The sequence below is a fragment of the Nycticebus coucang genome, chromosome 5 (genome assembly GCF_027406575.1).
Source record: "Nycticebus coucang isolate mNycCou1 chromosome 5, mNycCou1.pri, whole genome shotgun sequence".
Classification (NCBI taxonomy): domain Eukaryota; kingdom Metazoa; phylum Chordata; class Mammalia; order Primates; family Lorisidae; genus Nycticebus; species Nycticebus coucang.
In genome coordinates, this window is record NC_069784.1 from 20,876,353 (window position 1) to 21,020,531 (window position 144,179).

The 144,179-nt window shown below is 42.4% G+C and overlaps 1 protein-coding gene and 1 pseudogene across 3 annotated transcripts; both read left to right on the forward strand.

The window, feature by feature from the left end:
* Nucleotides 1–15,640: 15,640 nt before the first annotated feature.
* On the forward strand, nucleotides 15,641–119,827 carry LRRC8D (leucine rich repeat containing 8 VRAC subunit D). 2 transcript variants are annotated; one of them, XM_053590838.1, is made up of 2 exons: nucleotides 15,641–15,721; nucleotides 116,897–119,827. In XM_053590838.1, exon 2 carries the CDS (start codon nucleotides 116,899–116,901, stop codon nucleotides 119,473–119,475), a length of 2,577 nt encoding a protein of 858 aa, XP_053446813.1. In that variant the 5' UTR covers nucleotides 15,641–15,721; nucleotides 116,897–116,898; the 3' UTR covers nucleotides 119,476–119,827. The 2 variants fall into 2 exon arrangements, with proteins under 2 accessions (XP_053446813.1, XP_053446814.1); XM_053590839.1 differs by lacking the exon at nucleotides 15,641–15,721 and adding an exon at nucleotides 47,481–47,495.
* A 9,433-nt stretch (nucleotides 119,828–129,260) lies between these two features.
* On the forward strand, nucleotides 129,261–130,348 carry LOC128585689 (glyceraldehyde-3-phosphate dehydrogenase-like; annotated as a pseudogene). The gene has a single exon (XR_008380087.1). The product of XR_008380087.1 is annotated as a glyceraldehyde-3-phosphate dehydrogenase-like (transcript).
* The last annotated feature ends 13,831 nt before the right edge of the window (nucleotides 130,349–144,179 follow it).

Sequence of the window (144,179 nt, forward strand, 5' to 3'; positions counted from 1 at the left end):
TGGCCAAGAGGGAGTCTAAGCAGTCAGCTGGCAGGGTTTGCAGTTTGATTTTAGTTCACAGTCTGAAGTGGATGCATTTGAAGGTGTTGCCCTGCTTGAGGATAATTGGTGCAGGGAGAAATAGGTAGAGTACAGGGGCAAGGGGCAAGGGGACAGGTGGGACCGGGGGACAGGGAGGGGCAAAAGCCACTTGGAATTGTGTAAAGAGATAATCTATACCAGACGATGAGGGAGGAAGATTTCTTTGTATCTTAAAATTGATTAGGGGATAGCTGGGAAAGAGAGAGAAAAGAGGAGTCCTTACACAGGAAAGAGAATTATGTGACCTGATGACTGTTTAGAAATAAAATAATACAGAATCTGTGTGAAAGGGGCAGAGAATGCCTCTGTTTTGCTATTCCTAGTGCATTCACATTAACTTATGTTGTGGCATATGCAATAGGGAAATCGTAATGAAAGGGAAGGGAAAGGGTTTATGTCAGAAAGGAGAAAATATGGAGTAAGGAAAAGGAGTGGGCTACAGGACAGCTGATAGCAAAAAATAAACTAAGAAAACTGGGGCAGCGCCTGTGGCTCAGTGAGTAGGGCACAAGCCCCATATACCAAGGGTGGCGAGTTCAAACCCAGCCCCGGCCAAACTGCAACAAAAAATAGTCGGGGGTTGTAGCAGGTGCCTGTAGTCCCAGCTACTCGGGAGGCTGAGGCAAGAGAATCACCTAAGCCCAACAGCTGGAGGTTCCTGGGAGCTGTGACACCATGGCACTCTACTGAGGGCAACAAAGAGAGACTCGTCTCTAAACAAAACAAACAAACAAACAAACAAAAAAAACCTAAGAAAACTGGAGAATGTTTGCATTGTGGAAAGTTGGCTATGTTAGAGTACAAAGTAGCTTTTTTTTTTTTTTTGAAACAAACTACAACATTGATTATATTTGATGGGCTATATACAGTAGACTCCAAAAATGGTTTGTGACCCCAGTTTGTTTTGTTTATTGGACAGCTTGTGTGCTTGGTGTCACTTGGACCAGCCTCCCCAGTCCCTTTGTGCAGTAATGTCCTCAGGGCTACATCTGCCCTGCTCTGGGACACACTGGTGGGAGGACAGTGTCCACTGGGTTTTAGCCCCTCTCCCCTGGCTGAGTGTCCCCGTGCAGGACGTTGACCTCAGCTCTGTACTGGGACCCCACCAGTGCTCCTGTCTTTAGTTTAATTGTTCCTCTGGGGAGAATCCAATGTTGTTTAAGGGTAATTTGTTATATATACATTTTCTTTGAAACAGAAAAGAGAATGGTCCTATTTTAACCAAGTGGATCTCAAATGCTAGTTTGAGGGTTTTTTTTTTTTTTTCCTCTTAATAATTCCAAACATACCGTATATTGTTTCTGGAATTTCAGTACTTTCTGGGGAAAAAAACCTTTTGATTCATCCACAGGTTTTATTTCAGTCCTTACAACTATTTACCCTGTGTGATCTGAACCAGTTTCTCAGCTGGTGTAACTTGAAATTTCTAATACTTTGGTTGCTTATAATGCTTTTAAAAGTATAGCTCCAGGCCTGGCATGCTGGCTCAAGCCTATAATCCCAGCATTCTGGGAGGCCAAGGCAGGAGGATCTCTTGAGCGCAGGAGTTTGAGACCAGCCTGAGCAAAGGGAGACCCTGTCTCTACTAAAAATAGAAAAACTAGCTGGGCGTTTTATCATGTGCATGTAGTCCCAGCTACTCAGGAGGCTAAGGCAGGAGGATTGCTATAGCCCAGGAATTTGACACTGCTGTGAGCTAGGCTGATACCACAGCACTCTACCCAGGGTGACAGAGTGAGACTCTTGTCTCAAAAAAAAAAAAAGTATTTTCTTATTACTTTAATGCAATGAGGATCTTTGTCTTTTTCTCATTCTGGAAACTTATTTGTGATATTGAAAGGATAGATGCTGGTTTCCTTGCACTGTTGCGAGGAAAGAAAATTCTTGAGATTCCACGACTTAGCCTTCTAGGGCCTCTAGTCCACAGATGGAAATCCTGGAAGATCCTATCAGGAAGTAAAACTTGTAAATAGTCTTTGTACTGGTTTTGGGCATTAAGAAGTTGTCTTTAACCTTCTTATAAAAGTATTCCCACCCCAAATTAGTACATCCTAGTGACTAGTCTGGAAGTAAATAAGAAACACTTTGGGAGTCCTCGCCACGTGCTGGGCACTGTTTGGAGCACTGGACATATACTGGTTCATTCACTCCTCACAGAGGCCCCATTTTGCAGCAGAGGAGACCCTGGCTGGGTCCTTCAGTCTGGCTGCTCCTCCCTATCACCACGAACAGTCAAGGAATTCAAGGTCACGTAGCTAGTGAGCAGCAGAGCTGTGACTCAAGGTGCCGTGGCTTTCGGGTCTGTGCTTTTGAGGGCTGCGTTAGTGCCTCTGTAACTTGCTCACAATCTCGATCACAGCTTTGCTGTAGAAACTTTGGCGTTCCATGTCACCTCAGTCTTAAAGTCAGCATCAGAGTTTGATTGAAAAAGAAAGAGAATTATACTCCTTCCCTGATACTGCCTCCTCAAACCAAATGAAAAATGAAATTGTCAAGACAGTTTCTATCTAGGAACAGAAAGCTGACTAAAGGATCTTTCTGGAAAATACTGGACTGATCACTCTGAAGGGTGTAGTTGGAGGCTTGTTGCTGTGACAACCCTCATCCTTGGCACCAGAATTTTTGTTTTTGTTTTTTTTTTGGCCAGGGCTGGGCTTGAACCCGCCACCTCCAGCATATGGGGCCAGCACCCTACTCCTTTGAGCCATAGGCGCCGCCCCAGAATTGTTTTTAAGAGCACAAAATTTATCTTCTTTTACCTTTACAGCTGGTGAATTTGGTGAGCTGCTAAGAGCGTTTTTAAAATTGCTTTTTGGAATTGATATAGGGCAATGGGAAGGACCTAGGATTTGGAGCTTCAATTAAAACTTGAGTTCTGGTCCCAACACTCTATTCAGTAGCCTTGTATGACCTTGGCTTTCAGCTCCTGTAAATGGGAGAGAGAACAGTAATAGCAATATTATTGGTTTGGTGAGAATAAGAAGCAATTGTACATGACAATATTTTACGAACAACAATAACCATGTGTTAGGCAGTGAGTTGACCAGTGAGCGTGTCCTTTGTGAGTCTTAAGCCATTTTCCGTGAGTGGGTGGTGAGGTGGTGCTTGGGAGTGGTTGGGGAAGGTTTATGTTGATCTGAACCCCTTTCCTTTCCTGTTCTCCCCTTACCTGTATGTAATACAGTGTGAACGGTAGTGTGGGTGTCTGACTCAGTTTCTGGTCCTAATTCCTTTTCCTTGGTTTTTCCCCCTCCTACTTTGGGCTTGCCTCCAATTTGCCTACAAAGTGCTGTTTGTTGTAAGGATGAAGCGGGCGATTCTCTGGGCTGGGACGCTGTGGCTGCAGGCAGTTTCTGTAGTTCAAAGCAAAAAGCCAAGCTGGAGTAGGAGGGACACTGGCAGGGCTTGTTCATTAGAATTTTGTACATTGAGATTTTTATAGGAGAGGACAGTAGAAACAGCATAGAAATAAAACAGGAATAGAAATATTATGCAACAAAATTGGGCAAGGAGGAAGGACTTTAAGAAATCACTGTGTATTACTTTGAAAGGAAATTTTTTTGTTTAGAAAAGCAAATGCTTTTTCAGCACGTCTTATGTCTTCAGTGTACTTAATAGGACGGGAAGCAAAAGTTAATAATAACAACAATAAAAGCTAACGTGTAGTGCATTTCAGGTGGTCCACGGTGGGACGCTTTTTGTCTTTTTATCCTTGTATCAGCCATGAGTCCCATTTCACATTACAAAACTGAGACTCAATGTGTTTAAATCATCTGCTCCGGTCACAGTGCTACTAAGTAACTGGAAGAACTGAACTTTGAACTTAGGCCTGTTTGTGTCTCATCCATGATCTGAAAGATGAGTAAGATATGGCCCGCTTTGGAGACTTGTATATAAACAGGCTATTTATTTATTTTTTTTTGTAGAGACAGAGTCTCACTTTATGGCCCTCGGTAGAGTGCCGTGGCCTCATACAGCTCACAGCAACCTCCAACTCCTGGGCTTAGGCGATTCTCCTGCCTCAGCCTCCCGAGTAGCTGGGACTACAGGCGCCCGCCACAACGCCCGGCTATTTTTTGGTTGCAGTTTGGCCGGGGCCGGGTTTGAACCCGTCACCCTCGGTATATGGGGCTGGCGCCTTGTATAATTCAGTACAGTATGCAGTATATGCTGTAATTCTTGCATTAGCTAAATATTTTGGACATTTACTCAGTAGGAGAGACTGGTTTTGATTGGAAAGAACAGGGAAGGTTTCACCAGGAAAGACCACTTGAGCAGGGCGTTGGAGGAGGACAATAATGGTGATTGGTGGGAGAGCTGAAGGGACACTGGAGCAGCACAGTCTGTAGGTATAAAAAGCATGCAACAGGTTTGGGGGAGTGCTGCTGAGAGAGAGTGAGGGACATAGGAAGAATGGAGGTCAGAGAAGCAGTTTGGGATAGATTATAAAGGAATTTGTTTAGGAATTTAGGACTTTGAACTTCATTCATTGTCTTTTCCTAGAAGGTTCTTGAGAAGGGACATGATTTGCTCTAATCTCTGACTTAAGTGATTCTAGTGGTAGAGTGGAGAAAGGAGCAGACTGTCTGCAGCAGGGATTCCCCAATAGGGCAATGTGTTAGGGTCACCTGGGAGCTTCCTTAATGCACAGATTCCAGGAGCACACCCCCCAGTGATTTGATGCAGCATGCAGGTCTGGGGAAATTGTGTTTAGAAGGTGCTGTAGGTGGTTCCTAGTGTGGCCTGGTGAGGGAAGGAATGTCAAAAACATTGAAGCTTCTGGAAGAAAATTCTAAGCTGAGGCTAAGTTTGGGTTTGTTACTGTGTGAGTGATTTTTTTTTTTCTTTAGTTGTTGGGGATTCATTGAGGGTACAAGAAACCAGGTTACACTGATTGCATTTGTTAGGTAAATGTGTGAGTGATTTTTTTTAAAGCATGGGAAGGGGCTAGTCATCAAACTTTGGGGAAGATCTGACTGTTTAGGGTTTATGCCTTGTTTTTTATTCTCTCTCTTTTACTTTTTTTTTTTTTTCTTTTTGAGACAGGGCCTTGTTCTGTTACCCAGGTTAGGGTGTGATGGCATCATTGTAGCTCACTGCAGCCTCACACTCATGGGATCAAGTGATCCTCCTGCCTCAGCCTCCTGAGCAGCTGGGACTGTAGGCACAACCACCACGCCCAGCTGATTTTTCTGTTGTTTCTTTTTTGTAGAAACAAAGTCTTTCTATATTGCTCAGCCTTGTCTCAAACTGTCCTGAAGCCTTGTCTTCCCAAAGTGGTAGGATACAGGTGTGAGGCACCACACCTAACCTGCTTTTTATTAAATATAAAGGAATCATCTTACAGCCTTGTCATTTGACTGACATTTTTCACATACATTTCCATTTGTATCTGGAATATAGCCTTGCTCTGGTTTTTATGCTCTTGTGCAAATTTTCTCTTTTTTACTATTGTTTCTGTAAGAGGAAGAAATATGCAGGACTTCATTGTTAGCTGTCTTCATTGACAGCCTCGTAGAGCATGAGCTCTGGAGTCCACTGCCTGCGTTTCCATTCTGCTCTGCCACTCACTAGTCATGGGACCGCAGGAAAAGTTACTTAACTAGGCCAGGCGTGGTGGCTCATGACTGTGTAATCCTAGCACTCTGGAAGGCCGAGGTGGGTGGATCACTTAAGCTCAGGAGTTCAAGACCAGGCTGAGCAAGGGTGACACCCTGCCTCTACAAAAATTGAAAAACTTGAGACAGGGGCGGCGCCTGTGGTTCAGTGAGTAGGGCGCCGGCCCCATATGCCGAGGGTGGCGGGTTCAAACCCGGCCCCGGCCAAACTGCAACCAAAAAATAGCTGGGCGTTGTGGCGGGCGCCTGTAGTCCCAGCTGCTCGGGAGGCTGAGGCAAGAGAATCGCGTAAGCCCAAGAGTTAGAGGTTGCTGTGAGCCGTGCGACGCCACGGCACTCTACTGAGGGCGGTACAGTGAGACTCTGTCTCTACAAAAAAAAAAAAAAAGAAAAACTTGAGACAAGAGAATCTCTTCAGCCCAGGAATTTGGAGGTTGCTGTGAGCTATGACAGCACGACACTTAACCAAGGGCAACAAAGTGAGACTCTGTCTCAAAAAAAGAAAAAAAAAAGTTATCTAACTTTCTGTAAAATGAAGATTTAACAGTATATACCTGTTAGGGTTAGTTGTAGGACTAGTGTATGGAAAATGCTTAGAACAGTTCCTGGCACATAGTTAACGCTCAAATGTGAGCTTTAGCTGCTGTTGCTGTTAATTTGCAGGTAACAGCCCAGATTCCTTTCCTGAATTGCTCATGTATTAAGAGCTTTACATTTACTTATTTATTTAGAGACAGAGTCTCAAGCTGTCGCCCTGGGTAGAGTGCCGTGGCATCATACCTCACAGCAACCTCCCACTCTTGGGCTCAAGCGATCCTCCTGCCTCAGTTTTTCTATTTTTAGTAGAGACAGGGTCTCGCTTTTGCTCAGGCTGGTCTTGAACTCTTGAGCTCAAGCTATCCACCCGTCTTGGCCTCCCCAGAGTGCTAGGATTACAGGTGTGATCCACCACCCCTGACCAAGAGCTTTACTTAAATAACTATACAAATTATAAGTGAGAATAGTGAGTAATAAAGTGACATATTAGGACGTTTTAATTTTGTACTGACCCCTCTTTCTTTTCAGGGCTTTTTATTTTCTAGGAACATATGTTTTGCTCCCATAAACAAGCCTGCTAGGATATACTTAGAGCCCGGATCTGGGAAAGAACCTTGCCCTGCATGTTGGCTACAGAGCTAATAGTTTGGTTCTTCAGTCTCTTAGGAGTTACATGAAATGATGCTCACTCGTTCATTTCCTGCGACCCAGCCTGAATTTAAGCAATTTTTCCCCTAAATGTTACAGACCTCCCTTACTGTCATTTCTTGAGTCTAAAATAACTGTCAACTTCCAAAGTAAAATTTTTTGCGGGAAGAGAAATAGTTCTACCATGGGAGAAGCTATTTCTCAACATTAAAGAAATTAGAAATGATAATTTATGCTTAAAAAAATAATGTTAGTCCAAGTTCTCATTCTCTTCATTCCCCTTCTCTGCTATTCTTTATCCTGCCATGTGTGTGCAAACCATTCTCATGACCTGCCTGGGCAGCGTATTTGTAGTGGGGCCAGATTATACATATACCACTGACTTTTTCATCTGACCTCCAAATTCAGCTTTTGAGTCCCTTCTTTTCTTTGAGTTTTGTTTTGTTTTTTAAACAAAAATCGTCTTGGTGACAGGATATTATTTCTGATGGTGTTATAGGATAATCACACTTTGTGAGGTTCAGACCTGAGATCCTACAAATTTAAACAGGTATCTATTTGCTAATGCTCACTTGACTTAGTTCAGTCTTGGCATTTCAGGTCTAGAGGTAGTTGGTTACTAACCATTGGACATCCTTTGCCATTCCCTGGAGATTAGAGAGAGGACAAAAGTAAAACGAAACTTCTTGTTTTTCTTCATGTCTCTGCTAATTTAACCAAGTCAATGTCTTGCCCTCATTTGCCCTTTCACACCTCCCAGACTGATGTTATGTGTAAATTTGATATAATAGTGTGAATAATGTCTAAGTTACTTTTGAATACAAATTGAGTTCAGTTCCTTGTGGCTTATTTCTTCATCATCTTAGTAGATGTAGCCAGTGTTTTTCTTTGTAGCCTGTTTAAATCCCATGTGGTTCTTGTAGCAACCTAAGTTACAGTTGATTTAGGATCCTGATTGGACAGGACACTGTATCCAGTGCTTTACCAAGATCAAAGTACATGGGGCTCATTGCATTCCCTTCCGTCCGTTGCTAATTCAGTTGTGTTGTAGCTAGGCAATCCTGGAGCCTGGAAAACCAGGATTCTGGCCAAGGTGAGGAAGCAACCATTCTTCCTGGCTTTTTCATTCTGTAAATATCTTTCTTTTCTTCTCAGTATTCACTAATTCAGCAGCATGTCCCAGACTCTGCATCCCTGACCTCCAGCAGCAGTTTTCAGTCTAGAACCCTTTGACCAATGGTTAGATTCTTACTACAAACAGGAAAATCTTTGAGCTGTTCACCCAGTGTACTCCATGAATTTCCACGCTGGAGAAAGCAAACCCAATTCAGTTGTGTCCTAGTGGTAATAAAATTAGACTTTGTGGGCAACCAGGCTTCCTGAGTTCTGGTATTTACTAGCAGTGTAACAGGTTACAGGTATCTCTGTGTCTGTTTTCTAATCTGTAATATTCCTACCTCATAAGTTTGTCATCAGGAACACTTCTTAAGTAAGACATGTAGTAGTTAGCATTTACTGAACAAGCATTAAGAAATTGATGAATAAGTTTTTAAAAGTTCATGAAAAAGATTCTAGATCATCTGGATTTTATGTATTTATTTTTTTTGTTGTTGTTGCAGTTGTCATTACTGTTTTAGCTGGCTGGGGCTGGGTTCGAACCCACCACCCTCAGTGTATGGGGCTGACACCCTACTCACTGAGCCACAGGCGCTGCTGCCTTCTGGATGCTTTTTAAGAGAGACTCTTGAGCTCTCTGTTGCTCAGGCTATAAGTGCAGTGGCGTAATCATGGCTCACTGTCAACATCAAACTCCTGGGCTCAAGCAGTCCTCCCACCTCAACCTCCTGGGTAGCTGGCCTTTCAGATGCACCTCCATACCTGTTGCTCAGACTCGTTTTGAACTGCTGGCTTCAAGCAGTCCTCCTGTCTGGGCCTCCCAAAGTGCTGCAATTATAGGTATGAACTACCTCCCCAGCCTGTTTCTGAATTTTCCAGTCACTTTGTTTCTCTTTCATGCTATTTGCCTTGGCCATTCTGCTACATACAAAGGAAAGGAGATGAAAATTGAATTGTCCAATTTTGCAACCTTCAATTATTCTTGTAGTTTCTTCTTTTAGTCTCCATTATAATCTATAATTGAGAATTAATGTATTTAAGATAATATGTGACTTATTTTGTATCCACTCATATTTTGCTACTTTATACATCTGGAAGTAGCAAAACATAACATACTTGTATATTTTTAAAGTCACCTTTGTGAGGTTTTCTTTTTCCTTTCTTTAGTAATGAACATTTATTTGATTTATTAGGACCAATCCTTTTGAGTTGTTGGACTTTTTAATATATTATTTTAAAAATAAGAGTGTTGAAGACAATTACAACATTTTTTAAAATGAGAAAGCAGATATACCCACTATAGAAGATGAACAGACAAAACATGTCTTCCAAAGGAAAATGCATCCCAGGACAGTGTTTAGTCTATACAACACGTGTCATGATCAGCCATCAGTAAATAACCCAAGGCTATTCATTGCTGGTAGGTGGTGCCAGGAACATTTTTAACACTCTTCATTTGAGTACAGGTATGTGTATGTGCATTTAGTCAGACTTTTGCGGTTTTTTATCCTTCTTTCATCTTATGCTCACTAAATCACAGTACACCAGCCCACATGGCCTACTTTACATACATATTTGCATGCCTACCGAAAAATTAAAGGAGAAACTTGGGAAAAGCAAAGATTTGATCTATCACAATATGACTGGTGGGTCTGTTTATTAATTGATAAAATTATATTCAGCTGCAGCCCAAGAGCATATTTTATGTAATATTGCTATGGCTTAAAATCAGTTGTCTGGTGGCAAAACACGTGTTTAGACTTTATACTTTCCCAGAATTTGGCAAGGTGATGAGGTAGCATAGTGCGGTTGAGAGAGAATGTTATCACTTGTGTTTGGAAAGTGAGCTTTTTCTGAGTGAACAACATGTAGGGCAGAATGATCAATCCACAGCCAAAATGCACCCACTCATTTCTGTTCAATTAAAAGGAAGAAGAGTAGACCTAGGCTGAGTTTCAGCTTCGTTGCCTACTGCTTTGAGAAAATCACTTAACATCTGTGAACCCCCACTGCTCCTTCTGTAGATAATGACTCCTCCCTGAAAGGCAATTCTGAGAATTCAGTGAGGCAGAGCGTGTGAGAGTTTGTCCTGTGTAAGTTAGTAATTTTGTGCATGATGTGTGGGTTACTGAAGTCTGTGTGGGCCTCCAGTCACCGTGGCCCCGTCACTCTTTCTGTCTTTTGACTGGGTCTTCCTTGTCATGCCAAAGGGTGCTTTTTTTAAGTAGTGCTTTTCTTACCTTGTTCAAAACCAGGAAACTGTGCCTTAAAGGGAGCCTAACCCATCTTGTGGGCAGGTGTTTTTAAAAAGATGATTGTGCCCCATTGCTACATTTTGCCATGAAAGGACACTTACTCTGGCTCTTTGAAGATGGCTAATAACCCTCTATGGGCAAGTGCCAATCAGGCCAGCCAACTGGCTCTGAGAAAGGCTTCCTTGAAAGCTGTGGCCCAGCTTTTGCAGAGGCCAGGAGGTGAGTGTGAGTGCCAGAGACCTCCTTCTGAGAACGTCCTATTGCATGTGCTACTCTGGAAGTGAAGACAGAGACGGGGCTGCCAGTGCAGAGATGTCATCTCTTGGGTAACCAGACGGCTTATTTTTCATTTTCACGTTTGTGAAATCCATGTGTAATAATCACTAAGAATCCTCAGACTCACTTAGAGAAGTACTTGGGGCAAACATTTTTAACTGAGAATGTAAGGCCTTTCTTTTTTTAAGATAAAGAAAGATAAACTGCTTTGTTTTTGGAGGTGAGAGTTTATCATCTTCTCCACACCCATTAGTCCTCAGGAATGCTATTTCTTGTAACTTAATTTGGAGCCTCTAAAATGACTTTCACTGTGTTGTTGTTTTCGTGGCTGGACTGTGGTACTTAGGGAATGGAGGCTTTGGCAGTGAGCTCCTCCCCAAATCAGTTTTATGTTTTGTGGCATCATTTGTGCCTACGTGAGAGCATATTTATTTTTCTTCTTATGAAGTTGTGATTATATTTTTTCCCTGCACAGCAGTCGTAAGGAAGAAATACTTCTCCATGAAACACAGGTGCCTAGCTGACCCCTGGGGGACATACAAGGCCATGATTAGGCCTTGTGGTGTTTAGGCTTAGGAGACACCTGTCAGGAACTTGTTGTATTCTCCAAACTATCTACTTCAGAATCCATGTGAAAAGTGAAGGTTAATCAATGGTTTTTGATGAGGAGGAGCCTAAAAGAGGAATGCAGTCACCCTACCCCCACAGCTGGCCACTGCTCTGGAGGGGAACATTCTGAATGCAGGCGTGATCTGGCGGCATAGGTAAATAAGGTTCCTAGACTCCAGCCAGATGCTTTTCTATATTTTATTATCATCTTCAAGGTACTCCCCTTGGGAAGCTGTGCACTGATGCCACTGCCTAGTGCACACTTCAAAGCGATTTTGGAACTCTTTCTGGAATGGCTATCAAAGGCGTGGTGGTAGGCGGTCTGACAGTTAAGTCTGTGAACTCATTCTAGAAAAAGTGCTACATACCTCACTGCTGAATATCACTGTGGTCACCAGATGGCCAGGGAAAAAGGGGGTGTGTTTTGAAGGTGATGGTAGTGATATTCAGCAATGAGACATGGACCACTTTCTCTTTTTTCTTTTATTTAATTAATTAATTTATTTATTTATTTTGAAACGGAGTCTCACTTTGTTGCCCTCAGTAGAGTTCTGTGGTGTCATAGCTTACAGCAACCTCAGACTCGAGGGCTCAAGCGATTCTCTTGTCTCAGCCTCCTGACTGGCTGGGACTATAGGCATCTGCCACAATGCCTGGCTGTTTTTTAGAGATGGGATCTTGCTCTTGCTCAGGCTAGTCTCAAACCCATGAGCTCAAGCAATCCGCCTGCATCAGCTTCCCAGAATGCCAGGATACAGGAGTGAGCCACTGCACCCGGCCTGTGTACCACATTTTCTAGGATGAGTTTGCACACTTAATGGTCACACTTCGTATGTCATAAAATTACCTCTTAGCACAGTACTCAGGCAAAATAGTTGTTGACTTATGCATTAATGACTTTGAATTTTTCAGAACTAAGGGAGATTTTTAGCAGTTAGTCTCATCTCATAAGTTCCCCAAAATAGGAATGAAGGCTATGCAGGTTAATTTAAGTTTTCCTTTGCCTTAAGAATTTTATTTTGGGGCGGTGCCTGTGGCTCAAAGGAGTAGGGCGCTGGCCCCATAAACGAGAGGTGGTGGGTTCAAACCCAGCCCCGGCCAAAAACTACAAAGCAAAAAAAAAAAAAATTTTTTTTTTTTTTTTTTTTAATTTTTCTGTAGAGATTTTCCTTCTGGCTTCTTAGGGTTATAGTGAGTAACAGAAATGAAGGAAGGATGCCAAAAGATATTTTAAAGTAGAATTGTGTCCCTAAAAACCCGGTCATTATTTTCAGGGTTTTTTTGTTTGTTTTTTTTTTGCAGTTTTTGGCCAGGGCTGGGTTTGAACCTGCCACCTCTGGTATCTGGGGCTGGCACCCTACTCCTTTGAGCCACAGGTGTGGCCCTGTTTTCAGGGTCTTTTTAAAGCAGATGAGTTTTGAGCTCAGTGCCATCCTTCGTGCTCTTCTTCCGACGCACTGGGTGCTTAGTGGGAAAGGAATGGTAGTTCTCTGGGAAGAAGCATTACGTTTGTGAGAAGAGATGTGAAGTTGCCAGGTTCAGGGCAAGTAAAGGACTGAGAGATGGGCTGAGCTGGACTGTAAGAGAATGCTAAGATTCCTCAGCTGGTTTTTTTTGTAACAAGCCTTCACTGGACTGTGAGTAGCCCCCTTGCCCAGCCTTTGTGCTAGAAACCCCCACCCTTGCGGTTCATCTCTGTGCTCCGCACCCGGACTCCGTGCTGCTCTAGCCCCGGCCAGCTGGTGGGGAAGGGTGAGCCAGTGCAGTTCAACTCACCTCTGCCAGCGTCCAGAGATCTCAGCATTGCCAAGACTTTTCATATGTGTTCTGTTTCTTAGCCTACTCAGGAGGTTAATAGCAGCATGCTACTGACAGGTGAGTGTGAACTGACTGCTAAAGCAGAAGGAATCAGAAAATGACAGCACGTCAACAGTTTCACTAAAAGTTGAGGCCCATGTGTGTGTTTTTGTGAACAGCATCTACCTTCTTTTTTTTTTTAGAGACAGAGTCTCACTTTGTTGCCCTCTGTAGAGTGCTGTGGGGTCACAGCTCGCAGCAACCTCCAGCTCTTGGGCTTAGGTGACTCTCTTGCCTCAGCTTCCCGAGTAGCTGGGACTACTGGCCCCACCACAATGCCCGGCTAATTTTTTGTTGCAGTTTAGCGGGGGCCGGGTTTGAACCTGCTACCCTTGGTATATGGGGCCGGCACCCTACCCGCAAAGCCACAGGCACCACACAGCATCTACCTTCTTCTTTTTTTCTTTTTTGAGACAGAGTCTCGAGGTTGCCCTGGGTAGAGTGCCATGTGTCATCGCTCATAGCAACATCCAACTGTTGGGTTGAAGCGATTCTCTTGCCTCAGTTTAGTCTAGACGGGGTCTCACCTTTGCTCAGGCTGGTCTCAAACTCCTGAGCTCAAGCCATCCACCATCCTCAGCCTCCCAGAGTGCTAGAATTACAGGCTTGAGCCACCAAGCTCGGCCAAGCATCTATTTTCTTAAAGAGACCCAGTTAAGAAAGAAAAGAATTTCAGGGAAAAAATATTAGTCAGCTGGCTAGGTTCTGAACTCCACAGTCTTTGTACCTGGGCATTATGAATGACCATCTAGAACCTTTTGAACTTTTGCCACCAAGTAATTCTGAAAGGGCAGATCACACCAGTAGTAGATAATGGAAAGAGCACAGTGTCCTCTGCCCAAAGAGTCAAGGTATCTGAAGAATCAAGGTACTTATTATTCAGGTGGTAAGGAAACGGCTAGTTCAACAGTGATAGCTTATGAAGTGCAGAATCATTCAGAGATGCAGGAGAGGATCACAGGTAGTCACTGGGCTTTACTTTTCTCCTAGAATTTTTTACTGTTTTAGGAATCAACAGATAGAGGAAATGGTGCAGATTTCATATTTCAACGCTCCATTTGGCCACTATGTAGCTGAGACATGGGGACAGTTCTTTACTTCTCTGACCCTGTTTGCTCATTTGGGAGTATGGAAATGGACTTTGGCAAATCTGTTGGGAATTGTTCAGGCCAGGAACAGAGTAAAATGAGATGCTGTCTAGCACTGAGTAGCAGCTTAATATGCATCAATTCCATTCTACATCAGTCAAAATTTAGTTTTTTTTTTTTTGTAGAGACAGAGTTTCATTTTTTTGCCCTCGGTAGAGTGCCGTGGCGTCACACAGCTCACAGCAACCTCCAACTCTTGGGCTTAGGCGATTCTCCTGCCTCAGCCTCCCGAGTAGTTGGGACTACAGGCGCCTGCCACAATGCCCGGCTATTTTTTTTGTTGCAGTTTGGCGGGGGGCGGGTTTGAACCCGCCACTCTCGGTATATGGGGCCGGCGCCCTGCTCACTGAGCCACAGGTGCCGCCCAAAATTTAGTTTTTTTATACGGAATAATCATTCCTTATATTCTGTTCTTCTCCATTTTGAGTTGGGAAACATGAATGATTTTATTTAAGCCAACAGTTTGATGATAAAAGGAGCTGTTTGTCAGAGTCCTCTGAGTGCCTTCTAACCAATAGATTCTGAGTATGAGAGTGGGCAGGTTAAAAATGCTAACTCCGCAGCCGGTACACTTTGCCTCTGGCAGATTCTTAAACCATTTGTTTACTATTTTTTAACTCGGCCTGAGGTCCACTTAATCAGAGCAACAAAAGAAACATAGTTCCAGAACTTTGGAGTTTCTCTGTGATCACAGAGAAATGAGAAATTGTTTTCTGGACGAATGCGCTATTCACTTCTGCTCTGTGTGGAATCGGTACATGAAAATGTTGGTGGGCTGTGAGGATAAAGATAATTGGAGTGAAAAGCCTAGGAGGAACCCACGGTACTGTGTGGTTGTAGGAGTTTTGGTGGTTTTGTTGTGTGTTGGTTTTTACAGTTCGTGGCAGCTGCTTGCCCGCTTGCTTTTTTTTGAGTCATCGAGGCTCTAGACAAGTAATTTCCCATCCTGAAGCTCTTTAGTCTTCTGAGCTGTAGTGGATATACTGGGATGTGGCTACTAACTTTAAAAATTTGCATAAATCCAGCTGCCTAGGCTCTGGAAAGGCTCGATCTTTGCACCTTCCCCCAGGTGATGTGATTTGGGGACGGGGCGCTGGGTGGGGAGGTGATAGGAAAGGAGGGAAGAGAAGGACCCAGCCGGGGCGCTGCTGGGGAGGGACAGCCCGGCGGGGGCTGGAAACGGAAGGGCTGCGAGCCGGCGGCTGGCCGCGAGGCCACCGGCAGGGGGAGGCCCGGGCCCAGGCCGAGCCAGCACGCGGGAGCCCGTGTGGCGGGGTGGCCCGCCGTGCAGGGGCTGGTGCCGGCCGACCATGGCCGCCGTGCGTGCCGCGGCCCCCCTCGCCCGCCCCGCGCGCCGGCCGCGTCCCTCCCTCCCCGCTACCAACACTCGGATCTCTCTCGCTCTTTCTCTCCCCTGTGTTTTCAAACAGGAAGTGCACGGCTGTCTGTAACGTGCTGCCGAGTCCCAGGATGGAGGAGTGAAGTCGCCCGTCGCTGCGGTTCCAGCCTCCGGAGCCCGCCCGAAGCCGAGTTCCCAGAGAGCGCCCTGAGGGAACAGGGTGGCCGCCTGGTCCAGGTGCGCGGGTCGGGGTCGGGAGTCCGGGCCGGGCCGGGGGTCCAGCTCTGCACGGCAGCCTCACCGCCCGCACCCCCACTGCTCGTTCACCGGGGGCTCTGCCTGGGAGTGTCGACCCGACCCGGATGGGCCGGCTTTGTGCAGCGCGCGCTGTGCCCGGACCTGCTGCCCGGGCTGTGCCACGCGGGGCTGCCCGAGCCGGGAGTCCTCCTGCAGCCTCCCCGGCTGCCCGGAGCAGCAGCTCTTTGTTCCTCATTGCTGGCCGGGGGGTTTCTACGTGCATGTTTGGGGGGGCGCTGAGTGGGTCCAGGGTAAGGAGAAGGGGGCACAGGAGGAGAGGATGAGTGGTGGGTGAACTGCCTGGTGGGCAGCAGAGAAGAGTCTTGGTGTCCACGCTCAATTCTCACCTCCAGCTGGTGAAAGGGGAGCCTGGTTCCTTGCTTCCTATTTTGGGAAAAGCAGGTCATCATCACAGACTGAGGGAATTAGTGATGCAGACACCCACCGGAAAGGTAGGCACCAGAAATGAGGGGCAGCAGGGAGTGCTGAGGTGTTTAGTCTGGTGTCTGGCTTGTTAACTCCACTGTGGTTTCTTAGCCAGGTTTCCTTACTGAGACAGAAGGTACTTTAATAGTATGAGCCAGGCATCTTTATTAAATTCCATTAGTCATCAAAGCAAGATGGGCAGTGACTTTTCCGAGCTTCACCAGGTAGGTTGTAATTTCATGTCTGTACCTCGCTGCATCTCACATGTTCATAGGAGAACAGCATGCCAGGAGAAGGTTTGTTTTCGTGTGACAGACTTTTTGCCTCTTGTCTGTTGGCTGCTCCCCTCTCCATGATGAAGGCAAGTTGACTTCTTCTCCAGTGAAAGCCTGGCCTTGTTTTACCTCCTGTATTTATCTACCTAATGAAACTCCAGTCTTGGGGAGAAGCCCCATTGCTTTCTCAGTGGAGGGACACTAAGGGAAGTGCATGGTTCAGAAGAATCGGTTTGATGGGATGATTATACGGGCTTGAATTAAATATTTGGACAGTACTCATGCCAGCAGCATCTCCCTACTCTTTATTTTGGAGGAAGGGAAGTGAACAAATGAGGAGAGGGAAGTGAGACTGTGCCAAAGGAGGGAAGTGAATAATCACAGTCCCACGTGCCCTGGGCTTTCACCTTACGGGGTACACAAGGTTACTCAGGATTAGGTATAGAATTTAAATCGAAGGATGCTGATTATTCTGTTCTCATGCTGAAAAATTAATAATCACGAATTTACTGCATCATTTTGCTTTAAAGGGAAAATCTTTTGTATTCAGGCTGATGAATTTGTACTGACCCCTTCCCTTCCTTTTTTCCCATTTCAGCAGTATGGAAGTAATTCAAATTATAAAATCCTATTGTTCCAAAAGTCCTATAGAAATTTAATCTCTTGGGTGGCGCCTGTGGCTCAGTGAGTAGGGCGCCAGCCCCATATGCCGAGGGTGGTGGATTCAAACCCAGCCCCGGCCAAACTGCAACAAAAAAAATAGCCGGGCATTGTGGCGGGCGCCTGTAGTCCCAGCTACTCAGGAGGCTGAGGCAGGAGAATCATGTAAAGCCCAAGAGCTGGAGGTTGCTGTGAGCTGTGTGATGCCACAGCACTCTACCGAGGGCGGTAAAGTGAGACTCTGTCTCTACAAAAAAAAAAAAAGAAGAAATTTAATCTCTTAAAATGCAGCTGCTTTGAACATTGTGATGATATCAATAATTAGTATAATTGTGTGAGCAGTATGTAACTGAGAACGGAGCAATTTCATCGTTACTAGATATATAGATGTGGACTTTTTAAGTTTAATTGTGAGATGTCTGTGTTTATGCCTCTTCTCTTGCCAAATACATCATGAGATTTAAAGTGAAAACAAATCATCAAAAGATTCTTGGAAGACTTGGACAGCCATAGTGTTTGCCTCTATTTTTACACCCAGTATACTCCTTTCCCTCCAATTTGTTAGTTTATTTGGTGACTTTCTATAGCATCTGTCACTCTGCTCTAAGATACAGTAGAACAGCTTTTGTGACCCTCCAAACCTGTCTTTCATTTAGGAATAGGATCTACTTCCACAGTAGGTGGAATACAAACTCAAGAATAATAATAACTAGCCTTTAGATTGTCATTTTCTATTAACAGAGCATAGTTTTCTATATCTTCTTTAATCTTTTCAACAATGCTAAATTGTTCCTTTCAACAGTATGGTGAAATGGGATTCATTTTCTACAAGTTATGGAGAGAGGACACTGGGGCCTAATCCCTATCAGATGGGAGTTGTCAGTGGTCATATTATTAAATGCAGATGCTGGGACTTGAAGAAGGGTCTTTTGATTTATAATCGGAAAGTTGCTGCCTAAGGAGGAGATAGTAATTCTGATTCAGGTGGTCTTTTATCATTCCGGAAAAGAACTGATAAGTGAAATTAGCTTTACCAAATATGTAGGGTTTTTTCCCCCACCCTACTCAAGCTAGAGTTCAGGGATTTCTTCTTTTCTACTCCATGTTTGAAATTTGTACATGTCAGTGACTAGATTTAGCTATGTTTGCATCAGCATGATTTGTATTTTGCTGCCAAAAATAAGTAAATAAATTCTCATTTAATTTATCAATATTTTTGGTCAGGTCTTAGTGAACAAGTATCTTTTTGAGGGGGTCAAATTAGCATATTTTGATATTTTAGAATTAAATAAAAAACACCTCTGGTTTACCCATAGGAAAGTTTTCGTCCCTGAAACTAAATTAACTATTAAATGGTGTATGTAACTCTCCCCACCCCCTACTTTTACTGCCACTATGCATAGCCTCTGTTCTCTCACCCCGGTTTAGAATAACCCATTGAGACTTTCACATTACAGAAAAGCATGAACAAACCCATGTTATTTTAAATTATTGATGAAATTGTTTTATAATATTCCTTAGGTGGAAGTAAGTTTGTTTCCTTATCTTTGAAGTGTTTCAAGTTGAACCTCTCTTTTAGCTTTGGTTTTAATGTCGTACCATAAATTATGGTTTCATTGTTTTATGTTTAACTTGTTGTATTGCCAATTAAAATGTAGTAACATTTCCACATTGAGAATCACTGGGTGGAATATTTATTTTTTCTTCAATAATTAGAATACTTGTAGTGGTCTATAGCTTCCCCTCTGTAAAATTGTGCCAAAATGTCAGGAGTGGGGGAGGGAAATAAATAAAATGGGGGCTCATTTTTTTGTAAGGGAGGAGCACAATGCCACATGTATGATTTCCTTTACACATGATGCCTCGCTGTTTGTCTGCTGGTGAGCTGCAATGGCTTATGAACTAGCTGCACATCTCTTCCAAAGGAAAGGCTAAAAATAAAAGGGTCACTAGCTTTGATATTAAATGTCAAGGAAAAGTTAATGGCCAAGAGGGGAGTAGGAATGGAGACAAATGTGAGTTAAGATTTTCATTTTTTAGGAAAATTAGCCAGGCCTTGTGGTGGGTACCTGTAGTCCCAGCTACTCGAAAGATTGAGGCAAAAGGATCACTTGAACTCAGGAGTTACAGGTTGCTGTGAGGTAGGGCTGACTTACTCTAGCCTGGGGCAACAGAGTAAAACTTTGTTTTTTAAAAATATTTTTATTTTTTGGGCGGCACCTGTGGCTCAGTGAGTAGGGCGCCGGCCCCATATGCCGAGGGTGGTGGGTTCAAACCCAGCCCCGGCCAAACTGCAACCAAAAAATAGCCGGGCGTTGTGGTGGGCGCCTGTAGTCCCAGCTGCTCGGGAGGCTGAGGCAAGAGAATCGCGTAAGCCCAAGAGTTAGAGGTTGCTGTGAGCCGTGTGACACCACGGCACTCTACCCGAGGGCGGTACAGTGAGACTCTGTCTCTACAAAAAAAAAAAAAAAAAAATTCTTATTTTTTTCAAAACATTTTACCTTCATGTCTATTATTTTAAAAGCACTGTCTTCTTCGTCAAATTGTAAACTATAAACCAGTGGTTGTCAAACTTTACAAAAATCGAGAGACATTTATTCAGTACTAAAAGATTTCAAAGATCTTGACTTTTTGAAGTTTTTCTTGCCTTTGATGATTATAAATACTGAGTGAGACAGTTATTTAATATCACTTAGCTGAATAGATAAGTAATGACCTCAGTGTGTGCCTGTAATTTGTAAAGTAATAGTACATGTGTGAGATAGGAATTCAGTACCCCACGGACCCCAAAGTCCACGCGTTAGGAAGCAGAGCCAAAGTGTAACAACGGGTACAGGCCAAAAATGTTGAAATAATGATGAAAAATGCATAGAATGACAGCCATCAGGTTATAAAGATTCCCAGATAGAATTTTCCCTTTGTTGTCATGATTTTGGATCTGGTCTTCTTTCTGGATTAAAAATTTTTTTTTTTTTTTAGAGACACAGTCTTACTCTAGCCCCAGGCTAGAGTGCTATGACTTTCTATTAGCTCACAGCAACCTCAGACTCCTTGGTTTATGGGATCCTCCTGCCCCAGCCTCCATAGTAGCTGGGATGATAGGCACCTGCCACAATGTCCGGCTAATTTTTCTATTTTTAGTAGAGGCAGGATCTCACTCTTGTTCTGGCCATTCTCTGAACTCCTGAGCTCCTGTGATCCTCCCTCCTCACAGAGTAACATGACAGGCGTGAGCCATTATGCCCAGCCACACCTTTGAGATCCTTGAAGTTAGTTATGGATAACTGGATTTCTTCTAAGACCATTTTGCCTATAGTACATCATTGAACATACCTTCTTCCTGTTTGTAGGGTCAAGACTCTGGCACCAATTGCGGAATCACCATGGTCATAGTCATTACCACCACCCTTACATTCATTTTCCAGAGGCTAAAAGATGCTTTCCAATGTTAGTTAACCTTTAAAAAGTTTGTGGAAAGTGTGCAGAAGGGTCGATATTATTTATCCCTGTTCTGTAGTGGAAAAAACTGACAGACAAGTCATATTGAATTGGTTTCTTTGGTTTCTGTACCTGTTGTTATGACTATAGTATTCTGCCTACGGGGGATTAAGCAGGGCACAGAAATCTTTCAGGGTTAGTGTGTGAAGTTCTTTTCTTTGGTTAAAAAAAAAATCATTCTTTGTAGTGAACCTCTTGTATTTGCCAGTCACTGTGTGTGGATTATCTCTAATCCTCTTGGTAGTACGCAGAGTGAGTAATATCCCTGTTTTATGTGAAGAAACTGAGGTAGGAAGGGATTGTAACTTATCAAATCACATGGACAAGTGAAGGCTTGGACTTGGAGCCAGATTCCCTAACCCCCAAAGCTAAAACACTTCTCGCTCCTCATCTCCGGCTTTCTTGTCCTTAACCTAGCCTGTGACAGAATAAATCACAGTTTGTTTAGTCTCACCTGCCTTTTAAGCAAGGGTTAAGTAAAAACTACAGAGTATTTGCAGAAATTAGGAATATGCGCATGTAAGATGTCTTCATTTTTTTCCCCTAAGGAGCTCAGATGTATAAAATTTATTGGCTTTATGAGAGTTTCAAAGAGGCAGTATTGTCCATAACAACATTGCGGGATTCATGCATACTAACTGTACAGCACTGTTAAGTTTATGTATCTCCCCCAATAGCAGATAACAACTTCTCTTTGTATTAACAAATTTCCTTTCATTTTGCCTTTTTCTGATTATTGGCAGGGTTGAATATTTCTTTGTTTACTTAAAAATTTCTTTTCTTCATGAATTGTCTCATTATACCTTTAGCTTCCCCCACCTTTTTTTTTTCTATTGAAGTCTCTTGCTGTTTTCTTGCAAGAAGTTCCTTGAAAAAAAAATTTGTGGAGTTTGTAGTATAGTCAAGAAATTAATTCCTTGTTGTTTTGAGATATTGTGAATACTTTTTTCTGTTATATCACTTCTCTGATAACTTTGCGGTGCCTTTCAATAACAGCAGTGGGACAAGATCTTTAATTTTAATGTCGTTAAACCCATCAGTTTTTACTGTTATTATGGTCTGTATCATTTCTTAGCTTTTTGTCTAAGGTGAGGTGTAGTATTGTGGGCTCACAATATAGTCTCTCCTCACTTTCTTATATTAACTTTATAGGTTTCCTCTTACCATTTGACTTTCTAAATTATTTGGAATATGGTCATATTGTAAACCAGTTTCTCCAACACTGTTTATCGAATAATCTACTCTTCCTCCACGGATTTTTGATGCTACCTCTAACATACAAGTACACATATGAAGGCTGTTTCTGAGATCTCTGTTTTGTTCAGTTGACTTGTTTTGTGTTCCTGGGCCTTTGATACACTGTTCTAATTCTTACATGTATGTTTATGCGCATGATTGATACACTAATATAAAAGGTTCAAAAACGTTTAAGGTTATTTGTAGGTACATTCATTGCTGTTATTTGTACATGTTGACTCTTTATACCTATAAATTTTCTGGAAATACTTCTGCTTATCTAGGAACATTGTTTAATTTACTTACATGGTAACATAATTTAATTTTAAAGTTCCTTACATCCTTTCCTTCTCTTCTCTCTGCTGCCTGCTTTCTCTTCTCTTCTCTTCTCTTCTCTTCTCTTCTCTTCTCTTCTCTTCTCTTCTCTTCTCTTCTCTTCTCTTCTCTTCTCTTCTCTTCTCTTCTCTTCTCTTCTCTTCTCTTCTCTTCTCTTCTTTCATTTTTAAGCAATTATGGCTCCTTTTCATGCAGGGTCATCCATGGAAGACAGTGGCATCTTACTTTAAGGTCACATCTTCTTTAGTGCTCCTGGTATTGCTTTTGAATGAATGTTTTAAGAGTTGCATATTTAACCCTTGTATATTAAGCAAGGGTTAAGTAAAAACTACAGAGCCTGTGGCTCAGTCGGTAGGGCGCCGGCCCCATATACCGAGGGTGGCAGGTTCAAACCCGGCCCCAGCCAAACTGCAACCAAAAAATAGCTGGGCGTTGTGGTGGGCGCCTGTAGTCCCAGCTACTTGGGAGGCTGAGGCAAGAGAATCGCTTAAGCCCAGGAGTTGGAGGTTGCTGTGAGCTGTGTGAGGCCACGGCACTCTACCAAGGGCCATAAACTGAGACTGTCTCTACAAAAAAAAAAAAAAAAAGAGTTGCAATGCCATAATACATGAGTGAATACTGTTGGAAGCCCATTGATTATAGATGTCTCTTTACTATTGGGAACACTTAATCAATTTCAGTTTGTTTTTCTCCAAGTTTACTTTGCTGCAGTCTGTTCTTAGTTCACTGGCTCTCATCTCTTCTCCCATCTGCAATTTATGGCACATTAAGCGTTGGGTTACTTTGTCTGATAAGCAGGTATTTGTTTGCCTATGCAGATGGACACAGGCACACAAATTTCTATGGCAATTTTCCCTTAGTTTTCAAAATGTGATGAAACAGTGTTGTACATAACATGGGTCATTGTTATAAAGAAATTTGAAATTATTGTGGGGACAAATTTTGGTCTCAATGGATATTTCATGACACGGTTAGTTTAAGACAAAGATACTACCTTTGGTCATCAGTTACAGGATTATTATTATTTATTTATTTTTTAACAATCAGGTAGAACCAAGATGGGTGATAGGCTATATATTTTTTTCTTTTGTCTGTAGTTCTTAAGGTGTTTTATGGTCAGTCATAAGAGAGTTGTAGTCTTTACCGTTATGCAGATTTGCTAAGCTTGCACACAGTCTGATAAACTTATAATATAGAATGTTCTGGAGTTAAAACCTGCATAGACAGATGCGATCGATGTCTGTGGGCGTTGGAATTGTTGTCCTATTGTGCTGTAAAGGGGGGTTATTTGGTATTCACCTGAATTTGATTACAGCAGCCCAGCTAGTGACCTGACCGAACTTACTGTCCATTAGAGGATGGATGCTCTCCTTTTCTCATTCACATTCCTCTGTGCTCCCCTCAACAGCTGTCAGCTCCACCTGTCCTGCCAACCTCCTCTCTTATTCAATTATTCTAATATAATTGGCGGCCAAGCTATTTTATCCATTCAATAGACATTTGCTGAGCTCCAAGCTATTAAGTCTTAGTTCCCCCAGTTCCTGTGTCCCCAGTCATTGTATTGAGTTCTGAGGATACATGTGAATGTGACATGGTGTGTAATCTCGGAAGAGAGACGCAGACCCTGTTAGCTGAACTTACCATATAAGGCACTTGACAACAACACGTTGTGGTAAATGATAAGAGAGTGGGGCATATAGGGGGGAGGGATTTGTTCATTTTTGTTTGTAAAGAAAGAATTCCTGAAGGAGGTGATTTTGGTTTGAATATTGAAAAGATAAGATTAATTACCAGGCAAGGCAAGAGCAAAGCCAGACAGGAGAAACTGCCCAAGGTCAGAGCCGCAGAGAGCTCAGTGCATGAGGACCGTGGGATGTGAGTGGCTGGGGCGGACAGTGCCTGCTGCTCAGGGGAGAGGAGGCTGGAGGTGCCTCTTGGTTTGGATTTTTTGTCTAGCCTCTATCTAGGGTCATTTCATTTCTGAAAGTGTGGACTTTATCCTGGCAGCTTTGTGGGATCATCAAAGGCAAAATGAGTGTATTAAGTGCTGCCTTAAGATATGTGTAAAGAAAGCAAGGACAAGTCCAGTGGCTGTTACATCCCAGCAGAGAGAATGAGAACCCGAACTAAGGTGATGATGGAGAGAAAGAAGACACAGTAGGAGAAAGGTTGGTTACTGACCAGGTGGAAAGGAGGAGGAGGGCGTAGGAGGAAGGTAGAAGAAATGAGCCGTGGTTTTTCTGACTGGGAGATTCACTGTCCACAGGTATCATCAGTAAGGATGGAAAATATAAGAGGAACAAGTTTGGAGACAACAGTGAGTTCAAGCTGAAATGAAGTTGGAGTGTCTCCTTGTGAGGCCTGGGCCCGAGGAGAAAAGTCAGGGGTGGAGATGTGTGCAGGGGAGGGACTGGAATTGATCGTTGTAGCCGTGAATGCAGCCGAGATCATGCAGGGATGACCAGAGGGTCAAAGACTGAGCAGACAGAAGAGAAGACAGAAAAATTCAGGAAAGTCTAAAAACAAAAATTAAAATAGTGAGCACCAAGGGCTATTGTTTTGTTATTTCCATATATTATAGCATGCAATCCTTACAACAATCTCGTCTGAAATACTATAATTATTGTTACTGTCTTTTACAGATAAGGTGTCTGAACTTCAGGTAAGCAACTTTCCAAGGTCCTGAAATAGTAAATGGGAAAAGCTGTCAGGTTTGTCAGAGGCCACAGGGTGGTCAGGAAAGGTGCAATCCTCGTATAGGATATTGGATTTGACAGTTAGGTGTCTTGGTAGTTAGAAGAGTTCTAAAGTCTAAAACAGGATTGTCGGCCTGGTACGGTGGCTCACAACTGTAATCTTAGCACTCTGGGAGGCTGAGACCTGGAGTTCAAGACCAGCCTGAGCAAGAGTGAGACCTGGAAAACTGAGGCAAGAAGATCACTTGAGACCCAGAGTTTAAGGTTGCTGTGAGCTGGCAGGTGCATGATGACACAACGGCACTCTATCCAGGGCTACAAAGTGAGACTCTGGCTCAAAAATAAATAAAACTGGATTGTTTTGTTGTGAGGGAGAGAGGAGGAGTTGAGAAAGCAAAAGGGTGTGTCTGTGCATGTTTTCCTGTGAAGGAATTTTATGTGTGTGTTTGATGGTGATGAGAGCTTGTCGTTGAGAATAGTGGAGAGAAAGTGCCTAAAGGCAAAAGAGGGAATAACTAACGAGGAGTAAGTTCCTGAAAAGATGTGTGGGGCAAGTTGTAGAGTACAAGTGGGCTCAAAGGCATTGGCACTGAAGGAAGTCAGGGTGCTCATTCCATTGGGACAGGAGAGGAGGAGAGGGCTGTGTGACTGTAGATGAACATTCGTGTGGCTGGGAAGGAGATTGAAAAAGTTCATTCCTGATGGCTTCTGTATTCTCCGTAGAGGAGGTGAAATCTGCTAAGAGTGAGGGGTCTTGAGGAGACAGCTAAAAATCGTAATAGTTAACTTTCAAAAGAGGGCACTCATTTAGGATGAGAAATAGTTGTGTATTGGTGAGGGCCTAGTGGCGTTTTGTCGATAGGGGCTTGGTGCTTATGATTTTTTTTCTTTTATTTTTTTTTTCCATTTATTTTATTTTCTTTTTCTTTTTTTTTTATTGTTAAATCATAGCTGTGTACATTAGTTCAATCGCCTGATTTTTTTTCTTCTGGCTGATTGAGTACTGTGATATGAATAACATGAGTGACCTTTTAAATTAGAACACACAGGCCTTGCCCGCAGTGTTAAGTTTAGATGGGGATGGAAGGAAGGAGAGGGAGAAAAGGAGGACTGAAGCAGCAGGACACTGAACGTGAGGGAACTTGAGTTCCAGTCCTCCCATTCATGGGAGGTGGCCTTAGGGAGGTCTGCTCATCTCTCTGGGCCTCAGTTTCCCCATCTCATGGAGGAAGTTACACTTACCAATCTGTTAAGTCTTCTGTAGCTCTCGGAATATCTGTAAGACTTGCACCTCATTAGACAAAAGTGAGTGGACCAGATAATAAGAGAAGCTAAGTTCCTGTCATTGGTCATCTACGGGTCCTTCTGATAGCAGCGATAATGCCACTGCCTTTGGGGGAGGTGACAGCATGAGGCCGGGCAGCTGTCACACAACCACACCCCAAATGTGTGCAGGTGTGGTTGCACGTGGCAGTGGGTGAAAGGCAACCAGTGAGATGAAGGGAAGGACCAGAGCGTGGACTGCAGTGGGTGCATGCAGTGGGCAGGGCAGTTGGCCGCGAGCCAGTCCTGCTGTGAGCCACAGGTCCCTGAGGAACCGTGGGCAGCAGGCGATTTGGCCATTTCCTGGGAGGGGGCTGCTCATCGTCTTCCTCTGTTGCCCCTCTCTCTCCCTAATTGCATTTTCTTTCCCCGGGCTCATATCCCCCCTTTTAGTTAAAGGTGTGGTCTTCCAGAAGAGAGCTGAGTAGTTGGAGAAGATGATGTTCTTACAGCACCTGTCCCGTCGTAGGAGGCCTTTCTCCTTCCTAATGCCTTCCCTGCACCTTGCTATTTCTTTTTTTGAGACAGTCTGATTTTGTCACCCTCGGTAGAGTACTGTGCCGTCATAGCTCACAGCAACCTCAAACTCTCAGGCTCAAGTGATTCTTTTGCCTCAGCCTCCCGAGTAGCTGGGACTTACAGGCGCCTGCCACAATGCCCAGCTATTTTTTTAGAGACGGCGTCTCGCTCTTGCTCAGGCTGGTCTCGAACTCATGAGCTTAGGCAATCCACGCGTCTGGGCCTGGGATTACCGTCATGAGCTACCTTACTATTTCTTTGCCCTAAGAGTGAAGCATTTCATCATTCTTTGGGTTAGGTATGTTCTATCTTCCTCTGGAAAGTTTACTTACTCTTCAAAGCCATTTAACTGTCTGTGATTCCTTTTAAGAAAAAGAATAATATCTTAAAGCCCTGAAGGTGTGGCTAGCATCGGATAAGTGGTTCCAGAGATGATTGTAGTAATTTAACAAGCCTAAGCAGGTGATAGGACACTCCTTTCAAAGTTAAGCCTGTCATCTTTCTGTGCTCTTAAAGATTTAAGAGAAACCTCCAAAAGGCATTTCCTTTTTTCCTCCATTAAGCTATTACACAACTTAATGCTTGGAAAATTCTTCACGAGAAGAAACAGGGTGTAACAGTTTTTGTGAGACATTTTTTAAAAATTCACTCTTGTAGCTTAAGTCTGAGAATACTACTCTCCCTCCACCCCACGGGTCTAGTTCCTTTCTGAAAGTCTCCATGTTTCCATATAATTAAGTACTCTTCAAAGTGAAACATAGTTAAACAATTAAAACCATTTAACTCAAAAGTTAAAACATGATCTATAAATGTATTCTTCCATTTCCTGAGAAACAACAGGAAGGATTTGCTTTCTCAAAATAAACTAAGTAGCCTGACTCTGAACTCAGAGCAGTAGAGATCAAAGATTCCAGCGTCATCACATAATGGGAAAATTTCAGTCATTTTCTAACCTCAGAAAATCAAGTCTAATACTAGTCTTTTTGCATGTGGTGTTAGGATATGTGTATACAATTCAGAAACGCACCTTTGTTATATTTGAAATCGTCTTAGCCTGAATATATTAGTGTGTCTAGGAGAGTGCATTTTCAAGATGTATTTGATCAGTGTGAACATTCTACACATGCAGCAATGGAAAACATCCCTCCTGGACATTAAATTTAGGAAGAGTAGAGAAGAACCAGCCGACTTTCTGCAACCATACAGATTCTAATCTTGACATTAAGCTCACTAGATCGGTAGATTATTTTGTAGTTATGCTAGGAGGAAAAGTTGAGCAGCTCATGAACATTGACCAGCATTGAAAAGGGAATCTGCTACAGTAATTACACACACACACACACACACAGAGGTAAGAATTACACATGCAAGTAAGAATAAGGACATTTATTAATGTTTCTCTACTTCTAAAAACAGGGTATCAGAACTTGTTGTAAAGAAAGGAAGGGAACCCTTTTTTAGACGGCACATTATCATTTGTGGAATATAAGCAAGATGAGGAAGAAGTAAGGTAGAACCTTCACAGTTGACCACGTTCTTAAATTGCCCTAATTTTCGTAGATTGGACATGTACTACGTGTATGTATAAGTACAGTAGGCCTAGGTCCTTGTGTTGACAACCTCTGTATGTCGACCAGTTTGTTAGACTTTAGTGGGTGGTCAGTTTACAGAGGGTCTTACTGTACATGCATTCAGCATTCATCTTTCATTAATTTGTATCAAATATGTGATTCTATATTCCCCACATAATGTAAAATAGGTCAACATTTGGAAACATTGGACAATGCCCATATTGAGAAAATTCTAGAGACATTGAAAACTTTATAGAATTTCTCAATAGACTAGATTTTTCTGTGTATTTGTCTCTGAAGAAAAGGTAGAAAAGCAAATTTGAAAGCAATGTACTGCTTACGATCTCAGTTTCTTTCTTTTTTTTTTTGTAGCGACAGAGTCCCACTTTATGGCCCTCGGTAGAGTGCCGTGGCGTCACACAGCTCACAGCAACCTCCAACTCCTGGGCTTAAGCGATTCTCTTGCCTCAGCCTCCCGAGTAGCTGGGACTACAGGCATCTGCCACAACGCCCGGCTATTTTTTTTTGGTTGCAGTTTGGCCGGGGCGGGTTTGAACCCGCCACCCTCGGTATATGGGGCCGGCGCCTTACCGACTGAGCCACAGGTGCCGCCCCTCAGTTTCTTTCTTAATACCTTTATTTTTAACCTAAGTCTTTTTAACAAGTCTCTTGTAGATAACATGTCATTGGTTCTTGGTGAGGTGACTTGTGCCTCTAATCCTAGCAGACTGGGAGGTCAAGGCAGAAGGATTCCTTGATTTTAGGAGTCTGAGACCAGCCTGAGCAAGAGTGAGGTCCTACTAAAAATAGAAAAATTAGCTAGTGGTCATGGCAGGCACCTATAGTCCCAGCTACTCAGGAGGCTAATGCAGGAGGATTGATTGTTTGAGCCCAAGAGTTTGAGGTTGCTGTGATCTATGATGCCAGCGGCATTCTACTCGGGGCAAAAGAGTGACACTTGAGGCTCTGTCTCAAAAAAAAAAAAACCAACATATATTTGGTTCTTGTTTTTCTGTGCACTCTAACAATCTGTGTCTTTTAATGGGTATGTTTAGATCATTCATATTCAAAGCAATCATTGACATGTATATAGTTGGATTAATATGTTTATAGCTGTTTTCTAGTTTTGCATTTAAGTAGAGATGATTTTTTTCTTTTTCATAGTTTTCTAAATTATCTTTTTTTTTTTTTTTAAATAACAAGCAAGTGTTACTTTTATAATCAGAAACAAAGCTCTTTGATTTTAAAATTTGTATCTTGTCTTTGCTCTTACCTAGGATAAGCACACTGTCATATAACTACTTGCCCTCCACTGGTAGAGAAAAAGAAAAGGTTGGTTGCTTTTTACGGTGTATTGGGGTTGTTGTCCCTATAAATCTTCTCTGCCTACCCAGTGAGAAAGAAGCCTCAGAATGACCTGGAGTCAGTCAGTCCACCAAATGGTTTGACATTAAGTTTTCTACTTCAAATTACCAGACTCTTCTGTTTCTGCATAAATGATGTTTTCCGGCAGTGCCTGTGGCTCAAGGAGTAGGGCCCAGGCCCCATATACCTGAGGTGGTGGGTTCGAACCTCGCCCCGGCCAAAACTGCAAAAAAAAAAAGGGGGGTAGGAATGTCTTTATGCCTCTTTACTGTCTTTTTCAAAAACGAATGAGGAGAATAAGAGTATTTGACAATTATTTTGAAGTATAGCTTTCTACACAAAACTTGTAATAGTTTTTTGGTTTGCTGATATGAAAGGGGATTTCAGGAGTAGTATCTGTGGTAATAGGTGAAGAGATTAAAACTAATGTGAGACTGTTGGTTTCAGAAACTCAGACGCCCCCCCCTCTTGTGAAATATTAGAGAAAATTATCATTACTATTCTTGTGACATTAATTATGTCTTCTGAATTTGGGTTTACATGTAAACCTAACCCAAATTAAGAGTTAAGGATGACTGCAAACAGATGAATTCTTGATTTTTTTTTTTTTTGAGACAGCCTCAGAAGTCACCCTCGGTAGAGTGCTGTGGCATCACAGCTCACAGCAACCTCCAACTCCTGGGCTTAGGTGATTCTCTTGCCTCAGCCTCCTGAGTAGCCGGGACTACAGGCACCCGCCACAACGGCCGGCTGTTTTTTAGTTGTAGTTGTCATTGTTGTTTGGCGGGTCTGGGCTGGATTCAAACCTGCCAGCTCAGGTGTATATGGCTGGCGCTTTAGCCACTTAAACTACAGGCCCTGAGCCTGAATTGTTGATTTTAACAAAATGGTTTTATTTATTTATTTATTTATTTTTATTTTTATTTTTTTTGCAGTTTTTGGCCCGGGCTGGGTTTGAACCCGCCACCTCCCGTATATGGGGCCGACGCCCCACTCCTTTGAGCCACAACAAAATGGTTTTAGTGCTTACTAAGCTCCCATGTGTTTTCAAGAAAGTTGTTGTAAGTTTTGTAATACCAGTTTATTGGCCTATAAAGTTGGGAAATTATCTTTTGCTACTCATCTTTTGCATTCAGATAAATAAATGGTAAGTGAAGTTTTTTTGTGTCTTCTGAAAGAAGGGTCTATAAAAACAAATGTCTTTTCTTTTGTATATTCAAGTGAAAATTTATGGATTTTTTTTTTTTTTCTTTATGATCCCCTTTCATATCAGCAAACCAGACAGAGGGAGCTCTGTCTCCCTGGGTAGAGTGCTCCCGAGTAGCCTGGGGCTACAGGGCTGAGCTACCACACCAGGCTAGTTTGTTTCTGTTTTTAGTACAGACCGGTCTCCCTCTTGCTTAGCCTGGTCTCAAACTCCTGAGCTGAAGCATTTGGCCTCCCAGAGCGCTAGGATACATGTGTGAGCCCCTGTACCCAGCCTTAGGAATCTTTATTCTAATATAGCTGAGTAGGAACGGGAAATTTCATTTAAGAAATGAAATGGTGGTCATATTCTGTTTAAAAGTATTAAAACTAAACATTTGATATAAACAAAAATAGGAAACTTGTGAATGAATTCTTATTTCTTTTTTTTTTTTTTTTGTAGAGACAGAGTCTCACTGTACCACCCTCGGGTAGAGTGCCGTGGCGTCACACAGCTCACAGCAACCTCTAACTCTTGGGCTTACGCGATTCTCTTGCCTCAGCCTCCTGAGCAGCTGGGACTACAGGCGCCTGCCACAACGCCCGGCTATTTTTTTATTGCAGTTTGGCCGGGGCTGGGTTTGAACCCGCCACCCTCGGCATATGGGGCCGGCGCCCTACTCACTGAGCCACAGGCGCCGCCCGAATTCTTATTTCTTAATACATTGATTATTACAACTGTGTTTATACAGATTTTAAAGGAAACAAAAATGCAAACAATTGCCATTTAAGAGATTAGGAGTAAATTTAATAAATTGCCTTTATATTTTGATGTTAGATATTTTACAAGGTATAGAGAGGTCAGAAATCAAGCTTCTGCAATGCTTATCCAGATAAGCTTATGGAGGTATTAAATTTTTATTATTTTTAGGATATATTGTACTACTAGACTATCAAGTAGATGTGGAGAGTAAGGGTAGGTCATTGGACTCTTGTTTTTTTTATTCATTTCCAAATGAGAGCCTTGATACATGGAAATATTAGTGAAGGAAGAATGATGAAAATTCTAGAGCTTATTACCATCCGAGCCCATATATCTAAGCATTTACCTGTATTGGCCTGGGTGCCTTCAACCTGCTGCCTTTGGGCCCTTCCCTCTCTGTTTTTAATTTGTTCAAAAATCTCCATTATAATATTCTGTCCATTAGGTATAGCTGTGAAAATTACCTGAGTGAGAAATGAAATAATCCTTCCATTATTTTTAGTACAGGGAAAGGATTATCCATAACCTCGAGCTTTTATCCCAAAAGAACAGATAAAATAGGTTATCTTTACTTTTGTGAATGTAAACTATAATGCTTTAATAACTACTCTAGGAAAAGATTGGTAGGCGCCAGTGTCCACTGGCCTTTTCATCCCTTTGCTTCATGATGGTTCCTTTTTGTTTCCTGATCATTTGCTCTTTGGAAGAAGTGAGAGCCTGTGGTCAGTCCTGCCACATAGGCCACAAGATGTAGATTTAGAGCGGTGTATTGGCAGAAAGTCCGCCTCTCATCTTGTGCTTCCAAGAAGTGGTTGTAGGCAGTGAAGTGCAAATTTTAAAATGACAGAAATTATCTTGGCAGCATGCTATAGAAATACTGAACATCAAAATAATATTTATATAAGTGTTAAATTCAAGGACTTTTTTTTTTTTTTTTTGTAAAGACAGAGTCTCACTTGGTCGTCCTCGGTAGAGTGCCGTGGCCTCACACAGCTCACAGCAACCTCCAACTCTTGGGCTTAGGCGATTCTCTTGCCTCAGCCTCCCGAGTAGCTGGGACTACAGGCGCCCACCACAATGCCTGGCTATTTTTTGTTGCAGTTTGGCCCAGGCTGGGTTTGAACCCGCCACCCTCCGTATATGGGGCCGGTGTCCTACTCACTGAGCCACAGGCACCGCCCATTAGATGTTTTATAAATGTTTATGCACAATGTATAAAATGTGGCATATGAAATATTTTATATATTTGCAAAAGTAAATTTACCTGCTTTTTAAAAAAGTATTTAATTCTAAATGAGTAGTTAGTATATTGGGTGGGCAGGGACATTAACAGGCCAAAAAACATCACTTCTACAACAATCTCAAATTACCTATTTGCCAACTGTTATTCCCACTTCATGGATGGAGCCAAAAGCCAAGAAGTTTGAGTTGATGGTAATTCATTAGATGAGCCTCTTATTCTTAAGTGAGTTGTCATCAGTGCAGGGCAAGAAAGCTCCCAAATCTACTTAAGGCAGGCTTATGTCTGAACCATTCCAAGATAAAGGAAGTGGACAATTTAAGCTTTCCTGGAAGAAATAAAAACCTCTGCACTTGATCTCTCTCAAATCAATAATATTTTAAACTAAATCTTTTGAGCTTACCTAAGGCAAGTGAAGGTAAGTCATTTCTTTCTTCCCTTTTTCTTTTCGAGACAGTCTCTGTCACCCTGGGTAGAGTGTTGTCATCACAGCTCACAGCAACCTGATACTCCTGGGTTTGAGCAATCCTCTTGCCTCAGCCTCTGAGTAGCTGGGGCTATAGGCACCCACCACTATGCCCAGCTAGTTTTTTCTATTTTTGTTAGAGATGGGGTCTTGCTCTTGCTTAGTCTTGTCTCGAATTCCTGGGCTCAAGCAATGCACCCACTTCAGCCTCCCAAAGTGCTAGGATTACAGGCGTGAGCCACCATGCGTGCCCGGCAACTCATTTCTTTCTGAACAGAAATGTGTGTACATCATTATCATGAAATAACTAAGCAAAGACATCCTTCTCCTTAGTAAGGTTACTAATCCCAAGGCTCTTTACTCTTCTCTTACAAGTTCAATATATATATATATATATATATATATATATATATATATATATATGAGTGTGTATGTGTGTGTATAAATATAATTATAAATAAATATATGTATATAAACATATATTTATTCACATACAAAATAGGTCTTTCTTTGAGATTTTTCCTTAATTCTTTTTTTTTTTTTTTTTGTGGTTTTTGGCCGGGGCTGGCTTTGAACCTGCCACCTCCGGCATATGGGACCGGCGCCCTACTCCTTGAGCCACAGGTGCCGCCCTCCTTAATTCTTTTAACAGTCTCCATCCCTCCTTTTAAAGTTATTAACAAGGGCTTTGACAGGAAATTTCATTTGCTGCAGATATGATCATATTCTGAGATAAAGGCAGACAGAAGTTGCAGGGAGGCAGATATTAGGTTAATACAAGGGACACACCTTCAAAGCCATGCAGAGCTGGACTATGTGTAAGTGCTAAATTCATAGATGCATCGCATCAAGTGGCTCAGAAGCTTCTTTCTAGTGTAACGATCTCTATTTCTCTGACTGCATTACCCTGTGCAGGGCCCTGGCCCTGAGGCCTCTTTTGAGAGGCTGTCCATCCTTGGCCAAAGGAGTAGAGGAGATTTGAAATCTCATGGCTGTAGAGCAGAGACGCTCTCTGAGGTCACAGAGTGTGTCTGTGTCGTTCTGTCACAAGCTTTGTGCTGGAAGAGCCCGTGCCCGAGTACCAGCTCTGCCTCCTGCTAGCTGTGTGGCCCTAGGAAAGTAAGCTGAGTTCTCTAAGCCTCAGTTTTCTCCTCTTTAAAATGAGGGCAGAAGAGGGCGAGGATTATCATGTGAATTTAATTTACATAGAGCTCTTGATGCGGTTATTCCTTCCGGCGACTTTATGATTTGGTGGTTTTTCACTCTGTGCCCCTTTTCCTTTCACTCCGTCCTTTTTCTGCCTTCTCAGAGCTGCTGGTACCTTTCTTACCTTCCATTGTCCTTTTCCCTACCTGCGCCGTAGGGCCTCCCAGTGATGCCGTAAGCCTCTTCGGTAGCATTACTGTCCGTGCCTGATACTGGGCAAGCCGGTGAACAGGAGTTGATCCTTTGTGTCCTCTGGACTTGGCGTATGGGACAGCCCTGGATAATACCGGGACCCATCACCGGTTTAGCTTCCCTGGGTTTACTGTGACACTTGCTGCTCCGTAGGTGAGGGCCGCGGAGGATCAGATAGGAGTTAGATATAGATTTAAAAATTTTGTGCAAGGACTTAGGGATGTAGCCATCTATGTTGGTAATATTTTCTTTCCCCCTACTTAAGTTTCCGTTTTGGAGTCAGGCTTGTAATTGCAAATGTTGTATTTGAGAGAGAAGAGTGTCAGGTCCTGAAGGGCCAGAAGCATTCATTCTCTTAAGACTGATGTTTAACATAACTTGGGGGAATAGCTATAGATACGTAAGAGAAAGCATAAAAAAATTATTCATTACAAGCTATTTGAAGATCCACTTGCTTGGCAGAGTGATGCCATTTAGAAATGTGATAGTATTTTGTTAGTATATCCTTCATGACTAAAAGAGATCTGGTTGTATACAGTTAGAGACATACAGATTGTTACTTTTAGAAGGAAGCTTTCGGGCCACTCAATGCAATGATTTTTCTTGTATAAATGATGAAATTGAGAATAAGAAACGGGAAGTGACTTGTTCCTTGAAGCATAACTCTTGAAATTAAAAAAGGCAAGTGATGCCAGGCGCAGTGGCTCACACCTGTAATCCTAACACTTTCTGAGGCCAGGATAGGAGGCTCACTTGAGTTCAGGAGTTCAAGAACAGCCTGAGCAAGAGCAAAATTACCATGTCTGCTAAAAAGTAGAAAAAATTAGGTGGGCTTGGTGGCAGGTGCCTGTAATCCCAGCTACTCTGGAAGGCTGAGGCAGGAGGATCACTTGAGCCAAGGATCAAGTTGTAAACTGGAACTGGATCGCAGGTCAGTTTTCCAGAGCATAAGTTTATAGTTGCTCCCTTTTCTCTCTTGTCTTTTGCTTTCCTTATTGCCTAGGTAATGGGGGCACAGGGTGTGGAATGTAAGATCTTATTGTGCAGACAGTCCAAGGGATATCGTGTTAGCCTCTTGGCTTCTGCAGATAAGGCATTTTTTTCCTTTGATTTTATGGATGGGGTATTTAAGGCCTTGTTTTTATTTATTTTTCAGTTTGCTATTTCAAAATAAAAATGATTTTTTAGTTCTATGTTATTGTAAAGGTAATAAATCCTCATTTAAAGGAACTACAGGAAATAAAGGAGAACATTAAAATAACCTCTGTAGCTACATAGTCAGATGATAAAGTGGACTCAGATCTCAGCTGTGTCCTTGACGAGCTGTTGGACTTTAGGTAAGTTTTATAGCCTTTCAGTGCGTCAGTTCCCTGCATGTAAAACAAGACTACTAATGGTGCCTGCCTCATATCTTGTCACGAGGACTAAGTTCTCCTAAAGCATTTAGAACGGTGATTGGCATTAGCATGCATGACACAGTGTTGACTAAATAAAATAAAGGATCGCCCACATAAGTGCCTTCAGGTCTGCAGCACCTGAAGGAGGAGGCAGAGGCAGACGCAGACCCGGAATGTGGATAGATGGCACAGTGGGCGGGTGTCGGGCTGAGCTGTGTGGAGACAGAGGCAACTGAGGGTAGCCTGGGATGCTCTAGTCACCCTAGTAACCTGAAAATAAAGATCTGCTGTCTCTCACTTTCAAGGTGCTCAAAATGGTTGTGCCTCACCTTTTTCAGACTCCTTGCTTTCAGAGAGTTCATGCAGGCCAAGGCTGTTTATTTCAGATTTTTTCTCTTGCAGACTAGGCCAGACATGAACTTCCTTTCATGTGATATTTTCTGTGGTCTGGGTTAGTTTAGTTCTTCCTTTGTTTTCTTGTGCTTTGGTGTGAAGAAAGAAGATGCCCTGTTTATAAAGCCTTGGTGTCTTTCTTTCATGTATAATGCATTCTTAAACTAATTCCAGTTGCTCTGACCCTTTGAAATTTTGAAATTGCTTTGTTCCGGTTTTTAAGCATTTTTGAAATATTAAAAATGTTCATGAGGGGATGGGCTGTGGGAAAAATTTGCCAGGGTTGTTTTTTTTTCTCAGACAATGGTCAGTTTTCTCAGAGAGATTTTATGCTGGGCTAAATTCTGCCAGGTGCATTGGTCATTTGAACTTGAGTCTAGCTCTTTTGATATTTAAATCCATGTTTTTGCAGTATAAAGTGCAGAGACCCACCCTCTTAAACCTAATGCCTGGGATGTGGCGCCCTTGCCCCACTGTCCCTTCAAAGAAAGGTCTTAAGTAGGGCTTGGGTTTTCATGAAGCACCATGTTAATGTGAGGATCAAAAGATTTGTCTTCTGTTTTTTGTCTTTGAACCAAGACTTTCCAAAAAGGACACAGACTTGTTTTGAATATTGCCGCTGCCTCTGAGTGTGAGTGATTATGCAAGTCAGTTGTGTTTTTGTTTTTGTTTTTTTTTTAATTGTTTGCAATAGATACAGAAGTATGAAATTACGTGGAAAACAAAAATACTTTCTCAAACAACTTGTACACCTTCAGGTACAGGTGGTCCTCAATTTGCAAGGGCTTATCATTTTTCTTTCGCTTTATGAAAGATAACACGTATCCAGCATTTTCCATAACATATCCTTTTCATTTAACTCCCACATGCCATGAATGGCGGGTCTTCTCAATTCTTTCTTAAATTCTTAGATTGGGTCTGAGGTCTCTTGGATCTCTCCAGTAGGCTGCTGTGACACACAGCTCCCACTGTGGCACCAGCATGTCTTGTCTGTTTCTGAATGGCAGTGCTCTCCACGTTAAAACCTAAGGGATTTTCATAAAACAAAAATGTAATATGTTGATGATCTGCTTAGAATCTTCCAGTGACTTCTGATTGTCCTCAGAACCCCTTACTAAGCAGGTAAAAGCCGGACTTCTTAAGACGACGTCAAGATCTTGCATGGAGAAGACACTGCTTCCGTCTCCGGTCTAGAGCTCTTGCCTTATCTACCACCACCTTCCAGACATAAATTCCATTTGCAGCCTTGCACACTTCCTTCTATACCTCTAATTGGCCAAGCTTTCAGACAGCAAGTTGTGTTTTTTTTTTTTTTTTTGAGTCAGGGTCTCACTATGTCACCCCCCATAGTGTGCTGTGGCGTCACAGCTCACAGCAACCTCAAACTCTTGGGCTTAAGTGATTCTCTTGCCTCAGCCTCCCAGGTAGCTGGAACGACAGGCACCTGCCACAACTCCAGGCTATTTTTTTGTTGTAGTTGTCACTGTTTAGCAAGCCCAGGCCAGGTTCAAACCCGCCTGCCCTGGTGTATATGGCCAGCGCCCTAACCACTGTGCCAAGCCACAGATGGCGAGTTCTGACACAGGATGTGGCTGATGCCTGGCACACACTCCCTGCAACCCCCTGTTATTTTACTTGTATTTGGCTAACTCCTTTTTCTTTTGTCTTAACTTAAATGCCATGTCCTTCAAGAAGTCCTGTTTAACGCCTGAACTAGATTAGGTCCCCTGCTGTTTCCAGAGAAACAAGTATATCCTCAACACTTAATTTATTACAATTACTTGCCTTTTCTAATAGATTTCAAGCTCCATAAGCACGTAACTATATCTCTCTAGTTTCCCATTATATTCTAGTGCCTAGCACATAGATTGCAAATATTTTTTAATTGACTGAACCTGGTCCAAATCACTCCCATATTCCTGCGTATGGTAGTGGTGCTTACCAAACAGCTATGAACGAGTTTCTCCGCTCCCTTCCTTCCTCCCTCCTTCCCTTCATCTTGCCCCTGTGGCCCAGGCTGGAGTATCGTGTCATGATCATAGCTCACTGCAACCTGGAACTCTGGGGCCCAAGTAATCCTCCTACCTCAGCCCCTTGAGTACCTAGGACTACAGGCGTATACCACCACAACCAGCTAACATTTTTATGTCTTGTAGAAATGGAGACCTTGCTATGTCGCCAGGCTGGTCTTCAACTCCTGGCCTCAAGCTGTGCTCTCGCCTCAGCCTCTGAAAGTGCTGGGGATTACAGGTGTGAGACACCATACCCAGCTTAAATTTCTCTCCTTTAAAGAGAGTTTTCAGCAGACCATTTTTGTTGATGTAAATGAACTTTGCTTAATTGTACTACATATGAACATACGTGAAAAAAGATATATACTCTTTATAGTTCCTATGCAGCTATTAAAACATATAAGAAATCACAAATATAAGGAATATTTTAAAACCATTAAAACTTAACAATATTAATATGATGAATTTTGCCAAAGCTAAGTTATCTATGTTGATTTTTTTTTAAGGTAAAACTATTATGTTGAATCCACAAATATACACTTAATGCAGATGAGTCCTTTGGCTTTTGATAATAGTGTAGAGAATACTTGTTTCCATAAATATTTTATTCAAAAGCACATTATGGACTTTGGAAGGCCTTGCTTGTTAGCTCAGGACTATACGACCCTATCAGACTACAGCTCTTCCCCTGAGCAGTTTTTGAGTTACAATTTGAATGATTTTCATGGCTCATAATTTTCTTGTTAGAGCTGTAAATGTCTTGTTCATTCAGAGATCAGGTTAGCATTTCAGAGTTACTAAAATCAACATCAAATATATGCCCAATTCAGCTATTACTAGAATTAGGAGCAGGAATATGTTTCTTGATTTTATTTCTTAGAGATGTGGAAAATGTTAACTGTTCAGCACGGAGCTAAGTGTCAGACTATTGAAGGAAGTCAGTAGGTAATAGAAATGACTCAGTCACACTATTTGGAAAACAACATGAACGTAACTTTCTTATCATCACCTCCTTTTTATAATTTTTGAACTGCTAAAACAAGACCTTTGTCCTGCTGTCTGTGTCATTCGACCTTCCCTGGGTATGACTGTATGTATCGAGTCTGTCTCTGTCCTGTCCTCATTAGCTTGTAGCAGTTTCTATAGTATGTTATCCACTGCTGTCATTTTATGGTGCCATGAAATCAATGTCTTGGTCAATGAAAGGGTCTTGATTTTTTTTTTTTTTTATCGTTGTCATCTGTGTTTCCCAGCACAGGAACCCTCCATGCCTCTGTAGTCACAAATGCACCCCGGCACTCTGTCAGTAAAGGGGTCATTCACGGGTCCAGCGCGAATTTATAGTCATTCTTTTAGATTAGCATTGAGATTAAAAGACAAAATTGAAAGATTATTCTGGAGAAGTTATAGACTTTTGAATGCGTTGGTGGTCCTGTAGAGGTCTTTAGACCCCTGTTTAAGAACACTTGCTTTTAGCACTCATAGTAAACTGGGCACACACACAGCCCTGGGGTATTGTGTTTCTGGAAGTGTTCTGGCTCGCGTGGGCCCTTATCCCTGTAATTGTCTGTCTCTCTTTAGCCAGGGTCCTAACCTACCCCTGCATCTTCCAAAACCCCTTCTTGGCGAGAAGGATGGCAAGCTTTGTTTTCTGGTCTCACTAAGGCCAGATAAGCTCTCCCTTGGCGTCTCTGTCCGGTTGTTCCTGGTTACCTGGGTAACCCTGCAGCCCTGCCTCTCAGGAGCGTGGAGGACGAGTTGAGGAAGTGGCAGTATCAGCAAGGGCACTTTTAGGGGAGACTGGGGGGGTTTCAGGTATATCAGATCCTTATCCTTAACATGAAAAGGAAAACTTGGTGTGGATGTAGGACACCCGCCCCCGCCCCGCCCCATTGAAGGTATGGTATTAAGCCAGGTATAACATCAGGGGAACTTAGCTAAGTCATTTTATTTTTTGGATGTGTGTTTTAACTGATTTATTGCGATAAAATACATGTATCATACAATTGACCAATTTAAAGTGTACAATTCAACGATGTTTAGTACATTTTAAGAATTATGTGACCACCACAATCAATTTTAGAGCACAATATCACCCAGAAAGAAACTCTATACCCACTAGAAGTCATTTCCCATTTCCCCCCATCCTACCAGGCCCTGGCAAACATTAATCTCTGTAGATTTGATTATTTTAGACATTTAATATAAAGGAAATCTTGTAGTATATAATTTTTTTCATATATTCTTATGGTCACTTCATGACTGGCTTTTTCACTGAGCATGCTTTTAAGATTCAGCATGGCCAAACACTATTCCATTGTATAAATATGCCATTTTTTTAAAGTGTAACATTCAGTAGTGTTAAGTCTATTTACATTTTATGAACAGGTCTCCAGAACTTTTTCATCTTGTAAAACTGAAACAAGATACACCACGTTTGATTTATCTATTTTTGCTAGTTGGTTGATGGACTCTTGGTGTTTTTCCACATTTGGGCAGTTGCATATGATGCTGCTATGAACGTGTGCGTACAAGGTTTTAGGTGGAGTTAAGTTTTCATTTTTCTTGGGTGTGTATCTAGGAGTGGAATTGACAGGTCATATGGTAATTCTTTATTTAACATTCTGAGGCGCTGCCCAAGGTGTTTTCCAAAGTGGCTGTGCCATTTTACAGTTCCCACCAGCAATGAGTGAAGGTTTCGATTTCACCACATTGTTATTTTGTTATTATTTGGGGGTAATAGCCATCTTAGTAGGTACAAAGTGTTGTATCTCCTTGTGGGTTTTGATTTGCACTTTTCTAATGACTAAGGATGCAGAGCATCTTTTCACGTGAGGACATTTCATAAAAATTCAGTGTCTTTAAAGTTTTTCTACATCCTCAGGATAACTGAAGAAGGAAACGTATCTTTCAGGAATTCTTGAAGGATAGAAATTGTGATGCAAATTATAAGGATTGAAAGATGAAGAGAGAATGGCCATCCTCATTGTGAGAACTGCCTGTTGGCAGGTCCAGAGTTAAGCAGGAGCAATTTAACAGTCTGATTTTCAGGAACCTGGTAAATGGAATCCTTATTGATGATAATAAGCAAGGGAGGGAAGAGAAAAGGTAGAAGATGAGGTGAGTCTAAGAGATGCCCTTTCAAATGCTAAAGTACCAGCACAATCCAGCCAAAGAATGGCCTTCAAATGATGGGAAAATATAAAAGCCATCTTTATATCCCCCAGTACGCCTTTGGTTTCTAGAACAAAGTATTTATTCTTGGTTTAGAGGAAGGTATAACATTGAATGTAGCCAACACGCCCAGAGTTTAGAATCATAAAATATAAGAATTAGAAGCTAATGGGTTCTGTGGGGAACTTCACATTAAATAAAAAGCGGTTGCAAATAAAACGTCTCTGTATTAAATTCTTAAAAGTTGGCCCCCTCCAATTATGCAGATTTCTTAAAAAGTAACTTATCTCTTTCAGGACTACCACCCCCCACACAGGAAAGGTATTTGTGAATTCCATGATGCCATTGAAGCCTTATTCATGGAAACATACTTTACCTTATTTTCCTCCAAATAAGGGGAGTCAGTTCTAACAGTACTAAAGAGTTAACTGTTGAGTTCTCACTCTATACCAGGCACTGTGTTAAGTACCACACTTTGTGTCATTTAATTGGCACAGTAACTCAGTGAGGTTGGTCCTACTCTTATTCCCAGATTACAGAAAAGGAAATGTAGGCTCAGCGTGACTACGTAACTTTGCCCAGAATCACATCAGCTGTAAAGAGGCAATGCAAGAGGAGTCGGGGCTTCCAGCCAATGCTCTCAACCACTGTACTCAATACACAAAGTCTTTCTTACCCCTCTTCGTCTTTCCAGTGGGAGCTGAGGAGATGTAGAAGGGGAACTTTTATACATGCTGACAGTATTATTGTCACAGAGATTTTGTGACTGCTACCCTGGCCTCCTCTCTGCAGGTGCAGCTGAAAGTGGCTGGAACCTCCCTGGGTACGAGGCCGTGCCTGCATCTGAAGTGGTAGCTGGAATCTTGTGCACACCTGGGAAAGTTGGACTTGATCCTAGAACCAGCCGAGGATTTTCACCCAGGGAGAGTCATGATTGGATTTTCTTTTCTAACAAAATACAGCTTGTGGCATCGAGGAGTGTGGACTGGACTATGTTGAGGAGGATGGCAGGGAGTTCAGTTTGAGTTAAAGCCTAGAAGTAGGCAGTGGGGAAGAGGAGGTCAGTGTGAAAGATTTCTGAGGTGAAACCATTAGCCCCTGCTTGTGGGATAGAGGACTTGAAGACGTTTGCTGGAATTCTAGCTTGGGAGACATGGAAGAGCGGCTGTCTTTGATGTGGAGTTGGAGGGTGGGGAGAGGTGGGGTCAGGAATGTAAAAGCCAGAGGTAGATGTGAGTTCAGAGCTCTCCTCTGATGGTCTGGGAATAGTTGTGCTTCTTGTGATTTGGGGTGCTTTTTCCAACTTAATTAGAAGGCAAAAGAAGTTAGTTTGCCCGTGTTTCAGGTTTTTAAAAAATTGACAAAGACTAGACTGTCTCCTACTCTTAGGTAGTTTTCTAAGGCAAGAAAAAGGTTTAAACTCTTAATTACTTTTACTACTGTTTCTGCTTTTGCAAAATTTGCACTTAGAAGGGAAACTTAGGAAGCATCTGAAAAGATGAGAGATGCTGACACTGCCTGGCAACCTTCCACCTAAAATTCAGCCTGGTCATGCATATGATTTCCCAGCTATCCAGTCCCAACATTGACTCAAGATACATCTTTAGTGTGAGGAAAACAGACACTAAGGAATCAGTACAGCCTGGAGCTAGGTACCCCCCTCCCTAATACCCCATTCAGCATTTGTTCAGCTTGGTAATCGTTAAGCAACAAAGTAGTATTCTGGGCATTTTGTTCTTGATTTAAATTTGGAGACCAGGCGCAGTGGCTCACACCTGTAATCCTAGCACTCTGGGAGGCCTAGGAGGGTGGATTGCTTAAGCTCAGGTGTTCCAGACCTGCCTGGGCAAGAGTGAGACCCCATCCCTAAAAAAAATAGCCAGGTGTTGTGGTGGCCTGTAGTCCCAGCTACTAGGGAGGCTGAGGCAAGAGAATTGCATAAGCCCAACAGATTGAGGTTGCTGTGGGTTGTGGACACTCAACCCCAGGGTGACTGAGTGAGACTTCAAGTAAATAAATAAACAAGATTTAAATTTAGGGGCGGCACCTGTGGCTCAATGGAGTAGGGTGCTGGCCCCATATGCCAGAGGTGGTGGGTTCAAACCCAGCCCTGGCCAAAAACTGCAAAAAAAAAAAAAAAGATTTAAATTTGGGTAGTCTCTATAGGCCATTCCATACCTTCAACCAAAGTATCTAACACAGTTTTACGTAGCTCCTGGAGTGAAACTTCCTGTGTTGTTTCATTTGTGTCTCAAGGGTGCAAAGTTATGTAAGTTGTTCATAGTAAAATGCTGGTGGAAAAAGGTAATTTGCCACTGCTAGGAGGTAAAGACTGCACACACTGAGTTTGGTGACTATCTTTGGTCCTTTCTCACAGCTGTCTGATGTTTATAGAGTGAGATTATTTTATGTCTAACTAGGGTTAAATGTAACAGTCTTCTGAATAATATAATGTAACAAGGTTTGTATTTTGTGCTTTGATTAAAAAATAAAAAAAGTGAGTAGAAGATTACCTGAGATTGAATCAGTATTTGGAACCTTGTTAATGATTAATTGAAGACACACAGAGTAGAGTGCTCTTTTTCTTCTTCCTTTTTCTTTTTTTTTTTTTGAGACTGAGTCTCACTCTGTCACCCTGGGTAGAGTGCTATGACATCATAGCTCACAGCAACCTCAAACTCTTGGTCTCAAGCAGTCCTCTTGCCCCAGCCTCCCTAGTAGGTAGGACTACCAGCACCTGCCACCACGATGCCCAGCTAGTTTTTCTATTTTTAGTAGAGACAGGGTCTCACTCTTGCTCAGGTTGGTCTCCAGCTCCTGAGCTCAGGCCATCCACCTGCCTAGGCCTCCCACAGTGCTGGGATTACAGGCATGAGCCACCACACCCGGCCAGTTCTCTTCGTCTAATCGCCTGCGTAGAGCAGTCTTTTGGGGTTCAGATACTTACAAAATACCCTTTGCCACTCTGAAAAATATATATTTATTCTTAGACTTAAGGTACATACATATATATAGACATATATTTGTATTTAATTAATTAATTTATTTATTTATTTGCCACTGTGCCGCCCTCAGTAGAGTGCAGTGGCATTATCACAGCTCACAGCAACCTTGAACTCTTGGGCTTAAGTGATTCTCTTGCCTCAGCCTCCCAAGTAGCTGGGACTACAGGTGCCCACCCCAACACCTGGCTATTTTTTTGTTGCAGTTGTCATTGTTGTTTAGCTGGTCCAGGCTGGGTTCGAACATACCAGCCTCAGTCTATGTGGCCAGCGCTGTAACCACTTTGCTACGGGTGCTGAGCCGACTTAAGATATATTTGAACAGAACACCAAGTTTATGATTCTTAGCCTATTTGTTCTTATGTTAATTTGCACATGGCATGATTACTCTTGGGTCTCTGGTAGTCATTTTCTTCTTTTCCCCACTAACACTCTTCTCCCTTTCTGTCATATCATATTATATCATACTATGTACAGGAATACCGAAACAGCACCTTAACCGTTATCTCAAAAGTTAATGACAAATGTGAATAGACTTCTTTATAAAACTTCATGATTGATGTTTGGAAAATAATTGGCAAACCGTAGTACCTGGTTACCTATGGTTTGGTACAGATGGTGAATAGATTTGTCTTACTATCTTCAGTGGCTTTTTTCTGTAGTAAAAGAAAATCATTGAAAATCTTACGAGGTTATGGGGTCTTTGGCCTTTTTTTTTCTTTGCCATCTTTTGGGGTTTTTTTTTGTTTGTTTGTTTCTTTATTCTAATCTGCTTCCTATTTCTCCACTTTTGCTCTTTTCGTTCAGGTATTTATAACTTTTACTTCATTTGGAATTGAAAATTTAGGTCATTGTGTTTCTGTTGACCTAGGATTGGCTCCTTTCCTTGGTTGATGTCTTCCTCAGTACGTGGCAATCTTTTGCAGAATTTCAAATTTTTATTTTACAAATTGGAATGTCACTTTCCCGAGAGTATATTCCATCTCCAACTTAAATGCCGGTTCTCGCAGGAGAAGTGCCAGAGTTTAAATGTAAATTATCCGCTGACATCACCAAGTTTGGCAGCTCTCAGTACGTGATCCCTGAATGGAGTCGCCCTGGGTGCCGGTGGGCAGCTTTATCATGGAAAGTGGAACACGGAGAGCATTGGGTCTTCAGAAGTGCTGCGCATCCCAGATAAAAAGGCCAAAACTACCCAGAAACAGTTAGCTGTCGGTGCTTCCTGTACTCGTTCTGTACTCTTCGTTACTCTTCTAAGGTGATGGCAGAACGTTGTTCTGTTGTTTATTATAGAAGAGGCAAGACGTGAACCAACCCAGTCATACTTTGTATCCAACACGTTTGTGTTCTCTTCTGCTTTCTTCCTATCTCTAAGAGATCTTCCTTAAGAATAACCATGTTATCAGAAATATATCTAATTGTTGATGAAGTGTCTGTACTTGCTGATTTAACTTTTCCCTGGGTTCTGTCTGCTTGCTGAAAGCAGCTGCCTTTCCCTGAAGTGGGTGCTTGTGTTTTTGTTCTCTTGTGCTTCCTACCCCATGCCAGGTAGACACAGTAACTGCCTAGCTACGTGTGTTCAAAACTTGTGTGAAACAGTATTTTTAAGAAGTTTAACTCTGGCCAGGAGTGGTGGCTCACGCCTGTAATCCTAGCACTCTGGGGGGCCTGAGGCGGGTGGATCGCTTGAGCTCCGGAGTTCAAGACCAGCCTGAGCAAGAGTGAGACCCCCGTCTCCACTAAAAATAGAAAAAATTAGCTGAGCATTGTGGTGGGCACCTGAAGTCCCAGGGTCTTGAGAGGCTGAGGCAGGAGGATTGCCTGAGCCCAGGAGTTCAAGGTTGCTGTGAGGTCTGACCCCATGCTACCCCAGAGTGAGACACTGCCGCAAATTAAAAAATTAACTTACTGTTTTGCTTAAATTTTTCCACAAATTTGGGAGAGGATTGGAGTAGAGTAGAAATTGGGATAACATTTTGGGAATTTTAGGTGGGAATAGTTTATGGCCAAAGATGAATAAAGATTGTTTTGTTTTGTTTTTTAACTGTATTACAGCCAGCCTTTTAGTCCAAAAGATGTACTTATTCTCTCCAGACTGTGAACAGTTGTCTTGTTCTCACCAAAGGCAATTTTGCTGAAATGTTCTTGGAAACAGTGTGTACAGGCTTCTGTAATCGTACAGGGGAAAGATCAGAGAGATCCAGGGAACACCAAGATACCAATTCAACCTGTCCTCTTTGAAAAATATTTGACCCCTCTCCTGTAACTCAACAACCCCTCAAAGCTTTCAACACAAAATTGCAAAATAGAAAAAAGATCAAAATCAGCTTCTGTGTTACAGCCTTCTGGCAAGAGGATGCTAGAAGAAGAAAAAACAAATTTCTAATTGTAAAATTGCATATATACCCTTTTAAGGTTCTCCTTGTATTTTTATTTTTGTTAACATTTTAATTATTTTATTTTTTCTTTTATTATTTATTTTTATTACATCATAACTGTGTACACTGATGAATTTGTGGGGTTCAGTGTACTGATTTGATAGACAATGTGAAATGCTTACACTGCACTGAGTCACACATCCATCACAATTGTACTCTTAATAGTTTTGAACTGTACCATTGCCTCATGCACATTAAGTGAGGTCCCCCAAATGCCCTCCCTCCTCCGGCCTCCCCTCCTTATATTTTTAATGACCTAATACTTTGAGTATTTTGATAAATTCTTACAGAAACATGGAGCTACCAAATACCAAAGCCAGCTGGAGGCAGGGAAGGACCAGGTGGGTATCAAAGCTCAGGCTTCCTCTCCGTGGCTTCTTCCTCTTCCTCAGGGGCTCAGGTTTGTGTGAAGAATGGATTGACAATATTGAAATGTTCCAAATATATGAACACATTAGACTATGATATAAAACAAGACCCTTCTATAAAACTAACAGTTGAAGACTTAAAATATGAAATACATCTTTACAATTGTGTAGGATGGAAAACTATCATAATTTAAACTGTGGAATCAAACGTATGGCATGGTTTTCACAATTCTAACTTTTATAATTCTAAGTTTGTTGATAAAGCCCAAGTGTTTTCCATGATGCTCCTAAAACAAATTTGTAAGGTCAGAGAATTGGCTGTTTCACAGCAAATTTAGAGAGCCTTTTGATGCTGAATGACTTAATCGCTTATTAATCTTTTCTATGGGGAATGTTTCTTTCCTGGTCAGCTGTCTAAAATATTTGGGACATTATATCTTGTGGGAGTTGCCATTAATCAGGAAATGCTTGTTCATAGATGTAAGCCAGGCCACATGTAGCAGTAAATGTTATTTGTCACTATGGAAACTGAAAATCACAAATGGGATCATCTTAAGGATTAAGCATTGTGCTACTCATGGGGATAAGTTCTGTCCAGATTTGGTTCAGTCCACTCAAATATTTATGGGGCACTTATGATCAAAAGGTCTGTGGGGTACTTTGTTTAATGACTAAACTTCTTCTCACAAAGCCAAAAAAGATCATTAAAGGGAAAAACTAGAAGTAAAAGGTAGCAGTTTGTATGGATTATAAGCTTGTAACTATAGACCCGTAGCTCTGGTGCTGCCAGAAACTAATTATGTAGACTTGGATGCATCTTTTCACTTCTTTGAACCTCAATTTCCTCATCTGTAATGAGAAAAAGGTAGACTGTATGACCTCTAAATGATGAGTCTGCTTTCCTTCAGAAGAACAAAACTACTTTTAGTGATATATTAAGAAGGGTGTCATATTTGGATGTGTCTCTTTATATCAGGAATAATGAGAATTATTGTTCTACTTTTAATTACTTAATCACCTGAAAAAAGAACAAAAGCCAAAGACTGGGCCACGCGTTGCCATTTACCCAGGGCTCCTGCCTTCCTCGCCACTCAGTATATATTGCCAGAGATGTCATTGTCATCTAGCGATGATGAAGTGTACAGTAATCTGAATTGTAGATGTTGAATTTGACATGTAGATAAAAGGTGGCATTTAAAGAGCACAGTCGCCATACATATATAAAAGTAAGGATAGTATCTTAGCCTGTAATTCAAAGATGTTAAGAGTCTGGTAGAAGAAGAGGCTGGCTGAACTGATTAGTGAGAATGTTTATTCATATGTCCATTTAATTCTTAGTTCTACTGAGACTTTGCCAAGACTATCATGTAGTAGTTCCTGTCATGGGAATGTCTCGTGTGGAATTTGAATCCTTTAACATTAGTTTTCTGGTCTTATGTGGACAAGGCAACCTTTCTTGCCTATTTTCTCATTATTAAGTGGGGGAAATATCTATCCCATCCATATCCCTCAAGAACATTATGAGGATAAAAAAGTTACCTAAATGAAGTTATAGACTAATGTTATTTCATACAGGCTAAGCAGCCAGTTAGAATTTTTTGGACATGATTCAAAATACAAAGACACATAGGAGGTGCTAATTAAATGTTAATTGGCATTTTTATTTATTTAATAAACAAAGAGTACTTACCCTGTGCCAGTGTTCCAGGTGCTTTGCAAAAATTAATTTATTTGATTTTCACAAGAACCCTTTGTATGCTGTTTTGTTTCATGAGGAAACTGAGGCACTGGGATGTTGAGGAACTTACACAAGGTCACAGGTAATAATGAATGAATCTGTTTTTAAAGGAAGAAAAAATTAGGTAAAGAAAGACTGTTGAACTTTCTTTGTGTTGCCTTTGGGTTCCAAGAGCACCAGATAGGATGACACATCATGTAGTCAGAGCGGGGGGGCGGGGGGAGCAAGTCAGCCTCTGGGAGAGCGTCTTTCTTCCCTACTTCCCAGACTTCCTTCCACCCAGAGCTGTCTCCTGCTGGACCCATTTAAAGCTTCAGTCGTGCCCTCATCTGCTCCACTGACACTTGTGCTTTCTTGGGGCTACCGAGGTTATGTAATAGGTTTCTCTCTGTGGTTTAGGGGTACAGCTACTAGAGGAGGATTTACTACCTAACTCTCCATCCCTCCTCCCACCTGGTATTTGGCTGGCAAGGAGTGTTTTTCATAGACCACAGACCTCCATGGTTAAAGCATTACAAGGTTCATGGACCATACAGAGTTCTAGGCTCCACTTTACACCTACTGAATCAGTCTTTGCAGATGGGGCCCAAAAATCTCTATTTTAAGCTTCCCTGGATTAGAGGATGTGCATTTGAAGTACAGGAGTTCCATGAGACAAGTTTTTCTACAGAGAGTGAAGAGAGATTCTAATCCTGCTGCAATTATTTTCTCTGCTGGTTAGGGAGGGAGATGGCAGGCTAGTGGGAGATCAAGGGGAAATTCAAGGGAAAACTCTGGAGTCATCTGGAATTAGAGGTTAGCTAATTGTGGCTTGTGGGACAGCTGCCTGTTTTTTCAAATAAAGTTTTTTTGGAGCATAGCCATACTGGTTAGTTTGTGTATTGTCTGTGGATGCTTCGCATTACAATAGTAGGGTTGAGTAATTACTATAAAGAATACACTTCCTACAACGCCTGAAACATTTACTATTTGGCCCTTTATAGAAAAAGCTTGTTGGGTAGCTAAGCTATCCAGTAGAACTTTCTGCAAAGATAGAAATGTTTCTACTTGCTCTGTCCAGGATAGCCACTACCACTTGAAGTGTGGGTATGGAGCACATGAGGTATGGATAATGTGACTAACTGAAGTTTTTGAATTATTTAGTTTTAATTAATTTTTTAAAATTAATTTAAACATGGCTCCCATGTTGGATAATGTGTAGGACTAGACCGAGGCTTTCAGGGTGGGATTGGCTACAAAGGGTTGAATAGTGACCAGGGGCTGCTTCAGGCCTCTGGGAAGAGGGAGACCAGGGAAAGAAACATCTAGCTAGAAAGGGTGCATTTGGGAAGAAATATTGAACAATCCTCATTTTCTTCTCTTGTGGTTATTAAGTAACCTGTGTTGGGATCTAGTTCTGCCCCTTAACAGCCTTTTGACCATGGTCAAATTACTTAGCCTGTTTCTTCCGTAAGTTCCTCCTTTGTAAAACAAGGATAGTGATAATGCCACCTTCTCAGATTTTTAGGAGGTCTTAAATCTTAAAAAAGTGTCTTGCAATTAGTAAAACTTGGTCATTGTTTGCTGCTCTTATTATTTCTTGAATTTTTCATAGCATGGTATACGAGAATAATCCTTATATTGTATTCCCCACCCCCCTTTTTTTTGTTTTAAGAAAAGTAGATTCCACCGTGGTAATTTGTATATTAACTTGGCTAATGTAGTCTGTTCCTAGTTTGAAGACCAGCTGTGTTTCTGTCTCCTTCTGTGCAGGTTCATTGCAGTAAATCTGGTGGGTCCAGCATGTGGCCTCCATGGTGTGGCATTGTCTGGGTTTTATTGATGGCCACTGTAAACATTGCTAGATGGCCGGGATATTTGGCAGAAACTCTTCAGAAATAAATCAGGCATATTTATTTAGAATCAGGACATTTCTTAGTGTTAGTACTTACTCCTGAAGCAGAAGAAGTCCTCGTAATATTTGAAAGGAAGTATGTTTCTATTTTATTTTGACCCGTGCAGTCTCCTAACATGAAGTAAGCTCAGTGTCTTCCCTTTTATAGAAGCTGAGCAGGGCTGCCAGGAACAAATTGGGAGGTGGGAATTAACAATTATTTGTGTAAATGATAGCAGCAGTAGGAATTAAAAAAAAAAAAGTGAAGAAAAGTATTCAGAATCATATAACTATGGTTTTTAAAAAATTCAGTGATTCCGTAACTCTCATCTTTAGTATTATGTACTAATGATCCAGTGCTATATTCTTGCCGTGGGCGAACACTATCACTTAAAGACTTACCAGATTCCAGTGAACGCAGCCTCTTGAAAATCTACTTTTAGGTTTTCTGAGACAACAATGATATAATTATACCTTTTAGTCCTTAGATCTGTTCTCTAAGGCTGGGATAACACTGTTCAGCAGATATTATATGCTTAACTGTTGATCTCCAAAACTGCCTTTTTGATCTGTGAAGACTGTGTTGCTTAATAAGCAAATAATAGAAGAAGAAAGCCTGCCCTAGATGGCAAGATCTGTTTTATTATGTAAGTAGTCTCATCCTTCAGGCCATAGCGTTCTGTTCTAGCTTGTGTTTGAGATGCATTGAGCCTGCCGAGTTTTCATGGGCTCATTTTACAAAGAACAGAAATGAGAAATGTCAACCATTAATATCCTCTAACTTGAAATCATGCATAGCCTGAAACTTCAGTCATCTTAGGCAAGGGAGGGGGGATGCAGAAATATGGAAGTCTCTGGTGTGATGTGGCCCCCAAGGGCCCTGGCTGTCCAGGACGCCCAGGTGTTTGGCTGCGGGCTCTGTTTTTCTGTGCTTTTCCCTGCCCCTCCCTGCTCTGCGTCTCCACAGTGTATTTGCCTACTAGTTTACATCGACTGCCTTTCTAGTACACTTACAGCCGTTGACACCCCTTTGCATTGCTTCATCTGAACAAGAGCAAGCGGTAAAAGCGTTTCCTCTGGCTATAAATTCAATATTTTTCCTTCTCCTTTTGTTGAACTGTAGAGATTGGGTGCAGCTTGCAGTTTAGAAGATTGGTTCCAATTACCAATTTCCTGGGGGTATAAACCTTATTAATATACATTGCAGAGCTAGAATTAACGAGTAGAAGCTATGGAGAAGACAGACTGGAGCTCAGTGTAAGGAGATGTTTGTTGAGATCGAGACCTGGACCTTAGTCTTCTATGGAAAGACCTTGGACATGCTCAATCAGATTTTATTAGGGATGTGGAAATAGATAGGAAGCTAGCAAGATGGTCTCACGTCCTGTGATATTGTACACTTGGAGGATATTATAACAAATATTTTCCTGTTAAATCTGTGATGTTACCTTGTTTGTAGCATTATGTACAAGCAACTGTTTCTTTTTCCCTAAATTGTAGGTGAGACTAAGTTATCAATTGTGATCCTCTGATTGCATACTTTTGTTCTAATGCTGTGTGTTGTATAGTCACATCTGCCCTTGAAATTCATTTTAAAATTAATTAATGATTTCCTAGTTATAATATACCTGACTGTTTTCAAAAGTTATTTATTTGGGACCTGCTCTACCCATCACACCATGCTAACTTCATGGGAGGTAAAAATAAAAAAGAGCTGCTTCTTTTGCATTCTAATTGGGGAAACAGACACGTGTACATTAGCCAGAATATAAATGAAACTATGAAAGGTATTACAATCAAATTATTTGAGAAGTGTAGTAGAAGCCGTTTAATTCTTCCTGGAAGGAGCCAAAGAGGTGGTATGGAGTGAACTTCTAAGAGAACTGAGGTTGGGAGAGGCGATGATGATAATAAGTAACATTTATTTGGTGTGTGTTATGTGCAAGGTATTTTTCCATATGTTTTGCGTGTCTCTGTCTGGTTGGGCGCTGTTGCCTTGACTTTGCAAATGAGTGAATCGGTTAAGGGCAAACAAAGAATGTCCAATGGTATGGTGTAGCTGAATATAGGGTTGGTAGGGACTGGGAACTGAACAAGAGGTGGGAAAGGTAGACTGGGGTGAGATTATCTTATCCAGAGGAAAACCGTGACTTCCAGAGTCTCTTCTAGGACCATGAGAGGCAAAGTGTTCAATGCAAAATATTTTGGTATCGGAGTGATGAGTTTTAGATTCCAGTGCTAGACTGTAATACAGGAGGGTCTCATAAAGTTGGACATGGTCATAAACCGGAGAGAACGCCAGACTACTAATAGTTAAGAGATCTGGGTTTGATTTTTGGGTTTGTTTTGGATTTTTTTGTTTTGCTAAGAGCCTTGGGCTCTTTATCCAATAATGTAAAGAGCAGTGATAGAACTGCCCCGTTAGTATGTAAAAGTTCCAGGCTTGGTGTCTTATATCTATATGGAAAGGACTTAATAAATATTGATTGAATCTAAATCAGAAAGTAAGATTTAAGTGGTAGCTCTTGCCCAGCCAACTAGACACTTTTATATATCTTATTTCCTTTGAATCCCCCTTCAACTTTCAGGTTCAACATCCTATTTTTCCCTGCTGCGACTATTGCAATTGTCTCCAAACTGATCTCTGCATGATATCCTGATATAGTATGCTAGATTATTTTATTTCAAGTATATGTATATTTCATGTATCATGTTATTGCCCTGTTTAAAGATCCTCAGTGGCACTCCATTTTCCACAGAATGAAAAGCAGAGTCTTACCTACTTAGCTCTAACAGTTCCAAAGTTAATCTCTGCTCACCTGCCTTTCTCTTCTTATTTTCAGCTCCATTGCTATCTGTAATCCTTCCAAGTCCAAACTGATTTCTCCTTCCTTTGTTGCTCTTCACATCTCTTGTAACATTTTTCATCTAATTGCCTATTCAGCCAGCAGGAAGGGTGGTGAAAGTGGAAGTGGGAGCCTGTGAAAATTCTCCCTCCGTTGCATTTTCTTGGGGAAGTACAGTGCACGTGGTTTTCTACCTGAAGGTGGAGAGGAGATTTCTAAAGAGGAGAATGTATGAAATTGTCATTTAGGAAGGGGGAAGCATGATGGACTAGGGAAATGTACTAGGATTGCCAGGACCTACCTGAGACTGGTAGTCAAAAATTTAAAATAGGATTTGTTGGTCAGTGATGAAGGCTTTTCTCTAGATATGTTCAGCAGCCTAGGCGCAGGTGCAGAGTAAGCAGAGATTTGGATTTAATAAGAACTGTGGTATGCCAGATGAGTTAGGTTAACAGGAGGCAAGAAGAGCTTCAATACAAGGAAAAAAGGCAAGTGGGAGAGAAAACACAGGGGAACTGAGGGACTGTGAAAAAGTATAGGATCAGTGGAATTTTGTTTCAGTGGAATGACCAGATTATTAGAGTGAATGCCACAGGGAATGATTTGGACAATTAAGAGTTGCAGAAATGCTTCAGAGGTAAATTGAACTTTCTGAATGACTAGATATCAGGAAAGCGGGAAAGAATGGTATCAGGGAAGATGCTCAGACTTTAGCTTGGGTTGACTAGATAAATAGTTTTCACTCTCAGATTTTTACAGGGCAAGGCTGGTAAGAGTATAGAAAATAAGGATTGGCTGAGGACTGTGGCAAACCGGTAGCCACGTGGTCTGTCTGCACGGTGGAGGGTAGCTCAGCCACCGTGGTTGTTAACATGGGGTATGTGGATCATGGGCTGCTAGATCTTCTAGTACTTCAGGAAACAGAAAGAGTTGGGATTTGGATGTGCATCCTCCCAGTTTATAAATACTGACTTAAAAAAAAAACTAACCATGGCTCGGCACCTGTAGCTCAAGCAGTTAAGGCGCCAGCCACATACACCAGAGCTGGCGGGTTTGAATCCAGCCCGGGCCTGCCAAACAACAATGACAACTACAACCAAAAGATGGCTGGGTGTTGTGGCGGGCACCTATAGTCCCAGCTACTTGGGAAGCTGAGGCAAGAGAATCACTTAAGCCCAGGAATTTGAGATTGCTGTGAACTATGATGCCATGGTACTCTACCCAGGGCAACAGCTTGAGGCTCTGTCTGTCTCAAAAGAAGAAAACAAAAAACTAAACACAATATCAAGTTGTGTTTCAATCACAGATCACCACGTTTTCCTTTGAGGACGTTTCTTCCCATCAAGGAAATAAGATTTTTACACATGAAACTACATCTATAGATTCAAGGAAGAATTTTAAGCCGCTCGAGATGGAGGCAAACCTAGTACTGAGTTGAGTCATCCAGGCTACAGGCACCAGGATGATTCTGGGAAGGGGCACGTGGGAGGTCACAAGGTCTGACCAGCGTGTGCTATCTCCCAGAGCCACCAGCCTTGCTCTTGGGCAAGAATTCTTTGTGGTTTCCATTCCATTCACCTGGAACAGTTTCACTGAACTTCAGTTTTATCTTCTGCTTTGCATTTCCAAATAGATAGCAGAGTGAAGTGGTCATTGGCCTGGTGACCCTTAGCCCAGATCAGTGAGGCCATGCTGAGGGTGGCCCTGGCTATGAACTGAGGCAGGGAATTGGCCCTGCTAACTTCAAGCCATAAGCTGCCTGTGAGTCTGCATCTGGAAGCATTTTATCCATGTGGAGCAGCTGCCGGGGAAGTGAAGATAAAGCCATATGCTCACAGGAGTTGGGACCAGGACCTCCATTTCTTGGTTTAAGCCTGCTCATCAAGCTTCTTTTGGATATGAGCTGGGCCAGGAGACTGGAAACATTGGCAATTGGTTGGGAGACAAATTCCTCCAGAAAAGTAGCTGTTGCTCTTTGGCATATGTTATATCCCCTTTGTGTACTAATAAGCCCTGTGCTGGGCCCAGGGACTTGACTTAAAGGTGCACAAGACAGATATATGTGCCTTCTGTCATGGCAATTTAGGTAATTTATTTTTTATTTATTTATTTTGGTTTTTGGCCGGGCTGGGTTTGAACCCACCACCTCCGGCATATGGGACCGGTGCCCTACTCCTTGAGCCACAGGCGCCGCCCTATTTTTTATTTATTTTTTTATATTTTTGAGACAGTCTCACTTTGTCGCCCAGGCTAGAGTGCTATGGCCTCAGCCTAGCTCACAGCAACCACAAACATCTCTGTTCAGGGGATCCCTCAGCCTCCCCAGTAGCTGGGACTGCAGGCACCAGCCACAACACCTGGCTAATTTTTCTATTTTTAGTGGAGACAGGGTCTTGATCTTTCTCGAGCTGGTCTTGAACTTCTGAGCTCAAGGGATCCTCCTGCATCAACCTGCCAGTGGCATGAGCCACTGCACCTGACTATTTCTTGCTTCTTTTGATTCATTTATTCATCAGATTTACTGTGTGCCTACTGTATGCCATGCAATGGAATGGCTATTGGAAATTTTAAAAATTGATCAATGTGAATCTACTCAAGGATAAGTGGAGAAGTGACGTACTTTTATTTCTGTTCTGTAACTGACATCCGCAGAACTCTGTGAGTCCACAGATGCTCAGTGCTGTGGGAGATACTGAAGATGACTCATTCCCTGCCCTCAAGGAGTTTACAGTCTGTTTAAGAGAAGAAAACCTGTACCACCTCCAGAATCACATGCATACTGCTATTTAAGTTTTTTGCTATTTGATTATTTATATGTCAGACTTCAGGTGTTTTTGTATTCCCAGCAGAGTACTAGTACCAAAGTGCTAATAAATTTTGGTTAAATTAATGGATAAATAACTGTGCATTTATCCATTAATTGGGTATGACAGAAATTGACATGTTGCAATAATACTTATGAAGAGTGATTCTTTTAGAACGAGTGACATTTGAGCCAGGTCTGGGGAATTAGGTGGCAGGTCCACCTGAGAGCAGAGGAAGAGGAGTGCCAGGCACCAGAAGTGGCTCAAGCCACTCACTGAGGAAACAATGTGGGGCTCTGCGTGGTGGTGAGCACAGAGCGAGTGGGGCCATGTGGGGAGGTGAAGAGAAAGGGTAGGGGCAGATGATAGATGGGGCTTCACTTGCCGGGCAAGGGAGTATAGACTTTATTTAGCAGGTAGTGGAATTTTTAGAGAGGTGTTGCAGAGAGTACTTGCAGAAGCTACTTTTGATGTCAGTGTGGCAGGTAGATTGGACAGGTTGCAGGATCAAAATAGGATTTTATTTTGAGAATGGAGGAGAACCAAGTGCATGCCTGGAGGCTGCAGGGAAGGAACCAGCAGTGGCTTTTCTTGTGGTGCTAGGTCACTCTGAGATGATAAGAGAGGAGAAGATGGGGGCCTGGTCAACACAAGTGCTGGACATCCTCAGCAAAGGCCCTGCTGGAGAGAGATGCCATGCCCTGGAGGAACCGGCCAGACCGTGGATTCTGGGCCTTTGAGGCTCCTGTTGTAATGACTAACCACCGGCTTTCAGCTAGGTGGGGGGGGGGGGGGACAAAAAATAAACCAGGAGAGGCTAATGATAGATCACTCCCACGGCCTCCTTGTCCACCCCCACCCCCCACATCTAACATGTACAAGCAGTGTAACTGGAATATTGCCTATTGGACTGAAAACACAGAACTCGAGCATTCATCTCCGGGAGCCTTAATTACTGCCTTTGTAAAATAATCCTTCAGATGCTGTTCAGCACTAGCAGTCCTTGAATCTGTCAGGGGAAACACCGGGATTTAAGAGAACCTGGGTGCTCTCTGAAAGGCCAGACAGCCACCCCCTGCCCACGTCTGGCTGAGGGAGGGCATCTAGTCCTGGCGGTGTGGGTACTTTGATTCATCTCTTTTCTACTCATTATTACTGACTTTTTTGTAAGTTTATAGGAAAGCCAACCAGCTGGTTTAGAGTGTGGTTTGTGTTAACCTTTTTTTCCCTCTCTCATTGCTGAAGAAAGTAGGGCACGTTGTTTGAACGGTACCCAGTCATGCTACAGCCTGTACCTAAAATTGCACGGGCTTTTCTGCAAGAATCCCAAACACGTCAACATGGATTCTTCATTTGTTCTGTATCTTAGTATAAAGGAAAATGATCTCAGAGTAAGCCTCAGGGGTGGGCTGTAGAAGAGGTAGACTGTGTGTAATGGAGCCCTTTCTATTTAATGACATTAGTCACTGAAGAAAAACACCCACGTAATAATAAAAATAATACCCAACATCTGTTCACCACTTTTGAGCTCCCAAGTGCCATGTATATTCACATCCAATATGAGAAATTGTATATGTGCTGTTCTACTGTAACTAATGAAAGCAAGGATCAGTATTATGTATCTAGGGATGTGTGTTTATTTAAGGTTTTGTTTTAAAGAACGGGCTGCTTCTGTTTTTTTCAAGCCTTGAGGCTGAGGAAGCAAAAGAGGGTAAGGACCATGGAGTTAGGTAGGCAAAGGTGTGTTCACATCCCAGCTCAGCCCCCACCCAGCCTGCAGCAGGGTGACCTTCATTCAGCCAGCTGCTCCGTGTCTCCCAGGCCCAGCCTCCTCATTATAAACTAGAATGATAATTCCTCAGAATTGGCATGACAGTGGATAGAAATTAGGTTTATGAGACTTCTCAGACACAGCCAGAACCGGGCACGTGCGCAGTCACTGTTAACAATGATTACTTGTCCAGATGGCGTGCCGCGAGACCTTAACATCAGTGTCCTTTCTTCACCTTTTTGCCCCCTGTCCAGACCGTCACAGTTCCCATTCTACATTTCTCCTTCTGAGACCTTACACTTGCACTTTCTGAATCATAGCAACAGCCTCCCAATCGCTGGGGGAGAGACAGTCTCCCATTCTGCCGTCTCCCCCAGCCCCAGTGAAAATGGCATACGTAAGTAAAGCGCAGCTATACTTTGTAAAGCTGTTTCATGTTAGTGAGCATCTGTCCTCTCTGTTGCCTACTAAATAAAAATCAACTGGCTCTCAGCGTCCTCTGAGACGGCTAAACCTTACCTCTTGATTTTGTTCCTCATGACCACTCACTCACCCAGTATGAAGTCTTGGCTCTGTTCACACCAGACACCTTAGACATGCAGTGATCTCACTCCTCCATCCCTGCCTTCGCTCCTGCTGTCCTTTCTGCCTAAAATGCTGTAGATGGCATTGTATATATTTAAAATAAGCATGCATGTACGCATGTATTCATTGTGAGACAGACAAGAGGAGCCCCCAAACACATCTTCCTTCTAAAGAAGGAGGAGGAAATTCTTTTCTGGCTGTATGTCCTCTGCTTCCCATTTTATTTTTGCCTTGACAGTTTTCCGACAGTGTTGAAATACATTAATTTCATAATGTTATCAATGCATCCTTGTAAGGATAGTAGCAGACTATTTAATTGTCCAGAAGGAGAGGTTCTTGGCTAAGGGTGATAGGAAAGGGCAGGTAGTAAGTTTCCTAGTTATGTGCACTAAGAAATGTCTTCTTAGACTCATCAGGGAATCCTTGTTTTGCTGTGGCTGATATTTACTGTCTTTCTTTAACTCTGTTTACTTAGCTCTAATAAATACATCATGAAGGGCATTAATGAAGCCCTGGTGTGCGGGGCCTCGCTGGGGAGGGTGAGATCTCACAGCATCTGGAGTTCCTCAGACCCTGGCTTCACACCACAGGCTGCGGAAGCAGAACAGGCAAAGGGTGATTTTGAGTTCACACCCTGACCTTTCTTGACTATATAGACAAATGCTATTTTCCTTGGTCTTTACAGTGTAACATTATTCTGATTTACTGAGATACTTTGCTGGCTTGCATTTTTCCTTCTCTTGGCAGTCTCTGGGTTATGAACAAGATAGGTTCTGTGGGTTTGTTCTTGAGTTAAATTTTGTATGTAAATGGGGACAGGCTATTACCTGGAGTAGCCTCCGCTGGTTAAGTGTGATTGAATCGCGTGTAAGTGGGGTGTTTGTAACTCAGGGGCTGCCTATATTCCTTTATCTCTATGAAGAAAAGTTAAGCAGTGAGGGAAGAGAGGAGACTAGTAATAGGAAAATCTGTTCCATACCACAGATCATCCAGGATGAAGTTCATTAGGCTTTGAAATTCTGTCTTGTGTTTTCTAGAGTATGGTTCCTAAGATTTCTTTGAAGAAGGGGAGAAGTGCCCTAAGGCAAGGAGGTATTTTTCTCAAGAGCCCCAGAAAGGGGTGGTAATGTGTAACTACCTAAGAGGGAGAGGTCACATTTAGAATTTCCTTTTTCCTCCAGGTTTCTTCTTAGAAGTTTAAGTAGTGGAAGAAGGATCTAATGGTTCTTATAGTCTAGCTCAGTAAAATTTCTCCTTCTACAATGAGGTAAGTGCTCATAAAATCATATAGCCAATTAAGAGGCTGCGTCTCTTTTTCTATTAAAAGGACAAGGACATCTTTTTAGAAACACTTAGTAATAAACAATTCAAGTGGGGTGGGAAGAGAAAACATTTTGTTTGGTTCTTATGTCAAAACATATGGTGTCTTCACAGCCCATAAATTGACAGTCATGCAGCCTGTTAATAAAGGGGAAATATGTTTATGAGGTTAATCAGGTCTAATACAGACATGCATATACAGAATGATAATGTCAATGAAAACTACAAATTTATTCATCACCGAGTGGAGGGGAGAACACAGTGAATGTTAACAGTGGTCAGAAACTTCCTGGTTTGTTTTTTTCTTTCACTTCTGTGTGTCCTGTATTCTCCAGATTTTCTTTGTTGAATGTGAACTTTATAATCAAAAAGTTACTTTTAAAAGGCACTTTTTTAGAAAGTGATGCCAAGTGACGATTGGTATGATTTTTGTGGTTTATTATTTAAATATCATTTTTCTTAAGAAAAATGGGGGCGAAGCATGTAAAATATGGAAGAATAATAATTAAATATGACCTGTTGAATATAAGTATTGTTCACATGGGCATAATGTGGAAGAGTCACTAAGAAATAATTTATCTGATTGAATTAATAACAGACTTGTACATGAAGTGCTTTGAGTAATGCTTGGATACAATAAGTTATTTGAATTGTTTTTCTTTTTTTTTTTTAAGTCTGTATATTATTTATTTTATTTTATTTATTTATTTTGCAGTTTTTAGCTGGGGCTGGGTTTGAACCTGCCATCTCCAGTATATGGGGCTGGCACCCTACTCCTTGAGCCACAAGCACCACCTGAATTGTTTTTCTTTTCATCACCAACCCTAGATACAGTTTATTTACCTCGTACAAATGATAATTTGTAACTACGACTCACTAAGTGCATTCATGTATTCACTCAGTGCTTACTGAGTTATTATAACTTTCCTAGACGTTTTACAATTCTGTTTCATCTAGTATTTGTGGCTGTCATGTTTGGACTTGGATGCTCAAAACTGAACTGACCACAGGCAGTCAGACCTGATCCGACAGCCCAAAGATTAGTGGGGCCGTCTCTACGACTGTTCTGGTATTGGTTTTCTGGTGACTGAATCTCCTTTGTATCTCGTATCGAGCTCCTGATCTTTGAATACACTGACATCTTTTCTCAAAGATGCACAGCTAGAACAATTCCTTTACCTTGATCTGTACTCTTGAATTTTTTGAATCAAATTATTTAACATGATCCCTACGAATATAGCCTTTCTTGGTTTTGGCCCATCTTTAAGCCTATTGAGTTGTTTTTATTGCTAATCCTGTTCCTTTTCCATTTGCTATCCTCTTACGCTTTGAACTGTAAAAATGTCTGCCATATCAAGGATTTAAAATGTGAGACAAGACCAAGAACCCTACCATCTGGCATATTGTGCTTATTTTTCTTATGTTAGTAAAAACTCATTTAGTTTCTTGACTAATGACAGACTAGGGGGTTTCAGGGAGAGAGATTTCTTAGAAATGGGTGGACTGACCCCAGCATGAGATTATTGTGCGTGGTCTGATACCTCAGGAGGAAACAGAAAAGATAGAAAAAGGCATCAGGGACTATGTGACACCATGCATGTGTCAGAACTATAAAAACTAACAGAACACTGATCTGTGCACATTTTTGAAAGTCTTCTAGAAGACTGGAGAATCCCAGTATGGAATTCACTGTGATAAAACAATCCAGTTGTTATTACAAATGTAATGAAATCCACTTACTGAAGGAAGTGGACAGAAAGGGTACTGACCTACGTAACTTTGGAAATGAGTAGAAACTGTCGGACTCAAGGCAAAGGAACTACACCCACATAAGCACTATACTCTAGTTGATGAAGTTGTTTCCCAGGAGAGTCTGAGTTTGTGGTTCTGAAACCACAAGGGCTGTCTGGAAAGAATCCAGCCATGTGATATGAAAAATAGAGACAAACATGGCTGGGTACTTTCTGGACAGCCCTCATATATTGGGATTGGTAATTAAGTAAATAATTAAGTAAATGGATAGTGGATGGTGGGATTCAGCCTTCTTGCTTTGGAAGGGGAAGTTCTAGATAAGCAAAGGGAGAAATGGTCCATGTAGTAATGGATTACTGTTGGGGATACCAATAGGAATTATGTCTACCTTATAGAGATACAAACGTGTATATACAGAAATATTTATAGGTAATGTTTATATACATGGTTAGTACATACACATGGATTTCTTTGCCCTATCAGCTGAGAAGACCTAAAAGCAACAATGCCCAAGTAGCAGTAAGCAAGCATACCAATCTTGGTTTCCAGTACCGTTCTCCTATTAAAGGAATTAGGACTCCTGATAGAAGGATTAGCTTCTAGATGCTGGAGCTGGGGCAGGAATTATACAAGATGAACATGGAGCATCTTGTAGTGCTGGAAGATAAGGAAGTTCACAGAAAAAATCAACAGTGATGGAGGTTTATCAAAGGAGCATGGGACTTGAAGTAGCTCCCAGTGGCCAAATATGAAACAATTTGAGCAATAAAAAAAGTAGTGATGGATTATAACCCAAATTAAGAAATACTCACAAATCCATACTGATATAAATAAATGAAGGAGATAAACTAATCTGTGCAGAAAAGTTCCAGATGATTGATATGGGTATTTCACCTTCAAGGGTTGGATCATAACTTGCGTCCTTAAGCACGGGCTGCACGTAGCGACTTCTCTCCACAGAGTAGTGTGAGAGGAGGAGCAGCCTGGCAAGTCCTACCTCAACCAGGTCACGGAGGTTAAGATCAACCGTGACAAGTCACGTGTAGCATTTCTCCTGGCTATGATGTGATGAGAATGGCATTTTACCTCCAGGGTCTTCCTCCCCAAAATCTAGACTCCCAGGCTAATCATGAGAAAAACATGAGACCAATCCCACTATAGGGTCATGATGCAAAATTACCTCACCAGTACTCCTCAAAAACAAGGGACATCTGAGGAGAGTCACAACCAAGAGGAGCCTCAGGGAATAAGGAGATGGGACAAATAAATGTAACATGGTGTCTGGCCAGGATCTTGGAAGAGAAAAAGGACATTAAGTGAAAAATAAGGAAATCTGCAAAAAGTATGGACTTGGGTGGTGAATACGTATTCATATTGGTGCCTTAATTGTGATAAATGACTTAATAGGGGAAACTGAGTCTGTTGTAATTTCTGGTAATAGCTTCACAATTTTTCTGTTAAAAAAAAAAAAAACTCCAGGGCTCAAAAGCATAGAGGGAGAAAGCCGCATATACCCCACCCTGGGAGCCTGGGGGCCTCTTTGTCACAAAGCTGAGTCTTGATTAATGCTCTTGATAGTAGAGCTGAGTCATCAGGAACAGGTTCAACTGTACCACCCGTCCGTTCATTTTCCTGGTTAGAGCCAAGTTTGGGTATGAATAGCCCCAGGCTCTGTGTACTGTTATTCATTCAGTCTTTTTCACGGCATAGTTCAGCCTAGGAGTCCTAAAATCCAGAATTCAGATCTGACTCAGCCTCCCTTCATTCTTTTTATCACATTCAGGATCTCTGGCTCCTGGCTCTGGTACAGGCATTTTTTCAGTGTGATGGGCTATTGATTTCACTTACTTTTCACAACACCCTCTAAATTAGATGATCTGTCCCAAAGAGTCATATTTCCTGAAGAAGCTTCTCCAGCATGTCTGTGTGGATCTTTGCGTCTGTAACTTAGAGTCTGCACCTCTGGTGTCATCCGCCTGGGTAACTCTGGGTCCTCCCGACTCCCACACTAGACCGTTTGTGTCTTAATCCCTGCATCTGCAGTTCCATTTATAATGCCTGGTACATCATAAGAGCTCAAAAACTATTACATTGAATGAAGTAATTTGTGTTTAGGGCCTTTTAAAAGCCCTGGTTCCTTGTAATAGTTCTTTCGTAGCCAAGCCATGTGTTTGCCCTCTATGAAGCTCACAACAATAAGAACAAACACCGGACCTTTTTCCCGGTGCTGCGGCCCTGAAGCCAGGTGTCCAGAACGCCATCTCTCTATGCTGGAGTTTTTAAATTACATGCAGGGCTTTAGGCAGATCCCTGTTAAATACCGTCTCATTGGTTTTCACTTGTCTTTTCAACATATGGAGATCTTTTTGTCACCTGATTCTGTTCTCCAGCCCACTTTCTGTCCTTTTCAGCTTTTTGTGACTAGAAAGTTTTCACCTTCCAAATGATAATAGTGTGGGACGAGGCAGGACCAAGCCTACAGAGAGGCATACCTCCCACCCCAGCATGGTTCAGCACTCTTTAGGTGGAGTGCTTCGACCTCTAGGGAATACACAGAGCTGTCACTAGATTGATATTTCTATCAAATTCACAAGGTTACTATGTTCAGCTTGTTAAGTGGTCCCTTGAAGTCAAGGTATGAGGGTCTCTGGTATTCCTCACTATAGCACAGAGAGGTACGGTTCAATTAGACAAAGTTCATTTCGAATTACATGTTCTTTATGACCTCTCATTGACTTCTGGCTAGTTTGTTCATTCATTCATTAAACATATAGTTATCAAACACCTGCATTGCAGGCACTGTTCTAGATGCTGAGACTATAGTGTGAGCAAAATAGATAAGGTCCCGGCTTATAGATCCACAAGATAATTTCTAACAGTTATAAAAGCCATGAGGACAATGGAATGGGGCAGGGACTATGCAGAAAGGCCTCAGTGAAGAGGTGGGAGCTGAGCTATGGGGAATGATGAGAAGGAAGGAGCAGAGATGTGGGAAAGAGCAGTCCTGCGGAGGGACAGGCCCTTGCGGGGCTCCCAAGGCACCTGTGAGCCTGGCGTACTCAAAGGGCAGAAAGGCAGTCAGGAGGCTGGAACATGCTTGTAACTTTCAGTTACTTGAATATACGTAGTGTTTATTGTTACAGATACACTTAATTGCTCCTTTTTCCCAGAAAGCCTCTAATTTCATGCTCAAAATTTGACCTTGTTTTCTCAGATAGCTAGAAAAAAAGGTAGACCAGTATTGTAAGAAGAGAATTAGCGCATTATCCCAGGAACAAGGTATCATCTGAAAACCAGAAAATACTGGTCATTATGGGTTCTCAAGAGTTGGTGAGAACGCCCCTGTCTTCCCATGTACACATTTCTTCCCTCCAGTAGATACAGTGATACACCATAGAAAACCCATCTCTGCTGTAAGGGGATGCTTCGATATCTAGAGTATCATACTGCCTAGAGACATGCAGTTGGTTTTTAGACTTAGGTCCTTTTGCTGATTACACAGTCTTTTTTTAGACTTAAAACTGTCACCTCTTCACTGAGGCCTTTCCTAATTAGTCCCCACTCTGTTCATTGTCTTCATAGATTTTATAACTATTTGCAGTAGTGAGAAATTAGAGTTTTGGTAGATGAATATCTGCAGTAACTTACAGGTTTTGTTAGGTACACCTCTGGAGTAATTTTAGAGTTTTGTGAGATGTCTGTCTGGGGTAATTATCAGTTTGAACAGTTCTGTTTTGGTATTTGCAAATAATTGGGCCTTATAATTCTCACTGGAGCAATGTATGTTGAAAACAGAGGAGTCTTGTTATGGCCTGAGTATTTATGTCCCCCGAGGATGTTGAACTCCTAACCCCCAACATGGTGGTATTAGGAGGCGGGGCCTGTGGGAGGTAATTAAGTCATGGAGGCTCTGTTCTCACAGGTGGGATTAAAGCTCTTATACAAGGGACTCTAGAGAGCTCTCTTATTCCTTTACCACCAGGAGGATAGAAGGAAAAGCCAGCTGTCTGCAGGCTGAGAGAGCCCTCACCGGAACCTGAGTGCTGGCACCCGGATGTCACGCATCTGCCTCCATAACCATGAAGAATAGATATTTGTTGAAGCCATCCAGACTATGTAATTTGTTACAGCAGTCCAAAGTGACTAAGACAGCTTCCTACCACTCACTTGGCTATTCTTTGTTTCAGAGTGAGCAGAGTGCAAGCATCCTTGGCCCCAGTAGTACAGTGTCCAAAAAGAAACGCTTGACGATGACTGCTGTGTACAGTGGCGGTGTAATTCTGGTTTGTCTCTGAGTGTTGACTTTCAGACTGTGGGAAACTGAGATAGTCTTTTTTTTTTTTTTTGAGACAGAGTTTCATTCTGTTGCCCTCTGTAGAGTACTGTGCCATCACAGCTCACAGCAACCTCCCGCTCTTGGATTCAGGCAGTTCTCTTGCCTCAGCCTCCCGAGTAGCTGGGACTACAGGCACCCGCCACAACGCCTGGCTATTTTTTTGTTGCAGTTTGGCTGGGGCCATGTTCAAACCTGCCACCCTTGGTATATGGGGCCAGCACCCTACCCACTGAACCATAGGTGCCGCCCGATGGTCACTTTTCTTAAACATTCTTTTAGATAACAATTTAGACATTTATAGAGGTAAGTTGAAGTTAAATCCTGTAGCCAGTCAAGCAGAATCTCATTCTCTTTGATTTAGACTCAGGAGTGTACAACCTGAGGCCTGCGGGCCGCATGCTGATTTTATGAAGATTTTCTTTTTATTTATCTATGGTGTGGGATATCACACACAGACCTTTTGTTTTCTCATCAGCTTTCATTAGTGTTTGTGTATTTCCTGTGTGGCCCAAGACAATGCTGCTGCTTCCATTGTGTGGCAGAGAAAAAACGGTTGGCCAGCCTGCTAGAGGTAGGTAGTATAATCAAGGCTGGTGACATGAATTGGTTTAAAGTAAATTGAGCACAGAGCAAACCAAGAAAATAAAGTTCATGTACATCATTAACACAATGTTAAATAAGCTGAATAATTAAAAAATAAGGTATGTTTACCTCTGTTTAGATGCAAATGACGTCACTATATTGCGTAAAGGCAATGTAAGTAACCACTCAAATAGTCGTCTCTTTCTTTTCTTTAGGGTACCAGTCTTCCGTAGTTTATAGGTGAGAAAACATTGGCTTACTTACATGGCATGGAAAGTTCTGTCACATTTAGAAATAACCATATAGTTGAAAGAGGAAAAAACTTCCTGCAGCATGCTTGCATTCTTTTATTGTTAGCTTGAGGACCTGAATGTGTCTGTATGTGAATCTCCTACTTCTGTTCCATCTGCCCATCACTCAGAGGGCAAGCAGATGTTTCAGTGTTACCGTGAACAGTGTTAATTCACTCCTGTACTTCTCCAAGGACAGATAGGTGTGGTGGATTAATTAATAACATGTATGATACTATAGTGAACATTTTTGAAAAACGAAATATTACATACTCCTGAAAATATACCTGAATATATTGGACACACATGCAGAACTTTTACGTTACTTCCAAAGAAAAGATAAAGCCTACTATTTTCGTAGAATGGATTATGAAATTTATTAGATGATCTTTAACCTTGTATTCCTTACTTGATAAGTTTTAAATCTTTATGTGGCACATTTGGTCTGTTTTCCTCAAGCTATCATTGTAAACATGCAAATAGCTATGGAAATTTTCCAGCTATATAATTTTACCCCAAATATTTGCTTAATATTAAAGCCAACTTGAGTTAGCCCTATACAAGCTGAAAAACCTGTGTCTATTTTATTTATCATAAACTTTTTTCTGTGTGGTATACGTATCTTCTAAGTAGCATAATGTTGGTTTGAAAATTTTAAAGATCTACTTGTTCATTTCTTTTTTTGCATAGCTGTACTTTCTAATTTCTTATGTGAGCAAATTTGACATATTTTTTTTAAATTATTAAAATATCTTCCTATCTGTAAATTTCTGTTTATATATGACATTTCACTTTACATAGCAATTGAGCTTCTGAAAAGTTGTTGAGACTGGGGGCTTTGTAAGCTGAATTATATTTAGATGTCTTAAAAGAACTCTGAGAAAGTAATGACATCAATTTTTTAAATGATTTTAGTGACTTCTTTATCATGTTTCTTTTTGTTTGTTTTTTATTAAATCATAGCTGTGTACATTGATATAATCATGGGGCATCATTCACTAGCTTCATAGACCGTTTACCAAGTTTCACATATACCCTTGTAAGATACACCGTTGGTGTAATCCCACCAATCCCCTTTTATCATGTTTCTTAAAGCAGTTTGTGTCTGTATGTAATTGCAAAGCCCAGGATAAAAGGTCTCTGAGTCTGATACCCCAGATAGTATACCCAGCTCTACAGGGGAAACAGCAGGAAAAAGAAGGTATGACAGCACGTGTTTATTATTTACATAATGCAGGCAAGTGTGGGAACCATTACTAGGTATTTTAGCCTTAATGTTATGTTATCTCAATGTCATTTACAAATACATTCTCTAAAAGATATGACATATGAGTTTTAGTTTTCCTGACTAGCCACCCACAATCATGTCTTCAGTGGCTTTGTATAAGTATGTGGCTGTTAATGGCACATTTCCAGAGCTTGGCACAGAGGTCAGAGTATGCGGGAGGGTCAGTACTTGAGAACTGCTCTGCCAGTGAGTGGGAAGGCAGGCAGAGGGTGTGGGTCGGGTGGTAAAGGAGAGCTAGGAAGAGGCTAGGAGGTGGGAAGGGAGGGGTGATAAACTTTGGATCCAGAGGAGACTTGGATATCATGCCGTCTGACACCATCATTGTACAGAAGGGGAAGCAGAAATATGAAACATTTGTGCTTGGCCCATAGTCACATAGCCAGTGGCTGAGCAGGACCTGAAATGCAGGTTTCTGATGTGCGGCACACTTTGTACACTATCTGGTGCTAACAGAAGCTGAGAAATACACACTAGAGAGCAGTGAGGAATGGACATGGGTGGGGGTGGGGGGCAGCTTGCAGGTAGGGGGAGCTTCTGGGTAAGGAACAGGTTTTACCATTCCTGAGGACAGGGATGGCAAGAACTGAACTGAAAGTCAGGGTGCTAACCAAATAGATTAGCTTTTAGGGCAGAGTCCAGTCTAAGAATGGGAAATTGTCGTACTACACTAGTAAGGATTAGTTACTTCTTATTGCATTCCAGTGTATACTAGACATTGGGCTACACACTTTAACAATCATTTAACTTTCATATTAACCTCTTTAAAAAGGTGAGTACATCCATTTTTGTAGAGGAGGGTACTAATTGACATTCAGAGATTAAATGGTTTGCTCAGAGTCAATAGTTTGCTCTAAGAGAGAGCATCGTGAATTGAACCTGTCTGCCTCAGCCAAATTTCATTTGATTTCTGTGGTGTTTTGTTGCCAAGCCAGAATTACAGATCAAAGGCCTGGGCAAATGCAGCAGGGGCTGGGGGTGAGGTGAGGTGTGGTGTGTACCTGGTACAGTGAAGGAACAGTAACATCATGGTGCTCTAATTGGAGGCCCCCTCTCCTGGCACAGCAGGTCAGAAGGGTTTACTTTGGGTGTTTGACCTCCTGGGGAGCTTAATAAAATGACACTGAAATGTGGCTGAGTTCTGTTTATGGTTCAGTGCACATAGGTAACTGATACTGGGAGAGAAAATTTGGGGCTCCTTCAACCTTTTTTTTTATTATTATTAAATCATAGCTGTGTACATTAATGCAATCATGGGGTACAATGTGCTGGTTTTATATACAAGTTGTCCTTCAACTTTTAATACATTTAATATGAGCCAGTAAGCAGACGTTGGTGTACTGCAGTCCCTGTAACAGAGTCCACTGATGATGTCGAAGTGAGGCCACTACAGACATTTACTAAATCTGAAAACAGTTCATGGGAGGAGAATCAGATGGTAAAAAGTGGAAAATCAGAGTCTGGTGAAGAATTATTATTTTTTTTTTTTTTGTAGAGACAGAGTCTCACTTTATGGCCCTCGGTAGAGTGCTGTGGCCTCACACAGCTCACAGAAACCTCCAACTCCTGGGCTTAAGCGATTCTCTTGCCTCAGCCTCCCGAGTAGCTGGGACTACAGGCGCCCGCCACAACGCCTGAATTATTAAATATGTATATATAGATTGTTAAACATCATGGAAGTTTAGCCTAAAAGAGGAGGACTTTCCGAGAAAACTTGCACACCACTCTTATGAGGAAGGGCAGGGAAGGAAATCATTCTTCATTGAGCATTTTGCTGTGTTCCAGATACTAGGTGACAGCCAATGCTCACTTCCTGTGGATCAGGAAATTGAAGCACAGAGAGAACTCATTCCTGTGGGTCACATAGCTAGTAAGTAGATTCAAATCCAGGAGTGCCTGAATCCAAAGTCAAGTGGAAGAGGAATTAGGTGACCCCAGGAGCAAACCTGAGACCACTAGGTATAGATTGGTTAATTTCAGATTATATCTCACTGATCCAAATGAACTTTCTTTTTCTTTTCTTTTCTTTGTTTTTTTTTTTTGAAACAGAGTCTCAAGCAGTTGTCCTGGGTAGAGTGCCATCATAGCTCACAGCAACCTCCAACTTGGGGTCAAGTGATCCTCTTGCCTCATTTTTTCTATTTTTAGTAGAGACAGGGTCTCTCTTTTACTCAGGCTAGTCTGCAACTCATGAGCTCAAGCAATTTACCCACCTCAGCCTCCCAGAATGTTGGGATTACAATATGAGCCCCTGCACCTGGCCCAAACGAACTTTCTAATAAATGCTATTTCCAAGAGCAGCGCCTTTGGTTCAGTGGGTAGGGCACTGGCCTCATATACCGAGGGTGGCAGGTTCAAACCCGGCCCCGGCCAAACTGCAACAAAAAAATAGTTGGACATTGTGGCAGGTGCCTATAGTCCCAGCTACTTGGGAGGCTGAGGCTAAGAGAATAGCCTAAGCCCAAGAGCTGGAGGTTGCTGTGAGCTGTGGCACCACGGCACTCTACCGTGGGCGATAAAGTGAGACTCTGTCCCTTAAAAAAAAAAAAAAAAAAATGCTGTTCGCAAAATGAAACAAAGTACCTTAAGAGAAAATGCCATCATGCCGCTTCACTGAGATACATTTTACATACAATAACAGTCACTTGTTTTAAGCATGCAACTCCAAAGTGTTTTTTGAGGGGCAAAAGTTTCCTGTCATTTCAAATGATTGAGTAGAAAAGGCTGGAAAATCGCCCAAGCATAGTAGAGGAACATTCTATCTCTATGAAAGGTGATTTTAAGTAACTCAAAAGTGAGGCGGCGCCTGTGGCTCAGCGGGTAGGGCTGGGCGCCAGCCCCATATGCCGAGGGTGGCGGGTTCAAACCCAGCCCCGGCCAAACTGCAACAAAAAAATAGTTGGACATTGTGGCAGGCGCCTATAGTCCCAGCTACTTGGGAGGCTGAGGCTAAGAGAATAGCCTAAGCCCAAGAGCTGGAGGTTGCTGTGAGCTGTGGCACCACGGCACTCTACCGTGGGCGATAAAGTGAGACTCTGTCCCTTAAAAAAAAAAAAAAATGCTGTTCGCAAAATGAAACAAAGTACCTTAAGAGAAAGTGCCATCATGCCGCTTCACTGAGATACATTTTACATACAATAACATTCACTTGTTTTAAGCATGCAACTCCAAAGTGTTTTTTGAGGGGCAAAAGTTTCCTGTCATTTCAAATGATTGAGTAGAAAAGGCTGGAAAATCGCCCAAGCATAGTAGAGGAACATGCTATCTCTATGAAAGGTGATTTTAAGTAACTCAAAAGTGAGGCGGCGCCTGTGGCTCAGCGGGTAGGGCTGGGCGCCAGCCCCATATGCCGAGGGTGGCGGGTTCAAACCCAGCCCCGGCCAAACTGCAACAAAAAAATAGCCGGGCATTGTGGCGGGCACCTGTAGTCCCAGCTACTTGGGAGGCTGAGGCAAGAGAATCGCCTAAGCCCAAGGATTTGGAGGTTGCTGTGAGCTGTGTGACGCCACGGCACTCTACCGAGGGTGATAAAATGAGACTCTGTCTCTACAAAAAAAAAAGGTAACTCAAAAGTGGTTTCAACATTCCCTCCCAAGTGCTGAGTGAAAATACCCAAGCCTTTAGTTCTGGCTATGTACTAGAATTACAGGGGAAACATTAAACAATTCAGGTGCAGGTGCAAGGGTCACACCCTAGACAACTAAATTGGCACCTCTGGGGTGGGGCCTACCATTGAGCTCTTTTTAGAGGCCACCTCCCCATGTTATTCTAGGGTGCAGCTGTGCTGAAAACCACTTCCCTTGGCTCAAGAGAGGCTCACATGCTAGAGAGTCATGAAAGGTGAAAGACCCGGACCAACCCTGACTTGTCAGCTGCCTCCAGCTCCTGCCTGTTGTTAGTTCTCTGAGCTCTAATGGTAAAATCAGCCTTGTCTGAGTTACTTCTAGTTTGGCAGCCACTGAAGCTTTGACATGTCCAGTTCTTTGAAGATGTCTGAGGCAGTGTGTGCAGTTAACAGTTCATGACCTTATGACCAGGTAAACTTTGTATCTAATTCATGTCCACCAGACATTTCTGTAGAACTTTAGGATGGAAAGGGCCTTGAAGAAGAATTGATGTAAACTCGAGTTCCCTACCTGATCAGCTTTCCTGCATTCAGAACAATTATTTTATCCATTTTTGAAAATTTGGGGCCAGGCACAGTGGTTTACGCCTGTAATCCTAGCACTCTGGGAGGCCAAGGCAGGTGGATTGCTTGAATTCACAAGTTTAAGACCAGCCTAAGCAAAAGCGACACCCTGTCTCTACTAAAAAAGAATATATAGAAAGAAAAAAAAACTGAGTCAAAAGGATAGCTTGACCCCAAGAGTTGGAGGTTGCTGTGAGCAATGATGCCACAGCACTCTACCGAGGGTGACAGCATGAGACTTTGTCTCAAAAAAAAAAAAATAGAAAAAAGAAAATTTGGGCTCAACGCCTGAGGCTCGGTGGCTAGGGCACCAGCCACATACACCGGAGCTGGCGGGTTCAAATCCAGCCCGGGCCTGCCAAACAACAATGACAACTACAATCAAAAAAATAGCTGGGTGTTGTGGTGGGAATCTGTAAGATAAGACCAAAAATTCCTACCTTACAGTGTCTCTGTGAAAATCTAGCTAAAGAATGTGTGTGATATGCCTTACAACTGTGTATTTATTGCACTCTTTCTGTGTATCAGGCTACACTAGCCCTTGGTCCAACAAACATGAATACATTAAGACCCCTTCCCTAGAGAATCTTCAGTGTGTCAAAAGAGATAGATTCAAAATCAGATAATTTTACAAGAATATGGAGGAGTAGAAATGCACAGGATACTCTGGAAGCATCAAGGGAGGATTAAAAGGACTAGATTTTTGGTCTAGATTTCCGGGCAGACTTCTGGCAGGTGCTAATGGGCAACAAAGAGAAATTAACGAAGTGAATTGGAGAAAGCTGGATACCTCGGGGTGAGCAGAGGCTTGTAGATGGGAACCTGGAAGAGAGTGACACTAATGCTGATGGTGTTTTATTCAATTCTTGTTTTCCCCTGGTGGAAATGACTTTATCAGATAAGGGTGCATTGGAGATGATTCAAAAGGGTGATGACCAAAAGGATAAAGATGATGAGAGATGCAAGTTAAAAAGTCAAAAAATCATCACCTGCTTCCTTCTTTGTTTGCTTGATTTTTTTTTTTTTTTGTAAGTATTTGGGATATGAAACAGGAATGCGGTTGAGTGATTTGTGGACATTATCAAAAACTCAAGGCTAAAAGTTATGCTTTGTGTAGGCCAGGTGTAGTATATGCTTAATACTTGAGTGGACATTGAAGCATAGTGGTGTTCACAGAAAGTTTGTCTCAGGAATAAAGAAGGCCGATTTTGTAAAGAAAGCCTGTATAGCTCAGGAATTCTGAATTGTAATTAAACCAAGAGATGGTCCACAGTGAGCCCCACAGTACTGTAGTTTCTTGTGTCTGACCCACCCAATTTTCCAGCCAGCAAAACCGCAGTAACATCCCTTTAAGGCTGTCCTTGGTCCAGCTGCCTCCTTGGTGTATAGGTCTTATCTTTGCCCTGTTTCCCTCACATTTGCACCATCTTAAGAATCGGGAATCACAAAGCCAAGTATCCAGTGGTGATTTCAGTTCCTCTGCCCTGGTAGGTGGAGACCGGAGGGGGCAGGGAAGGTCAGAGCACTTAATACTTGTGCTATAGGCTTTCGTGCCATAAATGGTCACATGTCTTCAGATACCAGCCAGGCATCCTCTGCCCTGGGAAGTAGACTGTGCCCCATACATTCCTAGTCCTGAGAATCCTGTCAGAACACCAGATGGCTTCAAAAACAGCACAATAACCATGGGCTTAGTCTCTCTTACCTCTTCTGCTGACTTTGTCAATAGGCAGGAGAGTCTGCAGGGCCTTTTCACGGCTGCTCGAGGGCTGAGAAGTTTGAGCTGTGACTCCCTGTGCCCTGTAATTGTAAAAAGGGGAGATGTGCTGAGAGGAGAGGGTGCTAAAGAGACAGCCAGGAAGCCAGATTTCAGCTCCTCCCACTCTGCCTCTGGATGGCAACTTGGCCTTGGATAAATCGTCCTCAGTGGGCTGTAGTTTCTTTCCAGTAAAGGGAGAAGATTGGATTTAGACAATTTCTGAAGTTCTGTGTAGATTTTACCTGGCAGGGATCAAAGTTGCTGACCTTACTCTGACTGCGTCATTGCCCAGTCCCAGCTGTCCTCATCTCTGACCCGCCGTTTCATTATCATTGTATCCTTCATCCTTCCCTCAACAACACCCAGCCGGCCCTGCCCGAATCTTTTCTTTCCTGCCTGCCTCTCTGTGTCTGGAGGGAATCCTTTGGTGCCCAGGCAGGGCTAGATTACCAGATAGGTAGACTAAACACGTGTTTAGGGCACCTGGAAAGCAGAGACACCACTAGTAAATGTTTTTAAAAGGATTTGATACTGCTGTAAAAAATATCAAAGGAGGGATCGTGGGAAAAAGTGGGCCTTTGCTGGACTTCTTTATACTTTATGCTTTATTATTTTAATTTAATTTCTCTTTGGTGAAACACTATAATCTTTTCAGTACTTTGGGCCTCTGAAGGCTCCATCAGCTTCCTCCCTCTAACCTTCTTGGACTCAGCCCTTTCACCAGAACTTCACAGAGGTAGGACTCAGCGTCCTGGCTTCTCTTTTGTCTGTACTAGCCGCACATGCCTCTTTTAGTACAGTAACATATTTCTCTAGAGCACTTCTCGCTCGAGTCTTCTGCTTTTCTTTTTTCTTTGAGACAGAGTCTCACTCTGTTTCTGGAGCTAGAGTGCCATGGTCTCAGCCTAGCTCAGGCTCAAGCAATCCTCTTGCCTCAGCCTCCCTAGTAGCTGGGACCACAGGTACCCACCATGCATCTGGTTTTAGTAGAAGTCACTGAGGTCTTGTTTTTGTCACACTGATCTCCAAACTCCTGAGCTCAAGCAGTGCACCCGCCTTGGTCTCCCAGAGTACTAGGATTACAGGCGTGAGCCACCCCGCCCCGTCAGGTCTTATGCTTTATTGTGTACTTCCCAGGTGAGCATCTCCATGCTGGGGGTTAGGGGCGGAGACACAGGTAGGCACAAGCACACGAGACACATTTGTCCTCCGCCAGAGTTTATAATTAAAAATTGTGTTTTCGGGCGGCGCCTGTGGCTCAGTGAGTAGGGCGCCAGTCCCATATGCCGAGGGTGGCGGGTTCAAACCCAGCCCCGGCCAAACTGCAACCAAAAAAAAAATAGCCGGGCGTTGTGGCGGGCGCCTGTAGTCCCAGCTGCTCGGGAGGCTGAGGCAAGAGAATCGAGTAAGCCCAAGAGTTAAGAGGTTGCTGTGAGCCGTGTGATGCCACGGCACTCTACCCAAGGGCGGTACAGTGAGACTCTGTCTCTACAAAAAAAAAAAAAAAAAATTGTGTTTTCTCCACCAAAATTAAATGCCACAAGTGACCATAAATATTTGAAGGAGTGCCTTAGGCTCCCACAGAACGGACTTGGAAGGGAAGATGCTGGAAAATTTAATCATACATATGAATGAAATGTGTGTATCTGAATGGCCTGATACTTTATTTCTGAGCTCTAAATCCCGTGATTGTGAACTGCTGGCTGCTGCCCATTCTCAGAGCTGCCCCAAACCGGTTTCTTCCACACTCGAACATTCTCCCTCTGTCTCCATCTCTCTCCTGTCCTGGCTTTTGTCTTTTTAGCCTGTACCCTTGGATGACCTGTTGTCACTCCTAAGAAAAATGACCAAATTGAGTTCCCTGAGCCCACAGAATAAGAGGATATTTTCTAGTGGGCTGTGTTTGTGTGGTTGCTTAGGGGAACATGAGCTTTTGCATGGGCCCTGAGCAATCCCCAGTTCCTTATTTTTCTAGTCTGGTTAAGCCCATGTCATTGCCTCCGAAATTAAACAAATTGAGTGGTTATTTAATGCCAGGCACTTTGCTTAATGCATACGGAAATGGCCTCACTAAATTCTCAGCACTCTGAAGTGAGTGCTATTGTGTCTGTCTTATCAATAAGGAAAAGAGAGGAACAGAGAAATTAAGCAACCCACCTGAGGTCACACAGCTAATAAATGGTAGAGCCAGCATTCTTTATCTGGCAGTGAGACTCCTGAGGCTCCTTTCTTATTTATTTATTTATTTATTGTTTTCACTTTTTGGGGGGAGGGTGTTTTGTTTTGTTTTGGATTTTTGATAACAAGAGTCTCACTCTGTTACCCAGACTAGAGTGCCATAGCATCAGCCTAGCTCACAGCAACCTCAAATTCCTGGGTGCAGGCCTCAGCCTCCCAAGTAGCTGAGACTATAGGTGCCTGACACGATGCCGGCTACATTTTCTATTTTTAGTAGAGATTGGGGCTCCCTTTGCTCAAGAGATCTTTTGAACTACTGAGCTCAAGAGATCTCCCACCTTGGCCTTCTAAAGTGCTAGGATTATAGGCCTGAGCCACTGCACCCACCTTGAGCCTTTTCCTTAACTATTACACTGTACTTACTGTGTGTTGAAAGGAAGAAGAGGTCGGGGTGGGAGGGTGGGGCAGGGACAGCCTGGGAAAGCAGTAGTACTCTCTGTTTGAGCAGATGAAGAATTCATTTTGAATTTCTTTCTATTGTGATGAAAGTTGTTTGAATTGTTAACAAGAAATTTCATAAATATTTCCCTTAAAATGTTCTGCATACTAGGTGAGATTTTCTCTGTAACGCCCTCTTTTCAATTTTCTTCATCACTTTTCTTTTTTCTTTTGTTTTTTTTTTGGGGGGGGCCCTAGTGTTTGATCAAAATTGAAGTTGTCTGATAGGAATGCACTGTCATTGAGGTACACAGTATCACATTGCCACGCAATTTCCACTCAGGTGACACTATTCTCACTGCTAAGAGAAATGCCAGGATTAGCAGAAAGGGTGGTACTATTTTATCTCTCTCTCTTCACAAACAAGCACAGTTACACACACTGGAATGTCTTTTTCTGGATTCTGATGAAATTGGTTGGTTCATTGTAAGAAGAAGGGTTTCCTTCAGAAAATTAAACGTTATTTCATCTGCTGCTTTACCACACTTACTTTTCGGGGTGTTTGCTGATGTTCATAACTGTAGTAATAGCTGTGATTCACAAAAAGGAATCTCTTATTTTATGACTATTTCAATCTGCTACTTCCCTTGGAGTTAAGACTAATTTGGTGTCTCAAATTGAGCCCAGAAATTTTATAGTTGGCTCTGAGTTGATTTCTTCCAAAATGTAAGCATATTATAAGATTCTCTTAATAACTCTTATTTCTGATGTGCACATGTAATGATTCTAGTGACTTGAGAAGCTCCTTTTAGTCATTGTTTTTGCCCTTAAGCATAAGTATCATGGCCAGGAGTAGTAGCTTATGCCTGTGATCCTAGCACTCTGGGAGGCCAAGGAGGGTAGATTGCCTGAACTCACAGGTTCAAGACCAGTCTAAGCCAGAGCAAGCCCTCTTCTGTAAAAATAGCTGGGCAATGGGCGGCGCCTGTGGCTCAGTCGGTAGGTATACCGAGAGGGTGGCGGGTTCAAACCCAGCACTGGCCAAAACTGCAACCAAAAAAAAAAAATAGCTGGGCGTTGTGGCAGGCGCCTGTAGTCCCAGCTACTCGGGAGGCTGAGGCAAGAGAATCGCTTAAGCCCAGGAGTTGGAGGTTGCTGTGAGCTGTGTGAGGCCACGGCACTCTACCGAGGGCCATAAAGTGAGACCCTGTCTCTACAAAAAAAAAAAAAATAGCTGGGCATTGTGGCAGGCGCCTGTAGTCCTAGCCACTTGGGAGGCTGAGGCAAGAGAATCACTTGAGCCCAAGAGTTTGAGGTTGCTGTGAGCTATGATGCCATGGCACTCTATCAGGGGTGACAAAGCAAGACTCTGTCTCAAAGAAAAAAAAAGTACCATCACAAAATTCCAGTTTGGCTTGAGACTACCCAACCTCCCCCAAGGATTCAAGCCTATGGCCATGATCCCCAAGGGCAAAGAAGCCAGTGGGGCCTAAGGAATTAATGTGGGTAGAACAGGATGAAAGCCCTAACAGTAGAGATAGCTTTTTGAGCACTCTGGAAGGGTCTTTCTCATGTTCCCTCAATACTCTGTCAGAGGCAAAAGTATTCCACCTTTCTCTTGGCTCCTTCAGAAGTCCCCAGGCTCAGCTACAGCTTTCGTCACCGCTGTAAGTTCACCACGGGTGAATTCAAGAAAGTTGGGCCTCCAGGTTCTTTTTGGAGTTACTGGAGCATCCTGTAGTTTAACAGACGCGAAACTGTTTTTAGAGATATCTGCTGCCCACTGGTCTGGTTCCTGGCCTGTGCCTTTTTGATTCAGCCCAGAGCAAAGGAAGGAAGGAAATAAAATGAGATGAGTTCAGTCACTTTTCTTCCTTAAAAGGACTGTAAGGGAATACAGGAGGGGAGGTTGGGGGGTGGGTTCCAAACTAGTGAACTAACTTGCTCTTCTGGATGCTCCACGTTATTCCCTTTGGTTCCTGCTGACCTGCTTTACCCGAGGCTCTGTTTTCCACTCCGGCAGTGCCCCAGTCTTAGGAGCAGACACTGTAAAGCTGCAGGAAAGAAAGTGATCGCCTTAGCATCCCAGTTCCAGAATCATGACTTAATAGAAAGCACATAATTTTGGTATCAGGAGGTCTGGGTTCAAGTTCCAGTCCATTACTGTTCATTATCGGACACATCAATTTCCTTTGCCAGCAATAATATTTTTAATAGAACTATTCCTCTTTTGGTTATATTTTAGATTATTTCTCTTTAAGAACTTACACAAAAGTTGGATATCATGCTTTGGACTACCTTCCCAAGACTTTGGTGGGATAGGATGTGGTCAGATACCCATTTGTGAATAATTAAGAACAGATCTTCTCACTACATTTTTGCACACGTATCTTCACTAGCTATTCTGAAAACTGTAAAAAGAGATACAAGGCAATAAGACTTGGCTACTCTTGAAGTTTGAGGGGACCCAAGGAATAACCCCTCGTCCATGCCCACATTCCAAGAGTCAGGCTGATAGCAAAATGCCATCTTTATTACTGATGATGTTTTTTGGAAAATGTGGCTTTGGGTCTGCAGTCAAGTGGGCTTCCTGAAATTTCACCCCTGCATTAGATTTACTCACCCTTTTCCTGGCATAGGCGACCAACAGAAGCCGGCAGTCTGTAAGGGGAAGCCGCTTACTCCACAGCAGGAAGGAAATCCAGAACTTCGCACTCTGCAGGAAGAAGGATCCCAAAGAAAAGAAAGGGGAAGGAAGAGGAATTAGGAGAGAGGCCGTGTATTATTGTAGGGAATTCCGTCCAAGTAACGTAACAATGAGGAGAGTGAATAAATCAATGTTCTTTCACCTCAACCCCGGCTGGGGACTTCAGAGGTCAAAAAGACCTGGCCCCTGCTTGTCAGGTACATTCATTGGGGAAGGAGGATTAAAGCAGCTATGATTGACCTGAGTTTGGCCTTCACAGCATCACCTAAGGCTTTGAAGGTGGTGTGGGAACACGTTTTATGGGGCAGCCACATTATTCCCCCGTGTTTTAACTGGCTGCTATTGCTGTTTACCTTTGATCTTCTTCCTATACCCAAAGCTTCTTTCAAGCACCATTTTTAGGCTTTCAGAAAAAATTAATCCTTATTAGATTTAAATGAGAGGAAAGATTTCTCTTCATAAAGTGCCATACAGAACTGCGTACCTGACATCTGGTGGCTTACACACTGTGGCCCAGAGGCAACTTCTACTTTCCACATAAGTGGACTGTTGCACGGCAACAGTGAGCTCCAGCAGAAGCCAGTCATTACAGCTGTCGAAGGCCAGCGAAAAGTAGAGCTGCTATCCTCACTGAAAGGAATTTGTTATTGTTACGATTATTAATTTCATAGCTTTGGGAGCTAACTTACAGTACTTGACTGGCAGAACCTCACAGTTCCACCCCCTTCCCTGCCTCCTCTTCTATATTTTCTCCAACTTCTGCGCCCTTACTAAAGACGGGTTTTGGTGGCACCTGTGCCTCAAGCGGCTAAGGCACCAGCCACATACATACACCAGAGCTGGTAGGTTCGAATCCGGCCCCAGGCCTGCCAAACAATGACAACTACAACCAAAAAAAAAAAATAGCCGAGGATTGTGGCCAGCACCTGTAGTCCCAGCTACTTGGGAGGCTGAGGTAAGAGAATCACTTAAGCGATTTGGAGGTTGCTGTGAGGAGTGACGCCCCGGCACTCTAGCTTGGGCGATAGCTTGGGCACTCTAGCTAGGGCGATAGCTTGAGGCTCCGTCTCAAAAATAAATAAATAAGATGGGAGTTTTGCAGAGTTCACACTGTGACTGGCCAGGTTTCCGTTGGTTCCTTGTGCCTGTCCTTTTTGTTGGTGGTCTCAGCCAAGCTTCAAAAAGCTGGTTGCCACCCTGGACCTGTGACTGACTTTCTTTGGAAAAATCTGTGTGTGTGTTGGCCACTCCGCATTGTTCTTAGATGGGCTGTGGAGTAAGACCAGTCCATGTGCGTGGATTTGTAGAAGGTGCTGGATAAGAACTGTAATAATGGCTCAGCGTCTGTGGCTCAAGTGGCTAAGGCGCCAGCCACATATACCAGAGCTGGTGGGTTCGAATCCAGCCTGGGCCTGCCAAACAATGACAACTACAACCAAAAAATAGCCGGGGGTTGGGGTGGGCGCCTCTAGTCCCAGCTACTTGGGAGGCTGAGGCAAGAGAATCACTTAAGCCCAGGAGCTAGAGATTGCTGTGAATTGTGATGCCACCGCACTCTACCCAGGGTACCCAGGGCAACAGCTTGAGTCTCTGTCTCAAAAAAAAAAAAAGAACTGTGATAATGACTCCAGAAGTTCAGGGTCACAACTCTAACCTGCTGAGTCATCTCAGCTCTGCCTTGCTGGCAAGGGCTACTAAGCTACGGTCAGTTTGCTTTTCCTGCTCATTGAGTTCCAGCCTGTCAGTGGCTTTTTTTTTTTTTTTTTTTTTTTGCAGATGTGTAGGGCTGGTGTAGGAAAGGAGTAGGTGTGGGTGGAGCCCAGGAATGGGAATTTGTAATGTGTACTCCAGCTCATCTTAATTCAGATTTGTAGTTTATAAGAACATAAAAGAATGAGTAACTCGAGCTCTTCCAGACCTGTCCCAGTTTATTCACGCAGGAAGGCTGTTGTGATTTGTCACATTCAGAACACAACACCCCACCCCCACCCCACCCCGCCCTCAGTCTCTCAGGTGCTGGGCTTCAGTCTTCCACTGTGTCTTTAGGCATGAATGGCAGCAGCCCTCACTCCCTTTTGTTCCTAACGCCAGGGATGTGCACGAACAAGAAAAATACTGAAAAGCAGACAAGTACTACATGAAATTTTGTTTTGGAAGTTGAAAGCTAAACACTTTCAGGCCCAAAAACATACATCTTTACTTTTTCCTGCTCTGGCCTTATGTAACCTCATTCTTAACTCACACCACCCCATTAAAATTTTTTGTTAACCTTCGTTAAACTTTTTTTCCCTTTTTCCCTACCTTCCCATTAAGTTTTTTCCAGCTCTGAATCAGTCTCTACCCTTATGAGATCACATTTTCTTATGAACAGTTGAATCATTAAAAAGAAGCGTGACACAGATTCATGCTCATGCTATAAAGGGGGAAAAAATGGTAAAGTTCTACACGGTGGATCACAAAAAATTAAAGCATCAAAAATTTTGGAGCTCCAGCACCACAGGTTTCCTTAAACTCATTACTCACTTAAACTGATTACTTAACATGTACTAAACTTGTATTATTATTCATCGTTACACGTGATTGCCTCGTTTCTAAGTTGCAAATACTTTATGGATGAGAATGTGGTTTATCTTTAGAATATAGCCTAGGGCCTCAACAAAGAGAGATACCTGGTGAATGCTTGATAGTGTGATTTGAAGAATTTTTTCCACAGATAATTGCTGCATATCTTTTGTATACCAGATAGCTAGAATCTGTTAAATGACAAATGTACAAAGATCAGTAAGACACAGTCTATCCTCTGGAATAACTTACAGTCTATTAAGTAAACAAATAATTATATTTTAACGATTGCCCTAACAAACTGTGATGAAGTGGACTAGGGACTCAGGGAGGCCCAGCTAACTCTACCTTAGGGTGGGAAGGCAAATGGCTTTCCTTGAAGGACACTTGTGAATTTGGATCTTAACTGTGAATCTTAGAATTTTGACCAGAAAAGAGCCTGCGGGACAATCTGATACAGTCTTGTGCTTTTTCATATAAGCTTAAGTCTGACATGTTAACTGTCATCTCTGGGATCCAGCTGGTCAGTGTCAGAACTAGAGTTCTCTTGGAAACAGAACTTGGGCCATTCGTGTGTTCCTCTCTAGAAATAATTATTTTGGAGAAATAGGATCAACTCATGCCTCTGTTTGTAGAGTCACCTTTGTCACGAAACTGTCTTAGAAAAATTAACTGTCAAATTCTCTTTTGTAGGAACCTAAAGTAACAGCTCACCTGGTACATGGACAAGCTGCATTATTTCAATATTTCATTACAAAAACAGAGGGGCCGGGTGCAGTGGCTCATTCCTATAATCATAGCACTCTGGGAGGCCGAGGTGGGTGGATTGCCTGAGCTCACAGGTTTGAGACCAGCTTGACCAAGAGCAAGGTACCATATCTTAAAAAATAGTCAGGTGCTGTGGCAAGCGTCTGTAGTCCCAGTTACTCGAGAGGCTGAGGGAAGAGAATCTCTTGAGCCCAAGGAGGTTGCTGTGAGCTGTGATGCCATGATACTGTACCAAGGGTGACAAAGTGAGACACTGTCTCAAAAAAAAGAAAAAAGAAAAAAAAAACAGTAAAGGGCAGGACAGTCTGGAAACTGGTTAATAGGAATAGCTTGCAACCCCTAGGTAATCTAGGAGATATAAGTCATTGTACCAAACCAACCAGTGTGTCACACAGCATAATTAGGCAGATAAAAGAAAGAATACAAGAAACTTCTTCATCTGTTTTCTGAACGTGGATCCCGATACCAAATAGAAACTTATCATAGAAGTATTTGGATATTGAACCCTATCCTAGATAAACCTTTTCTGTATCTGATTATAAGGACTGGTTAGATGTGAGTTCGTGTGGCCTTTTGACCTTATAGGGGTGCCTGAAAGTTATATTCCTGAATTGTATGCCTAAATTTTTGACCCTATATCCAACAAACACTTAGAAATTTAAATTATTCTATCTTAGGTAATTCCTGGTTTGTAGGCTAGTCTAACACCCTCACTAAGAAAGATTCGAATGCTTCTTAGTGCCATGATACTGTACCAAGGGTGACACCCTCACTAAGAAAGATTCGAATGCTTCCTTTCCTTATATTTCTCCAAAGTAATTACCAGGACAACATGCAAACAACAGAAGATGTTTAAAAAAGAAAAGAAAAAAACCACGGTAGTTGTTCAGAAGGAGAATTCTCTCTTACATTTAATGCTTTTTGTTTGTTTTAGTTTATTTTTAGAGACAGAGTTTCATTCTTTTGCCCTCCATAGAGTACTGTGGCATCATAGCTCACAGCGACCTCCAGCTCTTGGGCCTAGGCGATTCTCTTGCCTCAGCCTCCCAGTAGGGACTACAGGTGCCCGCTGTAACACCCAGCTATTTTTTGTTGCAGTTTGGCTGGGCTGGGTTTGAAACTGCCACCCTCGGTATATGGGGCCAGCGCCCTACTCACTGAGCCACAGGCGCCGCCCTGTTTGTTTTAGTTTTTAAAAATATGTACTAGGCCAGCTGTGTCTTTCTCGATACCTGAAATGATTTTTTTTTTTAAGCAGCTTGGGGCTAGTCTGTAACCAGCGCCAGTTCTTTTGATGTCTTTCATTATTCCCAGCTAACAAACTTTCTCTCTCATTTCCTCTTCCTCCCTCTTTCCTGTGTGCCTGTGGTCCTCTAATTCATTTGCTTCCCTGTCTGTTACTTTTTGGCCCTGTGACTATATGTGGATATTACCTAACATTTCCAAACTTCATTTGTTTTTTTTGTTTTTGTTTTTTTTTACATGAGAAATTGGGGAAATGATTTACTTCAAGGAGTTGAATCAATTAAATGAAGTGACTTTGTAAATCTCTTCCACCAGTGTGGAAGCCTAGCACGTATTTTCTCTTTGGATAAACAAGTTTATTCATAAAGTTAACCTACATAATTGACTTGAAAACTTCAATAGAAGGATAAATTTTAAAACCCCTGGGAAGGCCATCTCTGTAAGTGATGTTCCCAGGATGTAACCATCTTTTTTTTTTATTAAATCAGAGCTGTGTACATTAACGCGATCATGGGGCACCATACACTGGTTTTATAGACCATTTGACACATTTTCATCACACTGGTTAACATAGCCTTCCTGGCATTTTCTTAGTTATTGTGTTAAGACATTTACATTCTACATTTACTAAGTTTCACATATACCCTTGTAAGATGCACTGCAGGTGTAATCCCACCAATCACCCTCCCTCTGCCCACCTCCCTCCTCCCTCCCCTTCCTTTCCCCCTTCCCCCTATTCTTAGGTTATAACTGGGTTATAGCTTTCATGTGAAAGCCATAAATTAGTTTCATAGTAGGGCTGAGTACATTGGATACTTTTTCTTCCATTCTTTTTTTTTTTTTGTAGAGACAGAGTTTCACTTTATTGCCCTGGGTAGAGTGCCGTGGCATCACACAGCTCACAGCAACCTCCAACTACTGGGCTTAGGTGATTCTCCTGCCTCAGCCTCCCAAGTAGCTGGGACTACAGGTGCCCGCCACAACGCCCGGCTATTTTTTTGTTGCAGTTTGGCCGGGGCTGGGTTTGAACCTGCCACCCTCGGCATATGGGGCCAGCACCCTGCTCACTGAGCCACAGGCGCCACCCTTTTTTCTTCCATTCTTGAGATACTTTACTAAGAATATGTTCCAGCTCCATCCACGTAAACATGAAAGAGGTAAAGTCTCCAAGGATGTAACCATCTTAACCAGCAGAGGTTCAGTGAGCTGGAGGTGTGCTCTTCCCCCACAGCAAGTTTACATGAAGGGTGAAAATACACACTCCACAAGGAAAAGAACTTAGGAATCATCTCTTCTTAGCAGAAGAGCAGAACTCAATCTAATTATGAGACCAGCCACAACACAGTGAAAAGCTGCACTAATTCTTCAGACTATTAGTAACAGATGATGCTGGTGTGAATAACTTGTACTTTATTCTAGAGCCCTTAGAAATAACACCCCCGAGTTAGTGTCTGCATCATTAGCCCAGACATATTTGAATGTCAGTAAATTACAGCTCAAATTATTTTGCTTCGTTTTCTATGGATAGGTTAAAAAGCATTAAGAACAGTCACAAAGCAAACTTGTTTTATCAAGAAAGTAACCCATTCTTTCCAGAACATAATAAGGACACGATAAATAAATATCCTTTTCCGTCCCTGCTTCTCTTTCTTTTTATTCTTTTGTGGTAAACATTTTTGCAGCAGCAGGTTTTAGTGATTAATTTTGAGGCCTGAACGTAAGCATTATTGACTAAGATAAAAACCATAGGCCCCAAGAGTAAGTATTGATACTGGCCAAGAGCCGATGGATGGGCTCAGCGCCTGTAGCTCAGTGGCTAGGCCACCAGCCACGTACACCAGAGCTGGCGGGTTCGAATCCAGCCTGAGCCCGCCAAACAACAGTGACAATACAGCCAAAAAATAGCCAGGTGTTGTGGCGGGTGTTGTACTCCCAGCTACTTGGGTGGCTGAGGCAAGAGAATCACTTAAGCCCAAGAGTTTTAGGTTGCTGTGAGCTGTGACACCATGGCATTCTCCCCAGGGCGACATAGTGAGACTCTGTCTCAAAAAAAAAAAAAAAAAAAAGCCAATGGATGAATCGTATTTGATATATTAAATATTAAATGCAGGATCTTTTGGTTTGATGAGTGCTGCTAATTTGCCAATTAAAACATCCAGTTTGATTTACACAAGTTTAATTCTATCTGGATACATTCCATTTTACCTGATAGTTACTATATAATAATGATCAAATACTGTAAATGCCCAAATAATTCCCTAAAATTCTATATGAATATGAGAAAAAACGAAAATAACTTTGCCATTTAAATGCTTATATTTTTTGGTGGGTGGCCAAATTTCCATTTTTAATGTTACATTGAATTCCATTTTTAATGTTACATTGAATTGAATTACAAAGTAATATGGACTATTTTTTAGGATAAAAACAAAACAATAGAAAAAAGGAAATTTCATGATAATACAGGCATCCCTCCCTCTTCATTTTTGCTTTTCTATAATTTTCAAAGTATCATTCATAACTTTGATGTAATTACTTTAAGGGAATATCCTTTTCTAAAATACAAACGTGTCTGATTCTGTCACCTTAAGCCTGTATTGGTGTATTATATCTGACATTAGAAATCTTTAAAATTATACTTAGTATGTTATAGTTCTTAAAATTCTGCTTAAGTGTATTTTTAAAGCAAATAACTCACATTTCATCATTGACTAATTGAATTTCCTATGAAATTCTAAAAAATGAAAATTATGGGTGAAGACCAAATTTGAAATTTTCAACTTTAAGAGACTACTGGTAGAATAGCAAACCAAAAAGGGCCATCATCATGCTTTCATAAATCACAAAAGCAGCTAACTCAGGTAACCTTTATTTTGTGTAAGGAATGGTCTAAGTGCTTGTATATTTTAACAGCCCTGTGAAGTAGGTGGCCATCATTATTACTACTTCTGCCATCACCACCACCATTTCATAAGTGAGGAAACAGAAGTGCAGGGACATCAAATATATTGCCCAAGTTCACACAGCTGGTAAAAAGTTGAACTCAAAGGCTGGGCACCGTGGCTCATGCCTGTAAACCTAGCACTCTGGGAGGCTGAGTTGGGTGGATTGCCCTGAGCTCACAGGTTCAAGACCAGCCTGAGCCAGAGTGAGACCCTGTCTCTAAAAATAGCCAGGTGTTGTGGTAGGCGCCTATAGTCCCACCTACTTGGGAGGCTGAGGCAAGAGAATCTCTTGAGCCCTGAGAGTTTGAGTGTGCTGTGAGCTGTGATGCCACAGCACTCTACCAAGGTGACCAAAAAAAAAAAAAAGTCATGTTTCATAGTTTTCTAGTACTTAAGATACCTAAGTAATTTTAAATAATGTATTATCTGTGAGCAAATGAGGAAGAGGAATTGTGCTTGTCTTGAGATTGCTGATAATCTTTTTAAGCCTGGTTTTCTCGAGTTTCGACCTCAGCAGGGACGTTGATGAATTTATAGCCAGATTTCCTTCTTTCCCCCTATTGCAAATTAGAGGAATTCTTCCATGAGTCCCCTAGACAAAGTTAGTCATTTCCTGCTTTGTTATCCCACAGCATTTTGTTCCTACGTTGTATTTTAAGTCAATACTGTTTGTAATTAATGTGTTTATATATTACATCTTTCCACCACCCCACCACCCTTGCCTCCCAAGTGGGTTCTTCAAGAGATGGAACCAAGTCTGATTTATTTTTGTCTCCCACCAGCCTGGTGACAAATGGATGAATCATGTCACCCAGAGAGGTTAAGGGACATTGCCTAGAGCAGCAGATGTGAGATGTGAGTGGCTTTCGTAACTTCCCATTCACATGTTGCCAGAAATATTTTCAAATGATTTGAAATCTTGTTATGGAGTCAGAACCCAGTTTTCCTTATGTTCTTCTAGGTTGGCTAATAAAACAATAATTCCAGAATGACGACGATGATAGTGATGATAACGTCATTGCTCCCCATCCTGCTGTCACTTTGAGTATCAAGTGAAATAATACAGTAAAATCTCCATAGCTGACCACCTCTCTACACTGATCAACTCCTTAAGTTGACCGAATTTTCACAGCCCAGACAGGCACCACTTGTACTAAGGCCTAGCTCCTTATGTTGACCACCTCCAGGTGTTGACTAGTCCCTTGGGGGGGGTCAACTTAACAGAGTTCCTGTGGTATTTGTAAAATATTTGGAATTGGTAAAGTCTTTTATATAAGTGTGTAGATTGCTATAACTCTAGCAATTATTTATGTGCAATTTACAAAATATTTCACATTCATCATCTCATTTACTTTTGTTATACCTCTGTGATGGGGGGTCTCATTGTGCTGCTTCACAGATGACACGGGCTGAGCGGGACTACGTATTTCAGCTACCACCACAAGAGGCTGAAAGAAGACTGAACTGCCCCCAGCTCTCTCGCTGTTTTCCAGCACAGCCACCTCATTAAGTTTTCAGAGTCTTCCAGAGTGTGTCCTCATCATTTTCTCTTGGGTCCTGAGGCCTCTGGACTGAGCCCATGAAAGAGATACTCCTCTGGGAGATGAGAGCAAAGCTCTTCTAGGACCGATTATGTATGTGTTTAGAGGCTAGTCAGATATTTCATTTTATCAAAATGCTAGGCTTGGGCGCAGAACGTTTTCTAATATTAAGTGAGCCATTTGCTTTTGAAGAGGCCAACCATTGTCCGCTATTGCATAAATCAGCAGCTTGGGGATTGTGTGGGTCCAGGCAGGAGGGGGCTCACCTCCCCTTTGCTTTCGTCTCAATGGGGAGTTCTTACTGTGACTCTCAGAGGAAATGAAGGATGATAAATCCAGCTGCTGCTTCCTGTTTCTATAATACTGAGATTTATTTTTTCTTAAAGGCTTTATTTTTAAACCAGTGGAAAATACCCTCAACCTGTTCCTTGTTAGTATTTCCTTGAAAACTAGATGTAGTCACATGAGGTTTAAAGGAGGTAGGGTTCTGAAATTCCCCGACACTGCCTGGAATGGCTTTCCCTCCCTTTTCTCTCTCTCTCTCTCTGTTTTTCAACAACAGAATGAAAACCAGTTAAGGTAGATTTTACTGCACAGGAAGCTCTGTGAGATTGCTGATAATATCTGAGGATGCTGAGAAGGCCTGTAATTTATATCCTCAGTATCACTTGCTATCAGGCTATACTTGTGCAATTCAGGTCTGGTTTTTCTTCTGCTCGTGATTGTGTCATTAGTGAATAAAGACCTGAGTCATGTAAGAAACACACTACTTCTATTACATCATTGTTTACAGAAAGTAGCCATAAGGTTTAGATTGGGATGCAACTTGGTGGGCTTGATTGTGCAGTGAATGACTTCATAACCAAAAGTAATAGGTAGAAATATATTTATTTTGATAACTAATTTCTTCACCTTACTTAATTTAAGAAACAAAGAGGCTTGGCACCTGTGACTCAAGCAGCTAAGGCACCAGCCACATACACCTGAATTGGCAGGTTCAAATCCAGCCCAGGCCGGCCAAACAACAATGACGGCTGCAACCAAAAAATAGCCGGGCGTTGTGGCAGGTGCCTGTAGTCCCAGCTACTTGGGAGGTGGAGGCAGGAGAATCACTTGAGCCCAGGAGTTAGAGGTTGCTGTGAACTATGATGCCATGGCACTCTACTCAGGGGAAAGGCTTGAGGCTGTGTCTCGAAAAAAAAAAAGAAAGAATGCGTATGGGGTTCTAGTGGTACATCTTTTCAGAAGCACTGTAGGAAATTTACTTGAAAAACTAAAATTATAAGAGTATAATAAATATACGAAATCCCCTTGCTGAGTAAGAATCGTACCTCTTATTTAATTTCTTAGTCCTTCTTTTAATATTCTTAAAATCATAACAAAGGTACTACTCTGTTCATTGTAATTAATCAGTCCATATTTTGCACTTATAAACTGGCTGGCCTAAGTGAGTCATTCTTTAAGAATAAGAAGTACAATTAAGATTTATATTAAATGAATTTGGAATAAAAACAAAATCTTCAACACCTAAAATTTATTTATTTTTGAGATAGAGTCTCACTTGTCACCCTTGGTAGAGTGCTGTGACATCGTAGCTCACAGCAACTTCAAACTCCTGGGTTTAAGTGATTCTCTTGCCTCAGCCTCCAAAGTACTTGGGACTACAGGCCCAGCTATTTTTAGAGACGAGGTCTCAAACCTGTGAGCTCCGGCAATCCACCCGCCTCAGCTTCCCAAGTGCTGGGATTACAGGCATGATCAACACCTAAATTTAAAGAACTTATACGAAAAATATTTGGTCTCACCTCTTTATTTCCTCTAAAGTAAAAAACTTGAGACTGTGACACTTATTGGAGGCCAACTCTAGTACACGTGATGTTATGGAAGTCTGATTCTAACCTCCCTTCTGCCATTATCTTATTGCAACAGTTTCTTCGCTATAAAATGAAGTTGATATTACTTCTTTATCTCATAGAAGTTTATAAATAATCAGAGTGGTTGGAATCCATGGAAGTACTTTTTAAAACCCAGGTGATGATAAGGAGGCGAGGCGATAATGTTATTACGTGGCAGGTGGGTTGTGAGTTGTGGTTTTCTGTTTTAGACTTTTTTCCTTGTGTTCTTGAGTCAGTCTTCGATCCCTTACATTTTGTCACCTTCACTTTTCAAGGTTCCTACCTTTAGATTTTTAAATCTACTAAAGATTTTTAAATCTTTGAAAACTAATTTGAGCTAATCTCTAATATAAAACAAGCTGAAGAGGGGCAAGTGGGGGTTCGGTAATGTTGGTTAGATCTGAGTTTGAATCCTGGTCAACCATATTTATTAGCTGGACGATCTTGGCCAAATTACTCAAACTTTCTAAACCTCAGTTTCCTCCCAGTAATACTGCTGCTCTGGGTGGGTACGCCAGTGTGATGCGCTCCAGGGTGCGCGTGCTTAACAGGCGGGACGGCTGTCTTCTTGTCTTCCCCTGAGAATGAGCAGTGGCCTCAGTGTGGAGTGGCAAGATATGACCCAGGATTGCCGTGTAAAGACAGCAGAGCACACAGCACCTCCCTGCCTTGCCTCATCTTTTCCCCTCTGTACTGTGGCCAAGGAAACAAGACGTAAATGATGCTGCTTTAGGTCACTGACACTCTCCTTAGGAATCAGAAATATTTCTTTTCCTTTCAGTGGTGTCTGACTTGAATTTTTTGAATGCTTAACCTTCCCAGAGAGTTTAGTGAAGCCCCGACACTGTTTGGATAACTTGAAGACACGCAAAGCTATTCACTCATATGTTCCAGAGGTTAGGGTTATTTCTTTTCTTTCCTTTTCTTTTCTTTTTTTAAGTTATAAGGCTTGTGGGATCATTTTGCAAGGCACCTTTGTGGTTTGGTTTGGTTTTCCTTTCAGGCTTTCCAAAAAAAGAACCCTTTAAAGTTTTAAGACTGGACAAATAGTATGTTGGTGAACAAGGTTAATATTCACTCCCTTCCTGGAGGGAAAACCAAACAATGTCTGTCCAAAGTGTGAATAAGAGTTTCAACAAGGTTCTGAGTTCTTTGGGCTTGATACTGTGATGAAGCCATTGCAGCAGGCTGCATACCCGAGTTACAACTCCTTAATATTAGAGATGTGACTGTAGCATAGGGTTTGACTTTATGCGCAAAATGAGCAGCAGGTAGCCATATGAAAATCATTTCTGTACTTGACCCTGCCGTTTTCGACCTCTGCCTCCCTACTCCTTGCTGTAGGAGGACCCTTCTGTCAAGCTTGCCTCCCTTTCTTGCTGTTGGAGCAGCCTTTTGTTTTTCTCCCCAGCCAACATTTGAGAAGCATATATTCACTTTCCCATGTGCTCCTCGAGTGCTGTGAGCCAGACTTTTCCCCCCAGGGTTCTGAAGTCTTCTCCCAACCTCCAGCCTCCTTACCTTGGGTTGCTCGTGTGTGGTAACAGGACGCTGCCTGCCTCTTCCTGAAGTGTGTGCCCCTCTGGCTTCCAGGCCGGCCTCCTCTTCCCAGTCCTCCCCCTCTGGGCCTGCTCTCCCTTTCCTTTCTGTATGTGCTCCCTTGGGGCGGTCGTCTCTTCTATATACTAGCTGGTCGTAAATCTGTAATTCCGTCTTAGATCCCTCTCTTGATGATTCAAGTCAGCCGACTACTAGTCATCTCTATGTAAATTTATTACACCAACCCTAGCTATTCAAACTGAAAAGCTGAATTTACCTGGAAATCATCTTTTCTTGATTTCAAATTAATATGAGGGTACAAATTTTTAGATTACATTGTTCTCACTTCAGGGTAAAGTTCCGGTGATAAAAGAAGCCCCTCACCCCGGGGGCATGCTGTACACCCTCACAATGTGCAAGGTAGGTGACATCCCCCCCATGCCCTCCCTCCTTCTGCCAATTGTCCTCCCCCTCCACTTCCCTCCCCTCCCTTTCCCACCCACTAGACTATTCTTGTGTTTTATTATTCATCTGACCATGTAATTGTTTATATATTGGTTTCATATTAGTATTGAGTACATTGGCTTTTTTTTTTTTTTTTGCAGTTTTTGGCTGGGGCTGGGTTTGAACCTGCCACCTGCAGCATATGGGGCCAGTGCCCTACTCCTTTGAGCCACAGGCACTGCCTGGATATTTATTTTTCCATTCTTGCAATACGTTACTGAGAAAAAATGTGTTTGAACTCCATCCAACCTGGAAATCATCTTGACGAGAGTAGCTGTCTCTCCATTTCCCTGCCTCCGTCCTTTCCTCTCTCAGTCCCATCCCTATCCTCAGGTAGAATTCTTTCTGAAATGGAATGCTCATCTCCTTGCCCCACTTGTTAAAACCCTTCATGTGTTCCTTATTGCCCCCTTCTAATTTGGATCTGACATTATGGGACCTTCCCTTGAGCCCTAGTCCTGGAAAATCTCCCCCATCCTTCAATTTTCCAAAAGCCGTCACCCTTTTGTCTTCTGGAAAAATTGCAAAGGACTGTCTTGCGCCTAGTATTCTGAACTTAGACCCATCGCCGTTCTTCCTGCTGACTGCCTTATTTACTGGCCTCTACAGAACTCCAGGCCCCTTCCTTTTAACTGCGGTAGCTCTCCTCAGAGAATGTTTCGTTACAACAGTCGGAATATAATCATCTCCTTGATTGGTGCATTTGGCCTCTCGCAAGTCTTACTTTATTAACTTTGTTACACTTATTGTGTCATTTTACGTTTATATTATTTTAATATAATTTCTGTGTTACATTTAGTTATAATAAATTGTAATGTATTGGTTATACATTATTGTTTTAAATGATTTGTTACTATAAAATACTATTTGTTTTTAATGTTTATACTTCCACTGTAAGTCCTTCAGTATTTGTGAAAATGCTCACTTTATAAATAAGGATTGACTACAAAATTAGAATAAATCTTATCTATGTCTAGAGGTTTTTATTCAAGACGTGTTTTTGCTAGTCAGAGATTTTATTATGAGATCAGCTAAACCGCTGAGCCTCCCTAACAGAATGGCTTAAACAAGATGGCTACCACTTTCTATCTCACAGAACAGTACAGACGTGAACAGCCCAGGGCTGGCAGGATAGCTCTGCCAAGCTTCACACATGCTTTTTAAGGTTGTGCCTGCTGTCCCCGTTTCTAGCCAGTAGAAAAAAGGGTAGAGAAAGACCAAATCAAGTAGCCTTGTCTTTAGAAGAGTTACCAGAAAGTTGAACAACTTCTCACATCCTTTTTGCCTTGTAGCCATACCTGGTTGCAAATGAGGCTGGGAAACCTTCACACTGGATGGGCATCAGTACACCCAGCTACACAGATGGCAGTGCTGACAGGTGTCTGTTACCAAAAAAGTAGGAAGGAAGAATGGTGTCCGGGCAACACTTAGTTGCAAGACTTTAGTGGTCTTTATCACAGGAATTGAGAACTTTGATTGATTAAAATGTCAGCTTAAGAGGAAATTATTGGGTTTTAGGGGCAGGATTTTGTTTTTATTTTTGTTTTAAGCCTATGTAGTCCTGTCCTTAAAAGTTTCAGCAGTTGTCATGTATATTAATAGGATTCGATACCTCTTAGGTTTTTGTTTTCTTTTCCCTTCCAGAAAAATATGCAATGCAGAGTTAAGGGCATATAACTAAAAAAGATAGCCAGGCACAGTGGCTCATGCCTGTAATCCTAGCACTTTGGGAGGCTGGGGTGGGTGAATTGCTGAGCCCAGGAGTCCAAGGCCAGCCTGATCAAGAGTGAGACCCTACCTCTACTAAAAATAGAAAAAATTCACTGGTCGTTGTGGCAGGTACCTGTGGTCCCAGCAACTCAGGAGGCTGAGGACAGAGGGTTGCTTGAGACCAAAAGTTTGAAGTTGCCGCGAGCTGTGATATCCTGGCACTTTCCCCAGGGCTACACAGTGAGGCTCTGTCTAAAAAAAAAAAAAAAGCTGGGAGTTGTGGTGGGTGCCTATAGTCCAAGCTATTCAGGAGGCTGAGGCAAGAGAGTCGCTTGAGCCCAGGAGCCTGAGGTTGCTGTGAGCCGTGATGCTACAGCACTCTACCTGGAGTGACAAAGTGAGACTCAAAAAGGGGGTGGGGGGGCAGTTAGTTTGTAGCTTTTATCCTCAACTAATGCATTTGTAGTGAAAATTGGTAGCACAAGATACATGAACATACGGATGAATGCTTGTAACATGGAATTTCTGGCTATACTTTTTGTCTCATCATTCTGATTTTTACATTCAGTACGTTTGCCATCCTTTTATGGCCATCTTCACAACATTTTCTGAAGGATAGTATTGACATAGTCTCTTTCTCAATGGAAGAAATATCACTTATTTCCTGCCATCTTATAAATGTATAAATGAGTATAATCTATCAATGTGTTGCATAATTTGGGTCAATTTCCTGGCTAGTGCACCCTGGCATGTTGGTAACAATGAATGCGTGCTTGCCATAATAGAAATCTCAGCCCAGGGAACAGGGCATCCTCCAGGTGTGAACACCTTCATCTGTTTCCCACTTTATGAAGTTTATAAATACTATCATTTTCTGTGTATCTTCTGACGTGGAAAAGTGTGGGAAATGCTGCTTTGATAGTTTATGTGTATTTCATCTTTTTTGTATTCCAGATTTTTTAGTAGAAAAGACTGTCATAGGAAATGCAAATTCCATCAAAACAAAAGGTCAGTCCCTATTCATAAAGAAGTAAAGACTATCCCAAGACATCATCTACTTTGAATGGACTCTAACTGTAAAATATCTAAGCTATAATATGTCTACAAATTATTTTCTAGACTTGTGTTTATATATCAATCTTACGTAATGATATCAGATATTTCTAGCCCATGTAACCTTAATTATGGTGACAATGATGTCTTGTTTTACTAATAGAGTCCCTTCTTGTACCTTATTCTCATATCCCACCTCATTTAGCATTTGTTACCCTCAAAAGTTTTCCGGTTTAGATGCAAATTATATGTTTGCTTTTGTTTTTTGTCTCAGTTATCAAAGGTTTCTTGACACTCAAATATTTTATTGTCATTTTAGATACTAGGACAGCTTACCCTAAATCTGGGCAGAATGGTGATACTGCTGCATGCTCCATCTTTTCTTTCTTTCTTTCTTTTTTTTTTTTTTTTCTTAATTTAGAGACAGGGTTTTTGTTGCCCAACCAAGCTGGAGTGCAGGGGTGCAGTGGCCTGATCATAGCTCACTGCAGCCTCCAACTCCTGATGCAGTCGACCTGGCTGATGTTTCATCTTTCCCAGAATATTTGAAATAAGCCTGAATAAATCTTAAAGCTGTAGCAGGGCAAGGACCTGTGTCTGTCATGCTGTGCTGTGGATATACGCCCAGCACCTAGCACATTACCTAAGCCAAACATTTGTTGAAAATATAAGTGCTTCTGAGATTGATAGCTTCATGACAACACAGGTTTATAATGAGCAAGATACATTATACAAATGTCCAGTCCCTAACACAGTTAGTGTGTAGGAATGCACTGATTGATGAGTGAACAGTCACCTTCAGTCTCATGTATTTCTTTCTTAGCATTAGCAGCTTCTGTCTAATGATACTGGTGCAGCAAGGCATTAAATGTTATTAGTTATAGTTCTAATGTGTTATATGTAAAATTATACAAGTAAGCAACTTGTTTCTTGGTTATAATGATCTATTTTTACTGTTTTATGCTCATGGGAGGAAAGAAAACAACATTTAATCACTCCAAAAATCATTACATTGCAGATAGATAATTTCTCTCACTTGTAAGATTTCGACCTTAGTTTACATTCAGTATCTCATGTTTTAGTCTGGAATTCCTGTGGATATGCCAGAAATGGGTCCTGGATGGCTGAAGTAGCTATTCACTTGGGTGGGGTCTGAGCCCCTGGGTCTGATTATGTTCACCCCCAGGACATGGATTAATGTTATCCTTTCTTTCCTCTTTGGAGAGGACACGAAATTGGTTGTAAAACACCGACAATGACCTCTACAGTTAAAATAGCAGGCATCTAAGTAAATACACTGGCACGTTGACACCTGAGTATGCAAAACAGTTTATCAAAAATGTTGACTTGGAAAAAAATTTTTTTAATGTTAACGTGGTGATAGAACACAATAGGCATGAATAAAAATAAACAATAAAATGTTAACGTGGGGTTCCGTGCCCATAGCTCAGTGATTAGGGCGCGGACAGGTTCGAACCGGGCCTCAGCCTGTTAAACAGCAATGACAACTACAACAAATAAATAGCTGGGCATTGTGGCAGGCGCCTGTAGTCCCAGCTACTTGGGAGACTGAGGCAAGAGAATTGTTTAAGCCCAAGAGTTTGAGCTTGCTGTGAGCTGTGATGCTATGGTACTCTACAGAGGGTGACATGGTGAGACTATCTGGTGAGACAGTACCATGTCTCCAAAAAAAAAAAAAAAAAAGTTGAGCCATTTTTTTCAAAGCTAAATAAAGTGCTTTATTGGAAAGTAAATGTCTAAAATTCCACAAAGTCAGATATCTTCATGTAGTCATCACAACCCATCTAAATTTAGTAACAACATGCTGCATCAGAAAGTATGCCTGTTTGTATTTTGTACCTTCCACCACAGGACGGTTTCAGAGTTTTTATAAACTGGACTGACTGGGAATTCAGTCTTACATCTCTACTCATGCTTTTAACACTGGAAGAAATCTTATCAGTTATAACATCATAACATGGTGATTCTCTCTTAAAACTCCTCTAGTTCATATAATTTGGGGAAAGGAAAGAGACCATTAATTCTAAGCACACCTTAGGAAGAAGGGTTTCCAGTTAAATGTTGTATCAGATCTGATTCTCTAAAGATCATGAGTAATTTGCACACGAGCTACACAAGTAGATGCTAAATACTTAGACTAAATATACTGAATATGAATAAAACATTTCTTTGCTTTAACAAATCCTTCAAAACTGGACAAAGTAATATTCAGCCAAGTTAACTAATTTATAACATCACTGATTCTAGAATAAGTTTTGTATTACTTTAAAAGGCTAACTTGTTGGGAGAATTCTTAGTTAATTCTAAAATGTTTTCTAAAGTCAACAAAGAGTTCCACCATAATAGAGATTATATTGTGAAGGATTAAGAGTCTTGATTATTCTTTATTTTTTTAGAGACAAAGTCTCACTCTGTCATCCTCACAGCTCACAGCAACTTCCAACTCCTGGGTTTAGGAGATTCTCTTGCCTCTGTCTCCCAAGTAGCTGGGATTACAGGCGCCTGCCAGAATGCCCAGCTATTTTTTTATGCTGTTTGGCCGGGGCCGGGTTCAAACCCGCCACCCTCTGTATATGGGGCCTGTGTCCTACTCATTGAGCCACCGGCACACCCGAGTCTTGATTATTCTTAATCTCTATATTTGATTGACTTATACCTTTACTCTCTTAAAGTCTCCTCAACTATTGGTTTTCTTGTCACCTCTCCTTTTCTTTCTTTCTTTTTTTTTTTTCTTCTTTTTCCTTTTTTGTTGAGACAGTCTTGCTTTGTCCCCTAGGCTAGAATGCAGTGCCATTGTCACAGCTTGCTACAGCCTCAAACTCCTGGGCTCCAGCAGTCCTCCTGCCTCAGCCTCCTGGGTAGCTAGGACTACAGCTGCACACCACCACACTTGGCTTTTTTTTTTTTTACTATTTGTCCTAGCTGATCTCAAGTTCCTGGCCTCAAGCGATTCTCCCACCTGAGCTTCCTAAAGTGTTGGGATTACAAGGGTGAGCCCCTGAACCCAGCTTCCTCTCTTTTCTTCATTGATTTTTTTTTTTTTCCCCCTCTTGAAAAACTTCCTGATCCTTTATTTTTCTTCTTTGTGACCACCATGTTCCAAATCCTGGGTTATCCTCAGGGACCCCCACTCTCCTCAAACTTTTCTGGACATCTAGAGCTAACTTGGGGAGTAGTTGGAATGGTAACATTCAGTGAGTGGGCATACACGTGCTCAGCATCACACCGGGTGGCGTGTGCACCTTCCCACAGGGGTGTTTTATTCCCGTTTCATTAATAAGGAAAATGCAGGCTCAGGTTTAGTGATGCAAGACATTTGTGTTCCCATTTTACAGGGAAAAGATAGAGATGGGATGAAAATTCAGGCACGCTAATTGCTTCAGCCACATTCTTATTTATCCATTATGCTACCAACTTGATTTTAAATTGACCCAGTAGAATGTTATTTATGTACAGATCATGCCACTGTTGACTTTTTTCATACAGGTGCGCAGTATTTGGTTATATTCTCATATTCTCACCCTTGTGTCTTTGCTGACCTCACTATTCACCCACTGCTTGGCAATTGTTTGCTTCTAAAATGTGAACTTACTTTAATATGGAGCTACAGAAAACCCAGTTGAGAATGAAACTGTACTGGCTTTCCCTGTCTCCCTAAAAGGAATAATGAAAGTTTTGGGGGGTTTTAATTTTGTATTAGTTTCTATTTTATTCCAGTAACCAGACTCTATTAGCATGAGTAATCACTGGCTGCGCCTGTAAGATGCATGATGTATGGTAAGCTGGCTCCCTGGACGGTACTTCACACAGTGTTGCACAGTGCGATTCATTATAGTTCTCTAACTATAAGTGAAGACAAAATTAACTGCTCTCGGTTTTAAATTGTGCTTTGCCCCAGAAGTTTTGCAAAAGAATGTTATTAATGACTTGTACATTGATAGCACTAAAGTGTATTTTTCCAGCTGAGCTGAGAGATTTCATGTTTCTTGCCCAAACATGTGAGACCTTGTATTTTTTTTTCTTTCTTTCTTTTTTTTTTTTTTTTTGTGTTTGTGTGTGTGTGTCTGTGAGATAAAGTCTCACTCAGTCACCCTAGGCAGAGTGATGTGGCTTCATATTTCACAGCAGCCTCAAACTGTAGGGTTCAAGTGATCTTCTTGTCTCAGCCTCCTGAGTAGTTGAACCTACAGGCACCCACTACAATAGTTTTTCTATTTTTGGTAGAGATGGAGTCTCGCTCTTGCTCAGGCTGCTCTGAACTCCTGAGCTCAGACAATCCACCCACCTCCCAGAGTGCTAGGATTACAGGTGTGAGCCATCACACTTGGCCTTCCGTTTATTTTATTTATTTATTTTGAGACAGAGTCTTAACTATGTCACCCTCAGTAGAGTGCTGTAGCATCACAGCTCACAGCAAACTCTTGAGACGTAAGCAGTTCTCTTTCCTCAGCCTCCCAAGTGGCTGGGACTACAAGTACCTGCCACAACGCTTGGCTATTTTTATTTTTATTTTTATTTTTTGCAGTTGTCATTGTTGTTTAGCAGGCCTGAGCCCGGTTTTAACCCTAGCCAGCCTCTCTGTATGTGGCCGACGCTCTACTCACTGAGCTACAGGTGCCGAGCCTATTTATTTCTTTTCTTTTCTTTTTTTTTTTTTCCTTTTTTTTGAGACAGAATCTCACTTTGTGGCCCTTAATAGAGTGCTGTGGCATTCACAGCTCACAGCAACCTCAAACTCTTGGGCTTAAGCGATTCTCTTGCCTTACCTTCCAAGTAGCTGGGACTACAGGCGCCCATCACAACACCCGGCTGTTTTTTTGTTGTAGTTGTTTAGTTGGCCCCGCCAGGTTCTAACGCCCCACCCTCGGTGTATGTAGCTGATGCTATAACCACTGTGCTATGGGTGCCAAGCCTATTTATTTCTTATATATAAAATCTGCCTGCTTTTCGAAAGGATTGAAAGGTTTTATAAAAAAAAAAAAAGATTCAATTACAATAAAATCATGTAAATCAGAGTAAAAGAACAAGGAGCAAACAATGGAATGGAGAAGTATTAAGGACTCTGAGTGAGAGTCATCCTTGACACCTTTTTTCTCTCACCTCTGCTATTCAAGTCCTGTTGTTATTTATAGAATGGCCTGATTCTTAAATCTGTCGATTTTACTCCCTTTTGTGTCTCATAGTTTTAACTACATAGTTCCTTTTCCTAGAGTCATGTAATAGAGTTCTTCCTGATCTCTCATCTTCCCTCACTAACCTGTATGCTAGGCCCGGAGTAATCTTTTAAAAGACACAATTCTAGGCCTGTCATCCCAGCACTTCAGGATTGTGAAGAGAGAGGATTTCTGGAAGGCAGGAGTTCAGAACAAGCCTGGGTAGCATGACAAGACCCCATGTCTACCGATCGATCAATCAATAGATAAACCCACAGCTGCATAAATAAGTAAACAGATAAATAAGTGACACAAATCAGATTTTCATCCACCTCTCATCTCCAGCTAAAACACATCACTGCCTCCCACTGCCCTTAGTTTGATGATATCAGCTAAGTTTCTAGGGCCTGCATTAGAAACCTCCTTCCCGGTCCTCAGGTATTCTTTGCTGCCTCCCTTCACAGGGCCTTTGCACATCTGGGCCAGCATGCCCCGTTACTCAATCTTCACACCTCACATCTGTCATAACTTTCTCAGAAAATTCTTCCCTGATCTTGCCAACTGGAGGAAAACCCCCCAATTATCTACTTCTGTAATGCCATGTAGCAACCAACCAGAAGAAGGTCCAGGCTTTCTGAGATCTGAAATTTGTGCACTTTAGGGAGCTCTCTTTAACAAAAAGAAGAACATTGGGCGGCGCCTGTGGCTCAGTGAGTAGGGCGCCGGTCCCATATGCCGGAGGTGGCCGGTTCAAACCCAGCCCTGGCCAAAAACCACAAAAAAAAAAAAAAAAAAAAAAAAGAAGAACATAAAGAAACAAGGTGCAGGGCCTTGTGCAAGGGAGGGGTCCTGATACTTAAGTTGCCATCACTGTGCAGTGAACTTGCCTCTTCCATGGCACACTTAAATTATGTTGTTCAAAAAAGAATATATTTACTGTGCTTTGAACTTCTTTCGAAAATAATCTAATTAATAATCCACTTAGCTCTTGACAGTTGGCGATTTAATCTGTAATATCCAACTGAGTGAGTATTTCTTTCCCCTAGAGCAGCGGTTCTCAGCCTGTGGGTTGCGACCCACAGGAACTGTATTAAAGGGCCGCGGCATTAGGAAGGTTGAGAAGCACTGCCCTGGAGTATGCACTGTATGAGCGAGGAAATACGTCTGATTTTGCTCACCACATTTTCTCTAGGAATCTGCATAGTGTTAGGACTTGAGTGGACAGTATATATTTCTTGGATGAAGGGATAAATGAATAATTAAATGAAGATTTAGGCTAAGGGTTAGTGTCCATAATGTCTGTATAAAATCTGGCTAAATTTCTTGAAAGCCAAAGCCAAGTGGAGAGCATCTGTGTTCTATGGCTCTGTACCAGTTCTCATGAAAGAAAAACTTCCCATTGTAGCAGGTGGTGAAGATGAATTTTTTTAGAGTTCTTTATTTAAAACACCTTCCTCAACACAGTGTATAATAACAGCACATAACTTTTATTGAATGTTTACTGTGTGCTGGGCATTTGCCCAACACTGGGATTTGAAATTCTGCTTTAAGAGTCAAATATGGCAGGCACCTCTAACTCAAGGATTACCTACCTTCAGTCAGAATCTCTACTTCCACTGCCCCTGCAGATGGGCAGGAAAACCCACGCAGGCTCTGGAGAAGGTTCTGGAACCTTCATATTCTCAAGGAGCCTCCGTGTCTGGAACTTCTTTTTCCCTGACCTTTCATATCACCTGGTTATTTGCCAACATGGTGCTTATTAACTTCTGCTTCAGAGATCACACTGGTTTATCACCTGCCCTCCTTCAGGAATCAGACCTTGTTTTTACCTCTTAGTGAGGATATGCCCAAGATTAGCTTTGCCTTGATTTCCCTGTAGAATGCTTAATTACCAGTTGAACTGCATGCAGATGGTCTATTGCAGTGTTTTTCAACTTCTTGTATCTCCGGGCATACTTGAACTTGTAGTTAAACTTCCATGGCAAACTTAAATTATGTTGTTCAAAAAAAGAATAAGAAAAAAAGAATATATTTACTGTTTTTTGAACTTCTTTTGAAAATAATTAATGGTCTTTAAAAATTTTTGCAGCACAGCTCTTGAAAATCACTGGTCTTGAAAATCATCTTATTGGAATAAGATGTTAATAAGTTAACAACTTGTTAAAAAGAGTTGTACTAATGTTGTCTGTCTGGACATTGGAAAATGCCTGTCAAAGCTGATCATTTTGACTTTGGCATAATTAATAATGACCTCACTGACAGCATTTGGCTCTGGTTCAGCACCTTCTGAGTGCTCCCTAGTAAAGGGTGGGGAACCTGTGGCCTTAAGGAAACTTGCGACCTACCTTGTCCTTAAGTTTGGCCTTTTGACTGAATCCAAATTTTACAAAACATATTGTTTTATTAAAAGAGGTGCAGTGGAGAGAGATGAAGCTTCCCTTGCCTCCTTTGGTGTTTAAAAAAGAACATCTTGAAATCAGATGGTTCCCCAGCCCTGATGTGATTAATTCTGTTAACAAACCTTTCTCAGGTGCCTATCCCTGTGCCATACCCTAGGGTAGTGCAAATAAAACAAACAAACAAAAAAAAACCTCTCCTCTCCTAGAGGCTGGGCCCAGTGACTCATGCCTGTAATCCTAGCACTCTGGGAAGTTAAGCGGGTAGATTGCTTGAGCTCACAAGTTCAAGACTAGCCTGAGCAAGAGTGAGACCCCGTCTCTAATAAAAATAGAAAAAACTGAGGCAAGAGAACAGCTTGAGCCCTAGAGCCGGAGTTTGCTGTGAGCCATGAACACACCATGGCACTCTACCCAGGGCAACAACTTGAGACTCTGTCAAACAAAACAAAACTCTCCTCTCCTTAGGGGGAGGGACTCAAGTCCACAGAGGGAGAAAGACAGAACTGACAGTTCCGCCAGTGTCTGGAGCAACTATTATCTGGCTTTGTATCCATTTTTAGTCCTAATGGGTAGAATCTTCTAATAAAATGCCAATAGCCTTTTTAACTAAATAAGCTGCCTATGAAAGATTGGAATTTGTATCAGTATCTGAGTTTCTTTCTCTCATATTAACTTTAAGGGGGTTAGTAAGATAAGCCCTAGGACAAGGTACTGAGGTGCTTTCCAGTGATCTGTACTAAACCAGGAATAAGGATTGGCAGTTTCTCTTCTGTTTGTATACAGAGCAGATATCCGTGGGCTTATTTATGATCAAAGGGGCTTTCTGTCCCTAAAACAACTGTAAGACAATGCCACAAACTTCCTGAGACCATGGAAAGCTGTTCATGGTGCAAGAGAGTTCCATTCTGGTTTACTTTTTAAAACTAATTTCAGGCATACTATATAGAAACTTAACATAAACTTGAAAGGGAAATTATAAATTTTTTATCTAATGTCCATCTTACTGATGGAACGTAGTAGAGGATTTAAAATTGTAAGCCAAGCTTTTCTTAGAAATCCTACTGGCTGCTTTATAAACTGAATGAAGTTAGTTAAGATCATAGAGGTTGAACCAAATGCTTCACTTGTAGCACAGGGGGGCTTTTTCTGGAGCCTTGAATTTAATATCCATTAGCTGCTGGACTCCTAGAGGCTGTTGATCAGACTATTGTCATTATCCCCTACTTTTTTATGTTTCCTCTTAAATTGCTTCCTGAGTAAAAGCAGCTTCTAATTTTTTAAAAAATTATTCCTTCTTTTAATCCCCAAAACCTGAATATTGCAAATACTCTGCAAATATTTGTTAAAGTTTCTAATAGAAAGCAGACTAAGTGGGACCTATAGGTACTAAAGTTTTTGTGAAATTCTCTTGGCCTGAGTTCATGATTAAGAAAATTCTAGTGATAACTTGCAGAAGAAACTGGAGTAGTTTGCAATAAATGTGGAGGCCATTGATTTAGAGCCTTTTTTGTATTGTTCCATAAATAAGATTTCATTTGTAAGCTCTCAAACGTGGGCCTTGACATTTAGAATTGAGAGCTAGAAGAAAAAGCAAGAAAATTCACAGCAATGTTTTAACACATTTTTTGTGTGTTAATTTCTAAGATATTTTGCCTTGGGCCTTAACATGGATTTAGGGTTCTGTTCCTTAGCTCTGAGGCACATTTTCTCTGTGAATAGTAGTACTCTAGGAAGAAACCCCCAAAGAGATACTGAAGTATACTTTGTGTAAAATTCTTATTATATTTCACTAATTCTGAATCTCTGTAGTGCTCTTCTTTCAGGTGTTAAATGGATTTATAAAAAGCATTTGGTGGTTAGCAAAATGGGTCTCTTTTACCTAATGTGAAATCTTGTGTTGGTAGGAGTTGTATAAGAAGTAGTGTTTTTGGCTCGGTGCCTGTAGCTAAGTGGTTAGGATACTGGCTTCATACACCAAGGCTGGTGGGTTTGAACCCCGCCCAGGCCAGCTAAACAATGACAACTGCAACAAAAAAATAACCGCATGTTGTGGCAGGCGCATGTAGTCCCAGCTACTTGGGAAGCTGAGGCAAGAAATCACTTAAGCCCAAGAGTTTAAGGTTGCTATAAGCTGTGATGCCACGGCACTCTACCGAGGACGACGTAATGAGACTGTATCTCCCCCCCCCCAAAAAAAAATGGTGTTAGAAGAGAGCTATTTTTTGAAGTATAATTTCTTATCATTTTTAAGAAGGAACAACACTGGTGAATTATGTTGTATTTGTAGAGCACATTCCATATGGTAATATCCACAACTGTTAACACTTACGTAACACTTACTGATAGTACAGTGGCCTGGTGGGGAAAAATGAAATCATTCCTTCTTTCCTATTTTGCATCTGAAGTATTTGTTATTTTCTTTAATTATATAACTTTTTGCTACCTGATTCTAGTATGGTACGTGAGTCTGTGTGTGCCTACACATCTGTGTCTATATGTATATTGAGTGTTGGGTGAGTCATTGTAGTGATGGTGTAACTTATCAGCTCTTTATAAACTTTAAGTTGTTCTCCTTTGATGTATTTCAATGAAGGATTTAAGAATTTGACCTGTACTGGTCTTTTGATTGTTCTCGCATTTGCCCAGTTTGACCAAGAAGGCTGTAATTGTTGTTTTTCTACAGAAAGAAAATGAAAGCTGGTGTTTCATTGGGTAGGGAATTCATACCTGTGTGAAAAATTAAACAGGAGATTGGTCAGAGCATTTGTTTCTTTATACATTAAACTATTTATTCATTTATTTTCGAGGCAGAGTCTCACTTTGTTGCCCTCGGTAGAATGCCGTGGCATCATAGCTCACAGCAACCTCTAAGTTGGGGGCTCAAGCAATCCTCTTTTTTTTTTTAGAGGTGAGGTCTCGCTCTAGCTCAGGCTGGTCTCAAACTCCTGAGCTCAGACAATCCACCTGCCTCAGCCTCCCAGAATGGTAAGATTACAGCATGAGTCACCTCAATGGGCTAAATTCTTTTTTAAAAATAACATTTCAAAGCCATTTGGCTTCCTTACTTTAGTAGGGTTATTGAAGACTTCCTAGTGCAGATGAACCTAAGTTTTAACTTAGGTGATTGTATTCTTCTGTATTGCTACCCTGTTTCCCCGAAAATAAGACAGTGTCTTATTTTAAGGTGTGCTCCCAAAGATGTGCTAGGTCTTATTTTCAGGGGACGTCTTATCTTTCCTGTAAGTAGGTCTTATTTTCGGAGGATGTCTTATTTTCGGGAAAACAGGATAGTAACAATCTCATTAATATTCTTTCCAATCCAAGCATTTTGGCTCACACCTGTAATCCTAGCACTCTGGGAGGCCAAGGCAGGTGGATTGCTTGAGCTCAGGCGTTCGAAACCAACCTGGGCAAGAGCAAGACTCCATCTCTACTGAAAATAGAAAAACTAGCTGGGCATCGTGGTGGGTACCTGAGTCCCAGCTACCTGGGAGGCTGAGGCCAGAGAATTGCTCAAGCCCAAGAGTTTGAGGTTGCTGTGAGTATGATACCACCACACTCTACCCAGGCTGACAGAGTGAGACTTATGTCTCAAACAAATAAAAGAAAGAAAGAAAGGGGGCGGCGCCTGTGGCTTAGTCGGTAAGGCGCCAGCCCCATATACCGAGGGTTCAAACCCGGCCCTGGCCAAACTGCAACCAAAATAGCCGGGCGTTGTGGCGGGCGCCTGTAGTCCCAGCTACTCGGGAGGCTGAAGCAAGAGAATCACCTAAGCCCAGGAGTTGGAGGTTGCTGTGAGCTGTGTGAGGCCACGGCACTCTACCGAGGGCCATAAAGTGAGACTCTGTCTCTACAAAAAAAATAAATAAATAAAAATAAAAATAAAAAAAAATTAAAAAAAAAAAAAGAAAGAAGGAAGCTTTCCAACAGACACTACGCACATTTGCAATAAATGTGAGAAAAGACCAGAATTTGAATGCAATTTCTTGGACATCAGAGTTGTGTTCTTCATAGTATAATTTGCTACTTCCTAATATAAGTAATTTTAATTAATTGTTTCTAAAAGAATGAATGAAATGGAATAACAAATTTGTATCATTTATTTAGTTCACAATTATCCTGTGTATGTAGTGCTACATGCTAATTCAGAATTCAAGAAATTGGTCTAATCGTCTTCAGTTAGAGGCTAAGACAGGCTTGATATTCAGAGGCTGGCTTTGGGCCAGACCAGGTGTTCTAATACGTGACCCTGAGACGTAGTTGTTCTCGTTAAGAGGAGGCATGGATACCAAAGAGGATAAATAAAATGATAAAGCTTTTTCTCCAGAACCAGTTCAATCTAATAGTAATAACATAGCAGTCATTTCACAGCATATTTGAACGTAGAATGTAGTCTGGTGTGAATATCTCCAACAGGCTATGACCATATCTACTTTCTCCGTTCTGCTTCTATTGAAGGATGGTTATAGACAAAGGACCGAGATCCTAGGTTCTCCATTGGAGCAGTTTCATTGAGATAAAATTCATGTGTCATAGGATTCACCCATTTAAAGTATACACAATTCAAAAGGCTTTTAGTATGTTCACAAAATTATCCAACCATCATAGCTTCTAATTACGTTTTCTTGCAAGAGACAAACTATAAAGGAGAAACCAAAGAATAAACGCGATTAATACTTACTAAATGTACCTTCCTCAAATTAAAAAACAAAAACAAATTGCCTGATAACTTTATAGCCATTTTGAGCCTTGACTCACTAAGGAAATCAAACTCAAGCTCTGAAATTCAGAAAGCCAGATAGAGACCTCCTCTTTTATCAGTTTCACATTAGGAAGTCACTTGAGGATCACAATGTACATTATTCACCCATGCAAACACTCAACATATGAAAAGCAACTTTTGTTTCAAAGTATAGCTGCACCTTTAATTCACTTAATGGTAAAACACCCTCTGGGAAGTGGTAAGAGGACACGTCATTGTGCCCATTTTTGATAGGTAAAAAGGGAGCAACAGACACATTAGTTCAAAGAGCTAGTCAGCAGCTGACATGATAGGAAAGTGTGGGTTTCCTGCTCTGTGGCCTGGGCACGTCCACTGTAGTTACCATCCTTTGGTTTCCATCCATTGTCTTATGAGCTGTGGTGTCTGTACAGGAGTGAGTATACCTAACTAATGCTGGGATAGCATTAGAATTACTTGAAGGTTTTTTTGTCACATCATTTCTCTCATGTATGTATGTGCCTTTGCACTTGCTATTTCTTCAGCCAAAATTGCATTACCCACTTTCCCCAACCCCCCTCCTTCCCATCTCAGCCTATAAGCCACCTCTCTGGGAGTCCTCCCAACTTCCTCATGCAGAGCAGCCTGGGCTCGCTCTGTCCCATGTATCTCCCGTACTTTGTATTAACCAGGTCAGAGTGGTTTTCTTACTGTGCTGTTTACTACACACTTACCTCTTATCGTTTGCCATTAGACTGGGAGCTCCTTGAGAGCAAGGACTATGTTAGCCCTTTTCTGTCTTCCCCTCCATAGTACCTGGCATGGGGTTGGTGGTTTTCTTAAATTCTGCGTGAATATCTTAAAAGATTGCCTTAGGGATGGTAGCGATTACATAATTTCATTGCTCTGTCTCCTCAAAGCCAAGGACAACAGTGAGAAGTCTCCTTCAACAGCCAACCTTTAGCCAAAAACACAGCCACTGGATGACATGGAGTAGAGAAAAAGATTTGAGATGACATGTGCTATTAGTTCTTTCGCTTAATTAGCTCAGGGAGGACATTTAATCTTTTTGTGCGTCAGATTTCCTTCTATTATTGAGCAATAGCAATGTCTAGATCACCGAGTATTGTGCAAATCTGTGGAGCTCTTTCATAGGAAAGTAGTTTACAAACTGTAAAGCACTGTAAGCGTGAGAAATATAGAGGAGAGGCAGTGTAATCTGTCAGAAAGGATATGTGTTTTGGCCTTAGATAGAATTTTAAATCTAGATTTATCTCCTAGTTATTTAACTTCCACAGTTTTAACTTCTGTGAATCTGTTTTCCTCATGTTCCAAGGGTAAATAACAGTTTTGGCAGCTCGGAGTAATGTCGTGAAGGTTAAGCGAAATTCAGGCAGTGTTTCCACTTGAGTTCTATCAGTGTACATTCAACTTTTTTCAGCCAGAGCTTTTGAACATCACATGCTTCTGTCTCTGTGCCTTCTGTCCTGTTACAGAATCAGTCCTTTGTACCCCAGGGAGAGCATGCTCCTTGTCCTGGGCCAGAGAGATGGATGGTGAGGGGAGACCACCAGAGAAGGGGACAGGCTTTGCTGTCCTGTGACCCAGCCATCCTAGACGTGCCTTGGGGCAGGGCAGAAGCAAAGCCTCACTGATGTCACAGCACATTCCCAGGGTAGCTATGTTTTCTGCAGCTTCTTTTACTACCCCCCCCCCTTTTTTTGAAACTTTTTATTGAAATGAAAGCATGACCAAAAAAGACACATAGCCCCAGTGTATAGAGCACATTTTACAAATTGAATACATAGCAGATTGTTCTTATTGCTGCTTAATATTCCATTTTTTTAAGTATAGCATGTTTTATATTTTTCCATTCTGCTCTTGCTAAGCATTTTGGACAGCTTCCAATATAGGGCTATTACAAATCACGCTGCTACAAACATTCTTATACATCCTTTAATGAATGCACACCCGTGTTTCTCTGTGGTACGCACTTAGACTAGAACTGCTGTGTTACAGAGTTCACATATGTTCAGTTTTAGTAGATATTACCAAATTCTCACCAGCAGCGTGTAAGAGTCCAGTTGCTCCCACGTCCTCACAGCACTCAGTATTGTTTGCTTTTTAATTTTGGGAATTCTGGGGGATTTTATAATACCATATAGCATGTTAGAAATGGAACCATTTGGCTGGACACAGAGACTCATGCCTGTAATCCTTTGGGAGCACTCTAGGAGGCCGAGGCTCATGGATCATTTGAGCTCATGAGTTCAAGACCAGCCTGAGCAAGAGTGAGACCCTGTCTCTAAAAATAGCCAGGCGTGTGGCAGGCCGTGTAATCCCAGCTACTTGGGAGGCTGAGGCAAGGGGATCATGTGAGGCCAGGAGTTTGAGGTTGCTGTGAGCTACAGTGCCATGGCACTCAACCCAGGGCGACAAAGTGAGACTCTGTTTCAAAAAAAAAAGAACGAAAGAAAGAAAAGAAATGGAGCCATTCCCTTAGTTCCCCCAAATCTGCACCTAAAAACTTTTAGGAATATAGTCTGTACCAAAAAAGAGGATTATATCAGATGTAAGGCTCCTAGAGCAGTGCTCGGTACACTGACAATGACAAGTCTAATGGACGATGACAAGTAACAGTGTTATAATTAGGACTAAGTGCCTTCTGTGTTCTTCAAGGGTGGGAGTAGGGATGGTGGATGCAAAGGGAAATAAGACATATCCTCTACCCACCAGCAGATCAAGAGCTAGTTGAAGAGGCCAGGTGCGGTGGCTCACACCTGTAATCCTTGCACTCTGGGAGGCCAAGGCAGGTGGATTGCTTGAGCTCAGTAGTTTGAGAACAGCCTGGGCAAGAGCAAGATTTGTCTCTACTAAAAATAGAAAAACGAGTTTGGCACCTGTGGCTCAAGCAGCTAAGGCACCAGCCACATACACCTGAGCTGGCGGGTTCGAATCCAGTGTGGACCCGCCAAACAACAATGATGGCTGCAACAACAACAACAAAAAAAAAAATAGCTGGGCATTGTGGCAGGTGCCTGTAGTCCCAGCTACTTGGGAGGCAGAGGCAGGAGAATCACTTGAGCCCAGGAGCTGGAGGTTGCTGTGAGCTGTGATACCACAGCACTCTACCCAGGGTGACAGCTTGAGGCTCTGTCTCAAAAAAATAAGTAAAAATAAAAAAATAAAAAAAATAAGTAAAAATAGAAAAACCAGGTGGGCACCTGTTGCCCCGGTTATTCAGGAGGCCAAGGCCAGAGGATTACTTGAGCTGAAGAGTTTGACATCACGGCACTCTACCCAGGGTGACAGAGTAAGACTGTGTCTCTAAAATAAATTTTTAAAAAAATTTCTTTTTTTGCAGTTTTGGCTGGGGCCGGGCTTGAACCCACCATCCCCAGTATATGGGGCCAGCACCCTACTCCTTGAGCTACAGGTGCCACTCTGTATTTTTTTTTTTTTTTAAGATCTAGTTGAAGAGACTGGAATTAGAAACACTGTTATTAGACAATATAATAGGAATTTGAAGGAAAAGATAGTGTTTGAATTAGGACTTAAGGAATAAAGAAGAGTTCAACAGAAATGAAAAGGAAGTGGGCTGGAGGAAAGGACTAGGGCCCCAAACCCTCAGTGCCGTACACATGCAGTTAATAAATGCCCTCGAGGGTGGTGGAGTCCCCGGTGCGCTGGAGGAGAGGCGCTCGCGTGAGATTGGCGTTGCTGCCTGCTCTTCTGCTTGCTGGGCGTGTGGGGCCCAAGCCGGCAGCCGTGTGTGAAGTTACGGTGCTCCACTGCTGTGCTCTCTGCTACTACTTTTTATCTTTTTTTCTTTCACTGGGAAAATGATCAGCCTTTTCTCTCTCGGGAACCAAGCCTCCCCCAAGTCCAAAATGCCTGAAAACCACCATTGAAACTTTTTGTTGTTGTTGTTGTTGTAGTAGACACAGAGTCTCACTTTATGGTCCTCGGTTGAGTGCCGTGGCGTCACACAGCTCACAGCAACCTCCAATTCCTGGGCTTACGCGATTCTCTTGCCTCAGCCTCCCGAGTAGCTGGGACTACAGGTGCCCGCCACAACGCCCAGCTATTTTTTGGTTGCAGTTCAGCCGGGGCCGGGTTTGAACCCGTCACCCTCGGTATATGGGGCCGGCACCTTACCGACTGAGCCACAGGCACCGCCCCCCACCATTGAAACTTTTGACAGCTGCAAAATATGGCCGGTTGCAAGGATCTCACCATTTATCTGCTGTTTGGTCCTGTAATTATTTTTATGCTGAAATCTGGTTTAGAGTCTTTATTCTTACGCAGGTCCAGTTTGCCTCATGGTGGCGGTTCAGTTAATACAAGGTTGTTCTGCTCAGTCATACATATGCAGTTAATAAATGCCCTCAAGGAATTTTTATGATGCTGAAGATGGTGATCAAGATCTCAAAGATCAATTTTTTGATTGAGCACCTACTGTGTGTCAGGCATGGGACGTATAAGACAAGGATGGAAGCTGGATGTGGTGTCTGTCCCCATTGAGTCAGAAGCTCAGTGTGAGGAAGGCTGGGGTGGGTGGAGGGACAGAGCCCTGGAAGAGCCGCGGGAGGAGTACCTCGGCAGGCCGGGACCAGGGGAGGCTTTCTGGGAGAGGCCAGTGAAGGGCTGGTGTGGAGGAAGTATTCAAAGCAGAGGAATCAGAGTGTAGGAAGGGCTGGACACAGGGAGAGAATGGTTTGTTAGGGATCCTGGAAAAAGTCAGGACCTAGAGCACAGGGAGTCTAGAGAGGAGAGGAGTGGAGTGGAGTTTCAGCCAAAAGAACGGCAGAAATGGAAGATGGATTGAATGTGGTTAACCATAGTGCAAAGGACAAGTAACCCATATTCTTAGTATATAGTGACTTTCAAAATTCATTATTCCCTCAATCCAAACATTCTGGCTTCTCTGGAGCCCAATGCAACTACCATTTTGTGTCGCTTGACCACAGGGTTGCCTTCTGAGAAATGCCTCATTTGATGATTTCATCATTGTGGGGAACACCATAGAGTATACTTATACAGACCTAGATGGTATTTTTATTTTTATTTTTTTCATATGGAAAATCAAATGCCCTAGCACCATTATTGAATATCAGTCATTTCTCCTACTTAATCTGCAATGCCAATATCTAGTGCAGTATGTCAGATTTCTGTATATGCTTCGTTACCATCTCATGGTACCACCAGCATGTATGCAGTCCAGTGTTGACCAGAAACGTTGTTGTGCAGTGCGTAATTGTAGTTGAAGAGTAAAGAAAAATTCTGTGAGAAATATATATTATGGCCAGGCACAGTAGCTCTCGCCTATAATCCTAGCACGTGGGGAGGCTGAGGCGGGTGGATTGCTTGAGCTCGGGAGTTTGAGACCAGCCTGAGCAAGAGTGAGACCCTGTCTCTATTAAAAATTGGGAAAAAACTAGCAGAGTCTGTAATCCCAGCTACTCAGGAGGCTAACACAGGAGCCCAGGAGTTTGAGGTTGCTGCAACTATGATGCCATGACACTACCTAGGGTGACAGAGTGACACACTATCTCAAAAAAAAAAAAGAGGAAGGAAGAAATGTTATGTGCAGAAAAACCTATTTTTTTCTATTACCCATGTAAATAGCCCTTTTAAGTCCATGGTCTGTGAGTGTGGTCATATTTCCTTGGCCATACATAAACTTACATGAGGTATATTCTCCAGTCTCTGTATGTGAAATAAGAGTCATTCTGTAACCTGTGGCTCAGTGCTGTGTTTTGTGGGTTCTAGGTAGGGACTGAAGGGTAGAGATGGCCTGGGGTTGAGCGATTTCTCATTTGGTTTGGGGTGCTGTGATTTCAGTAGCCTTTCTTCCTGTTTAAATTCTTAAGCCTGTCATGAAACCAAAACCCCCACAAGATATAGGAGCTCAGAATAAAAGGGGTTCATGCGGGGATGTTATCTTCCTCTTCCCCTACTAAGGTGCAAATATTTAATTTCTTTGGTAATTTTTTTACAAAGACTGGACACCAGCCATTTCATACTTAATCCCTGAAGTCTGGGCACGTAGTTTCTAATAGTTTTATAATAGGCTTGTGTCTACCTGTGTACTTAAGAGATTTCACTTAAAAACTAACTGTGGGAATTGCTATTACAATTGAATAAAATGTGGGAATTGCTATTATAATTGAATAAAATTTTATTGTATTTTATTAAGAAATACTATGTACCTACTCTATACAGGAATGTATATATATGGAAGGTTCAGAAAAAATAACAACCGCTCCTTGTTTTGAGAAACTTAATTTAAAACAGAGAGTGAGACAGCACACGTTTGTGTACGCGGAATCAAAGGGCTGTAGTGTCACCTCTCTCCTTGTCATCCAAGAAAAAATGCTGGTAATCAATCACAGCTCTGTTTTCTACTGAAGCCAGAGTTGGCCCAAAATTCTCAACACAGTATTTCAGGCAGCTTTTACATGAATAAATAAAAAAAATCTATCTTCTACCCTTTGTCTGAAAAACTAAATGTACTCTCAAAATGTTGGGGTCCTTGCCTTGCCTCCGTTTTGTCTTTTATTAGTTTATTTATTTATTTATTTATTTGAGACAAAGTCTTACTACATCAGCTTCAGTAGAGTGCGTGGCTATCACAGCTCATAGCAACCTCCAACTCTTGGGCTTAAGCGATTCTCTTGCCTCAGCCTCCCAAGTAGCTGGGACTACCAGCGCCTGCTATAATGCCTGGCTATTTTTTGGTTGTGGTTGTCACTGTTGTTTAACAGGCCCTGGCTGGATTCAAACCCACCAGCCCTGGTGCATATGGCCAGCACCCTAACCACTGAGCTACGGGCATTGAGCCTTTTATTAATTTTTTAAATAAATAAGTCATTTTATGTATGAATTTTGAAACCCCAAGAACCTCCCAAGAAAACAGAATGTGGTAATTTTGTTTAATTCAAAAAGATAAACATTTGGTTCATGTATATGATTATAGGAGCCTATTCCCATTATTTGTGACTGTGAAGTCATCGTGGTTTCTCTTAGTTCTTTCAGAATGATTGTCCTTATAATTTGAATAAATTAGTTTCAGTACTATAAAGTTGTCAGATGGTAGTAAATGATGACCACATTTTCGAGTGTCCTGGCATCAGGGCTCCCTGCATTGCTTCTAGAGTCTCCTGCTTTGTAGAGTTCAAGGTCTTACTGGCCCTGACTTCTACAGCGTCACCACCACTGATTATTTCAGAAGCAGGTCATTGGCCCTCTTCTCCATTCACATGCTTTCCATTGGCACTGCATCAAAGGCCAGAGTTTCAGCTACATATATTGATAAATCTCAAGTACTTATACTAAGATATCTCTTAAACTCTAGACCCTTAATTATCTTTTTTTAAGCCAATAAATCTTTATTTAAGAATTGTACATGTGGGTGGCACCTGTAGCTGTCAGTAGGGCACTAGCCACGTACACTGAGGCTGGTGGGTCCAAACCCAGCCCGGGCCAGCTCAAACAACAATGACAACTACAGCAACCACAACAAAATAGCTGGGCGTTGTAGCAGATGCCTGTAGTCCCTGCTACTTGGGAGGCTGAGGCAAGAGAATCACTTAAGCCCAAGAGTTGGAGGTTGCTGTGACGGCCACGGTACTCTACCCAGGGTGACATAGTAAGACTCTTATCTCAGAAAAAATAAAAAAAAAGAATTCTACATGTGATTTCTAAAGGCTGGAGTCACTGAAGATCTGTCTTCAAGATAGCTCTTTTTAGTATTACAGATCTTCAATCCATAGGTGTCCTGTCAGCCCAGAAATTACTTGCTACAATTCTTTTTCTTTTGGCTTCTTTTATCTCCTCTTACCTCCTCTTGAATATATGGATATACTATTGAAAACTTAAATTCTCTACCAAGCAAATTTAGGATCTAATTTCTTCAAGCAAGTTACTTTATGGTCATTTTTAGAGTAGATCAATTTGCCTGGTTCTCAGTTTTGACACCCTCTTGGAAAAAAATGAATGAGTATAAATCACATTAGTTCCTACAGATAAAGTACCAAGACTTAGAAAGGCTGCCTTAAATATTAGTTCCTACAGATAAAGTACCAAGACTTAGGCTGCCTTAAATATTAGTTCTTACAGATAAAGTACCAAAACTTAGAAAGGCTGCCTTAAATATTTCCAGTCGTTACAAAAACTAAAACCCAAATCTAGGTTTAGTGTTCAGATTTATAAATATTATAGCCACATCCATCTCTGTCATAAACCCTTAATTTTCAGTTGCCCCTGGGGGACACTACCCCCACGGTGACTGGTACAAACATAAACAGCTAACAGATTCTTCTGGCCAGAGAAAGTGCTAAGAGCCTGCCTACAGGATAGATGGGAAACGCAAGGCTTAGAGAATCACACCGTTAGTAAGTTAAAGAACAAAGTCTGGAATAGAAGGCTATCTAGAGTTTAACAGGATACACAGACCCTTCAGTTGGTCTTATAAAAAATAGGACTCATCCCATCTTTGTACCCCAGAACTTTGGTCTTAACCTTAAATCAGTCCAGTGCACAACAAAGGCCATTCTGCTGTCACCCTTCAAGGTCCAGTTAAGTACCCACAATAGACTTTGAGCAAGCTATCCTTATTTCTTACCTGGAACACAATTCTCACTCACTTTTTTTCTCTCCTCTTGCACTGAGGAAAGAAAAGCTACTAGAAACAAATGGCCAGTTTTCTCACATCTGTTCCTTTTCATGTATTTCCTACGACCATTAACTTGAATAAAAAGGGCTGGATGAGAAAACTGTAATTAGGAGCAGGCATAGGATTTTTCTCATTTACTGTGTTTACTTGCATCTCTGTAATACTGTCTTTTGTTTTCTTGTTTTCTAGGAATGTTTACCCTTGCAGAAGTTGCATCACTTAATGACATTCAGCCAACTTACCGAATCCTGAAACCATGGTGGGATGTGTTTATGGATTACCTGGCTGTTGTTATGCTGATGGTAGCCATCTTTGCGGGAACCATGCAACTTACCAAAGATCAGGTGGTCTGCTTGCCAGTGTTGCCAGCTCCTGTAAATTCAAAGGCACATACACCACCAGGAAATGCCGATGTCACCACTGACATCCCCAAGATAGAAGCAGCCACCAGCCAAGACCAAGATGGGCGGACAACAAGTGACAATTCCTTTGGCACATCTGCTGTGACACCTGACATACCTCTCAGAGCCACGTATCCTCGTGCAGATTTCACAGTCCCAAATCAGGAGGCAAAGAAAGAGAAGAAAGATGAAGCGGGCCGGAAGACAAACTTGGATTTTCAGCAATATGTATTTATTAATCAGATGTGTTACCATCTGGCCCTTCCATGGTATTCTAAATATTTCCCATACCTTGCTCTTATCCACACTATTATTCTTATGGTCAGTAGCAACTTCTGGTTCAAATATCCCAAAACGTGCTCAAAAGTAGAACATTTTGTTTCAATATTGGGAAAGTGCTTTGAATCCCCTTGGACTACAAAAGCGCTGTCTGAGACAGCCTGTGAAGACTCAGAGGAAAACAAGCAGAGGATGACAGGTGCACAGACCCTACCAAAGCATGTGTCCACCAGCAGTGACGAAGGCAGCCCCAGTGCCAGCACTCCAATGATCAATAAAACTGGCTTCAAATTTTCAGCAGAGAAACCCGTGATCGAAGTTCCGAGCATGACCATCCTGGATAAAAAAGACGGAGAACAGGCCAAAGCCCTGTTTGAGAAGGTCAGGAAGTTCCGTGCCCATGTGGAAGATAGTGACTTGATCTATAAACTCTACGTGGTGCAAACAGTTATCAAAACAGCCAAGTTCATTTTTATTCTCTGCTACACTGCGAACTTTGTCAATGCGATCAGCTTTGAGCACGTCTGCAAGCCGAAAGTTGAGCATCTGACTGGTTATGAGGTGTTTGAGTGTACCCACAATATGGCTTACATGCTGAAAAAGCTTCTCATCAGTTACATATCCATTATTTGTGTTTATGGCTTTATCTGCCTCTATACTCTCTTTTGGTTATTCAGGATACCTTTGAAAGAATATTCTTTTGAAAAAGTCAGAGAAGAGAGCAGTTTCAGTGACATTCCAGATGTCAAAAACGATTTTGCATTCCTTCTGCACATGGTAGACCAGTACGACCAGCTGTATTCCAAGCGTTTTGGTGTGTTCTTATCAGAAGTCAGTGAAAACAAACTTAGGGAAATTAGTTTGAACCACGAGTGGACATTTGAAAAACTCAGGCAGCACGTCTCACGAAATGCCCAGGACAAGCAAGAGTTACATCTGTTCATGCTGTCGGGAGTGCCTGATGCTGTCTTCGACCTCACAGACTTGGATGTGTTGAAGCTTGAACTGATCCCCGAAGCTAAAATTCCTGCTAAGATTTCTCAAATGACAAATCTCCAAGAGCTCCACCTCTGCCACTGCCCTGCAAAAGTTGAACAGACTGCTTTCAGCTTTCTTCGCGATCACTTGAGATGCCTTCATGTGAAGTTCACCGATGTGGCTGAAATCCCCGCCTGGGTGTATTTGCTCAAAAACCTTCGGGAGTTGTACTTGATAGGCAACTTGAACTCTGAAAACAATAAGATGATAGGACTTGAATCTCTCCGAGAGTTACGGCACCTTAAGATTCTCCACGTGAAGAGCAATTTGACCAAAGTTCCCTCCAACATTACAGATGTGGCACCACATCTCACAAAGTTAGTCATTCATAATGACGGTACTAAACTCTTGGTACTGAACAGCCTTAAGAAAATGATGAATGTCGCTGAGCTGGAACTCCAGAACTGTGAACTAGAGAGAATTCCACATGCTATTTTCAGCCTCTCTAATTTACAGGAACTCGATTTAAAGTCAAATAACATACGCACAATTGAGGAAATCATCAGTTTCCAGCATTTGAAACGACTGACTTGTTTGAAATTATGGCATAACAAAATTGTCACCATTCCTCCCTCCATTACCCACGTCAAAAATTTGGAGTCACTTTATTTCTCTAACAACAAGCTCGAGTCCTTACCGGTGGCAGTATTTAGTTTACAGAAACTCAGATGCTTAGATGTCAGCTACAACAACATTTCGCTGATTCCAGTAGAAATAGGACTGCTTCAGAACCTGCAGCATTTGCATATCACGGGGAACAAAGTGGACATTCTGCCAAAACAGTTGTTTAAATGTGTCAAGTTGAGGACTTTGAATCTGGGGCAAAACTGCATCGCCTCCCTCCCAGAGAAGATCGGTCAGCTCGCCCAGCTCACTCAGCTGGAGCTGAAGGGGAACTGCTTGGACCGCCTGCCCGCCCAGCTGGGCCAGTGTCGGATGCTCAAGAAAAGCGGGCTTGTTGTGGAAGATCACCTTTTTGACACCCTGCCACTCGAAGTCAAAGAAGCATTAAACCAAGACATAAATGTTCCCTTTGCAAATGGGATTTAAACTGAGATGATGCGTGCACAGCCACGCGCAGGAACAGCTTCCTAGATTGCAGATGCTCACGTACAAGTTATTGCAAGATGATGCATTTTAGGAGTAGATACATCTTTTAAAATAAAACAGAGAGGATGCATAGAAGGCTGATAGAAGACGTAACTGAATGTTCCATGTTCGTAGGATTTTAAGTCATTCATTTCCAAATCTTGTTTCTTTTTTTCTTTTGGGGAAAGGGAAGGAAAAATTATAATCACTAATCTTGGTTCTTTTTAAATTGTTTGTAACTTGGATGCTGCCGCTACTGAATGTTTACAAATTGCTTGCCTGCTAAATGATTAAATTGACATTTTCTTACAATTTCACCTTTTTTGAGGTGTCTTTATTTACCTTGCTTAATTGGTGCAATATTGCTTTAACTCAGACCACTAAAGACAGATATATCAGGTCCAAATTTGTAAATTTAAATTTGCTAAAATATTGATTTCTTTCCTGTTTTAATTTAAGGCACCTCAAATAAGCACTTATAATATTTAATGGCACTCCTGCTGCTTCTGAGAATTCCATGTTATAGATTTGTAGTTTTGAAGACCTGGAATGCAGTAAAGGTATGTGAATTGTTGGGGGACTGAATTTTTTGGTTGTTCTTTTTTTGTTTTGTGTTTTTTGTTAAAGAATAAATAATAAGAAAAACAAACATCCCTTAATAACAGTTTTTCTTTTCTCTTATAGTTTGGAGTTCTGATTATAATGGCACAGTTTTCTAATAATATAGGGTTGCCAATAAATAGAAAAGGTTTTTTAAAATAAATTTAATTGCAAGCACAATAAAACTTTTAATGACTTGTTGATTAACTCAACTTTTGATATCACTATTTGGAAGATAACACAAAATCAAAGTATTATTTAATTTTTTTCCTTTTCACTGTTGTGATAGTGGGGGAAAAACAGCACTTCTGTTTCATGGAGTTGGAAAACTCTTAACTTTCCCTATTTATTCTAGTGACAAGCTGTATTTCCTGCGTTTGTCTGCAGCTAAAAGGGGTCATGTTCAGGAAAATATTGGCAGAATACACTTTTTAGGTGACAGTTGTCCTTTATCTAACTTACAAAGTGTCTAAATCAGTCTCAAAAAAATAAAAGAATTTCCTGCCACTTATTTAGCTGTTAGTTGGCGGATATTTCATAGGCCGCCTTCAGGGGGGGTTTTTTCAAGAGAAGAAATATGTTTGGTACCTGAGATGACAAAATAGTGTCCTCTCAGCACAAGACTGGATTCAAACTGTTTCACTTAATGCAACACTGGACTCTCTTGTCGCTCCTCTTGAAGGATTTTGTAGAGAATGTGAAAAGACAAACCCATATCTTTGCTACGAAGAGGAAAGGCTGCAGCCGTGATAGCTGAGTAAGGAGCTGACCCTCGCTCCAGCATCCTGGCTATTCCCTCTTTTCCTAAAAGGCTTGAAGGAAAGGCCTAGCTTAGTTGTTTTTTTTTTTAATCCAAGCGTGGGGGCGGCACCTGTGGCTCAGTGAGTAGGGCGCCGGCCCCATATACCAAGGGTGGCGGGTTCAAACCTGCCCCCACCAAACAGCAACAACAACAACAACAAAAATAGCCGGGCGTTGTGGTGGTCGCCTATAGTTCCAGCTACTTGGGAGGCTAAGGCAAGAGAATCGCCTAAGCCCAGGAGTTGGAGGTTGCTGTGAGCTGTGACATCATGGCACATTCTACCAAGGACGATAAAGTGAGACTCTGTCTCTACAAAAAAAAAAAAAAAAAAATCAAGTGTGGAAAATCAGACAATGGCAGTTTTTGTATCAAAAAGCAAATTCCCTGCCATATACAGAGACGCACCTTCCAGTCCTCTCAGCATTCATTAATATTAACTAGTATTGATTATGTAGCTGGTTAGTGCCTGGCAAGTAGAAGGAAATGAAGATTTAGTGTTGAACTGAGTCACAGCCCCTGGCTACTTGGAGCTTTAGATAGCCAAGAAAGGAGATAAACATTACATGTGCCAAACAACAACCAAAAAATAGCCGGGCATTGTGGTGGACCCCTGTAGTCCCAGCTACTTGGGAGGTGGAGGCAGGAGAATCACTTGAGCCCAGGAGTTGGAGGTTGCTGTGAGCAGTGAAGCCATAGCACTCTACCGAAGGCGACAGCTTGATGCTCTGTCTCAAAAAAAAAAAAAAAAGAAATAGTCTGAGAGAGATTTCCTGAGAAATGCTGATTCATCTCATGGATTTTATGTATACTGTGTTTTTGAGTCTCAACAAAATAATAGGTAAATACAGTCAGCCTTTGTGTCTTCATGAATTTGTGTTGGTATCACACACACCACACTCGGAAGGAAAACAAGTTGGAATGTGCAGATTTGGGCTTTGCAGCATCTTCATGTTTCTCTCTGAAGTTTCTTGAGCACCCACCTAAAGAAAATGACTTTATTCCATATCTGGGTGAGTTCCACAAAGTCTGGGAGAACCTGGCTGGCTTTTACTGTTAACTTTTTTCTCTAGCATCCAGTTGGTTTGACAGGATTTGCTTTTTCACTGGTTCATAAAGATGAGCTCAAATGATTACAGGAACCCATTCTTAGTGAATTGCAATTTAATGATAGGCAGAAAGAATTCATTTTATATAACTCCTTGCCAACAGGACCTGACTGTTTGACATTTTTCATATATCAGGACAGAAATCTTATAACTTGTCATCTCTAGTCCTTTGACTGCCTCACTGGTCTCGACTTCAACCAGTAACCAAACTCTTAAGTTGCTGACGCAGCAAACTCCAAAGTGCCCTTGAGACCAACGCCCACTAGCTATTTCCATTCACCTTGCTGAATGAAAGCCAGAGTGCTGTCCTCGCCCTGAGATTTCTGGCAGCACTTGCGTCACTAATTCATTCCAATAAAATGGTCCCTTTATCGACTGAATCCCCAAACAAAGACCGTACTAACAAAAAGCCCCTTTCATGAAAAGAAGAGGGAGAGGAAGGAACAACCCCCTGGAAATCAGTTTTCAAATGTCCTCTAACTTGTGCCTGCCGCACAAAGCAGTGGCCCGGCTGGTCCTGGCCGGCTGTGCTCTCCTGGACATGGGTACCAGGTCTTCAGTGGGGAACAAAAGAGCAGCAGGCCACAAACCATCCACCTCTCAGGTCTGACCTTGGGGGAGAGTCACACAGCTGAAATCGGGGCAGTAGGCCCCTTCACTCACACGGCCAATGGCACATGTCCTAGCTTCGTCCTTTTTCCTCTGGAAACCCAGTGTATCAACTCCCCAGGTAAGCATCACCTTTCTCTTGGAAATCCAAGAGGTTCTTTGCTTAGAGTTAGTCTCATCCACGCACTGCTGTGGGACCCTCAGTGGTAGGAACTGCCCAGCCCTGCCTCCTGGCATCATGGGCCGTCCTGCCTTACTCCTCTGAGATTCCAGGTCTGGAGGGAGAGTGCCTGGATTTCAATCTTGCCTCTGACCCAGCTGCATGATCGTGATGAAGCTACATCACTCTCTAAATGTGTTTTAATGTGTAAATGGGAATAATAATGGTGCCTACTATATGGGGTGGGGGGGTGTTGTGATAAATAGGGTGATTCATTTAAGGTACTGGCCCTGGCAGAGAGTAAGCACTCAATAACAGTATTACTACTTTCCAGTTGCAACAGAGAGTGTTAGCCTTCCCTGATACGTATTCTCTCCTTCCTTGGTAAAGGAATTTTCAGTGGACACTTGAAACACAGAATAAAATGTGTATTAACCATTTCCCAGTCGTATTCAAGGAAAGATGTGGCCGAATAACTCAACTAGCCAAAGGAGTGGGAATGGACATTGAATGTGTCGTTTCTGGATCAGGCCCTTCAAGGGAAAAGCATGTAATTCTCCCGCACCCCCGTTCCTTCTGCTTAAACTACAGATATGGAGGCTCGGCGCCTGTGGTTCAAGCGGCTAAGGCTCCAGCCACATACACCTGAGCTGGCGGGTTCCAATCCAGCCTGGGCCCGCCAAGCAACAATGACGGCTGCAACCAAAATATAGCCGGGCATTGTGGTGGGCTCCTGTAGTCCCAGCTACTTGGGAGGCGGAGACAGGAGACTCACTTGAGCCTAGGAGTTTGAGGTTGCTGTGAGCTATGATGCCAAGGCATTCTACCCAGGGCAACAGCTTGAGACTCTGTCAAAAAAAAAAAAAAAAAACTACAGATATGGAAATGAGTCCAGGTTAGACTGCAGACCAGGGCAACAAGTCAGATGAGGCACAGTAACATGTTGATAATAGGAGTCTGGGCCCCTGATGACTTTAAGGGTCATGTAAAGGAGAGAAAAAAACATTATTATTAACTTGGTGACTGATAACGCGCAACCATCTTGAAAACCTTGCTACTTAAAGCCCAGCACCTACAACACAGCACCATTACGCGGGAGCTTTTTAGAAATACAGACTCAAATCCCTCCCCAGACTGATTTTTTTGCTTTTTAAACAGAGATTCAGTTGTCCTGGGGGTAGAGTGCTGTGGCATCATAGCTCATAGCAACCTCAAACTCATGGGCTCTAGAGATCCTCTTGTCTCAGCCTCCCGAGTAGCTGAGACTGTAGGCGCCCATCGTAGCACTCAGCTAGCTTTTCTATTTTTTAGAAGAGATGGGGTCTCAGTCTTGCTTAGGCTGGTCTTGAACTCCTGACCACCTACCTTGACCTCCAGAGTACGAGGATTACACGCGTGAGCCACCACGCCTTGCCCCAGACTGATTGAGTCAAAATCTGTATTTTAACAATATGATGTCCAGGTGGTTTATAGGCATATTAAAGTTTGAGAAGCATTGTCTTAACACCTATCAAAAACAAATTGCCCAGTCCTCACCAGGAGCTGGAAAGAGGTCCGTGCTGGTGACTTGTGCTTCTGCCACTGCTGGGTTCAGTCTCCTGTCAGCCTTCTACGGGGCTCTAGCTGGAGAACACTTGGTTTCTGCCTTACACCAATTTGCATATCATCATTTGATCCTGCCAGCAGCTATGCAGTTCATATTAACAGAACACCCATAGGAAAGAAGGGTGGTAGACTGTCATTGTCAGCTGCTTGAAGAGATGGTGGCAATATATCATGCTCCCCAGAGGGAGAGGTTTTAAAGGTCCTATAATTGCCCGATGGCATATGCACTGGTGCATGTCCATCAAAACCCTTCATGTGCCCAGCTAAACAACCCATTCCATTGTTTAACCTTCAGACTGGGTCTGGGTTAGATACTTAAAGCTCAGTCAGCCATGGAGTAACCTGCCCATTTTGAGCTTCTGGGAATGTGCCAGATAGGCTGGCATAAAAATTGGCAAAAGTACTTTTGGGAGGAAGACCTACTCAAAGGAATCACGCAGGTGTTAAGCCAAGCTGCATAGATAATGTTAAGAATAAATTTTTTCAGGGCAGTACCTGTGGCTCAAGGAGTAAGGCCGCAGGCCCCATATATCGGAGATGGCAGGTTCAAACCCAACCTAGCCAAAAAAAAAAAGAATAAATTTTTTCAATTTACCTTTGCAAATCTATAGCAGTCACATAATTCAGAACTTTGAAATGGGGTACTACCTGAATGGAAACCTCTTCAAATGTATCTCCAAAGGTTTGACCCAAGTCTTTCCTGAAGTTCAGGCCTACTGACTATCTGGCTCTGGTTGTGGTGGAAACATCTGGTCACTATTCTGATGATAACCTTTTGTCGTCTTGAAAATGGTCATTAAATCACTCATTATCTCTTCCCAGGATGTTGTGAAAATCATGCCAGCACAGAGCCTAGTGCTCCCTGGAGATAAACAGAACATAGTATCAGTCTGCTATTAATTTGTCATCATGGTACACAGGAAATTCAATTAAAGAAAGTATTTTCATCCCTGCCTGAGGAGTAGCTGACATGTGAATTCAAACCTACACTTGCCATTCATCAATTCTAAGTAACTGTTGGTCTTTGAGATTGTATGTTTTCAGGTTTTCATTTCTGAAGGTGAAAGAAGAAATTAGGAGTGGATTAGGCAAAATAAGCAGCAATAGCTCCAGCTCCATGCCAGACGGGCACTTGGCTGTGTCACTGTCACATTTTAAAGAGGAAGGAAGTTAGTGTGTTAAAGGTCACCCAAGCACTGCTAAATATTTAATCCTCAGAGGCCACTAGCAGAAAAGCATTATGCCCATTTAAGAGATGATTAAACTTAGAGGGGTCAACTTACCTGTGGTCCCACATTGTGAGTAGCAGATATCAGCCTCAAATGCAGGCATGCCTACACCCAGAGATGCTCTTCCACTAAAGTGCAGAGCAGACTGGTGCTCCCTCAGCAATTCGAGAAAATGTTTTGAAATCTCTGTTGACATCTGGTTACATAAATATGCCCCAAGCTATGATTTTTCTTCATTCTTTAGCGTTAGATGAAAGTTTTTGATATGTCTCAGCATCTGTCTTTAGCCTTACAACTTGTTTCCCCCGTTAGGCTGTTGACAGTCAGCAAAGGGCAGTCCACCCAAGGTAACATAATTATTTTTCCCTCACTAAATGGTAAAGGCATGACCATCTTTCCTCCTGGTCATTTACTCAGAAATGAGAAAGTTCTGTCTCAGCTATTCGATGCAGAGTCAATGTGGTGGAGACTGACATTCAACAGATCCAGAAAGGTGGGAACAGGAAAACACTAACATTTGCTAGGCCCCTCCAGGCACATGTGACTTTTCTTCCCAGCATGGCATTTCAAATGAAATTCTCAGGCCACCAACCCAGGCAGCACTAGGCCCCTGCCTCATCCTGACCTTTATTTTTACTGGATCTCTGTACTCCACCATCTGGGCTAGGACAAGAATCAGAATGTGGTCCCTGGGGAGGAAGGACTCAGTTTCACATGGAAGAAACTACTTAGAATTGGGAAAGAATGAAGAAAGTTGGGGAAACTAGCATTTCCACCTCTGCTGGTACATATGTGTCCCCTGCAGATTTGTATTTCAAAGCTTCCAGGATGTTGTTACTTTTTTTGGCCTTTCTTCCTGCCTTGTTTATTGTTAATTTGTGTGCTAACACCTTTCACCTTCAAATGAGCTCAGTTTAGCAGAGTGAAATTTTTTTTTTTTTTTTTTGTAGTTTTTGGCCGGGGCTGGGTTTGAACCCGCCACCTCCGGCATATGGGACCGGCGCCCTACTCACTGAGCCACAGGTGCTGCCCAGCAGAGTGAAATTTTAACCAAAATATGAATTGTCATATGAAGAATATTTGTGTGTTCTATAGCATATGGGACCGGCGCCCTACTCACTGAGCCACAGGTGCTGCCCAGCAGAGTGAAATTTTAACCAAAATATGAATTGTCATATGGAGAATATTTGTGTGTTCTATATCTTGGACCCCTTATTAAAGTAAATAGATAGTCCAGAAAGTAGAAGGGAAGAGGGGAGGGAGGGGGGCTATGGGAGGAGGGAGGATATTTAGGGGGACCTCACCTAATGTGCATGATGCAATGGTACATTTCAAAACTATTAAGAAATGAGTATAGAGCGGTGCCTGTGGCTCAAAGGAGTAGGGTGCCGGCCCCATATATGCCAGAGGTGGCGGGTTCAAACCCAGCCCCGGCCAAAAAATGAGTATAATTATGATGGATGTGTTACTTAGTTCAACGTAAGCATTTCACATTGTATATCGAAGCAGTACCCTGAACCCCATAAATGCATCAATGTACAAAGTTATGATTTAATAAAGAATAATAAAAAAGGGCGGCGCCTGTGGCTCAGTGAGTAGGGCTCCGGCCCCATATGCCGAGGGTGGTGGGTTCAAACCCAGCTCCGGCCAAACTGCAACCAAAAAATAGCCGGGCGTTGTGGCAGGTGCCTGTAGTCCCAGCTACTCGGGAGGCTGAGACAAGAGAATCGCGTAAGCCCAAAGTTAGAGGTTGCTGTGAGCCGTGTGACGCCACAGCACTCTACCCAAGGGCGGTACAGTGAGACTCTGTCTCTACAAAAAAAAAAAAGAAGAATAAAAAAACAAAAACAAAGTAAATAGAGCTTTTACAAGATAACACAACTCACAAATGGTGTAAGCAGGAGAATCTCACCCACCTGGGCTAAAATTAAGTTCATAGTGACTGAGAAAAGTCATCCAACAGAAATCAGAGCTCAGAAGAGGCCAGGAAAGGAGTGGAGATGTTTTAAAACATTGTAAACAGGACCATAATCCTAGCACTCGGGGAGGCCAAGACAGGTGGATTGCCTGAGCTCAGGAGTTCCAGAGCAGCCAGAGCATGAGTGAGACCTCGTCTCTTAAAAAGAGCTGGACGCTAAAATAGCTGGGCGTTGTGGTGGGCGCCTGTAGTCCCAGCTACTCAGGAGGCTGAGTCAAGAGAATCACTTAAGCTCAGGAGTTGGAGGTTGCTGTGAGCTGTGTGACGCCACGTCCCTCTACCGAGGGCCATAAAGTGAGACTCTGTCTCTACAAAAAAAAAAAAAAAAGCTGGACGCTGTGGCGGCACCTGTAGTCCTAGGTATAACTGCGATGAATTGATACCTATTGCACTTGCTTTTGAGAAGATTGTAAGACGTACTGAGTTTACTCATACTGAGTTCTTGGTTGCTAAAATCCTCCTTATTTCATGATATTAAATTAATTTTTTTAGCCTAAGACTAAACTCCTGCCAGCAGCTTACCCATCTTCTCTTTGTCATTCGTTGAAAATGAGATGCTATGTAGTGTGGGAGATACCGGAACTGCCCCCGCGAAGGCAAGTTACTTCACAGGGCCATGTTTCTTTCTCATCTGTGAAATGGGTTTCTGATAGTGTTCACCCCCCAGCATAGCTCTGTAGATTAAATGAGTTAACACATATGAAACCCTTAGGACTGTGCCTGACATGTTGAGTACTTAGTACTTTTAAGTGATTTTCATTAATAATGTCTCTAAAATTGTTTGGAGATTATGTCCATCAACAAAATAAAACCTGGAAAATAAGACTATTCAAATGGAAGATTATTCTGGGGCTAAGGAAATGGACACAGGCCAAGTAAGAACAAGCTGTGCCTTTCTTCCCCTCTCAAAGGAGAGCAAGGGCAAGTCTTCAGTGACAATGTCTCACAAACAGCTTTTTATACATTTATTAACTTGCGTATGTTGCTTAGCAAGTTGGAGGCTTCTGACATTGTAATATTATATTAAGAATCCTCTTTGGTTGGTTATGATTGTTTCTAAGTAGTTCTTGAAACTTGGGTCAGACCCAATGACCCATCTGGCGAAAGGCCTGAAGACAGATTTCCAAAGAATAACTGTAAGGAACTCTTCTTGGGCTAATTTACAGGGTCTTTGTCTTAGTCTGCTTCATGTTGCTATGCCAATACCATAGTCCGGGTAATTTACAAAGGAAAGAAATTTATTTTCACAGTTCTGGAGGCTGGAAAGTCCAGTATCAAGGCGCTGCATCTTGTGAGGGCCTTTATGTCGCATCATCCTAGGGTGAAAGACAAAAGGGCAGGAGCATCAGGGCTGAACTCAACCTTTTATCAGGGACCCATTCCTGCAACAACTGACTCCCAAGATGACGGCATTAATCCATTCATGACGCGAGAGCTCCCATGACCCAGTCGCATCATAACATCCCACCTGTCAACACTGTTGCATTGGAGATTAAGTTTTCAACACGTCATAGGCCAGGTGCAGTGGCTCACACCTGTAATCCTAGCACTCTGGGAGGTGGAGGCATGTGGACTGCCTGAGCTCACGAGTTCAAGACCAGCCTGAGCCAGAGCGAGACCCCATCTCTAAAAATAGCCTGCTCTCTGGTCCTCCTGTTCATCAGACAGCCACTTCTTCTAGTGCAGCGTCAGCCGCATCCCCGAGGCACCAGGGTGAAAGTGAAGGTCAGAATAAACGGCTTTGGTCGTATTGGGCGCCTGGTCACCAGGGCTGCTTCTAACTCTGGCAAAGTGGATATTGTCGCCATCAATGACCCCTTCATTGACCTCAACTACATGGTCTACATGTTCCAGTATGATTCCACCCATGGCAAATTCCATGGCACAGTCAAGGCTGAGAACGGGAAGGTTGTCATCAATGGAAATCCCATAACCATCTTCCAGGAGCCAGATCCCACCAAAATCAAATGGGGTGAGGCAGGCACAGAGTATGTTGTGGAGTCCACTGGTGTCTTCACCACCATGGAGAAGGCTGGGGCTCACCTACAGGGGGGTGCCAAAAGGGTCGTCATCTCTGCCCCTTCTGCTGATGCCCCCATGTTTGTGATGGGTGTGAACCATGAGAAGTACGAAAACAGCCTCTGCATTGTCAGCAATGCCTCCTGCACCACCAACTGCTTAGCCCCCTTGGCTAAGGTCATCCATGACAACTTTGGCATCATGGAGGGACTCATGACCACAGTCCATGCCATCACTGCCACCCAGAAGACTGTGGATGGCCCCTCTGGGAAGTTGTGGTGTGATGGTCGCGGGGCTCTCCAGAACATCATCCCTGCCTCAACTGGCGCAGCCAAGGCTGTGGGCAAGGTCATCCCTGAGCTGAATGGGAAGCTTACTGGCATGGCCTTCCGGGTACCCACTGCCAACGTGTCGGTCATGGATCTCACCTACCGTCTAGAGAAGGCTGCCAAATACGAGGATATCAAGAAGGTGGTGAAGCAGGCATCAGAGGGCCCCCTCAAGGGCATCCTGGGCTACACCGAGCACCAGGTCGTCTCCTCTGACTTCAACGGTGACACCCATTCTTCCACCTTTGATGCTGCGGCTGCATTGCCCTCAACGACCACTTTGTCAAACTCATTGCCTGGTATGATAATAAATTGGGCTACAGCAACAGGGTGGTGGATCTTATGGCCCACATGGCCTCCAAGGAGTAAGAACCCTCAGAACACAAGCCCCAGCCAGAGCACGAGAGGAAGAGAAAGGCCCTTAGCTGCGGGGGTGCCCCTGCCTACTCAGTCCCCCACCTCACTGAGAATCTCCCCTCGACAGTTTCCACACCAGACCCCCTAAGAACAAGAGGGGCCTGAGGAGCCCCACCTTGTCATGTAACATCAATAAAGTTCCCTGAATTCAAAAAAAAATAAAAAATAAAAAGAGCCGGTCATTGTGGCGGCCACCTGTAGTCCTAGCTACTTGGGAGGCTGAGGCAAGAGAATCGCTTAAGCCAGTGGTTCTCAACCTTTCTAATGCCACGAACCTTTAATACAGTTTCTCATGTTGTGGTGACCCCCAACCATAAAATTATTTTCGTTGCTACTTCATGACTGTAATTTTGCTATTATGAATCGTAATGTAAATATCTGATATGCAGGATGGTCTTAGGCGACCCCTGTGAAAGGGTCGTTCCACCCCCAAAGGAGTCGCGACCAACAGGTTGAGAACCAATGGCTTAAGCCCAAGAGTTTGAGGTTGCTGTGAGTAGTGATGCCGCTGCACTCTACTGAGGGTGACAAAGTCAAATTCTGTCGCCAAAAAAAAAAAGTTTTCAAACATACCAATTTGGGAGACACATTAAAACCACAGCAGTCCTCAATAAGGAATGTGGGACTGTTTTAGTTGCACAGGGGTAAGGAATCTATGCTCAGCTTCTCAGTATTTTTTTTTTTTTTTTTTTTGTAGAGACAGAGTTTCACTTTATTGCCCTCAGTAGAGTGCCGTGGCGTCACACAGCTCACAGCAACCTCCAACTCCTGGGCTTAGGCGATTCTCCTGCCTCAGCCTCCCGAGTGGCTGGGACTACAGGTGCCCACCACAACGCCCAGCTATTTTTTGTTGTTGTTGTTGCAGTTTGGCCGGGGCTGGGTTTGAACCCGCCACCCTCGGCATATGGGGCTAGTGCCCTACTCACTGAGCCACAGGCACCGCCCCTTCTCAGTATTTTGTATTTCTTTTTTATTAAATCATAGCTGTGTAAATTAATGAAATCATGGGGTACAGTGTGCTGCTTTTATATACAATTTCAAATATTTTCATCAAACTGATTAACATAGCCTTCATGGCATTTTCTTAGTTATTATGTTAAGACATTTATGCTCTACCTTTAGTAAGTTTCACATGTACCCTTGTAAGATGCACCGTAGGTGTGGTCCCACCAATTACCCTCCCTCCACCCATCCTCCCCCCCTTCCTTTCCCCATATTGTTGGGCTATAATTCTGTTATAGCTTTTATATGAAAGCTATAAATTAGTTTTATAGTAGGACTGAGTACATTGGATACATTTTCTTTCATTCTTGAGATACTTTGCTAAGAAGAATATGTTCTAGCTCCATCCACGTAAACATGAAAGAGGTAAAGTCTCCTTCTTTCTTTAAGGCTGCATAATATTCCATGGTGTACATATACCACAATTTATTAATCCATTTATAGGTTGATGGGCACTTGGGCTTCTTCCACAACTTAGCAATTATGAATTGGGCTGCAATAAACATTCTGGTACAAATATCTTTGTTATAATGTGATTTTTGGTCTTATGGATATATACCTACCCTGTTTCCTCGAAAATAAGACAGTGTCTTATTTTAAGGTGTGCTCCCAAAGATGTGCTAGGTCTTATTTTCAGGGGACGTCTTATCTTTCCTGTAAGTAGGTCTTATTTTCAGAGGATGTCTTATTTTTGGGAAAACAGGGTAGTAGAGGAATTGTAGGATCAAATGCAGGTCCATTTTTAGATCTCTAAGTGTTCTCCAAACATCTTTCCAAAAGGAACGTATTAGTTTGCATTCCCACCAACAGTGTAGAAGTGTTCCCTTTTCTCCACATCCATGCCAACATCTCTGGTTTTGGGATTTTGTGATGTGGGCTAACTGGAGTTAGATGATATCTCAAAGTAGTTTTGATTTGCATTTCTCTGATGATTAAGGATGATGAGCATTTTTTTCATATGTCTGTAGGCCATGTGCCTGTGTTCTTCAGAGAAGTTTCTCTTCAAGTCCCTTGCCCAGCCTGCAATGGGATCACTTGTTCTTTTCTTGCTAATACATTGGAGTTCTCTGTGGATTCTGGTTATTAAACCTTTGTCAGAGACAACCTGCAAATACCTTCTCCCATTCTGAGGGCTGTCTGCTTGCTTTACTTACTGTGTTCTTGGCTGTGCAGAAGCTTTTTAGTTTGATCAGGTCCCAGTAATGTATATTTGGTGTTGCTTAACTTGTCCAGGGGGTCCTCCTCATAAAATATTCTCCCAGGCCGATTTCTTCAAGTGTTTTCCCTGCACTTTCTTCTAGTTTTTTTATAGTTTCATGTCTTAAGTTTAAATCTTTAATCCAGTGAGAGTCTATCTTTGTTAATGGTGAAAGGTGTGGGTCCTGTTTCAGTCTTCTACAGGTCACTAGCCAGTTCACCCAGCACCATTTGTTAAATAGGGAATCCTTTCCCCACTGAATGTTTTCAATTGGCTTGTCAACGATTAAATAACGGTAAGTAGCTGGGTTCATCTCCTGGTTCTCTATTCTGTTCCATACATCTACCTCTCTGTTTTTGTGCCAGTACCATGCTGTTTTGATCACTATCGATTTATACTATAGTCTGAGGTCTGGTCTGGTGATTCCTCCTGCTTTGTTTTTATTTCTGAGTAATGTCTTGGCTATTCGAGGTTTTTTTCTGATTCCATATAGAACAAAGTATTATTTTTTCGAGATCTTTAAAGTATGACAGTGGAGCTTTAATAGGGATTGCATTAAAATTGTATATTGCTTTGGGTAATATGGACATTTTAACAATGTTGATTCTTCCCAGCCATGAGCATGGTATGTTTTTCCATTTGTTAACATCTTTAGCTATTTATTTTCTCAGAGTTTCATAGTTCTCTTCATAGAGATTTTTCACATCCTTTGTTAAACTCCCAAATATTTCATCTTCTGTGGCACTACTGTGAACGGAATAGAGTCCTTGACTGTTTTTTCAGCATGACTATTATTGGTATATATAAAGGCTACCAATTTATGAGTGTTGATTTTGTAACCTGAGATGCTGCTGTATTCCTTGATCACTTCTAAGAATTTTGTAGTAGAATCCCTGGTGTTTTCCAGATATACAATCATATCATCTGCGAAGAATGAAAGTTTGATCTCTTCTGACCCTATCTGGATACCCTTGGTCACATTTTCTTGCCTAATTGTGGTGGCTAAGACTTCCATTACAATGTTAAAGAGCAGTGGAGACAGCAGGCAACCTTGCCTGGTTCCTGATCTGAGTGGAAATATTTTCAATTTAACTCCATTCAATACAATATTGGCTGTGGGTTTGCTATAGATGACCTCTATCAGTTTAAGAAACGTCCCTTCTATAAACCAATTTTTTTTTTTTTTTTGAGACTTGAGTCTCAAGCTATCACCCTGGGTAGAGTGCTGTAGCATCATAGCTCACAGCAATCTCCAACTCGGGCTCAAGCAATTCTCTTGCCTCGGTTTTTCTATTTTTTTTTTTTTTTTTTTTGTAGAGACAGAGTTTCACTTTATTGCCCTCAGTAGAGTGCCGTGGCGTCACACGGCTCACAGCAACCTCTAACTCCTGGGCTTAGGCGATTCTCTTGCCTCAGCCTCCCGAGTAGCTGGGACTACAGGCGCCCGCCACAACACCCGGCTATTTTTTTGTTGCAGTTTGGCCGGGGCTCGGTTTGAACCTGCCACCCTCGGCATATGGGGCTGGCGCCCTACTCACTGAGCCACAGGCGCCGCCCTAAACCAATTTTCTTAAGTGTTCTGATCATGAAAGGATGGTGGATATTATCAAAAGGTTTTCTGCATCAATTGAGAGAATCATGTGGTCTTTGGTTTTTAATTTGTATTTTTTGTTTTGGTTAACTTGAAACTTAGACTGGTCGTTGGGACTAAAAGGGTTCAATCTTTTTAGTTTATTCAAAAAGATGAAAAATCATCTCTGTGTGACCATAAATAGTCATCTGATGCCTTCGAAGAATTCATTTTAAATATATCCATGTGGGCTGGGTGCAATGGCTCACATCTATAATCCTAGCACTCTGGGATGCTGATGTGAAGATTCCTTTAGCTCAGGAGTTCAGGACCAGCCTGAGCAAGAGCGAGACCCCATCTTTATTAAAGATAAAAAAATTAGATAGGCTTTGTCGTGTGGACCTATAGTCCCAAGTAATTGGGAGGCTGAGGCAGGAGGATACTTGAACCCAGGAGACTGAGGTTGCTGTGAGCTAGGCTGACTCCATGGCACTCTAACCTGGGGCAACAGAGTGAGACTCTGTTTCAAAAACTGTGTGTGTTGGCTCGGCACCTGTAGCTCAAGCTGTTAAGGCACCAGTCACATACACAAGAGCTGGAAGGTTCGAATCCAGTCTGGGCCTGCCAAACAACAATGACAACTACAACCAAAAAAATAGTTGGTGGGCGGCGCCTATGGCTCAACGGAGTAGGGCGCCAGCCCCATATGGCAGAGGTGGCAGGTTCAAACCCAGCCCCAGCCAAAAACTGCAAAAAAAAAGAAAAAAAAAATAGCTGGTGTTGTGGCAGGTGCCTCTAGTCCCAGCTACTTGAGAGGCTGAGGCAAGAAAATTGTGTAAGCCCAGGAGTTGGAGGTTACTGAGAGCTGTGATGCCAAGGCCCTCCACCCAGGACAACAGCTTGATGCTCTGTCTCAAAAAAAAAAAAAGAAAAGAAAAGAAAAAGTGTGTGTACCCTATTTTAAAAATACTTGCTCCAGGGCGGTGCCTGTGGCTCAGTGAGTAGGGGTCTGGCCCCATATACCGAAGGTGGAGGGTTAGAACCCTGGCCAAACTGCAACAACAACAAAAACATAGCCAGGCATTGTGGCTGGTGCCTGTAGTCCCAGCTACTCAGGAGGCTGAGGCAAGAGAATTGCCTAAGCCCAAGAGCTGGAGGTTGCTGTGAGCTGTGACGCCACAGCACTCTACCGAGGGTGACAAAGTAAGACTCTGTCTCTAAAAAAAAAAAAAAAAAAATACTTGCTCCAGGCAGTACCTGTAGCTCAGTGAGTAGGGTGCCAGCCACATACACCAAGGCAGGCAGGTTAGAACCCCATCTGGGTCTGCTAAACAACAATGACAACTGCAACAAAAAAATACCTGAGCATTGTGGCAGGCGCCTATAGTCCTAGCTACTTGGGAGGCTAAGGCAAGAGAATCGCTTAAGCCCAAGAGTTTGAGGTTGCTCTGAGCTGTGATGCCATGGCACTCTTCCAAGGATGACATAGTGAGACTCTGTCTCAAAAAAAATTTTTTTTGCTTCCTAAGATCTCAAGTTTACAGAACAGATGGCTAAGGGTATCATCATTTGCAAAACAAAAAGAAATCTTCTATTCACCAGGATTAGCTTCTCTGGAACTTGGGGGGACATCAGTGTTTAGGAAATGCATTCAGTTGTTACAGCAAAGCACACCTTTGGAATGCTCATTTAAAAAGTACTATCCAGTTCAGGCATGGTGGCTCATGACTTAATTCTAGCACTTGGGGAGGCTGAGGCGGGTGGATTACCCTGAACTCAGAGGTTCGAGACCAGCCTGAACCAGAGTGAGACCCCTATCTCTACAAAAAAAAAAAAAAAAAAAAAACCGGCCTTGTGGCAGTTGCCTGTAGTCCCAGCTACTTGGGAGGCTGAGGCAAGAGGATTATTTGAGCCCAAGAGTTGGAGGTTGCTGTGAGCTATGACGCCAATAGCACTCTACCGAGGGCCACAAAGTGAAACTCTGTCCCAATAAAAAATAAATAAATAAAAGGCGGGGGGGAAGAAAATTAAAAAAAAAGAAGTACTTTCCATCCAGGCTTGCATTGAGTACCTCTATCTATTCTTTCATTCCTTTGCCTACCAAAGAAGGAAGAAAAGTTCTTAACCACTTGCTCTTTGTCATTGGAACTGAGAAGTTGCAGAGCACGGTAGCCATTGGAACTGCCTCCTTGAAGGCAAGTTACTTAACATAGGCGTTGAGCTTTTGCTTCATCTGTGAAACGGGGCTAATGCTAGTATTCATAGGGCAGCAGTAGATTAAATGAGTTACTACATAGGAGTTAGCTTTTGCAAGATAATACAATTCATACAACTTTTCCATAGCACTTTTTTTTATTTGAGACAGAGTCTCTATCACCCTTGATAGAGTGCCATGAGATCATTGTAGCTCACAGCAACCTCAAACTCTGGGGCTCAAGCAATCCTCCTGCCGCAGCCTCCTGAGCTGCCTGCCATGGTGCCCAGTTACCCCGTTTCCCCGAAAATAAAATAGTGTCTTATTTTAAGGTGTGCTCCCAAACATGCGCTAGGTCTTATTTTCAGGGGACGTCTTAGCTTTCCTGTGAGTAGGTCTTATTTTCGGAGGATGTCTTATTTTCGGGGAAACAGGGTAGTTTTTCTATTTTTTTTTTCTTTTTTTGTTTATGACACAGAGTCTCACTATATCACCCTCGGTAGAGTGCCGTTTGTCACAGCTCACAACAACCTCCAACTCTTGGGCTTAAGAGATTCTCTTGACTTACTTATGCCTCCCACGTAGCTGGGACTACAGGTCCCCCCCACAATGCCCAGCTATTTTTTTGTTGCAGTTGTCATTGTTGTTTTTAGCAGACCCAGGCTGGGTTCAAACCCACCATCCCAGTGCTTGTGGCTGGCACCCTACCCACTGAGCTATGGGCGCCGAGCTTAGTTTTGCTATGTTGAGTAGAGGTGGGATCTCACCGTTGCTCAGGTTTGTCTCTAACTCCTGACCTCAAGCAATCCACCCACTTCAGCCTCCCAGAGTGCTGGGATTACATGCCTGAGCCCCTGTACCCTGCCTCCATTGCACTTTTAACTCTATCAGTCCCAATCTGCACTTAGATATGAATGATGATAAGAATAAAAGGTTATCTGAGAAACAATGAGATTTCAACCTCACTTGAAGGTTTAACTCAATTTGTTGCATTTTTAAAACTAGAAACAGGCCATGAGACAGACAGGGTTTAAATGTAGCAGACTTTTGCTGTTTTATTATATTTTGTTATGTGAAATATCAACATTCCACTCCATTCCATTTATACATTTATAATGTATAAACTCTGTTTTAAAGACCCTCCCCCCTTTAGGGCTGCGCCTGTGGCTCAGTTGGTAGGGCGCCGGCCCCATATACCGAGGGTGACGGGTTCAAACCCGGCCCAGGCCAAACTGCAACCAAAAAATAGCCGGGCGTTGTGGCGGGCGCCTGTAGTCCCAGCTACTCGGGAGGCTGAGGCAAGAGAATCGCTTAAGCCCAGGAGTTGGAGGTTGCTGTGAGCTGTGTGAGGCCACGGCACTCTACCAAGGGCCATAAAGTGAGACTCTGTCTCTACAAAAAAAAAAAAAAGACCCCCCTTTAGAATTCAGTTGAACCAATAAAGGAAGGGGTTGGAAATGGGGAGGCTGGGGGATGGAATATTTTAAGGAGCCTGGTCAGGCCAGTTCATGTCTTCAAAAAATATTAATTGAGCTCTGACCTTGTACAAACCAGGCAATGTGCTAAGTGCTGGGGTAAATGAGGTGCACTTGATTTCTAGCAACAGGTTCAATCCATGCTTTGTTTTCTGTTCCTACCCTCTACTCTCCGCCGCCGTTTTGCCAGGCCCCATTCTGCAGAGGGGCAGTGGAGAGTGGGAGGACGTCCAGAGAACATGACAGGTATCTAAGTTCTCATAGATGGGGGCCTGAGGGACCTTCACTTCTAATCAGCACCATTTCTCCCCCAACCTTCTATCCCTCTCTTGCTCTTCCCCTTTTCCTCTGTACCCACAGATTGGCATTAAAGGGCACAGCTTGTACTCATTTGCTTATTCTTATTTAGCCTTCTAAGTGTTCTGATGTCTTTTTTCCTGATTACAAAAGTAACACATGTTCATCATTACACAAAAGTCAAATACTACAGAAATGCATGCCCTTTGAAAACATGTCAACTCTGTACCGACTTTCCTTTTAGCTCAGAGTAAAAGGAAAAGTCTTTAAAGGGCCTGATTTGTCCTTACCTCCCTGCTCCCACGTCCTCTAATTTTTGCCTCATTTTCTATGAAGCTGATCCTTCTGCTCAGAGTGCTCTCCCCTGGATTCAAGCCTAGCTTCTGCATCAGTCACCCCAGACTGCCCTGACAATACCATTGGGTGCAGACAGACAACAGAAACTTATTTTCTTAGAGCGCTGGAGGCTGGAAGTCCAAGATCAAAGTTCTGGCCAGTGTGGCTTCTGGTGAGGGCTCTCTCCCTGGCCTGCAGTCAGCTGCTGTTTTGCTGTGTCCCCACATGCCTTTCCTTGGTGTGTGCTTTGGGATGAGGGAAGGATAAAGGAGCACTCTACCGTATCTCTTCTTAAAAAGATGCTAATCCTATCAGATCAGGACCCCATCCTGATGACCCCTTTTGACCTTAATTTCTTCTAAGAGGCCCCGTCTCTAAATACAGCCACACTGAGGGTTAGGACACTAAAATAAGAATTTGGGGGAGAACACATTTTGTCCACAAGAGCTTCCTTCTTCAAATCATAGTTTAAACATCACCTTCGTGGAGAGGCTTTCTCTGGTCTTCTTAAAAACACCAATTTATGATTTCTCACCATTCTGTGAGGCCATCTGGGTTCCCTGGGGACACCCAGGAGGCTGCACTCATCTGGCAGCTCCCGACTGGGACCAGAAGGTGGAAAAACGCTTCATTTGCATGACTGGGGCCTCAGTGGGGCTGTTAGCAGGGCCCCTCTCTTCAAGGGGTATCTCATTCTTCTATAATCTAGTCTAAGCTTCCTTACACAGCAGTTCAGATGTTTCCAAAGAACTAAAGTGACAGCTTCAATGCCTCTCATGGCCTTGGCTCCTGGCTGGGTAAGTTGGGAAAAGGGGTGAGGACTTAAGAAGATAAGATTTATCAAGACTCACCATTGTAACAATCTGCCACACCATCCTACTTAAAATTGCAACTCTACTTTTATCTTTGGCTAACAAAATATAAGCTACACAAACAGATATATCTGTTTTTGTTAATGAATTTGTCTCCATCACTTAGAACCTGGCCAATGGTAGGTGCTTAATAAATATCTGTTAAACGACTGAACACGATAACTTGAAAATATTTTCCAGAATACTTCATCCTTAAAAAGTCATTCTCATAAAAGATCTCATTGCACTTTTTTTTTTTTTGAGACAGAGTCTCACTATGTCGCCCTCGGTAGAGTGCCGTGGCATCACAGCTCACAGCAACCTCAAACTCTTGGGCTTAAGGGATTGACTTACCTCAGCCCCCCAAATAGCTGGAACTACAGGCACCCACCACAACACCCAGCTATTATTTTTGGTTGCAGTTATCATTATTATTTAGCAGGCCCGGACCGGACTCAAACCCTCCAGCCTTGGTATATGTGGCTGGCGTCCTATTCAATGAGCTATAGGCGCTGAGCCTCATTTCACTTTTTATAGCAACCTCAGCCAGGTACAGTGGCTCACACCTGTAATCCTAGCACTTTGGGAGGACAAGGCAGGGGGATTGCTTGAGGACAATAGTTCAAGAGCAAGACCTTGTCTCTACAAAAAATAGAAAAATTAGCCTGGTGTGGTGGTGCACATAGTGCCTATAGTCCCAGCCACTAGGGAGGCTCCAGCAGGAGGATCATTTGAGCCTCAGAGTTTAAAGTTGCAGTGAACTATGATGATGCTACTATACTATAGCCCAGGTGACAGAGAGAGATACCCTATCTCAAAACAAAAACAAACCCCCCACCCAAACAAACAAATAAAAACCTTACTAAGCAGGTAGAGCAAATATCATTGACCCCACTTTATAGATGAGGAAATTGAGGCCTAGACAGGGTAAATGACCTTCCCAAGGTCACACAGATAAGAAATAAGCTTCTGACTTCATATCCTGGGCTTTCTACCAGTCATCACACACCTTTCCAGCTGAAATGCCTCCTCATCCTCTTCTATTTCCCTCCTCAAAGCTTTGTGCTTGAGAAACTCTGTAGATGGTTTTACTTAGCTAATTTTGTGCCATTGGATCAAGAGGAGAAGAAAGCATTTATTTTTCTGATATCTCCCCATGGAGGCCAAAACCTAAAGGTCTCAATGATTCAGAGCCATCAAGTCACAAAATGATAAAGGTGTCAGGACCTTTGCTTATGGACCTTAACCCTAGACAATATTGCACAGTTTGCCTCAAGTTAAACTTTAAAGCCACACACCTACCCAGTGGTTGCCAGGTTGTTTCAGTCAGGATAAACCTCGATCTGAGCCTGTAGCAAGTAGAAAACAATCCCTCCTCAAGCTTTTTGCTGCTACTCCATCCCAGGTTTGGTTAATGAGCCAATCTCAATATCATAAGGGAAACGATACCACACACAAAATAATACTCTGCTCAGTACACTGAAAAAGTGCCTTGGAGCCTGGCATGGTGGTTCGTTCATGCCTGTAATCCCAGTACCCAGTACTTTAAGAGGCCAAGGCAGGAGGATTGGTTGACCCCAAGAGTTCAAGACCATGCTAAGCAACATAGCAAGACCTTATTTCAGTAAGAACAGCAACAAAATTAGCCAAGCATGGTGATATGTGCCTATGTCCTAGCTATTCTGGAGGCTGAGGCAGGATGATCATTGATCATTTGAGCCCAGGAGTTGGAGGCTACAGTGAACTATAATCACACCACTGCACTCCAGCTTGGGTGATGAATAAGACGCTGTCTCTAAAATGTAATCTGATGATTTAGAGGACAGGTGATAAGAAGGAATGTTTGGCCCCTTTAAGAAAAGCTGCTTGTGGGTGGCGCCTGCGGCTCAGTCGGTAAGGCGCTGGCCCCATATACCGAGGGTGGCGGGTTCAAACCCAGCCCCGGCTGAACTGCAACCAAAAAATAGCTGGGCGTTGTGGCAGGCGCCTGTAGTCCCAGCTGCTAGGGAGGCTGAGGCAAGAGAATCGCTTAAGCCCAGGAGTTGGAGGTTGCTGTGAGCTGTGTGATGCCACGGCACTCTACTGAGGGCCATAAAGTGAGACTCTGTCTCTACAAAAAAAAAAAAAAAGAAAGAAAAGCTGCTTGCACATGGTAGCTAGAAGCAATTATTATTATTATTATTTTTAAGACAGAGTTTCAAGCTGTCGCCCTAGGTAGAGTGCTGTGGCATCCCAGCGCACAGCAACCTCCAACTCCTGGACTTAGGCAATTCTCTTACCTCAGTCTCCCAAGTAGCTGGGACAGGTACCTGCCACAACGCCCGGCTGTTTGTGTTGTTGTTGTTGCAGTTTGACCAGGACCGGGTTCGCACCCACTACCTTCGGTATATGGGGCTGGCGCCCTACCCACTGAGTCAGAGGCACTGCCCAGAAGCAATTATTTTATTTTATTTTATTTTATTTATTTTATTTTATTTTTTGAGACAGACTCTCACTCTGTCCCCCTGGCATGAATGCCATGGTGTCATCATAGCTCACAGCAACCTCAAATTCTTGGGCTCAAATAATCCTCTTGCCTGATTTCTCAAGTAACGGGGACTACAGGCCCCCGCCACAATACTCAGCTAGTTTTTCTATTTTCAGTAGAGATAGGGTCTTGCTCTTGCTCAGACTGGCCTCAAACTTCCATCAAATATTTATTAATGAGACAGTCTAGAATGGTGGTGAAACAGTGGTGAACAATATAAATGTAGCCCTGGCTATCATGGAGCTTACAGCCTAGGAGGGAAATAAGACTCTGTCTCAATAAAATAAAATAAAATAAAATAAAACAACAAAGATGCTAGTTAACGAAGTATTTTCATCTGAAGTTACTTGCCATTAAAAAATAAGTGGCACTGGTTTGGCACCTGTAGCACAGTGATTGCAGTGACGGCCACATACACCCACGCTTGCAGGTTTGAAACCAGCCTGGGCCTGCTAAAGAACAATGACGACTGCAACAAAAAAATAGCTGGGTGTTGTGGCGGGCGCCTGTAGTCCCAGCTACTTGGGAGGCTGAGGCAAGAGAATCACCTAAGCCCAGGAGCTGGAGGTTGCTGTGAGCTGTGATATCACAGCGCTCTACTAAGGGTGACATAGACTCTGTCTCAAAATAAATAAATAAATAAATAAGTGGTACAATAGAGAGTGATTTGGGAAGCTAGTTTAGATTGAGGGTCAGCTAAGGCTTTCTAAGAAGATGACAATCAAGTTGAGACTTAGAACTTGCATACCAATCATCCCACCTGGTAATCTTGTTAAAATGTAGATTGTGATTCAGTGGGTGAAGAGTCTTGTCTGAGAGCCTGCATTTCTAATAAGGTCCCAGGTGATGTTTGTGTTCTTAGTCCACAGACCAAATGGTGGGTAGAAAGAATAATGAAAAGAATCCAGAGAAGAGAGTTCCATGAAGACGAAATAGCAATTGCATAGGTGCTGAGGAGAGAAAACTATGGTGTTTGAGTTAGAGAAATAGAGTTTTATAGAAGCTTGGAATAGTAAATGAGGGATAAGGGGTATTTCGTAAGATCAAAGAAGTCAGCCAAATCATGCGGGGCCTTGCAGGCCACAGCATGAAGATTGCGTTTTCTTGTAGTGCGATGGACAACCTTGTAAGATTTCAAGGGAGTAGAGAGTGACATGATCAAATTTAAGCTCCGCAAGATCAACCTGGAAGCTTTGTGAACAATGAATTGTAAAGGGAACAAGAGTGCAGGGAGAATGAATTTTAGGAAACTAGAGTAGGAGTTGTCGTGCAAGATGTTGATGGCTTGGATCAGGATGTGGCAGCGGAGACACAGAAAGGCTGAAGACTTGGCTTCTGATCTAATGTCAGAGCCAACAGGAAAAATGGATGAGTTGGTTATAGGGGAGGCGAGAAAGGATGCCAACTACATTCGTGTTTTGATCAACCCTTAGCGGGTGACACCATTTCCTGAGATGTAAAACCAAAAACAAAGAAACCGAACACATTTTATTTTTAGTAAATGGAAAAGAGAAAATCATCAAGCATGACTTACTTCCGGCTGGGTGTAATGGCTCCTGCCTGTAATCCCCACAGTTTGGGAGGCCAAGGTGAGAGGATCACTTGAGGCCAAGAGTTTGAGACCAGCCTGGGCAATATAGTAAGATCTTGTTTCTAAAAGATATTAAAAAGTTAGCTGGTTATGGTGGTATGCACCTGTGGTGCAGCTACTCAGAAGGCAAAAGCAGGAGGATCCCTCAAGCCAAGGAGTTTGAGGTTACAGTGATCATGCCACTGTACTCTTGCTCTAAGGACAGAGCCAGACCCTGTCTCTCAAATAAATCAATAAGCCATGCATGGTGGCTCATGCCTGTAATCCTAGCACTCTGGGAGGCTGAGGCAGGTGGATTGCTTGAGCTCAAGAATTTGGTAACAGCCTAAGCAAGATCGAGAACCCATTTCTACTAAAAAAAAAAAAAAAAAAACTAGCCCGGCATTGTGGTGGGCACCTGTAGTCCCAGCTACTCAGGAGGCTGACACAAGAGGATCAGTTCAGCCCAAGAGTAGAATCTGAGATTGCTGTTGAGCTATGACACCAGGGCACACTACGCAGGGTGACAGAGTGAGACTCTCTCAAAAAAATAAAGAGGCAGGTCGTGGTGACTCATACCTGTAATCCCAGTGCTTTGGGAGGCCAAAGCTGGTAAATAGACCGAACTCAGGAGTTTAAGACAGCCTGGGCATGAGTGAGACCTCGTCTCTAAAACTAGCCAAGCACTGTGGTGGGCACCTATAGTCCTCACTACTTGGGAGAATGAGGCAAAAGAATCTCTTGAGTCCCCAGAATTTGAGGTTGCTGTGAGTTATGACACCATGGCACTC

Bases quoted from the DNA above. Each gene is read 5' to 3' on its own strand.
- LRRC8D (XM_053590838.1), top strand. From the start codon at position 116,899: ATGTTTACCCTTGCAGAAGTTGCATCACTTAATGACATTCAGCCAACT.